The sequence below is a fragment of the Eublepharis macularius genome, chromosome 19, assembly GCF_028583425.1.
Source record: "Eublepharis macularius isolate TG4126 chromosome 19, MPM_Emac_v1.0, whole genome shotgun sequence".
Taxonomy (NCBI): domain Eukaryota; kingdom Metazoa; phylum Chordata; class Lepidosauria; order Squamata; family Eublepharidae; genus Eublepharis; species Eublepharis macularius.
The window spans coordinates 34,984-178,219 of record NC_072808.1 but is presented as its reverse complement, the minus strand read 5'-3'; the positions used below and the strand labels follow the sequence as shown (position 1 = coordinate 178,219).

The window sequence follows — 143,236 nt, the reverse complement described above, 5'->3', positions numbered from 1 at the left end:
AAAACCCACAACAACCATCAGTAATATCCATCTTGCTTGCTGATATCTGTAAGTTGCAACTTCATTAGGAAGTATTTATTATTATTAATAATAGATATAAATATGGTTGCAACATTTCCCCCAGTGTCTGATTTCTGACTTCTCCATGAGGGTAGATGTTTCAACTGCTAAATTTCCACCTGCTCAACGGCTGTTTAAAGCATAATAGCCCTGCCTAAGTAAAAAGAAGTTGACTATCTTAGCAAGATTATTTTTTTAGCCTTCGTCACCTATACTGGCCAAGTGTGTTTTCCTTTGATTTTTAAAATGAGAGAACCCAAGACTGGCTGAATGTGCTCCATGAATCTAATGTCCCAAAGAAGCCAGTAATTCCACACCTGGAGAAAAGCTACAACTGCAAGCGGAAACTCTCATTTCTGTGCATCTGTTAAAGAGACAACAGCACCGTCTTCCTGCTTTGGACTGGCCACTTTCGGGATTTTGGGGCAGACACACAAAACAGTAACTGCAAAAAGGATGTTATGCTGTAGCTTGTGATGTGTGAGGGTTGAAGTCCTTTGTAAAAAAAAAAAAACTCCTTTGGTATACTGATGGCTGGGTCTTGTAGACAGTCCAAGCAAATCAAACTACCTACAGTTAAACTCACTAGATCCCTTGATACTGCTATCCAGGGTAACAAAATGCTACTTAAGCCTCTTGGTGCACTCTACTCACTCCTACTTACTTATGTCATTTATAGTCCGCCTTTCTCACTGAGACTCAAGGCGGATTACACAGTGTGAGACCAGTACAGTCTGTTTCAAGGACATTTCCATAAACAATGCCATAGGGTAAAAAAAACCACAATTTTTCAAAGACATAGCATTAGTAAGAATCCAATACAGAGTTGAATAAATGCTGAAACAGAACAGAAGCAATTCTAGGGCTGACATTAGACCACGTGAAGCACAAGTAGCTCATAGGAGCACATATTTAAGACAACAGGTAGTACGTAAGGCAACACAGTGTTGAAGTCTATGGTCTTTAGCTCATTAGCGAAGCATCTGAGAGCCCCTCCCTACAATACAAAAGCCTTTTTGAATAATTTGGTTTTGCATCATTTGTGGAAAGCTAGGAGAGTGGGGGCTCTCCTGACCTCCTCGGGCAGGCCATTCTACAGGGTAGGGGCCACCACAGAGAAAGCCCGTGTACGGGCTGTTGTTGATTTTGCCTATGTACAGGGTGGTACCTGCGGGAGACCCTGTTCAGATGAGCGAAGCTGCCGTAGAGGAACATTGGGAGGAAAACGGTCTCGCACGTATGCTGGGCCAAGGTTGAGAAGAGCTTTGTATGTGATAACCAATATCTTGAACTGAGCATGGTAGCTGATAGGTAGGCAATGGAGTGACTGCAGAATGGGGGTGATGTTCATGCTCCTACTCACTCCTGATAGCAAAACATACAGTTTAGCAACTGGTTACTGGACATCATCTTTTCTGCCTGTGGACTTCCTTTCATCCCATATTCATCACAAATATGGTCTTCCATTCCATCCAGAATGACTTGTGCTAAGAAGATTTATACCCTAAATGTCTTGACAGGCATCACACGGTCCACAATGCATACACTATTCTCAACAAAGTCTCAGTTCACAGGGGGGTTTGGGCAGGGTGCTAGAAACCTGGAAAAATTCTTCTACCTGAGAGAAGGCGGTGGAATGCAATGAGTGCACTACACATGTACTACAAGCACCAACGGCTTGGATCCAGTGAAGCGTTTCCATGGAAAGAAGAATTTCTGCCTGTGCATGGAGCATGACCTCCCTAGGGACTTCATGGCCCCAAACTCTAACCTGCAATATGGAAACAATACTGGAATGGATTTCATTCACAAATTCCAAACAATGGACCCTCTGGGGCTGAACAGAGACTTAGGGTTCTTATTTCACTGCAGAGCATCAATGCTCTGCTATATCCATCGGTCTCAAAACAGGTAATAGTGATTGCAAAACAATCAAGATAGAGCAAGATCATGAAGACAAATGGAGTTAAAAGTACTGCCCTTTCCCAAGCTTTCCTGAATGTCACCGATGGATACTGGACAAGGACCACAGGAAAGGAAACAAGCAATGCTTGAACCAAGAGGAATGAATCCATGGAGATGAATGACTCCAAAAGGCCTGTCGTAATTGCTGTCATTACTAAAGGCAGCTGCAGTTAAGTTACTTTTGACTGTTCAGGACTGGGTGGGGTGGGGTTCCCCATTGCTGGTTTCCTCCTGTAGAGAGCACTTTATTACGTTCTATTCAAAATATAGTTGAGATGGATGTGCCTCTGCTTTCTATTTACAGTCACACTGTTGTTGTAAAATCATACATTATACAGCCAGCGATTGTGTCTGACACGTCTTGTTAACATTCATGTCTTTAACCGTTCCCTCCTCCACTTAATTGAGTCAACTATGCTTTCCTTCCATTCATTAAAAAAAATCCTCACAAAAATGGGTGTCGAGGCAGCAACAGCCAAAACTATCCAGTCTATGAAGCATCCCATGTTTTTCACGCAGCATTGCCCATCAGAAAGAAAAAAGTTCCCAGGAGTTTACTTCAACATCATGCTCAATGAAGCCTGAGTAGTACCCCCCCTCCCCACCCAATCTATTAAGTAAAGAATACATGGGGAGAGGCTAAGAGCATCAGTGCGCAGATGTAGACACACACACACACACAATTGGGGAACTGCAGACATGAGGAATTCCCAGCCTAGGATCCGGGTCTTTAACTTTATAACAGTTTACAATTATCTCCATAAGCTACCAATAATTTACTGGCCACCACAATTAACAGCAAGCAAAATCAAATGTGTTTCCTTCCTCCATGTCTCTGTGGCATGGGCGGTGTTGCATATATATATATCAGGTACTACCTGATGACTCTTTTAGAGCCAAGATGTGGGACACGAATTTGAAAAATAAACTGAGGAAACAGCAATGGCCACTAGCTATTAGCTACGACAGCTAACCAGAACCTCCATGTTCAGAGCCAGTGGGCCTCTGAATGCCAGTTGCCAGAGGGGGCAACCAAGAGTGAGAAGCTCTGTGCCCCTCCTTATGGGCCTTCCAGGAAACCACTGGTGGGCTACTGTGGGAAACAGGAGGCTCGGCTTGATGCGCCCTTGGTCTGAACCAGCAGGGCTCGTGTGTTAGTGGCAATGTTGGCCTTGTAGAACTCCCCCCCCCCCCCAGCAAAACTGACCAGGGCTCAATGCTGCTAATATTCAGAAGGTGAGCTAAAATCTACCTATTAAGAAAACCTGAGAATATTCTTTCCTATGCCCATACACAATTCTGATTTTACACTTTATTGCTGATACAGGTTTTCAGTTTCTTTCCCTTTAAAATGCTGTAGTTTACAGGCAGTCTTTCCTTAAGGGAAGGTGAGGCAGCCGAAAAGAATTGAGAATTAATTTTCACTTCTATGAACACAGGGAAGGGTTTTATTTTTATCCTCTTTCTTATACTAAAATGTTGGCTGCTAACTGCTAATCTGCTGTGCAAAGCTGACAAGGCAGCCCGAAGATCAAATAAACCTCCGCTGGCAGCCACGATCTTCCCAGAAACGTTCAATGTACGATGCTGCACATTTCATTGGAGCTTATCTGCATAATTCCCTTCCCAGAGCTTAATGATCTTGGAGAGGGAGAGAGAAATCTGTGTATCCCCAAGATCTACAACATTTCAGAAAACCTTAGAGGCATATCATGGCAAAGAATACAGATTGGTACAGCTTGATAATGTATGTTCAAATCAGGCATAAAAGAAAGAAACCAACCTAGAAAATAGCTGAGCAGTTATACAAAGAGAGATGTTTAAGCGTCCTAATTTCATGCTCAGTCTGCAATATAAAATGGAAGACTTCACTCGACCCACAAAATGAGGCTGTTTTTGCCAACACAAGCACACACAAAGAACATGGTAACCACAGGAAGGCAGGTGCCCAAGAAAGATGTATAATGGGCAATGCCAACACTTTCTGCTTCTCAGCGACAATCATGCAGGCAAATTTTAGGACCATGGCTAATCCTTAGCTTCGTAGATAACCCACTTTCAGTGCTTGGATTTTGATATGCATGTTATATAACTGCTTCCGCTCATCAGTGCACAATCCATGCTAAGTGCTCTGGCAGGAAGCCCACAGAGAAACAAGTGGATAATGTGAAACGTTCTGCTCACAACCCGCCATGGTGCATCTCTCCACAGAACTCCTGTAAACGAGAAGATCCAGGCTCACTCTGGCTCAGCTGTTTGGAATTATTTGCCCCATTCAACATATTAAGGGCTATAAAAATGCAACCAAACCCACAGGGGTTGCCAGAAGGCTTGGAGAAAAGTGTCCTGTCCTGTCCCTTCAGGAGAAACTCAGTGTGTGGGGGAATGGCAGCTGAAGGCTTCCGTAGCACTGAAGTAAATAACTCCCCATTAAACCTCCACAAACGAGCGTTCTTCTCCAGGTAGACGGCAACTACCAAACAATGTCAGAACCAAAACTAAGAATGCCACAACAAATTTGTTAGTGTTGAAGGAGCAACAAGATACAATGTTATTAACAACGTAGGATATTTCTACATGACCCAGAAAGCTGACATTTTGTATAAGCATCGTGTATCTGATGAAGGGGCCTTGGTGAGCAATTGGACCAGGGCTGCAGAGGCAGGCAATGGCAAGCCACTTCTGCTCGTCTCTTGCCATGAAAACCCCATCAGGGGGTGCCATAAGTCAGCTATGACTTGAGGGCACTCTCCACCTCTACCATCCAGTGAGGGGAGCTTTGGCTCTCTAAACCTTACTCCCTGGAAATCTTGTTGGTCTTTAAAGTGCCACTAGCACTCCAGATGGTTTACCCACTACATACTTGGGCCCAACTCGTTCACATAGGGAAGGAGAAGCTGCCCAGAATGGAACCCGTCAGTATCCTTCAGGCAGTTCTGACATCACTGGAGGGAACCGGTGACGGCTTCTCAACAGAATTCAGGATGAGATAACAGGAGCATCAGCCGGTCAACTTCTTTTCCTCTGTTTTTAAGCAAATTGAAGCCAAAGTTTTCATGGCAGGATTTTAGTTGAGCAGCACCTTAGAGACCCACAAGATTTTCAGAGTGTAAGCTTTCGAGACTCAGAGCTCCTTTCTTCACAAGGAGGGGAGTGAAGGCCCCTTGTGTTCGGGACAAAGCCAGCAACATAGCAAATGTCCTCCTACAACAGCCTCCTGCTGTAACTAGAGGGGGCATCTCCAAACAGGAGCAGAAACACAAGTACATGTGCAGCACTAGCACAACACTAGCACAAATTGCCTTTGGAAACTCACTTTTTATATTGCTGCTCCTTCATTTTACTCCAATAGTACATTTTTTACTCTGCTTCTCACTTGCCTTGAAAGTCCCTTGCTGGGGTCGCCATAGGTTGCTTGCAATTTGACAGTACATACATACAATGGAACGTATGCACATGGGTGAGCACATGCACGCATGCACACACATGTGCAAACACTAACATGAAAGACGTAACTGAATAAGCCTATATTTTAAGAGAGAGAGAGAGAGGAGACAAGCTGTACGGATCCAGACTTACAAGCTTGACTGCATAAACCAGACTTACAGCATCTGTAGTCTTTGGGAACTCAGCAGAAACATTAAAATAATCAATGACTGGAAGCCTGACTGAGCTCTGGCTACAAATTTAGGAAACCAGTAACCAGGTTCATCAGAGCGATGAGGCTGCATTTTATTCTCATTTGCCCCAATCTAAAACCACTGCTAGATGTGACCGGTGCCTCACGGAATCAGTGACCCTTATACAGCTTCCTTATCACTCTGATAATTGCCATCTTTTAGAGCCATCTCCACCACCCCTTGTCTGATTATTTAATTCATTTAATTTAAGATCCGTCTTTTCTCTTGATGAGCTACATAGAAAGTTTACGTGCTGCAATCTGCTGAAACATTTAACCTGGAATTAGACCAGGACACTGCAGCAGTATTAGAAACAGTCTTAATAATCAGACTGTCTCTTGAAATCTGGGCTCCAAACAGTGAGCTCCTAGCTTCTTGGAAAGCGAGAGCCCAGGGTTACCTGGAGGTGCTGAGCCTCAAGACCACTCGAGAACAACTACAACACCTATTGGTCGGGGGGTTGGCTTGTGCACACAATATTAATGACTAGGAAAAGGGATTTAAGCCACCAAATCACTTATGCATTACCTTTCACAATCTAGAGCAGAATTCTCACGCTGAAAAGAGATTCCAGCGCTTTCTAATAGACCCGAGGAGTCCTTTTTTGGGTCCTTTCAGTTTGGTGTAGTGGTTAAGAGCGATGGGACTCTAATCTGGAGAACCGGTTTGATTCCCCACTCCTCCACTTGAAGCCAGCTGGGTGACCCTGGGTCAGCTCTCTCAGCTTCACCCACTTCACAGGGTGATTGTTGTAGGGATAATAATGACATACTTTGTAAACCGCTCCGAGTGGGTGTTGTCCTGAAGGGCGGTATATAAATCGGATGGTTGCTGCTGTTGTTGTTGTTGAAAACCATAAAAACATGCAGATGTTTATTTGCTCTCACTTGGCTTGCAAGCAGTGCGATCCTTGCAGAGTTAAGCCCAGCACTTCCATCTCTTCCAGCATTCAGGCTCTGAGTTAAAATGGACTGCAGAGTGTTCAGATTTCAAATACAATTTTATCATTCAATTATTCAAATAATTAAAACAGCACAGTATCATACGCTGCCCATTATATGTTAACTATTACATACCCTTCAAATTTCATTTGTGATGTAACTGAACTAACACAGTCACGTCGCCCATGTAATCATTTGAAACCCATTGCTTGAATCAAAAGAAACATATAACGTAATACTCATTTTTCAGCACTGGGGACAATTCCAACTGAAACCCAGTTTGGACATACAAAGGACTATGCTAGACATGACGTGGAATTTTGTATCTCTTTTCCCTGATGTGTTTTAAAAAAAAAAATTAAAAGAAGCCTTTCCCTTCCTGACACTCAAAACGACTCATGCGCCCAGCTAGCTTCCCACCCACCATGGTTAAAAAGTTGGGGTCCTGTATCTTCTCCTCCAAAGGGAGAAAAACTGCTTGGAGAGAACAAACACGTTAATCAGCCTCTCTGCTCCTAGACTTCCTCTGCTCAGACTTACAGCCTGCAAAGGCTACTTTGGATTAACAAAGACACATGAGAAAAAATGGAAGAGAGAGACAATTTGATCTAGTTTCTCTCTAGATCTCACCATAGGGAATCAAAGGATGCCTGTGGTTTTGGTTGTCACATGGGGAGGAGTCTTGGGAACATCTCTGGCTGCTGAGTGAGCTCTGGACGGAGGGGTTTAAGCCTGGACCGGGCCGGAGACACACGCCAAAGCGCTTGTGGCCCTTGGCTCACTGCCTGTGGCCCTGAGTGAGCTGGGCTGAGGGATTCAGGGCTAGCCGGAGGTGCTGGACTGATGCTGTATTTTTTAAAATTATTTTTCTTATATTACTTTATAAGCTGCATGATGAGGAATGAAGAGTACAAATGCTTCAATAAAAACAGTCAATGCTCCCAGAACCCCCAATGCTGAAACTGAATTCTTGAACCTCTTTGATGAACTCTTCAGGGGAAATCAGGCAGGAACGGAAGCAGTTCTTGCTCTGAAGAACAGCCACACTCAACCTACGTTCAGAGAGATTTGGAGAAAGAGCTTTTCCAAAGAGGAAATGCCCCCCCACATCCCTATCTCCACTCATACCCTTCACTCCCCCCTTTAGAAGTATTTGGGCCCTCCCTGCTGTGAGGAGGGTTTAAAGAGCCACCTGAGGTGAACTTGTGAGAAGCTGCCCATGAAATCAGAGCACTGCTGCATGTTCTCGCTCGTATTGTCTCCACAGACTGGAATCAACCCTCTCAGGCAGAGACTCTTTTCTCAGTGCCTGCTAGCTGAGACCCTTCAGCTGGAGAGAAACCAAGGACCTTCGGCATTCCAAGCCCCACAGTCGGAGCCTCAGCCCCCCTCTCGGAGGTGATTTGAGGAAAACTCAAGTGCACACGCACCCTTGCCTTGCAGCCAAAGACCCAAGCCACAGTAGATACGAAGCAGGGACCAATGGCTCAGATGCCCTGCCAACTGAGCCCCCAATGGTTAAGAGCATCAGCATCTACAGGCTGCTTTGCACAGGCACAGATGAGCATTTGTGCATGCGATCATGGAGCCGTCTACTCTGGACCCCCAGACATCAGCTGCAGGGAAGCTAATGTGTCTCTCCTTTCCTGAGGGGCCTGCGACTGGAACAGACCTCAACACAACTGATGGTGTAACTTTACAGACAGAACAAATCAAGCAATGTGGAGTTTAAATTGGAGGCTCACCTTCCCGATCTCCCCAGTACCCCAGGCAATTTCACTTAGTGTGCCAACTTATACAGACCTTGCCTGCTCATGTGCCTTTAACAGCCGCTTGAGCTGCTAGAATCAGGAGGCGACACTCCGTGCAGATTAGGTTCATGTAACACATGCAGGTCAAACTGGTGTTGAAGGCACAAGAGCAGGGGCTGGTTAAAAAAACTGCCAAGCTCTACTGCCACAGATCTAAAAGAACCAAGGCCCAGAGCCACAGGAACACATTATTATAAAGATCTACATAAAATATGAAACCGGGACAAGCCAAGCAGAATAGCCAAGTAAATGGCATGCAGTTCGAACCCACGAGCCTTCAGGAAAGCACATGCTCTTAACTGCCCTTCCACAGGCTTGAAGAGGTCTGGCAGGCCTCCCCAGGGAGCAGGTTGCCAGGTTGCACTGCAGAAAACGAGCACGGCTCTTTACAGGCACTGGGTAAAATAGGGAAAGAACGCTGCCGCTGCTCCAGGCTATTCCTCCCGTGACCCTTCCAGCCGCCCTTTTCCCCACACCTGCAGCAGCGAGCACCATGTCTGCTCCATTGTCTTTCACAGGAAAGGGAGGTGAAAGGAGGAGAAAGGACCAGGGAGGGAGGGATGGGAGCAGCCACAACTACTTTATCAGCCTGCTTGAAGGATAAATGTTTAGAGTCCCGATTGCAACTCGGCAAACCTACAGGGGCAACTCGTTTTTCTGTGTCTCACTTCTTTCCACAAGCAACGAGGCAGACATTCCATGCAGCGCACCGATTTCTCCCTCAAACAAAGTCTACAGTAGCACTTTTTCTTGTGTGCATTTGCCAGCTTCTTCTTCTCTGGGATACTTGCTCCCAGGGCTTTTTTTCTGGGAGAAGAGGTGGTGGAACTCAATGGGTTGTCACCACAGGGGGCAACTCTTGGCAGGAGGTGGTGCCCCTGGTACCACATGTGTGCGCGCAAAGTGCACGCATGCTTCCAGGGCCACTGACGTCACTTGGGGTCAGCTGGAACAAGGGGGGAGTTTTTAAAAGTTTAAATTGCCCTCGGTGAAAATGGTCACATGGCCGGTGGCCCCACCCCCTGATTTCCAGACAGAGGGGAGTTTAGATTGCCCTCCGTGCCACAGCAGCATGGATGGCAATCTAAACTCCTCTCTGTCTGGAGATCAGGGGGCGGGGCCACCGGCCATGTGACTATTTTCAAGAGGTTCCGGAACTCCGTTCCACCGTGTTCCAGCTGACAAACAGCCCTGCTTGCTCCTAGCATGTGATATAAGGAATGTACGCTCTTGTTGTCTATCTTGCTGCTCTCAGAACCATGAATACTGCGCAATAACCTTGTGCGAATCAGCGTGGTATTGTGCACAGTGTTAGAGAGGGATCAGAGAAGCCCAGGTTCAAATTCCAGCTCTGTGACAAAACTCAATGGACACCCTTGGGATCAGTCTCTCAACCTAACCTACCTCACAGGAATATTGTTGGGAGGATAAAGTGTAAAAGGGGGAAATCATGTATATTCCAGTGGGATGACTGTGTTCGTCTACTGTAGCAAGGCCACACAGCAGTGGCTCCTTAAAGACTAATAACTATTTATTCCAGTATGGGCTTTTGTGAGTTAGAGCTCACCTCATCAGATACCATGGAAATAAAGAAAAACATTTTCACAGAAAATCACAGAAGGGGAAAGAGAGCCAGGAGTTAAGTGGAAAGAGGTCTGCTATCACAAATCAGGTGTGATTCCCAGCATCCTGGAATTGAACCATTCAGATAGTTATAGAGGTCAGAAGTTCTAGCCTCTCTCACCCCGGTGAAGATTTTAAAAAGCGCAATAAAGTAGGGTAGAAATACTAAGTAAGGAAAAAGGGTTGACCAACATTAGTAAAGGTTTGTAGCATGAAACATGTTAAAACAGACTTTTAAAGTTTCAAAAGAGTTGGGTTATTGGAAATTACTCCTTTTTAAGATTTTTCTGTAGAACAGTAACTTTCATGTCTGTAACAATACCTCCGGGAAGATTAAAATGTTCCCCCATTGGTTTCTGTTGCATTTACTTATGTCTTATTTGTGTTCACTGATTCTCTTACATAGGGACCAACATACTTGTCCAAACCCATGTGTGCCATTCTGAGCTCCTCAGAGGAGTTGGGATAAAAATCTAACAGATACCAAAAGACTGGCAACCTCTTTTCTTCATAATGGTTTCAGAGATTACTTCACTACAAATACTAGACAAGACACTGCAAATAAAAGCCAAGAGTCTGTCAGATATTTCTTTGTTCTCATTATCGGTAAAGGATATGAATCCTCCCACTCCCCCCCCCCCCCCATTACGCAGTCCTTAAATATTCCCAATGACAGACTCACGACGGCTATCTAAGCAGAACATCTCTGCTGAATGAAGGAATTGCTGTCAGCGAAATGGGACCTCCTTGCCTGCAGATGGGCATGATCCTCGAAATCAGCCCTATGGAATAGCACGGGGAGGAGGGTGGAGTCAGAGGACTGAAGCAGGAGTGGAAATAGTGAAAATAGCCCACCTTTATGAAGCCGAGTCAGAATCTTGGTCTATCACAATCAGTATTGTCTACTCCAACTGGCAGCAGCTCTCCAGGGTCTCATGTAAAGACCCTTCAAATCACCCACTATTCCTGGATGCTGTATACTAAAGATGCTGCGGGTTGAATCAGGGCAAGGGTAATGCTCCAGTATATTTCCAGCCTGCTCTTCCTCCAAGGAGCTCCGGGCGACATCCATCATTCTCCTCCCCTCCATTTCCTCCTTAAAATAATGTACTTGTGCGGTAAGTTCAGCTGAGAAAGCATGACAGGACCCAGGTCGCCGATCAGGGACGAGAGGCATTTGCGGGAGTAAATGCATCTGCTGCCACCTCAACAAGATAAGGCTGCCAGGCCTTGAGATTCCTGTTGCAGGAGCTTCTGGGAGTGGGGAAAGGTGGAAATGGCATCACTGCCACGCTATGATGTCATTTCTGGCCAAAAATCTGGAAGTGATGTCACTCTGGGAATCCTGCAGATTTCTATGTTTTCACCAAAGAGATAGAAGGGTTTCCTAGAGCATCATAGCAATATGGCAATGCCACATCTGTTTGTTAACCTGGAAATGACATCAATGCATTAAGCAATGCCATTTCCCCCTCCACCTTCTCCCCACCCTCACTGCTTGTTTCAAGAGCAGAAGTGGCCAGGGTGGATCAGTGGGACCCATACCACTAGAAGCAGGTTAAGTGGCATCTCTAAGCCAGGGAATTAACATGGGAGCTCTTACCCAGCAAGCCTGTGCTAGCTCCAAGCTTCTCCCATGCAGCCCCTTCAGTACTGAGCTCATGACAGGGATCCAGGCATTCCGTACAGGACAAGGGTGCCTGGAGAGGAGAGTGTATGTCATGTGCTAGTATTGTGTTTTAACAGCTGTAGTTCATTTCATTGTTGATGTTCAGATACTTGCCCTATTTGGGATACTATCCCCTACTGCAGGTCAGACTAGACCCCTAGACTGAAAAGAGAAAAACAGGGGGGGGGGTAGAAAAGAAAGATGGAGGAAGCAGAGCAGGGGCTGTTAAGAATGACTGAAGAATAAAACCTTGTTAAGAATCCTGCCTTGGGTTGTCTCCTGGCCTGCATGAAGCGCCAAGCTAAAAAAGCCAGCTCCCACGAACCCACCACAGTCCCTTCGTGAGCGTTGCTTTTGTCATGTGACTACCTTACAGGTGTACAAGCCACTCTCGTTTTCATTCTCTTTCACTTTTGGAAGATTGCGTCTGTTTTACTGTCATCAATCATTAAATTTATCTGTTCTTGCTTTTCCAGTGGTGTCAAAGAGAAGCACCTGTAACTAGTCTGCAACTTCTTTTTGTTTTCTGTCCAACTGGGATGAAATTTTCAGAGACAATAGCCCTCATCCAAGGGATCCTCCCTGCCTGATGGGACACAACATTACCTCTGTCACATGTACGGCCTCTGATTGCCTATGAACTGGGACCCTTTCTCCTGTCTGCCAAATTTCATGCAGATACAAGAAGGGGACCAGCTTTCCAAGCAAGTAAAATGGGCACAGGCCGACACCTGTCAACCCCAATGGCAGGTACAAGGAGGCATTTGGCACCCGGAGGCAGACAGGTGACACAACAGAGAGTTGAGTACCATAAAAAATTTGGCAGGTAGCACAACCGTGAACAGGAGTGCCTAGCAGAAGACACTCATGTACAAACTGAAATGAATAGCACTCATGGCAATAAACCGTTAATTTGCATTATTTGTACTGTGTACACAAAAACTGAGTATTTCTGTGCACTGCAAGTAATCATATTAATACACACCAGTGACATGGACAGCCTTTACTGAGGACAGGTCACAACATCATAAAATCATAAAAACCACAAATTATTTGCTTCGTTTATCCCTCACTTGGCTTACATCCTTGTCTCCTCCACTGTAGCCTTGCCATAACCCTGTGAGGTAGCTTAGGCTGAGAGGATGTGACTGGCCCAAGGCCACCCAGCAACCTCCCGTGGCAGAGTGGGGATTCGAACCTGGGACTCCCAGATCCTCGCATTCTAACCATGATGCCACGCTGTCTGTCACTTGATGCTGGCAGTGCACACTATCACAACCACTTTATGTTAATATAACAAGTGGAATTTTTTACAGTCTCATTTGCTCCAAGTATCATTTATAATGCATTGTTAACAATTCTGTCTTTCCCCCAAAGGAAACACCTTCAAAAGTTTAACACCAAGGGGAGGAAAGTCTTGATCCAGGTTAGAGTACTTTGGAGAATAGTGCGCCAGAAAGTGGTCCACTTTATCCTATTGATAAACATTTTCCCGCTGATCAATAGCACAATTCTATGCGGAGTTACTTCAGTGTAAGCCCAGCGCAGTTGATTAGTTTAGCCTGGGGTTATTCTGCATAGGATTGCACGGTTACTAAATTTGTTCAGCTAGCTAGAGAGACTTCGAGAAAATCCTTTTGCTGTGTCACAAATATGGGGAAGTGGCTAAGCTCTTCCCAGCTCTGATGTCACAAGCAACAATAAAATATCCTGCAGGAGAAAACAGCTGGTGAAACACACTTTTAAGGGAAAACGGAGCCTAGTTCTGCCTAGCAGACCCTACAGAATGTGTAGAAGCAATTTAGGGGGTCTTTGCACACAGCAGGCTTTGAGTTGCTCGTGTGCTGCTTACACAAATGTCCGATTGCTGTTAACACACATGAAATATCTGTGACCTGGATCCATTACCATGAAGATTATTACTAAAACATTCATTTTAAATTAGCAAAATATTGGAAATAAAACTAAAGATAGGCATTTGTTATGTAAATGAGCATTCTTGCTCTTGCAGATTTGGTATTACAAAGTGATTTAAGAAACAACAGCTATATTCCTTAAAACCGATGTGTCAAAACATTCTCAGACCTAGGCTTGCCTTAGCCCAATCTTTCCCAGCCAGGGGTCTGTGGAGTCTTGGGGTTCTCCAGGAAATTGTCAGGGGTTCAGCAAAAAATCATGGAATAATTTTTTTAAAATTAAATACAGCAAAAAATTTCCACTAGTCCTCAAAACAACATAGTTATTAAGGTTATATTTAGTTGTAATTTCTGTTCATTTTGTATTGTTACAGAACATTGACAATACACATGACAATTTAGCATTAATTAAACGGCACTCCCCACCATCAACTTTTTCTGTACTATAAACAATTTCATAGGCAGGGGTTTCTCGGGATTTAAAAAATTAATTTAAGGCTTCCTCCATGGAAAAGTTTTTGAGAAACACTCCGTTAGCCTCACTGTAGCCAAGGTATCCCAGCGCAACTATCACTGTTGTGCTTTAGCCAGTAGTCAGGTTATCTATACCATTATGAGCAGTTATTTGGAAGTGGCTTCATCAGTTCCTTTCTTCCTTGTTTCTTCCTACTGCAACCTTTGGCTTCCAACGAGACCACCACAATGCTCCAAATGGTGGGATTTAGCCAGCTACGAGATGAGATACTAGGGCTGCTGGCTCCATGTTTATAAATTCCTAGAGATTTGAAGGTGGAGGCTGGGAAGGGCACGGTTTGGGGAGGACCTCTGCAGTGTAGAGTCCATCCTCCAAAGCAGGCATTTTTTTTCAAAGGAACTGATTGCAATTGTCTGGAGGTAGGCTTGCCAGTCCCCTGATCAGAATGGCACCCCCGCCTCTGCCACTGCTCCAAGTGATGTCAGGATAAGTAAAAAGAGTGGCATCCCAGAAGTGTCAGAGAGTAGCTCTTGGAATAGCCGGAAACTCTATGAAAAAACTGGAATTTTCCCCTGGAAGTGACATAACTGCACATGCAACATCACAGCTCCCATCATGTGCCTCCCACTGGTTGCCAGGAGATAGCGTTGCCAGATCCCACATAGGGCAAACAGTGAGATGAGGGGTGGGGGTATTCACACCCATACATGCACTCTTACATGTTCCTGTGTCACAGGAAAAGCTGCTGTAGCATAGTGGTTGGATTGCGAATCAGCAATCTGCTGGTTCAACCCCCACCGCTGCTATGAGCTCAGCAAGTGGTCTTGGGTCAGCCCCTCCTCTCAGCTCCAGCTCCCAGCTGTATCACAGGGATAATGACAATGCTGACTTTGTTTACCACTCTCAGTGGGCACTAATCTATCCAGAAGTGTGGTATATAAACATGTTTTTATTATTATTGTAAAATAACATCAATTCCATTGCGATGCACAAGTGACAAGTTGTGCCATATGCCAATTCTCTAAAAATCAGCCTCAGACATAGTGTTAATAATAATAATATTCGATTTATATACCACCCTTCAGGACAACTTAACGCCCATTCAGAGCAGTTTAAAAAGTATATCATTATTATCCCCACCACAATCCCCCTATGAGGGGCTGAGAGAGCTCTGAGAGAGTTGTGACTAGCCCAAGGGTCACCCAGCTGGCCTCAGGTGGAGGAGTGGGAAATCAAACCTGGCTCTCAAGATTAGAGTGCCACGCTCCTATCCACTACACCAAACTGGCTCTCTGTTTGGGGCTGATTTTTAGATAATTGGCCCCCATCACTGCTTGTCACTTCCATGCTGTGCCAGAATTGACATTATTTTCTGGCAATGCAGGTAGGCACATATTCACTTTGCAAACATGCCTCATGGTTGCCCCCCCCCCCACCATTTCCCTGTCTGGGGATCACTTGTAATTCTGACCGATCTCCACTCCCCACCTGATGGATGGCAACCCTAGCTCACCCTGCACTGTTTATTTTGCTCTGAGCCTTGCCTTTGCATATTCTAGAGCCCAACGTTGTGGCACAGCCAAACTCAGATTAAAGCAGGGTGTGGGTTGCTTTTTTTAAAATCTAGGCTAATCCAATGTTGTACCTACTGTGGGAGAGGTTTGGTCACAATCAATAAAGTATCTAAAACCCACGCAGAAATGCTGCTGGTGAAGCTTTTCCCTGAAGGGGGATGCAGAGATGGGAAATGCTTCATCAGTCGAGTAAGATTCTGGTCCAGTTGGTCTTTAAGGTGCTACTGGACCCTAACCTTGCTCTTCTACTACAGAACAACACGGTAACCCACCTGAAACTATCCTCACCAGTAGACTTTCCCTGACTATCCAGATAGTTTAATCAACAGGAGTCTTGCTAGAAGGAAAGATAGCAACCCAGTCACCCATCAAGATACACAGTTACATAGCTGAATGTACAAATATAAAGTGGGTAAACAAGCATACTTAAATAAGGTTATTGGCTGGATCCAGAGTAAAATTTCCAGTGACAGAAGGGGATGACTTCTGCCAATTCCCCTTCCCACAGCAGACATCCAGCTCCCCCTCAAGCTGTTCCTGGGGTGTCATTGCAGAACAGGGATTTGAACTCGGGTCTCCCAGATTCTAGCCTGACCCTCTAACCACAGTTATCCAAGGCCTACTACAGTCTGAGCCAAGTAACTTTTGACTCCTTTTTTTGTCTCATTTATAATGGCAGTCAATGTGGGAAGGGGGGCTTGCCAACCAAACAGGTAAACACGGCCCAGCCTACTCTAGCCCATTTAACATAACCACATGATAATCTCTGCAGATCCAGCTGCCGTTAAAGACATAACAGCCATCAGTAAAGTCAACAGCCCTAATAAATGTTTGCCAAAGTATTGAGTAAATGGTCTTTTGGTCCTGCCAAGCATAATAATTTTCTATTCTACTATCCTATGAAAAGTTTACCTTGGCTTAAAAGAAAACACACTTTGCAAATCTTCAGTGAACTCAGTTGTAAACACTTCTTCCTTCGAGCACAACTTCCACCACACATCATACCAGTATTCACTCAGCAACCGGTCATTTTAGAGGCGTTTTTAATTGGTAAAGGGCTTTGAAATTTTTGGAAGGCACATGCTGCTCTAATGCTGAACTAAGGAGGCGCAGACCTACATGCCCCAAGAGTACGCCTGGGTCGGGCGGAAAAGAAAAGCACCCTGTCCCCTCTAATGGAGGCTTATTTACCTAGTGATGTCCCCTACCTCCACGCCAGTAAAAGGTTCACCGGCTGAGGCAGCAGGCAGGGGCCCAGGGGGGCTCTCAGTGGGCTGCCGCCAATCGGGTGCAGGTTTCCTCGCACGGGCCAGGGCACCCAACCCACCCCTTTTGTCCACTCTGTCCCAGTAGGTTTCACTTTATGTGTGACCGAATGTCGTGAGGACCCAGGTAGAATCATAAACTTCATTTAAGAGGTTTCGTAACAACCGGTGTTCAAAAATTTGTGAAATAAGGAGAATAGTAAAGGTGGGTGAACAAACAGATTAAACCCCCTTCACGTGCCTAACTAGACTGTCCCTAGCTTCCCACTGTCTCACCACTTCTGGACGAGGGTCCTCCGCCTGCAGCCGCCTCCGCCCAGCTCAGCTCCCTCAGAGTGGCCCCCTCCTGCTGCTGCGGGCGAGGCCTTTCAGCCGTTCCTCTCCAGCTCCTACTTCTCTATTGGTGCGATTTTTCCCTCCAAATCCCCTCTTAACCAATCACAGTGTCCAAAGGGGACCTGAGAAATGTAGGCCCTGTAGTCACTCTAGTACAGGCTTCCACGGTGCCACTAGGCCTCACTATATTGTTCCAGGTTCACAGCACCTGCACATTTTCACACATTACACCTGTGTTAAAGGGACAGGACATTTTCCTCTAGGCCTGTTGGCAACTGAACAGTTGAAAACCATACATAAGGCACTTGGAGCTCTTTGTAGGAAGAGGAGAGAGAACAAACTTAACAGTTGTACAGTCTGTGTGGAGAATTACCTGAATGGCTCCTAGGCTGTCCCCACCCCCCACCCCCGCTTTCCTAGTCGCAGCTCCTCTCTAAATCGTTAAAAAAATGGCTGGCCTTGCTTCACATTAAGCCCTGTTCTACATTTCCATATGTGTGCCACAATATTCAGTAACTCTGGAAACCTGCAGCGCAAGTGGGCTTGCCATGTGCCCTGGAGAAAAACAAGTCCTGTCCCCTTAATAGAGTCTTGATGGTGTAATATTTACCAGGTGCCGGTTATTTCCCTCCATGCCGTGAAAAGCTTCAGCTGCCCATTTCCATGTGCTAGGTCCCTAGGGACAGGACAATTTCATCAAGGACTGTCGGTACCCCTAAGCACGAGCTTGGTGCAAGGAAGGACCAATTGTACCCAGCAAAACTAGAGCTCCCTCAGAGGATCCATCCTTTTTAATCAAGCAAGCAACCTAAAGCCATGACTCTTGAAAACTGTTTAAGGCAACGTGACTGCAATCGAGGGAGCAACTGCTCAAGGAGCCAAGTAGAAAAGAGGAGGCCATGGAGTGTAAAGAAAAGAGCCCAAGAATTCACACCAGTTTTGGTAGCTAGTATGTCCACCTAACTCTAAAATAAGTTACAACCTTGAAATTCCTTATATTCTAGGGCTGTCCGTCTCAGCTAACTACGTCAGGAAAGAGGGTCTCAGGTTGTATCATGATCTTGACAAGTATTAAGTAGTCCACCATTATGCTTCACGCAGAGACCAACTAGTTGCCATGGACGGCTAACAGAAAAGGCTTGGGGCCAGGACCTTTCCCTAATGTTGCTTCCTTGAACTGGTATCCAGAGGTTGGCCGCCTCTCACTATGGAGTTCCCTTTCGCCACCATGGCTAGTAGCCATTGATGGACCCACCCTCCATTTTCAGTCTAACCCCTTTTTACTGCCACTCATACTAGTAGTCATTACTGTAGTTCATACGGTGTTGTGAATGCATGCACACATGTATATAAGCGCGTACATGTTTGTAAAAAACAGCAAATGAAACCAAGGTTCAACAGCAAGAAATAAGTGGGGTTTAAATCACATGTTCAGCTGTACATAGAATCATAGGATCCTAGAGATGGAAGGGCTCATACAGACCAACTAGTCTGACCCCAATGTAGGAACAGCCTAAACCATCCCCAACAAGTATTTGTCCAGTCACTCTTGAAGACTGCCAATGAGGGGGAACCCACCACATCCCTAGGCAGCCAATTCCACTGCTAGATTATCCTTAATGTGAAGAAGTTTTTCTTAATGTCCAGCCAGCACCTTCCCTCCTGCAGTTTATACCCATTGTTTCAAGTCCTATCCTCCATTGCCAACAGGAACACCTCCCTCCCCTAAGTGACAGCCTTTTAAATACTTAAAAGGGAGCAGCCATGTCTCCCCTCAGCCTCCTCTCCTCCAAGCTGAACGTTCCCAAGTCCCTCAGTCTTTCCTCGCCGGGCTGGGTCTCCAGGCCCTGATCATCCTGGTTGCCCTCCTCTGCACCTGTTCCAGTTTGTCCCCAATCTCTGAATGCAAAATAGGAATTAACACATCAAAATCAAGTGTGCATTGTACACAGAAGCCCTGTTCACAAGTTACAGAGAACATACATACAACCGGCATTTTGTACATGCATAACCTGTTTGAAAGAAAGTCAATGGCCATTCATTTCACAGATGAAACTGGGGACCAGTGCCTGGGTAAATGCGGGGTTTCTATCACACATTCAGCTGACCAGGTGTTGAATGTAAGAAAAGAATTACTCAGCTCAGTAATTTAAAAATCAAGTGTACGTGTATTCACTGTAACATGTGAAGAGGGCTTATGTCCTCTGGCAGTGAATCCACTGAAGAAGATGATGACTGCAGTCTTTGTGGTTTTGATCTTGTTTTCCCAAACATTCATTTTATACTGGAGTAAGACTACAGACGTTAATGGTGCTCCACATGAGCAGCAGAAGGAAGACCGCAAGAGCCAACACTGTGAAATTGATTGAGGGCACCACAATCATAAGCTAAACCAATAAGGGCAATAATTCAAAGTTCCTGCTTGCCTGAAGGCTGCTTGGAAGTAAAAGAATTCTATTTACATTTGGTAATATAAAAATAAATTGAACCAGAGCTTTGCCCTACGGATATTGACATTCTTGGCAAAATCATCTCATGAAAACAGTAGATTGCTATGAAATTAAGCAATAAAAGCAGCAGGTAAAAGTTGTGTGTTAGTAGCCTGAAAAAATAAGAATGTTTGGTCCGCTAGGAGATAAGGGATGGTGGCAGAATCCAGGGACAACTAGCTAGACCAGCCCTAGATTCAAAATGTGGAACAAAGGACAATTGACTAAGAAAAAAGGGAGAAAAGATGATGGCTTACTGAACCCACCGTCACAATTCTCACAGCTGTGGGTAATTGATCTCAATTGCAATAATTGCTTTAAAGTAGAGCACACATTGGCTACTCACCCAAGGCCAGCCAGTCACGCGTTGCTACTGTGTACAGGATTCAAGACCATAAATCTATCTATTAGGTCATCTGGTGGCCTGACAGGAACCCCACACAGGCAGCAGGGGATTCTGAGAGGCCAGGAGATGTTCTCTCTCTCCTTCTCCCCATGGCAGTGGGGCATTTTCTATGGCACACTCTATATGCTTTCATGGGGCTTCGTGCTACAGAACTGGCATTAGGCATAGCATCCTCTTTTTTATAGATTTGTGTTCCACTGTGGGTCTCCAACACAGTACAAGGGAGGGGGGAGTGCACTAGAATTTGCATAATTTGTATACTTCGCATAAGAGTAAAGCGACTGTGTGGATGTTTGGTTTTTTAAAATTGTCCTCTAGTGCTTATTTTCTTAAAAGAGGACCACCAGGGCTCGAGCTTACTTAGATGTCTTTTAGTGCATCCCAATTTTGCAGTGACCTCAGCAGTGAAGGAAAAGCAGTTTGCCCATGTTCCAAGGCCCGTGGGTCTACACTCTTCAGGACCCAATGTAGCTGCCTCACACGTTTTCTAGAACAAAGCCCCCAGGCCCCTTTGGTATGGCACTTTGCTATGGGACATGTTATTCCTACCGAATTCTTGAGCTTGTACTTATTAGGGAGGGGGAAAGGTCCCCCACTAGAATCCAACTGCAGCGCACACAGGGGACAGCACTTATTGAGTAACTGGCACCTATATAGACAGACCGGAGGTGTGTAGGGTTGCCAACCTCCAGGTAGGGCCTGGCGCTCTCCAGGAATTGCGAATCATCACCAGACTAGAGAAATCAGTCCCGTCCCCCCGCTGGAGAAAACAGCTGCTTTGGAAGGTGGGCTCTATGGCATTGTGCTCCACTGAGGTCCCTCCCCAGGCTGCGCCCCCAAATCTCCCGGCCTCTCTCACGCTCGGGTGGGCAATTCGATTGTCCCGGGCCCCGGCCCTCCCCCTGAGCTGGCGCCCGCCCTTACCTCCTCCTCTTGGCCAAACTGCAGCCCCAGGGCCACGAAGTGCTCCACCCGGATGAAGCCGTCGGCGTCCTCATCGCACACGTCGAAGACCTCCTTGAGCTTGCGCAGGAACTGCCCCAGAGTCGGCGGCTCCGCGGCGCCCCGGGGCTCCATCGCGCCCCTCGGGGATCAGCGGGGGGCGGCCGGGGAGAGGCTCCTCCGCAGCGCCGCCGGAGCCATGGTCGCCCGCCGCTCGTGCCGCTGCCCTTCGCCGGAGCAGCCCGCCAGTGACATCAGCAGCGGGGACGGGAGGAGGAGGAGGAAGCGGGGCGCGGGGAGGGAACAATGGAGGGAGGCGGGAGGCGCGGCAGGAGGATGCACATCAAAGCGGAGCCGCGGCGCGCGGGCCGCCGCTCGGCGGCTGCAGGGGAAGCTCCGCCCAGAAGCCTCTCTGTGGGCGCCCCCGCCCCCGCGCCCCGCCCCCATCAATCACACCGTCTCGCGGATGCGCCGGGCCGCGTCCCCGCCCTATCGGGCTCCGATGCGAACTCTGCAGGCATTGGGGGGAGGGGGCGCTTCGGGGCCACAGCCCTCGCCTCGCCTCGAACCACGCCCCGGCACACTCTAGGGCGGCTCGGGTAAGGCAGCCGCTTTGACGGTCTCAATGCAGAGTCCGTAGATAACAGGCTGGTGGTGGTGGAAGGAAGGTTCTAGTCACCATTGCCAGCTCTGGGGATTTGTGGGGGGTGGAGCCTGGGGAGGGACCTCGGTGGGGCGTGATGCCGAACGGTCCACCTCCCCAAACAGCCATTTTCTCCGGGGGAACTGCTCCCTGTCGCCTGGAGATCGGTTGCGGTTCTTGGGAGATCTCCACCCACCGCCTGGAGGCTGGCAACACTCATTCTAGTCCAGACTGAACGGCGAGGCGAATGGAATCCAGGTGAATTAGGCGAAGGTAAAATCCTATAGTGACAGTTATATACAGTTCCCTAAGTGATGAACAACCTTGGTCCGCTAAATTGCTCGTCTCTAGTTGTCCAGATTGTGAGTGCAGTAGGATTGCTAAGAGCTTAATAAATGCCTAGGCAATATGGGTCAGTGGTAAGTTGCTGAATTTCTTGTACTCCTCTCCCCCTTCCAACTGTTTTTTTTAATAGTCAAAATGAAATTAAATCCAACCCTTCAGTGGTCAGGAAACATATATACAAGAACCGAATGACCAGATCTCAAACCTCTACGAGAACCACTGGAAAAGAAAGAGGTGCGTGCTTCCCCATAGCCCTCCACGCGTGTAAATCGTGATTAGAGCTTTTGAAGGAAGTGCTGTTGGGAGACCACAGTAACATTCAGGTACTTGAGGGTTTGGAGCCAAGCCAAGATTTCTGCAGCTTGCTGGGGAGGCGGGGAGGGGGCAGCTCTGCCTGTTACTGAACCTGCATGGCTATTACAGCCGATTTACATCTCTTGCCGTTTCAGTGATTGATGTTTTGAAGAGCATTTCCAGGCTTGGACTTTCACATGCTTGTACACTGGAGATGTTCCTGTTAATGCTTGAGGTTGACATCAAAGCGCATCTTATTAATTGCTTGATTTCAGTAACAAAACGATTCCCATTTCTCTTTTGCAACACGGGAAATTCTGGACTGGAAGGGTGGGGAAAGTGGGCTGAATTCCGTTCCTCTAAGAGGTTACTTTCCCCAGAGTTAACCAAGGAGTGTGCTATTTCTGCTGTTTCTGGCTTTACGGGGTTGTTTTATTTACTTCATTTATACCCCACTCCCCCCCCCAATCATTTGTGTCCCCAATCAGGACCCAAATGTTCTCCTCTCCTAACAACTACCCTGTGAGGTAGTTTTAGGCTGAGTGTGTGTGATTGGCCGAAGATCATCCAGCCAGCTTTCATAGCTAAATGGGGATTCAAAACTGGGTGTCCCAGCTGCCACGCTAGCCACCACACCACAGTTGCTCTCACCACCACTGGTATCTCACAGTTCGTTGCACCTCTCAGGAAAAGGGAGCAGCCATCTGCAGGCCTGAGCTAGCCAATGGGCTGCTATAGAGAGAGGCAGCCAATCAAATATGTGGGCCCCGGGTCATAAAGGCCTTTAAAGGTTAAAACCAGCTCCTTGTATTGTGCCCAGAAATAAAGTGGCAGCCAGTGCCAATGTAAAACTTGGGTAATGTGGACCCGGCACCAGCTGGAAGGCAGGCTGTTGCATCCTGTGCTAGTGGCAGTTTCTGAGTTACCTCCAAGGATAGCCACAGTTTCTAATACAACAGCAAGTCAGTCACTATGCAGCGGCCGGCAATGGCAAGCCCCCTTTGTCAGTCTCTTGCCTTGAAAACCTCAACAACGTTGCCATGACTTGGCTAGAACTTGACAGCACTCTCCCCCACCATCTGCCAGATTCTAGTCTGAAACTCTAACCACTACCACACTGGATTCCATGGGGAAGCTTCCATTTAATAGGAACAAGCACCTGGGCTGGGATAAGTTGCAGAAGTTGTGTGGTAGGAAATTGTTCAGTAGTTGCTGCCAGGCTTGGCCCTGAAAGGTCCTCCCACAAAGGCCAAAAAGCCCTGGAGGGGGTCTTCCCCCTCCTGCCTTCAACTGACAGAAACCAAGGCTTACAGGCTGGCAGTACTGATGTAGCTGCCTAGCAACAGCCACTGAGGGCATTCATTTCATAAAGCTACAGGTGCTGCTTCTGTTGTTTTGTGAGGTTTTAACCCCTCAATATATTTAATTTTCAGATTTTTCTGTAAACCTGAAACATTAGACATGTTGATTCATCACCTAAAGTTGGTCAGAGTAGCATAAGCACCAGGAGAGAAGTTTTCAATCCTTTTCCCTACACTACTTTCATCCTGTAAAGTGCCCCACTTCAAAGCTTTTATGCCCCCGGGAGGTAGAATTACAGGTACATGTAATTGGATCTCTTGTGCAATGTGTAGTTAATGATATAAATCTTTTAGATGGACATTTTCGCTAGTTCTAGCAGTCATTGAGAAGCAATCTGGTGTCCCTTTGTGGGATGGAGGTTGACTTTTTAGAGCATGCTGATTTGGGGAAAGGGTCCATCTAAAAACAACCCTGGATAATGAGTGTATGGGTGTGATGGTTGTAGCAGTGGGGCTGATTCCTTAAAGGTACAAAAGGGCTGGATGTGTACTATCCAGGACAGGTGGCTATCCGTGGATAATAAGGTGCTGCACGCGGCATTAGTCCTGATCAGAAATGCCATCAGCTCCGGTCACGTGCCTCCTGGCATAGAGCAGAGGCGGTTTCTCTGATCCTGAAATACTGTTTTGGATGGGCTTGTCATTTTAGCCTGTTAAATGTTAGTGACTGAGAAGGAGACATTTCACCGGGAGGCCCTCCTTTGCCTGCAGCATTTGTAGGATTTCCATCAGGCCCAGAAGTTTTTCCATCAGTGTCATCTCTCCTCACTTCGTAAGCGTGAAGCCGGTGTCACAGTGCTTGTGCAGAAACTGCATTACCCAAAGGCTGGTAACCTTATCATTTGTAATTCTGGTTGCTTTCCAACAGCCAGTGGCAACATCCTCAACGTATTTGCAGGCGGCGTTCAGTCCAGGGGGACCCATGTAACAATCTCAACAGAGACATGAAAAACAGGTGCATAGTTTTCCATGTGTTTCTAATTGCATTCCTTTCCCAGACCAATAACATAACCTTTTGCTCCAATAAATTTTAATTAAAGGCTGGGGAGTTCTGTTGATGCATCCTTGTGTATGGGATATCTTTTTTATTGACTCATGCCAAGCATGAGTATGTCGTGGTACCAAGATAATGCAATGTCCCAGTCCCAATGCCTGCAGCACCCCATTACCTGTCAAGGCCATAACAGGGGGAAGGGGGTAAGCCAAGAACATGGGGGACAGGGAACATGAGCTGAGGACCAGGCGGTGTCCTGTAGTGAAGTGCCGGAGGGGGAAAGAACAGCTTAAGAAGTATGGGTCTAGCAAAGCTTGAGAAAGGAGCAGACCGAAGAAACTATGAGTGTAGCAGAACAAAAGTCCAAGGGGTTTATTGTGAAAGAAAATAGCCTGGAGGAATCAGGGCAGAAGAGAGCAGCTGTCAGGAGGATCTGGAGGGTAGAAGGAAAACTGGGAAAGAATGGTTAGGGGCTTCAAGGACATTGGTGGAAGGCTGCAGAGGTAAAGACCCACATGTTGATTTGAAGTAATGCATCGATGATGGTAAAAAAAACTATAGATTAGGGGCTAAACTTCTAATCCCCAGCCCCCCGCACATGGCCTCTCCGTAGAAAAAGAACATTCACTCAGCAGGTGATGGAATGGAATAAACAGTCAGATTGCCCAGTTTTGCCAAAGCAATGGGATCAAGCCTTAAATGTAATACCTGTTACTTCTATTAGTCTTAAGATGCAACTTATTCAGCGAAAAATTATGTTTAGGGTGTTTTGGACAGCACAGCGCCTTTTTAGTAAAGGACTAAATATAACGATTAATAGCTGACACTAGTATAAAGGGCATGTATCTTAAGCATATGCTGTGGCTATGTTCAGTTATTCAGTCCTTTGGGGAGGAAGTTATTACTCATATTACTTTTGTATTAGAATACCTGTTGATTCTGGAGAATGTTTATGTACTGTTAAAGTTCCGACCTCTTTGCTGGACTCTAATTGATGGTCAACAAAAATGGATCCTCCGTGCCCTTGCTGTAGAGAAAATACTTTGGAGAGATAAATGCCCACCTCCCATAATTCAATGGATTCCATTCAATAATTCATTCCTCAATAAAGAATAAACACGAAATCCTAAAAGAAGTCTTTGTGTGCCTTGATGTACTAAGAAACAAGTTCTTTAAAGAAAGACCTCTGTTTTCAGGTTATCTAAAGCCTTCGGGGCTCTTCAGAATTGGGATATAAGAACTAGACGATTTGGAAGCTGTAATGAGGCAGGGATAAAACATTCCATCACACCTGCATCAGAGAAGCCTCACTGCAAAGCGAGACATCTGGTGCAAGGGCTGGAAGTCCTGGAACAAGGACGGCTTTTATTGCAGCAAGTGGGATGTCAAAGGAGACGGCTCCCACACCGCCACACCTCATTTCTTGCGGCCTTGATCCTCTGCTGCTCGATCTTTCTGCTTCACCTCACTCTTACTTTATGGCGTTCCATTTTCAGTTGGCATGGGTCTGAACTCCTGCCTGACATGATGTTGCTCTTTGGACCAGCTTTATCTCACTCTCGCCTACCTCACATGTTTGTTGCGTGCATAACATGGGGTTGCTACCTTCAGACTCATAGAGAAAGGGCAGAGTATAAATGTGTTAAATAAATCCCAGACCTCCAACTGACCTACCATTTTCATGGCCAAAAATTACTTCAGCACCCAAAAGATAGATGGGAATTTTGCCACTTTTACATATCCCTGCTTCAGACTATAACAACAAAAGGATTGGAAGGGGCACAGCAACACGGCCCAAATTTCAGTCCAGCAATCCTTGGTAGTCACCATGAATCCTGTGAACAAACCCTGCAGAGTGACCGTTGTGGGAGGGGCTGGGACTCGAGTAGCACATCTGCCTGACATGCAGAAAGTTCCAAGTTCAAGCCCCGGCATCCGTATTTGGCAACTCCATTTTTCTGCAGAGGAGATAATCTGCCTGTTGCATTCCAGCCATGTGTATAGTGAAGTCTGAGGAATGCATGGATGTCTTTGCTTGTTCTGGGATATGCTTTTCTTTCCTAACACGTCACCCTGAAACAGATGTGCCTCCTCTGCCCTAACTGATCTGAGCCCCCCCTCAGTGTATGGCAATGCATTCCCATGGTATTTCAAAGTCCCATTATGCCACCATGCGGCTCAACAATTCATTGCAACCTTATGAATGTCCAGGTGAATAACAGCACTGTAAGTTATCTGGGGCAATCATTTATAGTAAAATCTATATGCATTCTTTTCTATCTATATGGACTTCCATAAAAAGAAGTCTAGAGGCTTACATATTAGGGAAGATGTTCAGTACATGTTACCAAATCCTCTGGCCACGTGCTTAAAAAGGGATGTAGGGGTGCCCCGCTCAGTAGCACATGATCTGAATTCAGAAGTTCTCTGTTTCACTCCCTGACATCCTCACTAAAAGATCTATGAGAGCCACCATAGCTAGACTAGGATCTGGGGGACCAGGTTCAAATCCATGGAAACTTGCTGGGTGGTGATGTACCAGTCAGCCTAAACTACCATACAGGGTTGTTGTGAGGATAAATGTAGGAGAAGACAATGGTGAAAAATTGCTTTGGATCTCCATTGAAGAGAAAGGCAGAGTAAAAAGGAAGTTAATAAAGTTTCAGGTCACAGGCTGCTGCCAAGCTCTCTCCTTCTCTTGGCCCCTGTAAAAATTAACAATAGCGCAAGGGAACAGAACTGCACCAAAACATCACATCTGTGGTGTGGAAGACCCATGTCTGCCTCAGTGCTCTGGCAACCTCCTGTTGCTTTTCCATTGCGCAAATACAAATGTCATTGGAGAATCAGGCACTGAATAAATACTTTTTGCTCTCCAGGGGAAGTCAGCATTTGTTCTTTTCAGGTGAAGATGTTAAGATTCCACCAGTGTTAGTTAAAAGTATCAGATCATTTAAAATTTCTTGTTTTATTAAAGTCTACTTAAAAAGTGAGAGGAAAAGTGAGAGGCTTGGACGAGGGTCTGAGGGTGGACGCTGGATCCAAAGGTATGTACACAAGTATGGCGGAAGACAGCCCAATTATACTGTGGAACATACCCTGGGGCAGGATTGCACCTTCTGCCCAAGGCAGTAAGTTAATGGCTGTCCTTGGGGTGAGACAAAGAACTAGGAAACCTTTGATTAAGCTTTCTTGGGCAAAACTAAAGTTATCAATGATGACTGATGACCCACGATGGCTGGATGGGAGTAGCTATCAGCGCTCTGAATAGGCCAGAATGGGAGAACGGATAAGGGAAAGATCGGCAGGGTGTATTGAGGTGATTGAGGAACACCTGGAAGACTCCATTATCTTAGGATCTTTGGGGGGGGGGGCTGAAAACTAGTCCTGCCTGATGACTCACATGCCACCATTTTCCAGCTCCCGTCTGGGAGATGCGAGAGCAAAAGAGGCACCACGTAGTATAGAACCAAGGAAAGCACAAGGGCCTGCGGCGGTAACAATCCACAGACCTCAAGTTCTTAAAGTGCACCATTTAACAAAGTTTAAATTTCAGTAAGTTATATTTCATGTATATAAAGTGAAAGGTGCTCAATCAGTAATAAATAACAATTACACCCATATGGTGTATGATCATTTATAAAAATCTAGTTGTATTGTTCAGACTGTTGAAAAGTTTTGACTTGAAGACATTTCTTAACTTGCAATTGTCTTGCTAGTTTGGTTCCTAATTTAGCCTCAGAGAACCCGTTCAGAAAGAGGTTACTCAATCCAAATTCTGAGCGACTGAATGCTGAATACTGCAGCCTATGTGAATGATGTACGTTGATATTTGCATATTTCTTGTTTTGCATAACCTGATTTTGCTACTCTTTAAGGAAGGGCAATGGTATCTGCAGGGCCCTAAAGCCCCACCCTTGAAGTCTCAGTCAGTCACACTCCCACCTTTGGACATTTCAGCACTCATCGCCTACAAATGTCCATGTATATCTTCAGTTATGATCATTAACATCTGGCTTTTTCAGGAAAAAAAACTAAGTGCAGATCCTCAGGAAGCGGAATTCTATACTCAGTTCCCTCTTCCACACTTTCTTTGTTTCATTTTGCATTTCTGCAGTTTTCTGCTCATCAAGAGATTCATACACATGCCTTCAATTTTCCACTCTAGAAAGAGTGTCTTTTTATTTGTGGTTTGTAAACAGTGAAAAAGGAAAATGGAGCATACATCAACAGCCCCCATGGCTGGCTCCCCAGTTTAACAGAGCACAAGAAGGAATCTGGGCCCCAAAAGATATACATGGGCTTGCACAAAAAGGGTTTGCACAACAAACTGCTGGTTATTGCCTAGGTTGCCCTTTGACCATCAGCATGACACATTAACAAACGCACAGAAACACAACCTAGACAGAAAGCCCCTGCTGTGACTTCAGTACAAGAGTTAATACCTCCTTCCAAAAATTTGGGCAGGACTCTGATTCATTAACGTACGACTAAAGTCAACTTGCAGTGGAAAAGGAGGAACGGGTAGCTTCTCCTTTGGTCTCATTCCTTCTCAGCTCTCTCCCAACACTGTAATTTATACTGCCCTGCCTGAAATTGCAACATCAGAGCTGGTTGATACTAAGCCTGAGCATTTCTCAGTGAGAACTAGAGACACACTGGGCCCAAGACAAGAATGCGCCTTCCAGATGGTGGAGCCAAGGCTCAAATCATATGCAATTAAAAGGTATCAAACACCCCTGCAGCTGTTTCGATTGAGCAGGGGAGGGGCAGCTGAGCCTTTGAACTTCTAGCTGTTTCCCCACTCAATTTCTCCCTCCCATCCCATCCTTGCAGAAGATACGGGAGTCTTTTTACCTACAGACAAAAGTGTAGTGGGGAGTAGCTGGAACGGACTAAAACAAGCTGGAAGCAAAGGAGTTAAGCAGCCCCTTCCTCCCCCAGGTTTAAACCAAAATCACCTGCCATAGAGTCACACATAAATAAGGCCGAAGGGCCAACCTAAAGCTGGTGCCCGAACTGTGCCTTTAAGCATAGCTGTAACGAGTATCCTCAAGCAAAGAAGCCGCTGGTGGGGGGAGGGGGGACTCCTTCAACGTGCCCATCTCCGAGGTTAACCCCCCCCCCCCGTCCCCTCTCAGCACTCCTACAGGAAGGGAGCTGGAAGAGGATCCAGCCAGGACCTTTGGTATTTTAAACGTTGTCTTCTATTGTATGTGTTACTTGGGCCTCAGCCCACAGCACTCAGCGAGTGCCCTAGGAAACGTGTACTAGAATTAGCTGTAGAAGGATTTTTGAAAGGATTTCTTCTAATCATGAAGCTGATCAAATCATTTAACATTTCATACAAGAAATAACACAGCAGGAAGCTGCTCTTCAGTGAATGGTTCATTACACTGAAAGCTGCTGCAACGCGGGAGGAGAGAATCACAGTTTTGTCCACTCAAGGGCCATATCTGCCCCTCCTTAAACAATCTTGCATAGCATCCAGTGGCAGAGGCAGACAACAGCAGTGGCCAGCCATTGTTCCTGCCACGGTTCCGTGTGCAATAAAGAAACAGAACGTGCTGCCGCCATTTTCAAGGAAGCCAAGCCAGCTGGCCCCGATTCTGCTAGTGATCTTGGCGAGTCACCATCCGGACCATTTTCAGTGCCATATCACCTTGGTCAGCTGGTACCTGAGATGGGGAAAGCAACACAATGTTTCATCAGCTAGAGAGGCACTCCCAGCTGGGCCCACCTACTGCTTATTCCACTGAGTTGTTTTGCCTCCTCTCTCCATCCAAGGGAATCTTTCATCCCAGGACCTTTGCCATTCAGAGACTCCAACCCAGAAAACGTGTAAGAAATTTCCAAGTGGAATGAAAAATTATTCAGAAACCCAAGGCCTGCTAATCTGAAGCACAAAGCGCCACAGTTTAAACACTTTTAAGTTTCGCTTAATTTGACTGGAAAAGTTAAGCATGGCCTAGAGCAGTAATCCAGTAAACAAGAAGTCTGCTGATTGTGGGCTGCCATTTTGAATATCAACAGGGGTGCCTATTCCACATCCTCTTGCTTCCTTATTATATAAAAAGCAGCCGCCCATAAACCTGGCCTTCCACCATTCCCTCTCTGAACACGTAAGCCTGAGGAAGTTTTGCAACTGTAAAGACTCCTTTTTGTGATTATTAGAAGCCAGAGGAAAGGTTTCTTTTCACTTGTTCTTTGTTCCTCATTCCTATCAGATTAGCGTGGCTGTTAGTATTCCTTCCTTTTGCCTTATGGCTGCACTTTGTTTCCCTGGGTCCTGACCCAAATAGCCCAGGAAAGACCAATCCTGTCAGATCTTGGAAGCTAAGCAGGGTTGGCCTCGGTTATCAATTGGATGGGAGACCTCCAAGAAGACCAGGGTCATTGCACAGAGGCGGGCAATACCAAACCACCTCAGCCAGTCTCTTGCCTTGAAAACCCCAGCAGTGGTTGCCATCAGTTACCTATGACTTGACAGCACTTTCCACCACCACATGTTTCTCTGCGGTCTATGTGGAGACTCCCCACACAGCACAAAACCTTTGCTCCTTGAGGCTTTCCTAAAGTTAGTTACTGTCAGCTTGAGAAGAGGATTAGGTCTGCAAGAAGAGCATTTCATTTAAGCAAGAAAGCAAGCAGGCCTCCCTTAATTTTTATTGCTCCTTCCAGGCATTTTTTGGTATAAGTTCATGTGCTTGTTTAAGGGACCCAACCATCTCTCTTGACCACAACTTCTCAAGTAGTAAAGTTGGCCTCTGAGAGACTGAGACCCCCAGCCTACTTGTAGGTTCCTCCCTGAAGTTATAAGTCCACTCCCAACACTCTGGATCAGCCTATAATACCTGGCTATTAAACCAGACTTCTGCTAACCATAATTGGAAGCTGACTGGATACTGAGACGTTGCTCATGAATTGCTGATACTTGTGCAGCCCTGCTGTCCTAATTTGTTTTATTATGGGAGGAGTGTTAGTTTTAATTGTGTATTTACTGAAGTTCTGTTTTTAATTAACGTCATGAGCCTCTCTGAGCTTCCTTTCTGAGACTGGACTAAATAAGATGAAGACTCACCATGTGCCCAGCCTTTAGAATCCAGTAGAAGGCGAAGTTATCATAGGACTTGAAGAAAGCTGCTGTCTCTTTGGATTTGGGGCATGCATATAAAGGTTGCCATTTCTGGTCACTGAAATGTTTCAGCTTGGGCCATTTCAGTTTGCGGATCCATGCTTCCTGCCCTAAACACACAAACCAAGAGAAATGGCTGATCTTAGCAAGACAGTCGTTGGGAACGAGCAGTCTGGGTGCCTGTTTTCACAGAATGCAGAGTCAGATTCGGAAAGAGGAGGTTTGCAGATCAACCCAACAGATCTTCGGCCACCTTTCAAAAGGCAAATTAGTCTCCCTAATCTAGACGATGCTGTGGGAGAAGCTCAAAGCAAATGTCAGCACAAAGAAGGTGGGCTTCCCCCCCCCCCATCTCAGAGAGAGAACCCTTCTTAAAGCAGGCAAGCTTTCAATCTGAAATTTTAATATAAAATTTGCGGAGAAAGTCCCTTTTTGGTTTTGTCGTCCAAGAAAACCAAAATTAAAGTGACATTGGCTTGATCTATACACATGCAGAGAGATGCGGTGAAAAATCCCGAGAGTGGAGTTCAGACTATTGGGCAGGTCACCACAGTGAGTAAAAACATGCATTAACCTCCCCAAAAGTCTGATAGGTCAAGGTTAGAGGTTTAAGCTCAGCTCATTAGCTGCTGAGTTAATTTTCTTTTTGTGCTGAGCTTTTCATGGAAGAGAGCATTCTCAAAGGGTAGAATTCCCATCTGCAGTCTGTAGTGAAGCACTCCCCCCCCTCATTTGTTGCTTGGGGACACTTCAGGCCCATCACACACTCTCAGTCTAACCTATCTCACAGGGTTGTTTGAGAATAAAATGGAGGAGAGATCGACGTACGCCACTTTGGGTCCCCACTGGGGAGAAAAGGTGGGGTATGGATAAAACAAAAATGGTCAGACCTTAAACGTCTCCACACGTCCCCTACGAAAACATCAACCGCTACTACAAATTGTCAAATGCAGCCTGGCCGTTGCTGAATACCTCCAAGAAATCTGGACAGCTGCTGTAGGTCAAGCACTAAATGTATTGCCAGCCAGCTATCAAATGCTTTCTGAAAATCAACTGAATTTCAATATATTGACATGAATGGGAAATTTTATCTGATGTTACTCATCAAATAATCAAGAAAATTTGGGAGGCAATACAAGAACTCGTGGGCACTCTATGAAATTATTGAGCAGTCGGGTTAGAACAGATAGAAGAAAATACTACTTTACACAAAGGGTGATAAACACATGGAATTCGTTGCCACAGGAGGTGGTGGCAGCTACAAGCATTGCCAGCTTCAAGAGGGGACTGGACAAATATATGGAGCAGAGGTCCATCAGTGGCTATTAGCCACAGGAGATAGATGGTATTCTCTTTGTGGGGAGGTGGTGCTCTGTTGTCTTGGTGCTGGAAGGAAGGCAGTGGGAGGGCTTCTGGTGTCCTGGCCTCACTGACAGTCCTTTAGATGGCACTGGATTTCTAGCCACTGTGTGTGACAGAATGTTGGACTGGATGGGCCACTGGCCTGATCCAACATGGCTTTGCTTATGTTCTTATGTTCTTAAATTGAATTCTGCTTGAATCCAGAATGCTGGCTAAGCTACAAGCTTCCGTTTCATCACAAACAGCCCCAAGTTGTATCTGTAGCTATTGCTGTTAAAAGTCAAATACCCCAAATTTTTAGGTTTTTTTTTTAATGTAAAAGCTGGTGTTCTAGCAAGCAGGTGGAATCATGAAAGTAGTATTATGATTCTTGAAACACCTAGACCACCAAAAAAGTACAGCTCAGTTCTAGGTGGGAAAAAAAACTGGAGCCATGTGGGTGTGAAAAAAACCCAGGCAACGTATCAAGAGACTAATAAATGGCATCTCCCCCCTCCCCATGCATTTTTGAGGGGATTATTCAGTCACAGAAAAAGCTTCATATCAGAGGCCCTGGAAGATCCAAGAGAAAGACTGACTTCAGAGAGAATGCAGTTATTTGTGTGAAACTTGGAAGATGAAAAAAATGGCAAGACGGAGTACAGCCATTCCAACTGTCAAGAGAATGAGACATCCCAAAGATATTAAAAAGACAAGCCGTGATTGCCCAAAGAGTCTCAGTACATAATTAGTGAGTCATTTAAAGGCAGGAGAATGAATCTCCAGGCAACTGACGCATGCCCGTGGACTGAGCAGAGAGCAAGCATGTAAATCTATGGCACAGTTTCTGGTCTCCACCCTGCCTTTTCTAATAATTGTTAGTATTGCCTACGGAGTCACCTTTGAAATAATTTTTTTAATTGGCTGTGGTGCATTCACCTCTGCAGCTGCTGTATATTTGCATCTTAAGTACACTCAGTAGCCTCGTTACAGATCAGGTTTCCATGAAATGCCACCTTAGGGGTGAAGGATGCAGACGTGGGCGGTTAAATATACACTCTGCTTATATGCTACACACAAGTATGTATTTCAGCCTGAGATAAGATGACCTGGCTAAATACTATGGAGCCTTTCCTGCAGTACAATGCATTTTTCATAGCTGCAAGCCAGTCTATGTCCTTCGCACATTCATCGAGCAGGAGCAGAAAGGCTTCTAAAGCCAAGTTAGCAATGTCTGTTATGAACATCACATCAGCACACTGCAGGAACCTCTGTTTTGATGGCTTCTCAATATTGTGTGAGTTAAGTTACATGCCAAGGTTAGTTAACTTAACTTGGGATAATTCAGTTGCAAGGAGAGGGAGGCAGGAACCAGGATTTTAGTATTTCAAGCTACAGTTTGAAAGCATGGTGAATACTCAAAACAGACAAAATAAGAACGAGTGTGCTTAGAAAGAGAGTCCCATACTTTTGGCCAGTGAACAGCACATGCTTAAGAAATAACTTTTGCTTCTCCTCACAGAAACTGGACTCTGAATATTCTATTGCTGACCATACTCTCTCTTGAACCACTCATATTAGCCCTGATCACTGGAATGTTTTGAACATTCTGTGTCATCACATCTTCTCAGCTAAATTCACTGCCACACACGCAATTTGACATTGATAAAGTGTTTTAAATTCATAGCATTGCAAGGAATAACTCATCTGTGGGCTGTACAAAGAGAACAGTTGCCAAGCACACAGTGAAGGGCAGGGAAGTGCATGCTGGCCAACAGTACAGCTTAAGCAACATACTGAACTGAGGCAATACAGCTAGCATTGAAGTGCAATGGACCAATCAATTCCTGGTTTCCCAAAGGATTACTGTGTTACATCAGATACAGTGCAGTGGTTGCAGTCTAGGCCTGGGATCTGGGCAATCCAGGTTCAAACCCCTACTCTGGCATGGAAGCTTGCTGGGGGCCTTGGAAGCTTGCTGAGAACTCAGCCTAACCTACCTCACAGGGTTGACGTAAGGATAAAATGGAGAAGAGAAGAATCATGGGATCCACTTTGGGTCCCCATTGTGGAGAAAGGCGGGATATATGTGAAATAAACAAACTGCATAAAAGTTCATGCCTAAGGCAGGCACGTGTAAAAAAAAAAAGGTAGGGAATTATTGACAGGAAGAGACAGTGTCACCATTTGGGGGCGTGCAGAACTGATTTCAAAACGGCAACACGGGCATGTCATTTGTCCCCACCCTCTGCTGCCCTCTCCTCTGCAGGAAACACCCTTACCTATGGTAGAAACAATGAGATCCAGCTGCCCATTATAAACGGTAACGTTGACATTGGCTTCCAGCAGGTCATCTACAACGTCTATTGCATGTTTCATGAAGTCTTCAGCCATGTGTTCAAAAACTTCTTGCGCTTGGCCTGGAAATTTAGAGCAAGAGAAAGGACTGCAAAAGGGAGAATAGTTTCAGGCAGGCAGCCCCTGTTGGTCTGCACTGCAAGAACAAGAAGAGCACGTTAAAGACTAACTGGATTTCTAGGTTGTGAGCTTTTGAGAGTCAAATCTAGTTGGTGCTGTTGGACTCAGAAAGGAGAACAGAGGAAGAACCCAGATTTTGTAAAAATTGAGTTTAAATCCTTTGTGGTTGTGCTAATATGGTTCTATAGTATGCCAGCAGACCATAGTTTGACCACATGTGGACTTTAAAAGTTCACTTAGAGTCCTTTAAAAGTAAAAAATGAATGGGGAACCTGAGTAAGTTTTCCCCATCTCCCAGAGCAGGGGCCCACTGCACTCCACACTGTGTTCTTTAAAGGGCTCTTCCCCACCCCCCTCCGGAGTCAAATAAGATCATTTCTGACAGCAAGGCTGCCCCGTATTCTTACAGCAAGAATGAAGATTAAGATCCATTTTCCACATTCATAGAGTTTATTTCACATCCTAATGTATATTTCCTTGACATTTCTTGGAAGAGATTTTCCAGGAATGACATGCTTGCATGGAGTTGGAGTCTTCACTCCCCATAAGCAAAGCAACAAATTTCAGCTTTGTTACAGTATTTTCGTTTTCAAACTGAGTAGCTTTTGTGAAAAGGAGCCTTCAGTCCTTTGATCTCTCCTAGGATTTGATTTCTGAAGCTTTTCTTTTTTGTGATTTGTCCGAGTTTGCACTAACTCTGCTTCAGTCAAGATGGAGCTAGCTTTAACGCTTTCACGGGAAGTTTTTCTGTCCATGGTGTGTGCCTAATTTCACAAAATCTGCCATGAACAAACATACCAGTGAATCAACACTTTTAAGGTCAAGTCCTGCCTCGTGCCCCACTGCTTCAGACAGGCTGCCTGATTTTTCAATTATTTAACATAGCATCTGCATATCCGTCCTTTGCGTTATTTAAAGAGGTCACAAATGTGTGAAAGCAGTTGCAAGGTTAGTCTTGGGAAGGAAAATCATGTGATAGTGATACAAGCCCAAGGCAATCAGCGCTGGTCCAGAGACGGCTTCTACACATTCTACGTGAAACATCCCCAAAAGTCATGGTACTTTTTAAAGAGCTTGTATCAAGAGAGTAAAATGTGCATTTTAAGGGGAATACAATGAAGGTGATTCCAAGGTATCTTTGCAGCTTTTCAATTTCACATCCACCTCCCCCAAATTCTGAAAGCAGCTATGAGCTGGGGGGTTTTTTCCTGTCACTGAAGTCCTAGGCCAGAATTCCAACTCTTTGTTTTCCTCCTCTAATGAAGAGAAGGTGAATGGCTGTGGAGAACATGATGTGCCCAACTAAGGAGACCTCTGTATACTTTCCTAAGGTGCCCTTCCATGGCACCAAGATCCAGACCCAGAATCATATATTCCCCCAAGGAACAAGAAAATAGACTAGAACTGTTGGAGGGGGACTAGAAATGTTCCTTGACTGACCTTACTAGTTAAGATTTAGAAACTGTACAGAAAATATTACAATACCTCCCCATTTGACGTGGTCTGGAATTATTTTCAGCTTCTTTCTGACTGGTCCATTCATCAAGTCACTCAACTTGTCTTTATGTTGATATTGTACATGACGCTGGAAGAGTTTTACTTTAAAAAAAGGAGGAAAACTATTGGCGGGGGAAAACAGGGTTGGAGCAGATATTAAGCACATATGCACACCTGACATCTCCCCTGTGTACGCATACATCTCCCCTGCAAATGCCCCCCAATCTTGCTTCATTTTATGATGCGATTCCAGGAGAGTCCATATTGGCCACAGAATGTCTAATTTCAACATCTTTGTTGCATATATAAGGCAAGCCATGAAAAGCCTGACTGGTTTATACAGGGATATGAAGCCCACAAACAGCAATATCTGCAAACTTTATGAGCTACAGCATCGATAAGATGTAAACACACTACGAACTGTAACTTAATAAGTTTCCATGGGCTCTCCACCAACCGCCCCCCTCCCATTAATACAACCAAATAAGAAGTTCTGCAGCAGACACAGAGCAGGGGGGCTCCAGCAGCAAGCAACTGCAAAAGGGCCGCCTCTGCAACAGAAATTTCCCCACCCAGTTCCCGGGCTTGCCTCATCAAGAACCTCTAGCTCTACTCATAGTTTAAGGACTACCGCACTTGTCTTTATTTTTAGAAATATTTGGGTGCATGAGTGGGGGGGGGGGTCCCAGTCATTTATCTCCCTGCAATTCCTTGTACCTCCCCCTGTTTTGTTATTCAGTTTCCTTCCTGGCAACAAAACCAAACTTCTATGCTCCATTAGTTTAGCCATTTCCAACATTACCAAATCCCATGGACTGCAGGCATAGCCTTATTTAGACTACCAATTTACACTGGTTAAGCTCAGCTTAAGTATCACACCTTTCCCAGCAAAGGGAAGGGCCATGGCTCAGTGGCAGAGAAATTGCTTGGCATGTAGAAGGTCCAGGTTCGATCCTCAGCACTTCCAGTTAAGAGGATCAGTGATGCCACTCTGGAGACCATCTGCCAAGTAGAAGAGGCAGGACTTCTCTGCACAGACCAGTGGTTTCACGCAGCACAAGGCAGCTTCATGTGAATCCTGGGAAATCTAGCTGATGGAGGGGAGGGGTGGTATTACAAATTCCACCCCAGTTCCTTGGCCTCTCTCACTCAACTATAGTTTTCCAGGGAAGCTCTGAGGAGGAGAAATGAGTGTTAAGCTGGCTTAATGTTTGTAGAAGGTGAATCTACCCTTCGAAGCCCTGATCTTCTCAACTGGTCCTTCAAATTGCAATACATTCCTGGCTGTGAAAACACACCCTCCTCCTCCCCCCACAGACCTCCGCTCTCCACTTACAAAAAGGGACCAATTCACTTGTGGTGGATGTGAGAGACGAAGAATCTGGCGTTAGAATGTTATAAAAATTCACACCATTCGTGCTCTAGGAAAGAAGAAAAAAGTATAACATGGAGGTGTTACCCAGAAAACAAAGCAGCTCTTTGATTTTCAAAGATCTGTTTATCATCCCCCACCACCGTAGCCTTTCCGACAGCAATTCTGTAAGAACACTCGAGATCTTTAACACAGAAGATTCTCAGCAGTCTTACCAATAATTTTTGCTCGTAAGTGGAATTCGATGGCAAAGGAATCCAACAAATGCCAGAACCCTTTCTTAGTACCTCAGTCTACAGAGGTGGAATGGTTTTTAAGTCTTAGACCAAAGCCTGCACCTGATCAAAAGAAGGTATGTAACCAACTGTTTTGCTTGCCTGAGATATATACATTCTTAATGCAGAAATGAAAATCCTCATTCTAGAACAAGCCCTTAATATAAGGCCAGAATGCACCTGAAGCCACACAACAGCTGCAGCTCTTATTCAACTCGCATCATCCACTCCAATGTGGACCTCGAGTAGAAAGTTCTCAGTGCTGCAACTGGAGAGCAGCTTAAGAAACTGGTGCCTCACGTTCATCAGAGGAGAAAGGTGGATTAACGCCTCCCCCCCCCCGAATTAAATAACTGAAGCCATACAGATTAAGTAAGTGAGCCAAGCCATACAGTACAGCAGAAGCACTTTCAGGTCCAGAGAGACCACATACATAGGTGAAAGTAGAATTCCTGTACGTCAGCAGAAAAAAAACAGTTTGGAGAGGTATGGCTTCTCAGCCCTGCGTAAGAAGCCAACGCTCCAATTTCTACATAACCATTAAAGAAGTACATGAGCCTCAACCCCCACTTCACCCCGTGCCTGGGAAGCCACGTTCTTCCTCGCCCCATCGCACAATGATAAAATTGATCCTATATCCTGAAGCGTTAACTAATCTGCTCACCCTCGATTTAAAAACAAACAAACAAAGCAGCCATCTTACCTCTTCTATGATATCCTCAGCGCTACTCCAGAGCATCGTAGCCAATTTGTATTCCTTTCTATTCATAGCATTCAGGATCTTTTTGGCAGCACCGGTCACTTCTTTCAAACCTTTATCATCAAGGTAAGACTGCAACGTGAAAAGCAAACCACACCAAGTAAACCACCGGCAGGGATGTCCTTCCGTACCAGGGACCAGCAAGCAGCGCTAGTTTGCTGGCTTCCCACGAACAGCCAGCCAGCCATCTTTGGCAAACAAGGACTGGGATCAATGGGCCTCCCCTCCCGTCTGATGCAGCAGGACAATTTTTTTTTAAGAATGGAAATGGAGAAGTTTTTTTCAAAAAAAGTTGAGTAAATACTTACAGTGCTATAAAGGTAAGGCCCCCAGGACAGCACAGAATCTAAAAAATAGAAAAAGAAGGGCTAAAAAAAAGTTCATGATGTACTAAAATGAACTTCTATTAATTATCCTACAACTGAGCACAATCCACCGAGCAGGTTTCTCCAGCATGTGCTCCATTCAACCAAATGGGAGCCATGTGCCCATGGTCACAGCACAGGTTACGTACAGATGCGTCTGGGAGCGTTCGGTGCCGCTGCGGTGAGGCTATGGAAGCATACAATCCACGGTGCCATTTTATGCCAAACAATTCCATTTGCCAAGGAGGTAAGCTGTCAAAATAGGGAGTTCCTTGGTTTTTCCCCCAGCCATGAAACAGGCTTGAATATGTATGGCTAGAGCTCTCAGAGTTCACATGCAGCCTTGGGAGGAGACTAAACACAAGGGCCAGGAAACGAATGGCATTGCAATTGCAAGCTTCATGTTCATCTTATGCATATTTATTTGAAGGTGTGTAGAGGTTCTACATGCCTAAAGAAGTGTTCATGGAGGCACCTGTCCATGGGATCAGGAGGAACCCTGAATAGCAAGGTTTCCACTTGCAGGGAATAGGGCCTACATACTTCATTGGGGAGGAGGGTAGTTTGCCAATGCACTGCCACTCTTCTGCCTTAAATGTGGTATGAAATGGGGTAACCTCACATGTTTGACACTTGATGGGGCAGCAAAACTTTGGGGGGGGGGTAGTTGGCTGCTCTGTACAGCTCCTCCCTATGGCAAGCAGAAGCGCAATTACACAGACCAAGGGCTCACACTACACGGGCCAGGTTTCTCCCCCATTTTTAAACGCTGCCTTCTGGATGGTTGGAAATAGAACAAAGAGAGAAGCTTTAACACTTTTTTCTTTTGCTGTTTCCTCTCTGGACAAAGCCATCCCTGAACTACTTTTACCCCTGCTGAGGGGCCAGAGAGGTACCCATCAGTTTTCCCCTGAAGGAATAAAAGCAAGCTGGCTTTTTCCACAGGAAAACAAGTTAGGCATATGGCGTCTCTCTCGCCATGCCCCTCTTCCTCCTTGATCCCAAAATCTAGATGTTCCTGTAAAAGGAAGCAGTCATGGAGGGTGGGGTGGGGGTGGGGCAGCACATGTTGTAGCCGAATGTGGAGTCGACCAAATCCTCAGTCCGCCACACAGCTCCCCTGGTAACCGTGGGCCACATTTGCCCTCTCAAAACAGTTGTGAATATCGCGTGAAGGAGCGAACTGTGTGTACCTCTCTTCAGAGGAAGAATGTGATAAAATCATAACAGATATATCTGAGCAGATTTGCTGCATATTCACATAGGGTGCAGATTTCAGGGCACAGGGATTTCACAACCAAGACTCGCAGGACTTTTGAAGCCTCAGCTGCCACCTCATCCCCTCAGTTAGAAAAGGGGCCAAAGCCTCTCTGAATCCGAAAGATAGAGGGAATGTTCCAATTGTTATATGCCCAAGTTGTAATAAAGGTGGCTCTGTATCTCTCATTATGCTCTCCTATCATTTATTCTCATCTGCCCTGCCACTTTGAAATGTTTTATGTTTATTGGTTGAACAGAAATGCTTTAGAAGAGGCAATTAATTGCAGCTGGCGCACAAAATACTTTTAACTGAGAAGGGATATGAACTGAATCTTTGTGAAAGAAGAGCAAGAGATAGTAAGAGGACGATGGGCAAAACGGTCCCAAGGCTCTTGTTAACATACCTAGAGGAGAAATCCACGAATCACCAAGGGCTACCCCGAGAAAGTGGCACTTGATCATCTTTGCCTCAATTGCCTTTCAAAACAAAGCCAAGAAGAACATTCATGGGGAAACCAGTCTGTGACAGCAGCTGGCAGTCAAGGTGGTCTCCCCAAAGCAAAACAAACAACAGCTGCTGTTTAAAATGCACCAAAGAGCCCTTTGGATAAACAGAAAACAAATGCCAAATCCGTAACGTTTTAAAGGGTGGCAAAGATAATTTGGTGGCCTCTTCACTGCACTCAAGTATACATCGTACCAGGAGCAAAAATAAATAGGAGTGCAGGTTCTGCCGCGGTTTTCAAATGAACTAAGGAAAATCAGGTTCCTCACCTAACGCCGACTTGTGCAGTGGGGGCTTATTACCTATTGCCTAGGGGATTGCCAATGGCCCTCCCCACCCCAATTGCCAGAGCAGAGTCTTTCTCTTTTTTTGATGAATCTTAGCTCAGAGGAAAACGCTCGTGCTTTGCAGGCATAAGTGCCAGATCCCACCCTCAATTCCAGGATCACAGAAGCAGTGCGGAGAACGACCTGAAGATTCTTCGGAAAGTGGCAGCAGCTCAAATAGACAGACCACTGATCTGCCTCAGTCCCAATACAGCTTCATAGGTGACATTTGTATGCCTATATGTATGCGTGTCTCTTTGAAACAGAGAGGAAAGACGGTCGACCCAGTGGCCGCAACAGATGTACGCACTGCTAGCTGCAGAGCCAGGTTCTACTTCCTGGGGCAGAAGCCACACCAACCCCTCCAAAGACAACGTGTCGGAGCGCCTGCCACTCCTCTCATCTAAACGCTGCCTGGCAAAAGATCCTTGCGCTGAAGGGAGAACAGACACTTAACTGCGCAGAGTAGTAAGATCCTGCCCCAGCAGCTGTCTTCTTCCTCTGAGTTGCAGCGAACAGAAAACCCGCATGTTACTAAGCAGGAGTTCAACCTCTTTCGCAGGAAAGGATTTGCGCCTTACCTTGTGAAGCTCCAAAGCAATGGCAGCCGCCATCTTCCCACCATAAGATTCCGAAAAGATGTAAAAAGGGATTGTCTGCGAGGGAAACCGCACAGAGATTTTCAGCCCATTCATCCTCCACTACCCACCAGTTAAACCTTCATCCATTTATCCACTCATCATCAGGAAAAACAAACCCACTCCAGAATCCTCCAATTACTCCGAGGCTTAGAACAAAAGGGACTTATGTCCTTTTGCAGTAAGAGCAAAAAAAAAAAGGGGGGCCCATTTATTCTGAAGGATACAGGACGCGTCGCAGCAACAAAAATATGTCCCCCAATAAGATCCCTCTTTAAATTATGCTCCTGCTCATCTTTCCCGCCCCCCCTCAAAGACAGACTGAAATATCAGATGCAACAAACATGAAGAAGCGAACATCACATTAAGCGCTGTGTGGGGCACTGACATTTCATCCCCTGGTCCCTTGGAAGCCCTTTTCTTTTTCAGCAGGTACCACGCAGCGTTTTTAGACTTTTCAGAACATTTGGCAGGACTAGATGCTTGACAGCACATGCACGGGGCATTTCTGTGGAGATTCTTGGGCTAGAATGCCGTTCCACCGCCCTTCCTGCCGTTTGCAAGGGGTGGGGGATAAGCAGCAAGGACAACCACGGTCTGCTTTACTAAGCATGAGTGGAGATTGGGGGTGGGGGGGTGCTGCCTGAGGCAGCCAGAACTGACAAGACTAATCTCAGAATGCCAAATTTAGATGCTGGCAATGGCGCTTCTGTGACAATCCAGTAAAACTACACACAGTCCTGTCCTATCACATATCGATGGTCCCAGGCAAAGACGGTGGGAAGGTGCATAACAGACCTCATCCGTCCTGAGCTTGGTCAGTCCATGGATGGGAGGCATTCAAAGAACTGCCTCGAGTTCCATGAGGGGGGGAAAGGAGGGATATAAATTCAACAAACAACATTCAACAAACAGAGAGATAAATTCAACAAACAAAATCCTTACCTGATCCGAAGAAATGAGCCAATAGTAATACTTGCCTGGAATTCTGTCTTAGAGTTGAAGAATTTTTCAAGAACCACCAACATATCTGATGTGACTTTACAGAGATCTGTGGCATATGCACTGCTGTCATTAACATAGCTGTAGCCAGTGCCAACAGGGTTGTCCACGAACAGCACACTCCCTGCCTGCAGCTGAGCCATCAAATGAAAGCAGGATCAACCCCATTGGGAATACACAGAGCAATTATGAGATTAAAAGATGTTTCAGCAATAATGCAACTGCACATCTGTGTATTGAGAGCTTGTACAAAATTGGTTCAGAACCCCTGAAGTTCTTATGAGTTACTTAAAAAATAAGTTTACTGGTTCGTAAATGGACTATTCCCAGGAGCTGTTGTCCATATGTATCATTTAAGTGTTTCAAGGAGATTTTTAAAGATACAAATGCTGTTAATATATATTGAGTGTTGGTGCAATTTGACTTTCAATATTCCCTTCTTCAGAAATCTAATACAGCTTCACTGACACTCAACGGAAAGACAAAACAGACACAAAACCGTAACCTGGTTAATAATGTCAAGAAAAGCTTCCCTGCTGCCCCTCTGGGTCCCTGTGAAAGATCCAGTCACAGGGCCAGTTAAAAAGGTGGCAATTTTGGTGGCCTCTGAGCACCACTGGAAGAAAAAGTGGGAAATATACTCAGATGCACTGTATAGACAAACAGAAGCAAACGAGAACAAAAAGCTTTCCAGTAGGATATAACCAATGGCAGCTTTTAGAAATGGTGATCTGGAAGAACTTTCAGCTTAAATAGCACAGAGCATGTTCCCCCCCCCCACCCCCCTCCTGCTTAATCACATGTTTGTGTGAACAATGCAGCCAACGACTAGGAAACAGGAAAAACTGAATGTTCGAGTGATAAGCCATGACACGTACCCAAGTCGTCCTCCGTGGCTTCAGATCAGCATCTAAAGGGCCAATCTCTTCAAAGTTTCCATATCCGCAGCCTGAAGCCCCCGGGCCTCCCTATGAAACCAGGCAGGTGAAAAAATAAAAGGGGAGATTCAGAAGTGCTGTATGGGGGGGCGGGGTCTCCACAGAGGCTGAGCAATTCTTTGTCACTTCTCTTGAACATGGAGCCGGGGTCTCACAGGAGGCTACACAGCAAGCACATGGCCGAAAGGAGATTTGATCTCCTCAGTAGTGCTGCTTCATGGAGACGACTGCCCTAGCCTTAGAACTGTTTTGGAGCCCATCTACCCTGAATTTTTTACAGCTGCATACTAGAGAGAATTTCTGGATATGTAACTTTCCATAGCATGTAGACATGTGGCGATGGGGAAAGAGTCACCTGTGGAATTTCTCCTCATCATCCAGCTGTGTAACAACACAGGGTCCCTGCCTCCTCCTGCCAAAAAGGAAAGCAACCTGCCCAGCATGCGAAAACCCGAGGCAACACATATTCTTCCTCTGCCCTTTGATCCCCTAACCTCTGGATTCAGTATCCTCCTGACCTCGATTCACTGACAAGCCCCACTCAAAGCTGGTGAGAAATATATTTCCCCAAAACACACTTATTCAAATGCCAGGGCTTCTTGGCCATCTCTCAAAGGCTTTCTGAGTCTCTCCCTAAGGACAAGCAAGTGGGCTACCAAATCCTTGCGAAGGGCTTTATGCACTTCCAAAACATATGACTAGGGCCAAGGACTGGGACAGGCTGGGATGAGAACTGGCAGCCCTGGAGCAAACTGTGCCAAGGGGCCTCACTGGTGCCAAACAGCACTTGGCTCTAACTTGGGCTGCTGCAACGACAACAGACGGGAGAGCCAACAATAGCAGTCAGCATTGCCCTGGTACAACCCAAATGGCCCATGCGGCGCTGCCACCCCCCTGGGATAACTTGGCTGAGCTCCCACTTGGCCCCCGGAGGCCTGACAGCAACTTCCCCAAGAGTTCAAGGGGCAGCTCACCCCGGGTTGCCACGTTTTCCACTAGTCCCTACCGTCCGACCTTTAACAGAAAGTCATGGCATCTCATGTTATGCTGCCAAGAGCGTCATCTGCCAATTGTGGCACCTTAAGACACTGTTGGAAGGCAATGCTGTTGGGGCCAGCTGGAAAACCAGCAACCGATATAGGACAAGTTTATTAGTCACTTCCCTTTTATGCTGGCCTTATGCTCTCTCCCCCACCAGCATCATTTTGATTGTAAGCTCTTTGGGGCAAAGGCCCCACCTAGCTCTTGGTCGCTGTTGCTCATGTTGTTCTTTAATGGAGCTATTTTCCTACAGTGGTTAGGGGAAAGGACAGACGGATTAAACGCTGAACCCCACTGAGCAATATACTGTTACAAGACATGTCATTGTTCTTCCCAACTCTGGTATGTTCTTAACTCAGCAAACAATACTATTTGGACCCAGGATGTAACTGGTAATACGGCCAAACCCAGGACTTATTTAGAGCATTGATATGCCTGGGCCATGTGTCTTTCCTTAGCAAATTTCTACACATCTTAGGATTGATGGTGACAATTTATTTTTCAGAATATCAGCAGTGGTGGCTATTAATCTAGACTGCTGTAAAAAGAAAACTGCATAATTCTCTACAAATCATTTTCTGTTTCAAACTCACTTGAAGCCATAGGATAAGAGGAAGCTCTGTGAAATTCTTGGTGGGGTTGTCTGCATAGTACAGCCACCAGAACATGCTTGCATTGCTTCTGACGGGGACATACCCCCAGGCCTGTTTTGGTTCTTTTGGTTCCCTTAGGAATAAGCCTAAAAGGAAAAGGCAATAATGGTTAGCGTAGAGATCTCATAATCTGGCCACAAACTAATGTGCTCTTGAGGAATACTGTTACAGGACAGAGGTAAGCTGCTCTCTTCCCCACGAAGGGCAGCTCAGCGTTTTCCTCATTCTGCTCCCTCAAGGAGGCTTCAAAGGCACCATTAAGGCTCAAAGCTAATGATGTCTCCACCTTTGCCTGCTGAGCATATCAAGGATATAGTTGCCCCCCGCCCCTGCACCAAAAGCAAGCAGCTTACGACTCTACACAACAGGCAGTACTTCAACAGGCACAATGCTTCCCATCACTGTATCACACTGCGGGGGGCGGGGGGGGTGCACCTGCTGCCAAGCAGCTGTCTTGCTGCTCTTAAACGCACACAGGCAACCAGGGTTGTCATCTCCCCTCTCCCTTTTAGTTAAACCACCAGAGGTTCACACTTGCTTTCCTTTCAACGAAAACTCCAGATAGATTGTTTTGTAATCAAGGATTCTGCGACTTTTAAAAATTGTTTTAAGCAGCGAACAGCCTTGAATGAGGCAGCACTCAGTGGGCAGTTATCTCATCCTGGTGCCAGACATTTTGTCAACACTGCAAGCAGGGGAGAGGGGAAGGCAGAAGGAGCCTGCAGCTCTTTGGCACAGAAAGCACTGGCTGAGGTCATGACTCCTCCTGCTGGATGATCTCTGATCCTTATCTTGAGCCCAAATTATCCGCCAGTTTCTTTCAGAGGCGTTAAGCAGCTTTCTTTGTCCACTCCCAGAAAGTGCGAGGACGTTCTCCAGCACCCTGGCTCACTCAGAAATAAATCCCATGCTATCTAAGCATTAGAGTGACCCCTCTCTTCCAAGATCATAAGGGGTGCTCTATGAGGAGACCATGGCCAAGATTAACAGCCGCGCTGCACGAGGCAGAGTTCTGAATTCACAGGAAGGGTGACCAGGGCGCCTCCGGAACACCTTCCTTCTAAGCCTCCACCCAATGACAGCTCCCTTCTTCCCCTCCCAATTGCTGATGCCGGAAAGGGAGCAGCTTCCAAGTCCCTTTAGCCCCACTGGATACCCTCAGGTCTATAAGGGGAAAGCCACAGGAAGGACAAGCTGCGTGCCAACCCCTCTCTGGTCTATAGGACTGTAAAAGGTGGCATCTTGGTTCTTTATAAGCAAATTATGAATTGTACAGGAATTTGCTAGCACTTTCCTACAGGCCATCACCAGGTGGGCAGGCGGGCAGGCAGGTGTTCTCATTTTGTCGCTAGATCTTCTGCCTCCTTCTCTTCCAGTCCCATTGCCCAACTTTCTTCCCATGGATAGAAGAGGAGGGCTGACAATCAGATAGGATGGAAGAGACCCCCAAGGCTCTAAAAGGAGCCAGGAGGTGACCTTGGGCCCCTCAACTCTCTCCACAACCTACCTCAGATGGCTGTTGTGCGGATAAAACAGAGAAGGGGAAGACCATGAATGCCACTCTGAGATGCTTGGGGGAAAGACAGGATTAAAATGCATTAAAATATAAACCAGGCTCCGGGTGGGTTACATTACGGACCTACAAGCCATGAGCAGTGGCATGTGTGGAAAACAATTCCTATACAAGAGCCTTCCCGTCTAGTGGAGCTCCCAAACTAACTCTCCGCTTGGGGGATTGAGAGAGACGTCGGGACAGCTGGCCAGAAACTTAGGCCACAGCAGTCTGCTGAAATCAGCCTTACACCTACGGATGGGTGGGGAAGAAGTTACTCCCTGATCATTTCCCCTTCCTGGCCTTTAACAACTACTTGGTGCTGTGCATTACTGCATCTCTACAGAGGGATAAATTACCCTATTAAATGTCCACCTGTTATGCAATTAGTGGTAAAATTCCTGCCATGAAAAAATGGCACTCTTACCTCTACAGTGCAGAAAAACAAAAAGTTCCAAACCCATGAACCCGATTTTGCAAATACTCAAGAGATTCCATACAAACAGCACCATTCTAAGCAGTTGCATATTCAAATTACTTGGACTGGAGTGGGAGATATAACAGAAGCAGCTCCCTTCCTACAATTAAAAGGGGAAGAGCTCCTTCCTTCTGTCTAAAATATCTGATGAAAACGAGGAAAGAGAATGACGGGGACATCGGCCTGCTCCAGCCCTCTGATACTTTATCAAACCCTCGAGAGGGAGAATTAGGTGTAAGGGAGGGATCTCAGAATCATTTATGCCCCGGCGCCCTGCAATTGGTCCCTGCCTGGAGCTTGTAATAATACTCAGCACTCATAAGGCACTTCACAGATGTTGTCTCCCAACTCTTTTAACTGCCCTTTAAGGCAGACCAGTTAACTTCCCTCCTACTGAAGAGTAAGGGGCGCTGGCTTAAGAGACTGAAACCAGGGACCCCCGTTCATTACCCAGCCTCGGGCACTGTTCCGTTCAGTTCTCCCTTTGCATCCACTCACCTGGAAGTGATCCGAGGAAAGCAGAACCCAGCAGCGCAGAGACTTTGACGAGCTGTTCCCGTTTCCAGCGGTGCCATTCACACAACTCTTCTTCTTCTTCTCTCTCACCCCCCCCCCATACCCCCACGTCGCTGCTGCGGCACTAGCAAAGACCCACACGCGCACCGCCAGCAGAGTCACAAACAGCGAACCAGACACACAACTTGTGCGGAAAGGAGGCTCGAAAGCCAGCCACTCTGCAGCCAGGAGGAAGTGAAACTATCTACCACCGACATGCTGGATTTCGGAGATTCCCGGGAAGCTGCCCGTTAGAGGCTCCCCCGGAGACTTTCCGTGCAGATCTCCTCTTCCCTCCCCCGGAGACGTCCATGCCCGTTGGGACTTACCTGAACTGAAGGCGGCGAGAAGCAGCAGCAGCGGTGCGCCAAGGAGCTGCCGTCCGGGCTCCATCGCTGCAGCCGTCTGCGGGGCCGGGGGCCACCCGGGCCGCTCCCCCGGCTCCAGTCAGCTGCTTCGGAAAGAGGAAGCCCCGCCCTCCCCTGCCCCGCCGCGCCCTCTGGCGCCTGTGCCTGGGAAGTGCAGGCAGGGCGTCCCCGGGGCTCGCGGGGCCTTCGGACGGGGAGGCCGCCTGTTGCATTGCAATCCCGCTGGCGGGGGCGGGCGGCTCCTCCCCACGGTAGCCCCTGACGCGGCAGAAGACCCTCCCTCGACAGCAGCTTCAGCTTGGCTGGCCCCTGCTCTTCCGCAGAAGACAGAGGGTCTGAACCAGCCAAGTGCCCGCTGGAAGAAGGGGGCAGCAGCAGCATGCAGCGGGTGGAAGCGTCACTCCCAAACACGGGCGGCTGTTGGCTTGTCGCTCTCGGCCGATGCCCACGGAGATTCTGCGGAGTCCCGCCTCAGTTCCTTCAGCAAGCGCGGCAGGCAGGCAGGCAGGCCCTGCGCGATCCTCCGGAACAGCCCCGCTCTCTTTCTAGTCCTCCTGCTGCCTTTTCTCCCGGAGCCGCCTCCTGCCCCTCCCAGAGCTTGGACGGGCCCCTGGGCCAAGGAGTTCCTCGGCTTCGTCTGCTGCCTCCATCTTCATTTCCGAGTCCCGCGTCTCGCCTGGTCACAAATCACGGGGCACAGAACCGAGTGGCCAGTGCGGACGAGCCTGGGAGTTCCGCCGGGAAAGCGGCCTTTCCGCGCGGGCTCTTGACATAGAACAGACGCCCTGGGGCACCTTAAAGCCTGCCCACCTTTGTTCCAGCGCGAGCTTCAGGGCCCTATTGCAGTACAATCATTTTGCAGGCAAACCTGTTGTAAATCTTCCAGGTGTGATTCTCAGTGTAAGAGGCTTGTACTGCAGAGGGAAGCCAGCAGGGCTGTCCAAAGGAGCCGTTACGTTGGCAAAGATTGGGGCAGGATTTCACAACTGTGCCCAGAGCAGTGGGGTGGTGTTTTTTGTTCCTGCTCATGCACACCTGGTATTGGTTGGACGGCTGCATGGCTCGAAGACGTCGCAAGTGGGGCTTTCCCATCAGATCCCCCCACAAAAATTAGGCTGGGGGCCATGTAGCAGAAGAAAGTGGGGGAAAGGTTTGGACCACTTCAGAGCCCACGAGGGGAAATCACTCTTACTGTGCAAACTCCTTGCACGTCAATATGAGCATGGAGAAAGAGAGAGAGAGAGAGAGAGATTGCAGCCTCTGGCTTTCCATGCAGCGCCTACTTACAGGAATAAGTGTTGTATGGGAAGTCTAAAAAACTATTATCCTGCACTTGCAGTTTGAAGCAGTACAAGCCAATCCACCTCCTCAGTGTACCAAGACAAGCCCTTGAAGTGAAGTATCTGGATTTAAAACAGTTTAGGCTACTGTGGCCAATCTTTTCCAGCATTAAGCGGCCCTTATCCCTATTATTAGATATTTAAAAGTAACAGTGTGCTTATCTACTGCCCTTCTGGACAGATTAGTGCCCCACTCAGAGTGGTGAACATAGTCAGTGTTGTTATTATCCCCACAATACAGCTGGGGAGCTGGGGCTGAGAGGAGTGGCTCACCCAAGGCTACCTGCAGAGATCATGGCAGTCCTGGGATTCAAACTAGCAGAGTGTGGATTCATAACTCAGCTGCATAACCATTGAGCTACAACATATGTCTCCAAATTTATCCCCCCTTCTTCCAAGTTGATTTTACTGAGCTGTCTTCTGTCTTTGTAATCCACTCTCTGCATTGTTTCTCGACATGTCTTTCCTGAGAGCATTTTCTGTTTGCAGTTCTCCCAATTTCTGTAATCCTAGGCCTGCTGCACTGTTACAGGATGTCTTATGCTCTCTGATTGAATTTTCAAAGTATATTTTGTAATCCAGTTTAAATTGCAGTGAGAAAGGCTGGTTATAAATGTAATAAACTAAATACTTTTTTATTCTCATAACCCTTTGAGAATGGTTAGGGTTAATAGTATTCTGAAATGCACAGGAGTAGACAAGTTCCATTTCCCCCTGCAGGTGGCACCTTTACCCCTCAGCCCGCCTGCAATGCCTCTTCTCTTCATGGCTTGCGGGAAAGAGACCGACCCGTGTTTCCCTGAGTGAAGACCTGAAGTTAGCTCCCCCCTCCACTACACCACCATGGCTATTATATTGTGCCCCTTTAAGAATGACTTGAAGGCGCATACATTCCGCTCTGTTACCCTGCTAGGCTTGCCAGCCTCCAGGTAGTGGCTGGAGATCCCCCGGAATTACAACTGGTCTCCAGGTCACAGAGATCAATTCGCCTGGAGAAAATGGCTACTTTTGGAGGTGGACTGTATGGAATTATGCCATGCCAAGGTCCTTTCCCTCCCTTCCCTCCCCAAACCCCACTTTCTCCAGCCAGATCTCCAGGAATTTCCCAACTTGGAGCTGGCAACCCTTACCCTGCTCAGCATACAGGAAAAGATGGGGCTTCTCGCCATTTGTGTGTGCGTGGGGGGGGGGGGGCTGGCTGCGCACGCACTCACATAGCCTGAAATCGTCAAGTGAGTAATCCCTGAGCAGCCGTGCCAGTCCGCTGCAGCAACGATTCAGCAAGAGTCTTGTGGCGCCTTAAAGAGCCGATTTTATCCCGGGGTAAATCTGTATAGACCTGGAAGATAAATGCTAGAATAAAAAAAAAAAACAAGTTCCGGGTGGGCGGCCGTGCGGGTGCGTAAGAGAAGAGCCAAGCTCGGGTCCAGCGGCAGCTTCAGTCCCGAGCAGGTTTCCACGCCGCTTCATTGCTTGTTATGCGAGCGGTTCCGCGAGAACCAGGAAGATCGGCCGATTTCTCGCCGCCTCGCTCGGCGGAGATTCGAGGCGGCCCAAACGGGCCAGGCGACCATTCCGGCGACCGTCGGGGCCGCCTCCGCTCCGCTCCGCGCCTGGCGGCAATCACGCGCCCCGGCCAGAAGGGGGCGCCGGGGCCCGAGGACCTCTTGGGGAGGGCGCGAGCGCGTTTCGGCGCGTTTTGTCCCGCGCGGCGCCCGTAGCCGGCGCTCTCCCTCCCGCAAGATGGCGGCGGCCTGTGGCGGCGGGCCGGGCTCGGGCTCGGTGCGGCTCCGGCTGCTGTTCGACTACCCGCCGCCGGGCAGCCCGTCCTGCGGGCGCTGCTGGCTGCTGCTGGAGCCCGGCCAGGCGCGCCTCGTCACCGACCTGAGCAGCCTCATCCGGGACCGCTTCGGCTTCAGCCGCCGCGCCCAGCTGAGCCTCTTCCTCGACGGGGCGCTGCTGCCGCCCACCGAGAGCGCGCGGCTCGTGCGCGACAACGACGCCCTCCGGTGGGTGGGGGCGGGGCGGGGCGCGGAGGGCCCCCCACTCCCCCCCTTGCGACGGCGTCGGCCCTCCGGGAGGCCCTTCGCGGCCCGCCTGTCGCCGGGTGAAGCCGCAGGGGGGGGGGGGGGGCTTGGCCGGGGCCGGGCTTGAGGCGGAACCGGGAAGCGCCTTGTCAAGCGGCCGCCCCCGGGAGCTGCGCCTCGGGAGGCCGAGGGGGAGACGCGGCCTGTGGTCAGCAGCGACGACGGGGTGGGGTTAGGGTGCCTGGAGGGGGGGTGCCGGGGGGGGGCGAGGCCTGTCCTTGGAGCAGAGGCGTCGTTCTTCGCCGCCAGGCCTTATGGAACTCCATGCCGCGAGAACCGTCGCCCGCCGGTTTCCATGCATTAAGCATCTGTCGAAGCGGCAGGGCGTTTCTTCCTGGGCCTGTTGGCAGTCCTGTTTATCTTCCGGCAGTGAAAATCTGTACTTATTCTTAAAATATATTTCTGGTTTGTAGCTCAGAGCAGTTGCTGCTCTCTGTCTACTGAGCTGTGTCCAAGGGGCAAGAGCAGGGCTGGCCTTTTTTCCTGATAAAATGGTGATGCTGTGTCCTGTCTGAACTGAAGCTTGAACCAGGGGGCGGGGGAGGGGGTGGAGGTGGAGCTGCTTCCAGACATCAACTGAGCTTATCATTGTGCTAAAGTGCAATTCCCAGCTGGATTTTCTAGTGTGGACAAGACCATCCCAGAGGTAAAAGATTGCTATACTGCAGTGTCCATAGATGTGTGGGTGCAGCTTCAGATCATCTCTTAGATCTGATTGCTCCACGCTCTGCATCCAGAAGTTTTTTAAACAGTATGTGGTTTTTACATGCCAAAGGTCTGTTGGAAGCGGTTTGACCGCTTCCTCAAAAATGTCTTGCACAGCCACATTTTCTGAAAATGGTTCTAGTGTGCCCACCAGGAAGAGCCTTTCTGGCTCACATTGAGCACAGTCTTATATAAACTTTTTTGTATGTCGAGTTGTGTTTTTTAACTCACTGAAACCAATGGACCTGTGTGTGCCTAACTGCACAAGATCAGGATCTTCATTGGCAATAAGCTCCAGTGTACTTGATGCAATGGCTGCTAGCTGTCCACAGTGCCCAAGACATTTAGACGAGCAAGAAGGCAATTCTGCTAATCAGCTGTATTTTCTTGCATATGTCTTTGGAGAATGGATTAAAGGGTCAAGTGGTTCTTAGAGTAATATATGTAAATGATATTCTAATTCTTCCATGTATGTTTTTTGTACCCCTTTATTTTATGATGTTTTCTTGACAGAGTTAAATTGGAAAAGATAATTGGAGGTGACGGTTATGATGAAACTACCAATGGTTTCAGAAACTCTTCAAAAAAAGAGAGAAAACGACAGAGGAAAATGTTGGAGGCAGAGGATTCTATTAGTGAAGGTGAAGAACACAGAAAAAGAAAGACAAGTAAGAGGAACCTTGAGTATTTTTCTAGCCCGGAAGAGAACATTGCAAATCATCAGGACCCTAAAAAACGTAAGAAAAATAGGAAAAAGGTGACTGAAAGAAATTGTGTTGCAGACAGTAAAAGTGAAGACAGTATTTGTCATTCCAAGAAGCTTAAAAACCAAGTTATTCAGGAGAAAAAGCAAAAGACAGGAAACAAAGAAAAGAAGCAAAAAGCAAGGACATTTGAAGCAAAGAACTCTTCACAGAAGACACTTCCAACAGTGAAAAATACAGTTGTGAAGTCCAGCACGAAGGAAGGTGGGACCTCAAGTGAGTCCTTCACTTCACCTGACAGCGACGATAGTGTCCCGCACACCAAACAAATGCCGTCACATGAAACTAAGGTGAAAACACAGCACACACAGAAATCACTTGCGGATTCTCCTCTGAAACCCGTTTCTGCTCACAAACTTGCTACTAAGCCTAAAGCTGGAAAGTCCCCTAAGCTAGCAAATAGTAAGGCGGCTGAGGGCCAGTCCTCTGGTTCAGATTCTGATTCCAGTTCAGGGGATGAGGAAGAGCAGCTGAGCAGCAACCTGAAATGTAAAATACCCAGTAACAAACAAGAAACTGTAACAGGCCTGACTGCAAAGACCAAACCAGAAACTTCCTCTTCAGAGTCTGATATGTCTGAATCCGAGACTTGCACTGCCAAGAGCACCAAGACAAAAATAGTGTCGGATCAGCCCTTGAGAGGGAATGGAGGCAAACAACTGCCTGCTACCACTGGTGGACTCGCTACAAGCCCCGGTGATGCTGGAAGGGGACGTGGGAGAGGCGAACTCACCTTTTGGAGAGGACCGAGGGTTCGTGGGTGCCGTGGGATGGGCAGGGGCAGAGGGAGGGGAGAAAGTCCTTTCTTCTTTCATTACAGTGATGAAAACCAGAAACAGAAGCAGTTGAGGGAAGCAGCAACTAATGCTTCAGTTATTATCCAGGTGAGTCTGATGGTGAGCACTCTATGCTTTTGCCGATGCCCAGTATATTTGGTGACTCAACATTATTAAGTAAGCATAGATTGCACATTTAAAAGCAAACACCACAAAGGACACACATAAAAATGTAACGGTCTCCCACATCAGGCACACTACCTACACTCCAGCTCAGTGGCTTTGCTGGATCAGTCCACAGAGCACCTTGCAGGGCATTCTTTTTCCAACACAGGCCCTATAGGTGCACCTGGAAGCTGCCCAGGAGGCCCTGAGGGTGACCCCCCCCATCCCCTGTCATTTGCCTCGCCGCCTGGGAATCGTAGTGCCTCTGAATGTGCAAGGACCCTCACTGTAGTGGCATTTTGACGTTAAAACTTCTAATTGGGATTTACTTCTAATGAAAGCTTTAATAAATTCTTCCTAGAATCCACCGGAGGTTCCAAAGAAGGACTATAGTAAACTACCTCTGTTAGCTGCTCCTCCACAAATAGGAGAGAAAATTGCTTTCAAGGTAGGAAATCTTGAATTGGTGTTTGTAACATGTTTCAGTTGCTTGGCTGCAGCAGAGTATAGAACAATGTTGGCAGGAATGGGTGGGCTGCAAGTAACATACCAGGTGGGTTCTTTTAGTATATTTTGTTAGGGGAGGGATGCTTTCACATACAGAAAGCCTTTTATTGGCCTAGTTCTGGCTTGCTGTCAGTGTCTGTGTGGCTTATAAGTAAGATAACTGTGATTCTTCAAAGATGGCATGTTTGTTGTAGCCCACACTGAGCCTTCGTGCGAAAGGCAGACTAGGACAGATTGCTTCTTGATAATCTGTTAACCTTGCTGAAGAAAAATGAGAACTGTTGGAAAGTTCTGTAAAGAAGCCCCTAAACCGCCCAGGCAAATTATTTAAGATGTAGCTTCAGCTAGAAATGGAAATCTTCGAGTTTTGTAAGTTGCCCAAAAGAAACAAATTATATTTCGTAATGGAGAACAAAAGCTGGTGTTGAAGATTTCACCGTTATTTCTCCTGAGGTTGCAGACTCAGTTACAAACAGCTAGAACCAGTGATTCTTGTGTACATGCTGCCACCAACTATCCTCTGTTAGAAGTAAATGGTGAGACAGAAAAAGACAATATATTTGTGTGCAAAGCAGCCTACCCTAAATGAAAACCTACAGTGGTCATGGATTATGTACCATCTTATGCCTAGTCAGGCAATTGATTCACTCAGTTCAATACTGTTTCTTTTGATCATCTACAGTTCTTCCAGGTTTCAGGCAGGTCTTGCAGCCTGCAGTGATGCAACTCAGGGTGCCATGCATTAAACCTGGAATCTTATATATCCAGGCTCTTCCCTGCCCACATCTGGTGGGACTCCTCTCCACCTCAACCCTAGGAGAATTCATTGGGGGGGGGGTGCGTGTGTGTGTGTGAAATTTTTTTCAAAATTTATATTGTGAAATTCTTCATTCTCTTTTGTGTTCCCTGGGTACATTTATCTGTTCCGTTTTAGTTTTGTGTATCCTTAGGGCCATGGATCCTTCTCTGCCCTTAACCAGCTCTCAGCCGTCCCCAGCGGGTGCTGTTTAAACTAGAATAATTCAGTGATTCCTAATGAAAACACTAAGTTCTAGGACTTGGCTCCCCGTCTGGTTACTGATCTCTATAAACAGTATTTCGATGGAACGGAGTGGAGATAGGAATTTAGCAGGATATTGCAATTTGCAGAGACCCTAAGCATGCCTGACTTTCTAATACTTTATTTTCTTTTAATAGCTTTTGGAACTAACTGAAAATTATACTCCTGAAGTATCTGATTACAAGGTATTGCTGTTCACTCATCAAAATAAGATCTTTAAAATTTTCTTATTATGTATGCTTTTTTAATGCTAAAAGAATGATATTTGAGTCAATGTCGCAGTTAAAATTTCAGTTGATCTGTGAATCCAGTGGGCAAGTCATTATCCCCCCCCCAAAGTCTGTATAAGGGTAATAAAGGTTGTAGAAAGGTTTATTAAGATAATATATATAAAATACTTTGTGTATTTGGAGAAAGGCCATATATTAAAAAAATTCTGGTTCTGTCCTCTCCACATTATTCAGATGGAAAGGCATCATAATACATTCCTGGGCTACGCCTACACAGTTACTATAGAGTCTCTTCTGTGACAGAAATGGTGCGAGGGGCCGGGCAGGTTTGCTGCAGGCGGGATAGCTCTCATTTCAGGCAGGCGTGTGAGGGCCTGAACTGACCGCCACCACTCTGGTTCCAGGGCTTCAATAGAGAGGGCCCAGAGTGTCTCCCCTGCCCCAGGCAGCCCCCTCTTTAGTCAGAGCGTGTCCTGATGCCTGACCGGACATGAGGCAAGATGAGTCCAAGCAGAGTGAGTAAGAAACAGTTTATCAAACAATTATTATAGTAAGTAAGTAACTAGGGGCAGAATTAACACAGGGCAAAACTCATGAAGAAAGAAGCCATCCAGAAAGCAGCAGGGCTTCCTGACGCAACTGCCTTACTTGGCTGGTGATCCAAGTGGACCAAACTCACCCCACCCTGGGTGAGGGATCGGCTCCCTCCCAGAGTGACCTCACTGCCGTTCAGCTTCCGGGAGAGAACATGCTCTTTCTCTGGGCTGGGTCTGGCATCCTCTGGTATTTCCACCCAACAGTTCATTCTTATAAATGGGTTCATCCTGGACAAAGAAATATGCAAATTGCTCTTGAACAAGACCACTTTTTTTATCCTTTTCTCTGACTCATCTTTCTAAAGGAAGGAAAAATTATCAGTTGGAATCCGACAAACAAACAACTAGAACTTGAAATTCTTTCTTTTTCAGCGGGTAAGTGTTATACAGCTGCATAGGTGAGCATGGATAGTTGCTATTTTTGTGAGCATCAGCATGCTATCCACATTAAAGCTGTGTCTTTTTCTTATTAATTCTTACAATTACAGATGTAATATTTCCAGAAATTTTGATGCCATGGAAAGAAAAATATTTTTGGGAAAAAAACAGAAATTTAGGGGAAATAGAAATATGTGCACTACTTACTGTCGTATGAAAACTAAACATAAAATGTATCATTTATAACAGCATATAAAATTGCAGTAATTGACATATTGATTGAATAAATAAATGCCTTAGTTTTCTACAAGCAAAATTGCAAATATATCTAATACTCGGTGGAGAACTGCAAGCTGATGCACATGCAGATTGATTTTTGCTATCTGAAAAGTAGTTAAACCTTTAGCATAGCTCCTGTGTTTTCTAATGTAAAATATATTATTTGGTCAGAACAAGGGTCACATGCTTATAGTAAAACGGGTGGCATATTTTAATATGTAGTTAAACTTTATAACATTAAATCATTGAACTGGTCAGTAACGTATTATCATCATACACATTATAGCATTTTAATTATGTATAAAAATTAATCACATTTACAAATAAAAGGACAATAGAAGGCATGCAGCAGTCGAGAAGCAATGAAAGTCCCACATGCTCGCCTTGTGAAGTTAGGGATCCTTCTAGGTGCAGAAATGTATCTTGGATATAAGAGCTATATATGGCTACAGCCTCCTTGTCTTTAAAAAGATTCTGTTCATTCTAAAAGAAGAAAAAAACATTTCTCAGGAGGGTTTTTTCTCCAAAATTTCTAATTTTTCCATCAGAAACATTGAAAAAAGGCCTTGTTTCATCAGTAACACTTTCACCCGATTAAAGAAATCTTATGTATTGTCGATGTATTGCCGAAGGCTTTCATGGCTGGAGAACAATGGTTGTTGTGGGTTTTCCGGGCTGTATATCCGTGGTCTTGGCATTGTAGTTCCTGATGTTTCGCCAGCAGCGATTAAGAAATTTTATTCAGTGATTTGAGTTCATGATAGCTTCCCTAGGGCTAGGCACCACTCCACAGGATTTTCTGTCACAATTTCCTACCCACTTCATTATGCTTGGTATTTTTTAAAAAAAATCATTACAATGGAATTTTTATAAAGGCAGGAGGTGATAGAATTTGGGCCTGGTTATAAACCCACCCAGGCCTGAATTGATAACAGTGGGACAGTGAGCTGAATTAACAGGAATGAGATGATTTAATTTTTTTAAGTGAACAAGAACAAAGTTTATTCAGAAAACACACATCTGAAGTAAGCATTAACAGCTTGCTGGACTTCTGGTTTCTGGTGTGATACTGCTGGACGCTCAAGGCTGCGTTCTCTATTTGGAGCTCTTACAGTTATTTATTTTTATTTTGGGTTTATTATGTTTTGTCTCTACCTCTTGCTGTCTTAAGTTTGTTTAAGCTCATTCGAGTTTTTATCTTTGTTTCCTAGTTGTATTGGCAGTGCTAGTTCCTTTTTCTTTGCTTATCTCCGTGCCTCCCTTGCTTAACTATAGTGCCTTGTACACTCTGGAACCCAGATAGGGGAACTGATATCTGATGGCTTTACAGCTCTTTAATTTATACTTCTGTTAAACTAACCCTTCAACAATCTTCCTGTCACTTTCAACGGACCAACTCTATCTGACCAGATAGACTTCCAAGTCTTCAATCTTAACTATTTCCCAGGTGTCTGCTGGTTCAGAGATGTGTGCTCATTGGCTCCTGTGTGGCTGGCATGCATTTCTGTGCTCTTCCTGTTAGGTTTGCCAGTTAAGGAAACATATCTGAAATTGAATAAAACAATAGATCTGAAACGAGAGTTCTTTTTCTGTTTTTTAGATCATGCACATGGGTTGCAGGAGGTGGCGCCTTACATGTTTTCTCTCTTGCATGAGAGAAGGGGAAACACCATCTTCAGCATTTTTAAAAAATATTTTTGGGTTCCATCCCTCATGGCATGGGTCCAAGGCAAAAATATACCAATCAAAAGCCAGGCACCGTATTAGCACAATGCTCAAGTGCTAGCATCACACTACTCATAGTAATGTGTTGTTCTCATATAGTGCTAGTATATTTTTAAAAGATTTATTAAAATATAACTACATAATCAGAACCACTATATGGAGCAAACTCCACAAATCAAAAGAAATAAAGGATAATGTACTCAGTTATCAGAATCGGTTGTTTCCAATAACGTGCAAATACCATCCCCACAGAGGTCAGAGCACACAGCAGTACTTCGCTGAGATCAGTAGTTACAGTATCGACCCAAGATAAGAAATAAATATCAGATTTCAAAGTAAGGACCAATCTCCTAGTCTAAAACTTGTCTTTTGTATCGTTTCCTAAGAATTTGAGCCCTGAGGGATGACTGCCACATAGGAATGTAATCTGCTTTTGGTGAGGTACAAAACGGGCACTTATTACTAACAGAGAGGAAATTTCAGATAATCTATTCAATGTTAAGTGCCACAGGTACGCCATTTTAAAGCAGGTCCCTCTTATTTGATTTCTGGAAGAAAACTCCATTCTCATAGTATGAATAAATTTTTGTTTTCCGTATCCAAGTAATCAGCAAGGCTCATTCCTTTTACGAACACAAGTGCTAGTATTCTTGATATATCAAACTTGCCAATGTATATTTGTTACCTGTTCAATTAGGGAGCATTTTTAGTTAATCAAAACAGTTTTTAATAGATTAAAGATGGCAGCCATAATGATGAGTACTTTTGTGCTACTGGACCACTGTGAGCCAGTTTGGTGTCGTGGTTAAGAGCGCAGGACTCTAATCTGGAGAGCCGGGTTTGATTCCCCTCTCCTCCACTTGAAGCCAGCTGGGTGACCTTGGGTCAGTCACAGCTCTCTCAGAGCTCTCTCAGCCCCACCCACCTCACAGGGTGTTTTGTTGTGGGGATAATAATAGCACAAAAAGAGAGGAGTCCCCAAGGGAGAGTAAAAATTGTTCAACTGTTTGTGTATACTTAATGTTTACTGTATGTCTTATTCATTGCATACATTGCTTAATAAACATACACATGTTTAAACCAAAGCTCAAAGTTCTTGAAATTATTCACAAAAGCAATCCTGTGTCCAAGTGGTCCAAGGTTTATATTCCATTAATCATGGGAGTGCTGAAAATTAATCATGGGGATAATAATGGCATACTTTGTAAACTGCTCTGAGTGGGTGTAAGTCATCCTGAAGGGTGGTATGTACATCAAATATTATTATTATATTTCTATGTACTTAAAAGAATGTTTCGTGTTTAGTGGCAAAGGAGCCTGGCAAGTTTGATCTGGTTTACCAGTCTGCCGATGGAGCTGAAACCGTAGAGTATGCAGTCTCTCAGGATAAAAAGGTAGAGTATCAGTCTCTTTTGATTCTTCCGTATTATCCTTGGAAAATCCTTCTTTGTCTGTAGGGAATGGTACGGTCCCATGCCCCATCACAAGTGCCACACACGTAGCAGAGGGTTTTTTCAGCGTGCCTGGTTGCGGAGAGGGCAGCTGGATGAGGCCAGGGGAGGCAGTACGGACCCTCCATTCTGTGGCGCGGTCCTGCTTTGCATGGCCCTCGTGTATGCTGAGGAGTAAAGGCTCTGGTAGGGAACTGGGGGGAGCCAAGATCCATTGATCTTGATTACTTCATGCTTGTTAATGAATTCTTTCTGCGCCCTTTTTGTTTAACATTTTTTGTTCCTACAATTAACAATGACGATGAAAAGACCTCGAAAAAGCACAGCAAACACTGCAAGCACTTTTCATTACACACCAACAATTGTAATTGTTTATGTTCACAATTTTTGGTCTCAGCCTTGGTCATGTTCCTTCCTATGTTATGTTATAAAACATAATGGTGCCACGCAGAGTGTTTTTATTACAGTGACTTTTCTAAATGTGTCGTGACCTGTCAGTCCATCACATTGAGAAAATTGTGTAACTGTGATATGATTATTTGAAGACCTAATTGTTTGCTAATGGAACTGCATGAGATCCTCTGTGCTGCAAGCAATATTGTCTTGTATTGCTGCAAAGAAAAAAAGCAGATGCTGACAATTTATTGTTATGCCCCCTGCAGTAATAGAGTGTGCATCAGGGTTATGCCAGAACTTCTCAGAATAAACCTTTTCCGCTTCTAACATCACCAAGCCCGAAGTCTTGATTTCTTATTCAGATAAGGAGAAAAGGGGGGCCCTCAAAATTGGCAAACAGAGGCAATAAAATTTTCCCCTACAGTGGACTTGGATAGTGCCAACAGAAGTATTTTCTTAATTGGAAAACCAGTACAAACGGAGTCTGTAACTTCTAAAATGGAGGCTGCGTCATGTTTTGGAGCCGATGTTGTAAATTACAGGGCAGATGTATATATGTAAGATCTCCCCTTCCCTCCCCAGTCCTTTTTTTTTCATTTTGGTTTTAGGTTTACTTAATAGGCAACTGTTTTTCCTTACTCTTATTCTTAATCTGCAGAGTATCACAGTGAAATAGGGAGAATTTTTTTTCTTTCGGAAACCATTTGTATTATGTGTTTGCCTTGTTCACTTAATCCTTTCTTGGAGAAACTCTTGTTTCAATAAATGTTTTTGCTCCATAAGTACCAAGCGTGTTCAGTGCTGGTGAAATGGCATGCATTTATTTTGTGGCATCCATGGTGACCTCTATTGTTTGCTTTCAGATAACTGAAAGTTGGGATGCATTGATTGAGCCAAGACTGATTGTCGACCTTCCTAATAGTGTATCAAGCACTGAAAATGGAAATCCCTAGGATGTGAACTTGCCTCTTCTGTGTGTAAATAGTCTGAACTACTTTCATTTTGGTTCTGAACACAGCAAACATACTTTTTTAATAAATGATTTTCAAAATTGATTTATGATTTAGGATATATGTATATAAAAATAAGTGGTGTAATACTTTAAGGTTTTCTGTTTTCGACTTTGTAGGAGGCTAAAAGGTGTTCTGTTGTATACTTATAATTACACATTGAAATATTTGAAATGCAGCAGTCCATGATACTTTCCTCATTGACTTAAGGGAGAAGTGGGTTGGCTATTGCAAAACTACAGAAATAGTTTGGCCTATCACAGGGGTGGCCACACTTGCTTAATGCAAGAGCCACACAGAATAAACCTGAGATGTTTGAGAGCCACAAGACATGATGCATTGAAGTGACTTCAGAGGAAGAGGCGGGTTTGGGGGAGTGCCCTGAAATGACATCACAGGAAGGGGTGGGGTTTGGGCACAGTATGCTGGAAGTGACATCATCAGAAGGGGTGGAGCTTGGGAAGGACTACCACCTAACCTTTGACCTGGAAGTGACATCACAAAAACCTTTGACCTGGAAGTGACATCACAAAAAGTGATGTCATCCTTGCAAGGCACCACCTCTAAAGTATTCCAGCTAAAGACTCCAGGTATTTTTTAAGTTGGAATTGGCAACCCTAATGTTTTATTGAAAATAGGAAATACATGGAAAGAAAGAAGGAAGGAAAAAAGGAAAGGGAGGGAGGGAAAGACATGGAAAGATGGAAAGGAAGAAAAAGACAGACATGGAAAGAAGGAAGGAAAAGACAAAAAAGAAATAAGATATGGAAAGAAGGAAGGATAAAAAAGGAAAGAAAGATAAGGAAAGAAGGCATGGAAAGAAGGAAGGAAAGGAAGGCATAGAAGGATACGGAAAGAAGTAAAGAGGAAGGAAGAAGGGAAGGGAAAGAAGGAAAGAAATACACGAAAGGAAGGAAGACATGGAAAGATATGGAAAGATATTAAAAGAAGTAAAGAGAAAGGAAGGGAAAGATTTTGAAAGGTATGAAAAGATATGGAAAGAAGAGGAAGGAACGAAGACATGGAAGGAAGGAAGGAAAGAAAGAAAGGAAAGGAAGGAAGATATGGAAAGGGAAGGAAGGAAGATATGGAAAGGTATGGAAATATATGGAAGGAAGGAAGGAAAAAAGAGAAAGGAAGAAAGAGGAAGGGAAAAAAAGAAAGATGGAAAGAAGAAAGAAATGGAAAGAAGGAAAGAGGAAGGAAGGAAGGAGGGAAGAAAGAAAAATCAAGGAAGGAAGGATCACAAAAGCAGAGCCACACAATCTTAAAGCAAGCACATGTCCTCTGAAGCAAACACACTCCCTGCTCATCCATCTCAGCTGTCCTGCACACACTTATGGGTGTGCCAGTCCTCCGTGCAACTAACAAGGCTTCCACCCATGCAAAAGCCCCCCGGCGCAGGCTGTGCTTCATGCCGTGAGCGGCTCTCAGCAGCTGCGCACTTGCCTTCTTGGGAGTAAGCCGCAGGAAGTCCTGGGCCACCTCTGCCTTGGCGCTTCCTCGTCACATCTTCACTCCTCTCTTTCCCCTTCCCCCCAACTGCCCTTACCGGGCGCTCGCTGCAAGCGCGGGGCCGGCAAAACTCGGCGCCTGCAGAGGAGTGCCCGGCAAGGCGAGGAGGGGTGGGCTGTCCCCAGCCCTGGCCCGCCCCTTCGTTGTTCCAGCGTTGGGAAAGGGGAAGCACGCTGGGTGCATAGATCGGGTGAGCGGCTGGTCGGCTCTGCCCCTTAAAGGAGCCTGGGGGAGGAGTGAACTTGCAAGCCTCCGGGAGCCGCCAAATAAGACTTGAAGAGCCGCATGCGGCTCGCGAGCCGCCATTTGGCCACCCCTGAGATATAGGCTTGCCTGGATTGTTTATGATTGTGCAACTGTAAACAATAAGTTATCTTTATAGAGAAACTGTTTTTCTGCATTTTGTGGCACTTTCTTAATTTTTGTTAGTCAAACTTGATCTGATATCCACAGATCAACTCAAGGGTCTCCCATGTTTTTTTTTAAGAGTAAACCACAGTCATGGTGGAAGAATTTAACCGCCCCCCCATGCCATTTTCCATATCTTGGAGACACTAAAGACTGTACTGAGAGGGGGAGGTGAGGAAATTGCCTTCCTCCAGTGTGACTCCGTTCATGCTGCTTAAGTTCCAAGCCAGAGCCTGTTCTTATACAACTGCTATTGTTTTTTAAAAGCGATTGAATCATGAGGTAATGTTTCTAGTAAATTGTACCCAATGAACTACAAAGATGAAAGCTAGTTGGATTATTGTATATCACAATGCATACTTTATTTTTAAGTGATTGAATACATGAAGGGCTTTTATGAGGGCAATTAAGTTTTTATACAAATGAGCTTGAACTTGCAAAATTATCCTAATGAATTTGACTTCTTTATTTGCTTCTTTTAGCAACTTAATCGTTCTTTCTGTCTTATACGTTTTTTCCAGTCCCATTCCTTGGGATTGTTATTTGAATCATTTGGTTCCAGTTCCAGATACAGAAAGTCAACTGGACTGCATATTATTGATGTTATGTTAACAGACTCAAGAGTTAGCAGAGCAACCCATAAATACAGAGGCATAAAAGAACAAACGGCCCCAGTGTTGGAAAAGTGAACCATGAATAAAAGCTTTACAATGTGTAAGGCTGGAATGGAGCTTCATCCCAATGAATTAGCAAACAATACCCATTAGGCTTATAAAAATGCAAAACAATGTGCTTAAAATTAATTTAATAAAATCTGCCAGGGATATTTTATTAACAAGAGCTTTGAATTGAATGTTCACAGCATTCCTACTTCTGAGATTCTGGATTTCTCAAGAAAAGTTCCTCAAAAGACAAGCAATCATTCTTAATTTTGTTTCTTTCTTTTAACATTGTGAGTGTGAGATATGTCTACAGCATGCACCGGGTACGGTAGGAAGCTCTGGATCCTAAAGGGATAGAAGGGGCCTGTTGTAGGGCCAATAAGACCTTTCAGATAGTCCTGGGGAACGGTTGGGCATTTATCTTCCCCACCCTAGGATTAAGGCACAGTTTGTTGACCTCTACAGAGGCGATGGTGTCCACCTTTCGGTGGCTGGCAACAGCATATTTTTAGATGACCTGCAGCAAGGACTTAGGTTGGCATTAAACCACCTGTGGGACGCGAAGGCCTAAACAGGCTTGGCCTTCGCGTTGACAGGATTTAGTTGGTGGGGATATCGGGGCCTGTCAGGATAGGCTGGCATGCTTTACGGCAGCCAATTGAGAGGGCAGGCTGCCTGGTAGGATCCCCTGGACAAGTCCTTCCCTCATGCTTCATGGCAGGGGTGCTTGGAGCTTTAAGGGGGAAACCAACCGCCGGGCTGGCCAGATCCCAGCCATGAACTTGGATGGCTCACATCCAGGGCAGCAGGTCTTGCCCAGACAGGTCAAGGCAGGGTGCAGGAGTGACCCCAGGGCTTGACTTGTACCGCTAGTTAGGCCCTTGCCAGGTTTTAGTTTGTTTCAGTTAATATTGTTGCTAAAAATAAAAAGTCTTGTGTCTGCCTCTTTATTCCAACTGTGGGGGCAAACTGCTATTGTCATTGTGCAGAGGCTGGCTGGGATAAACACATAGCTGTGCTGGTTTCATACCAAAATCATTTTAATTTGTACAATGACATGCTTCACTTGAGTCAATGTGATAATTATGCAAAATTTTGTTCTGATCGCAGTGAAGCGCAGCGCTCACCCAAATATGCCTCACAAATACTTTTCACTTTCAGAAAGGTAATGGAATTTGCGAGATGATGGGCTGATTGTCACAAGAAAAGTAAATGACACCTCCAGCTCAAAGGAAACTTTGAAAACTGACAATGACGGATGACTCGCATAATTAATTGTTACCGTCCCTGCAACCAGAGTGCGAATGGAGGTGGCGGTGAGCACGGGGGGGGGGGGCGTTGCAGGCTGAAGTCTGCGAACCTGCCTTCTCCACTGGCATGCAGGTGTCAAGGACATTCCTGACACCTGCGGGTGAATGGTGGTGGCAGGGAGGGGGGGCATTTGCAGGCTGAATCGCTGTCTCCCCACCGCCTCCATTCACTGGCAGGTGTCAAGGACATTCTTGACACCTGCGGGTTAATGGGGGTGGTGGGGAGGGGCGGCCTTTGCAGGATGAATTGCTCTCTCCCCGCAGCCTCCACTCAGTCGCAGGTATCAAGGACGCCCCTGACAGCCGCGGGTGAATGGCAGCAGCGGCTGGGAGAGCGCCCAGGAAGGGGGGGTGCTTTGCTGGCTAAATCCCACTCTCCAGGCCACCTTTTACTCAGCCACCAGGGTCAGGGACGCCCCTGACAGCAGCGGGTGAATGGGGGTTGCGGCGGAGAGAGCACCCAGGAAGGGGGGGCTTTGCAGGCTAAATCCTCCTCTCCACACCGCCTTCACTCAGCCGCCAGGGTCAGGGACGCCCCTGACAGCAGCGGGTGAATGGGGGTGGAGGCGGAGAGAGCAGCCGGGAAGGGGGGGGGGCTTTGCAGGCTGAATCGCTTTCTCCCCACCATCTCCACTCACTCACAGGTATCAAGGACACCCCTGACAGCCTTGGGTGAATGGTGGCGGTGGGCGGGGAGAGCGCCCGGGAAGGGGGGGCCTTTGCAGGCTAAATCCTGCTCTCAGCGCCGCCTTCACTCGGCCACCAGGGTCAGGGACGCCCCTGACAGCCACAGGTGAATGGGGGTTGCAGCAGCGAGAGCGCCCGGGAAGGGGGGGAGCTTTGCAGGCTGAATCCCACTCTCCACGCTGCCTTCACTCGGCCGCCGGTGTGGTGTCAGGGATGCCCCCGGGACATCCCTGACACCTGCAAGTGAATGGAGGCGGCGGTGGCGATTTGCTGAAATCACCAGCACCGGTAGACTTCTTCCTAAAAGAAGGGCCATTAGGTGTGCTTAAGAGAGTACAATTTTCCATCGTGATACTGTGCGGAGCTAAACGCTGACAACAGTAACCTCTACTGGTGGTGGTGCCAATAGCGGAATCAGCAACCGGATGTCAGTGGAAAAATCACAGCATATTCGCCTCTTCTCTATGGCGACTCTATGGTTTCATCGGTGGACACTAGTTCCAGAACTCCCCGTGCGGCGCTTAATTGCAAACCCGTGCAAGAAGTGGAGGCAAGAACACGAGTTTGCTGGGGGCTGAAAGATACACGGGAAGGTAAGGACAGACAGAACTCTGGACACTTGCAGCGACTAGTGTATTTCGTCTCGTTTGGTTTGGCTCTAAGCCATGCTCTGTTCCAAAAAGTTACAATAAGACTAGTGAAAGTTCAAGCTGGAAACATGTTCCTAAACTATACTCTGTTTACCACAAGAACAATTTTGAAACAGAACCATACTTTGTTCTGTAAGTGGGGAGGGGGTTTTGCATGTGTTCACATGCTGTCAAGTTACAATAGACTTATGGCAACTCCAGCAAAGGGCTGTCAAGGCAACTGAGAAGCAGAGGTGGCTTGCCTTTCTCTGCAGAGTCTTTCTTGGTGGCAGTGTTTCCAAGAACTGACCCTGCTTAGCTTCCAGATTTCATTAGACTGGGCTATACCATGCCACCTTCCCTTCCAAGGGAGGGGGTTACTTGCATGAAAAAAGTTTTTTTAAAAAAATGAATTCTCAGTGCTAGTCAAAAGGCAAGTTTAGTGCTACATGCATTCAAATTAAACAGAAGGCACAAATAAGTAATAGCCAGTGTTTCTGTCCCAGGAGAGGTGGCATCACTAAGATGCTCCTCCTTGCATGCCTGATCACATATGCCTTCATCAGTCCCTTCAATACTAGCCCATTATGCCTTGGTATGGGGTAGCAAAATGTGTCTTTGGTCAAATCTTTGTATTTTGCATAAAGGTCAACTGAAATTACTGGTTCCGATTCTGGCATTACTGCAAGGCTAAGATCCTAAGTTTATTCATCTCCATTCAGTCCCTTCCTGTTCTATAAAGTGCCTGCATCATCAGCCTTGGATGCCTGCCTCCTGTTTCTCACTAAGAATCTTAGTTGTTTTGCCATCTGGTTTTCTGTATTAGAATTGTTCCTTAGATTCGGCTTGGGTGCCTGTGCTTTGCAATACATACGAATCTTGATGATGCGAGTTGATCTGCCAAGAATAATTGTACTATGTGAGCATGTGACGATGCTCAGAAGATCTTAACGTAGGAGCAGCACTAGATAAGAGTTTCCTTTAACAGTGACTCAATTTCCCATCTTTATATTATTGTTCTTTAGCCCATGCAATCTGGAAGGTAGGGGCACAGCAGCCACGAATGAGACATAATGGGACAACCTGAATTTACAAAGGATGACGCTGCATCCAATATTTCAGCACCAGTTTGGCCAATTATGCTTTGTGTTGCTATTTCATAATCTTACAGCATGTAGAAATATCATATTCCATATCAGGGATCTGCGGTCAGAACTTTACTATCAAGATACAATATGAACCACAATGCCAGTTTGTAAATAAAGTTGATGTTCTTACAAATGCAAACAGAATTATTTATGACATTTGAAAGCAAATAGAAACCTGTTTTTTTCTGGTGCTGCACTGTTTGTTTTAATTTTCATGGTCATCAGAAGGTAGCAGAAACAGAAAGAGGAGAAGTGATTCAGCAGAAATATTCATGATAGGGGCATCATCCAATCAGAACAGTTAGCTACTCTTCCCATCATACAAAATGTCTTGATAGGTCTTTCTGGACACAACAATTCCACTTTCTGCCAATCATTACACCATCTCAGACTTTGGTTAAGCATTTTTTATTCCATATAAGAAGCAATCCTTTAGTGTTTCATTCCTTGTTGCATTCTCAGGAACAGAGATATTCAATAGACATCCTTGCTCAGTCAAGAACGGTTATTTCCTAGCAACTGCAATTTGCATTGTTTTTACTAAGAAAAAATAGTTTACTAACAGTGGCAGCACCTGCTGAGGCAGTGGTATTTGGGTATCTTAGTAACAGCTGTGCAGTCAACATATTCAGGAAAACTGCTATTGTGTGGAAATGGTAGTGTCATATCAAATGTCAAAATGTTCGTATATCAAAATGTGAACATTCTCAGCTTTAAGATAACTTGTGGAAATTTTACAGAAAGGCCATGCAGCTCTCTTACCTTGAAACCGTTTGTATCCTTTGACATGTGACAACCTTGCTTGCCAACATGGAGGTTCTCATGTTACTTCATTGAGAGTAGAAGGAAATTGAGCACAACTATGGTTCGAGTGCTTTGTTTCTTTAAAAGGTACCAGTACTCATCCATATGATTGCAGTGAGTTCCACCAGTTCCCCCCTCAGGACTTGGTAGAGCCTCCTAAAATGTGCCTGTACTAAGCAAGTACCACCATTAAAAATCCCCAGTTTCAACAAACCACTTTTATATATACTGTCTACTAAGAGGATATTGTTCAGTGTGTCTGATAGTTATCTACCAAATCAAAAATGTATATGCATTTTTTCCTGAACTGTTGATTTGGATGTGGGTTTATATTCTTGTTCTAGAAAAAAACGGCTTACATACTTCCAGAAACCAAGTCAGATTGGCATCACATTCTTTTTGTGTGTGTGTTTGGCATTCGAAAATAATGAGAGTCAAACAATGCACAGTAATTTATTTTTATGAATGTCAGGAATGACAAGGCACTTGAATTTTACATCTTGTTCTGTAGCAGGCCTCAAGGAAAATGTTTTATATTATATTGATTATTAACTAATAAGTGTTATAATATTGTTCTGATTAACTAACATTTAGAAAGATTAAATAAAATCCTTCTTCAGAGCAAAATATAGCTGTCAAGTCAGCTAGATACTGTTGAAACAGGAAACCTGTAGCTCGAAAAAAGAGGAAGTTATAGCATTGTGTATCTCAGAATAGACTGCTTAAAAGATAAAACTGATGATTTGAGAGAATTTTTCTGAATTTATGCCGCACTAAGAAAAGGTCATGTCTGGGGCAATGATCTTGATGATGAGGCTAAAATATGGTAAACTGTATGTTGTAAGTATGTTGTAAGATTGCAGCCACAGCAAATTGTAACCGTTAGCTAGTGGGTAACCACCTTCTGTGATGTAACTGTAAGCTATGCTATATCAGAAAGGTTGCTTCCTTATACTGGAGCTCAGTTCTTTGTGGCACTAGTCACGCTGTGCTCTGCCGGCAATAAACATCATTCCTTCCTGAAGATTCTGTCTGGTCTCAATTCTTGGGAACACAATAGCCTGCTACAGTTCAAATGATATTTCAATCAGATACTTCATTTTAAGAGACCTGTTAAATCTTTTCAAGTCTTCTCTATAAGACTACAAAATAATATATTGTTTTCTGGCTTCCCCAAGTATGGTAATAATTATAAATATTGTAAATTAGCATGGGGAAAGCCAAGAAGACAGTCTATTAAAATCCTATATTGTTATTGGAATAGTTATTAACCAGTAAAATATTTATAAGGGCATCCGCAATCCGTTTAAACCTGCCTTATTAGTTTCCCTAAGACCTGCAACAAACAACCCAAATAGTCACTTGCTGCAGTATTTGCTGGACTGGACTATTTCAATCTACAAGAAGAAAATGTGTGTCTTAATGCTTCCCCCTCATACAAAATTACTGATTGGTCCACATGTTTGTTTGTTGCTGTGGAGCAGCATGCAGACCAATTCTGACATCTGAAATGAAAAAAATGTTTACACTGTATGAGTTTTGATTGTGTTTTTCAGCTGTACATTTTCAAACTGAAATAAAGTTGGATTGCCCCTTAAATTAGTCTGTGACTCCCCATCGCTGGAAGCAGATGCAGTTAAAATGTTCAAAGAGCAGGTTTTGGATTGCCACATTTGTTTAGATAGCAAAGCAAAAACTATTGTACTCATTCTCTCTCAGGCAGCTCACAAAAGTTACCATTTCCATTATTTGGCAGTAGTATGTGCAAAATAAAGAGAACAAATTTTCAATCTGGCATGCAGTAAAAAAATTAGTATCATTTAATTGGTTCTCTTAGTTTTTTCATGATTTCCAGAATTGAGCTAGCATATTGTAACAAAGCAATAGCTTTGTTGGATGCTCATCAATCTGAAACTAAAAGGGAACTCATAGTCTCCACTGTAACTGGTTACAGAAAGGGAGCATTTAAAATGTTGGAATACAGCATGTAGAAAGCATTTCGTGGTGAGTTCGAGTTCAGTGTAACGTTAAGGAGCTGGATGAGGAATATTATCTGTCAGATCCTTCACAATGGCCAAGCTAGGTCCAGGTACAGTTTCATAATCTGTAGCCCAAGGAATAAAGAGGCCTTGTTTGTTGATGACCTGACAGGGATGTACTACCTGGGTCAGATGTGGTTTGATTATACCTTAAAAATCATCCCTACCCCCACCCCCAAATTACCAATACAGCTGCAGCCAAGAGTCAGGATGCCAGATTTCCTCTCCCCATAGTTCCTCATATATTCAACACAACCCCACAAATTATATCACTGTCTGAAAGGTGGTTTGATATTATTTCCTTAAGAAATCTCTTTCTTTGAGCAGGAGCTGGATTTGTGCTTGAGGGAGAACAAGGTCAGAAACCTCACAGTGCAATCCTAAACAGAGTTATGCCATTCAGTGCTCATTGATGTCAATGGATTTAGGATGGTGTAATTTTGTTTAGTTTTCCGTTTAGGTTTTGCTCTGGGTCATTTTAAAGGCAGCAAACTACCATACCAACCAAATGCCTCTTTTCTTCATAAGGCACTTGGCCAAGAAAGAGAGGAGAGTAAACTTTCTGTGGATCTCCACATAATGCAAAGCATGGTCCCTGCCTTTCTTAGCAAAGGGCACATAATAATAATGGGCATCTGTGCAAATCCCATGCCATCCAGCATTATATCAAGTGGGTCTCATTTTTCCTGAAGTTACTCTTTGGTTCATCTTTTTCTTGCAATCTGTTTGCAATGATCCTATCCTCTACATAATTGGTGGCCACATCATTTTATGCTAATTTTATATCACATCTAGTCCATAAAATGGAAAATCTAGCATCTTAAATATGCAAAACTTTCTATGTGATTGTTGAGATCTAACAATGCAATCCTATGCACAGTTATTCTGGTCTGGATCCATTGAAACGGATGAGTTTAAAGTGGAGCAACTGTCCAGGGGATTGTACTGTTGGTTATCAATAAATGGCTTTTTTGCTTCTGATGGTATTAGTTGCTCTCTGAATTCTTTCTCTTTTTTCAAACAACATTTTTTTTGGCAAACTAGGGTCCAAATTTACTTTACTTATTTAATTTATCTCCTGCCTTTCTCACCAATAGAGACCAAAGTGTCTTACATTATTCTCCTCGACTCCATTTTATCCTCACAAGCTGTGAGGTAAGTTAGTCTGAGAGTGTCTGACCAGCCCCAGCAGGTCACTCAGCAATCATCCATGACAAAGTGGAGAATTAAACCTGGGTCTCCCAGATTCTACCTCTTCACCAGTTTAAGTGTTCACCTGAACAAGATAATGTAGGTTTATTTACTGTTTAGTCGCAAACTAGGTAGCATGCAAAAAGCTCATCATAGGATTAAAACTATTATTTAATATTAGGAAGGAACAACGGTCTCCCTTTGTCAATATACTTCTTCTTTCCCCATGTTTGGTTCAGGCTTGAACCAGGGAAACCCAATGATACAGCTTCATATAATGCAGGTAGAAAAACAAACTTTTCATATAGGCTTTGCATTTGACTAATTTTACTAAATTCACAGCTTCTGCCCATCTAATACACTGTAGTTCTTGTTTGCTTGTTTTGCCTTTTACAGCAGTAAAAAATGTTGCATTAGAAACAATAGCAGCTAATGGAAACTGAAGTATTTTGCTTGAAACAGCTTTCAGAGTTGTCAGATATGGCTAATTGAGCAGGCAAAAACTGTGTTAGCTCTCTGTGTGATATTCTCAGGCTGGATCACACACGTGGTTAATATACGCTTGCCAAACTACCCATTTTTGCATTCAGATGCTCAGAGCAAAAAATTGGCAGTTTCATACTGCTCTGGAGGGTGTCCAGCTGTGAAATGAAATTCTGCATAGCGCTTCGGCTTGTGCAGGAAGGAAAATCTTTTGCAACCCCGGTGGTTACCACATATGACTACTTGCATACAAAATGCAATGAGCTATCATTTACAATGTTGCTCATTTTTATGAAGCAGAAAACTGACCTGGATGATTAACTGCTGAAATTGTCAGCCCTTCAGGCCTTCTTAACAAATGTTTTGTTTTTGAAAGAAGGAAAGGATAGTTTCTGGACAGTGTGTGTGTGTGTGTGTGTGTGTGTGTGTGTGTTGGGGGGGGGAGCAGGGCTGGTATTTACATTTTTAAATCAATACAGCCCATGATGTGTGAATCTAAATCCTGATCCTAAAGCTGCAGTCCTATATACATTAACTTAGTCCCAGTGAACTAAGTGACTTAAACCCAGCATGAGGATACTAAGAGCCAAGCTACAAGTGACGCCTGACACAGGTTGGACACTTGTCAGCTTCCCTCAGGTTTTGATGGGAAATGTAGGCATCGTGGTCTTGCAGCTGTAATGGAGAGCCAAGCTGTAAAACCAGGACGCCTACATTTCCCATCAAAACTTGAGGGAAGCTGACAAGTGTCTAACCTGTTTAAGGCGTCACTTGTAGCTTGGCTCTCAGATGCTTGGAGAAATATAAACTGCCACCTGTGTATTTGGCTCCTGTCCATGTTATCTAAATAATCTCATCAAGAGAGAGTGACAGGCTGGGTTAAGAAGATGACTAAAGCCTATCTGAAGGGAGGGCATGGTCCTGGAGACAGCTTTACATGTCCTCACCGGAATCAAACATTCTTTAACCTAATGACTAGCTGGATGCTAACATGCACTTCTTGGACAAGATACACAGCTGGGTGGTGGCTATTCAACTCCAAATTATGGGTCTGCACGCAGCATGCAACCAATTGGATCCAGAAGGGGAATACTGAACCCTTAGCATTAAGTTCATTGGTGGGAAGGGGATGTGCACAGTGCACATGAGTACATGTTTTCAAGGCATTGGCATTGAGTGGCTTGTAGGAATCAAATCAGAAAACATTTGCTTTGCACCAGGGAGGGGAGCAGCAGATGGCACAGTGCCATTGGTGCCAGCATTGCCATTGCCATCCTCTTCTGTGTGTTTTTACAAACAATGCAAGGAAACGCCAGCAACAACCATATGGGTGAGCACATGTGGGTTTGAGAAAAATGTCTCCTTCATTTTGTTTTCTTCATTTTCATTCAGGTCTGGCTTAATGGTATTATTCAGGAAAGAAGACTAGCAGCCAGCAACCTGTCCAGTGTATTGTCGAAGGCTTTCACGGCCGGAGAACGATGGTTGTTGTGGGTTTTCTGGGCTGTATTGCCGTGGTCTTGGCATTGTAGTTCCTGATGTTTCGCCAGCAGCTGAAGATGCCAGCCACAGCTGCTGGCGAAACGTCAGGAACTACAATGCCAAGACCACGGCAATACAGCCCGAAAAACCCACAACAACCAACCTGTCCAGTCTTCCACTTTTACTAGTAAAAAATTGGGGGGCGGGGGGAGACAGCCATCCTCCCTCTACGTTTCTTCCCTTGAAGAAAAAAACAGCATCTATCCTTCCCTTTCTTCTCGCTTTTAGGCACAATGCAAGGACAGGCCAGTAGCCGAAAGTATCTTTGCGGGTTTAAACAGGGAGTCCCATGTTGCTGCAAAGGCTCATGGTTATGCAGATTAGGGTGAGGATTCATCCCTCCTCATGGGAACAAACTACAATGTTACCAAAACAGGCAGTCTCCTTAATTAGTTGGAGGAATTGTCTGGACAGTTTAAGCAGTTTCCTCTTCCTCCCCTTGCATAAATTATAGTATATTATACTGTTTTATTTCATTCTTTTCTAATGGTGTAATACAATATTACTGTATTGTAACATAATGGTAAAATCCAAGTTTAGTGCATTGTTTACTGTATTATCATAATGGCCTATGCTGCATTTTTATTATTATTCCATAATTAGCTTTGAGTCTCAGTGAGAAAGACAAAGGATAACCAAAGTAAATAAAACAGACACCCATATTTTTCTCAGATGACATGAATCACATGCTAAGTATGACCACATAAAAATATTAATGTCAAGAAAACCATGTGTGAAACATGTGTGATACATCCCTATGTTAATCAGAGTTGCACTTTTAAATCAGTAGGATTATGCACACCCTTTACATAGAAACGTAACTATAAATTAATTAAGGGCATTTTTTTATCCACCTTTCTCCGAAAACAAACTCAAGGTGTGTTACAGTTGATAAATAAATCGTTATTTATTTAGGCCCCAGAAACCTAATTAAAGGATTCCATGTTTGGGCAGTTAGCAGAGTCTATTGTGTCATGAGGCATAGGAAGCATGATTATAGGTGGTTGTGAGCTCGTTCTGCTGGCTGGCATGTGTGCAGGAATGAAAATAATAAAAGCAAACACTTGGTTTATATTTAGAAAAGTAATAAGAGTTCTTTATTGCAGGAACTCCATACTCTGACAGGAAGGAGGAGAGATGTATCCTAACTACCTATTTAGTCTAAGGATGGACATGGATGGCAGGACAAGGCCTGCATCCATGCTGCCAAGATGGAGGGAGAAGAAGGAGAGAGGTGTTGCCTGGAACAAACCCAGGAAGAGGAGAGGGAGGGAGGAAGTCAGGAGGAGGAAATCCTGAGAATAGCAATCAGCAGTTTAAAGGACAGTCAGAGCAGTAAGCAATAGCAAAAAATAAACAGTGCCCTGACCTCCCTATCTTTCTAACTCTTTGGTTTGTCCCCCTCCGAAACCTGAGGAGGCAGACAGTGCTGGATCCTCCTCTTCCAACAACAGTGATTAATTAGCAAACATATTAAAAATTTGGTGACAGCGCCAAAAGCCCTGAATAATTCCACCTCGCACACCTTTTGGAATCTCAGCAAAATGGAAGCCATTCTAACTACTTAAGGAAGACTATTCCGTAAAACCAGAGCAGCCACTGAAAAGCTTTACATCTAGCAGTGACTACAAGAGAGGATATCCTATAGTTGTTACTCTAAACAACAGAACTGTTCCACAAGGTGACATGGGTAGAGATCATGGTTCACAGGCCGCAATGGTACTTAAAAGTAAGAATCTAGCATCTTGAACTCAGAAACAAATCAGCAAACAGAAATACTAAAATAAAAGTGACATTATGGATGAAAGTAAGTTGGTACAGACTCAATATGAACTGTTGGTAAGAAAAAAGCAAAAATGGTACTTCCCATCGTCTGCTTTGAGCCCCTCTGAGTGAAACAGTACTGGAAAAACATTTAAGTTGCTTTCACTCCTGACCAACCTTTATCCTCTACATCTTCATCAAACTTGAGAGGTTGCCTTGACAATTTCAAAATTAGACATGCTATTTTTAGCTCAATGAGATTCAGAATTATTGAGCTGTAAACATAGATAAAAGGCATTCTGTAAGGGCAGGATGAGGTCTGCGGAAAAGTTTAACTCAACCAATAACTTACTGAATACATAATGAACCCAAGGTGATAAAAGTTGATGTAATGTTTCTCAGACCTCTGAAGAACGATGGGTCTTCCCTTTATTCGAATAAAGTAACTCAGTTTCCTCTCCTCATCGGACTCTGTCTGTCTGCTTCTTCTGAATTGGGCCTGAGGCAGAACAGGCCACGGATTTGGGTGGTTCAATCGCATCTGGAAACAAATGGACTTCTGAGAATTGCTGCTTGTTTAAAGAACTGAACAACTTCTCTGATGTTGGGCAAGAAACTTACTATCACAGAAAGTACAAGTACTTGCTTGTGACTATAACTGCTGACATTAAAAAACGCCTAGCCAGAAACATCACCTACGAGATATTTAATTATTACAGTACACTCTAAAGTTATAAAGTTGGACAGAATTTTATTGGGACAATTATCTCTAGATAACGACATACTTTTAATCAACACGTTTTCATCATAATTTCAATTGCCATTTATTTTACTGTACATAATATACAGGATTAGGTTAACGTGTTACTGAGAATATGTGTCATCCGTGCTCAGCTGTAGCCTCAAGTGACGGGGCTTGCCCGCCTCATGACGGACGCAACAGGGCAGCCCGGGCTCCCAGGGCCGTTTCTCTGCGACGGCCCATCCGCCCACATGTACCCCAACCCACTCCCAGCGTTTATGGGGCTGAAGAGCTCTGAAGTACTGAAAAGAAAATATATAGGCAAGTTAAAGCCCATTAATATAAACAATCCAACAATGGCTTAAGACCGAGGGCCTCTTTTCTCCTAGAACTACGCGAAGGAAGACATTCCCTTCGCCGCCCCTTTTACAGCCTGATCCATTATGCGCGCTTCGAACGGCCGTAAGAGCGAAGCCAGAAACTACAACTCCCATGATGCTCCACCAGCGATGCTTCTGAGGCCGCCGTCGTTTCTCGCGTAATATCGCGGGGCCGGGCGGTTGCGCCTCCGTTGAAGGTCGTGCGGGAGGCTTCGTGTTAGTGGCTGTTGCTTCTCTTCTGCGTTATGTTGGGCGTCGGTGTCCGCCGGTTCGCCACCTCGGGCGTGCGCCGTTCGCATTATGAGGAGGGCCCCGGAAAGGTATGGGGAAGAGCAGACGAGAAAAAAGAAAACTCGACCCTCACTCCCTTTAACACGCGCGGCTTATCAAAGCAGGAGCCTCCGAGGCCGCACAGGCTGCGTAGAAGCCCTTGAAGGCGCCTCGTTCACGCGGGGTGTCACATCGTCACTCCCATCTCTCCATTTCCTCGTGGGTTGGTTTGAGCTGCTTCGGGTCGCGGCCAGCTTCGAATGCCGGGGACTGTCACGTGAAATGATATGCAGACGTTCTAAATAAACCAGGCACGATCAACGCCCGGGGGCGGGTGGGGGGGGGGGGCGTGCTTTTCGGTAGCAAGGGCCCACCAGACATCTCTGCGCCTTGTCCGTCGAGTTCAGCCTCGGGGCGGGGCCTGTGGATCTGGCTAGAATTAGGACTGATCTCTAGGCCGCAGGGATTAGTTCCCCTGGAGAAAATGGCTGCTGTAGGAGGTGGCCTCTGTGGCCCTACATCCTCCACAAAACCCGCTCTCCACAAGGCTGCACCCCCAAATCTTCAAAAATTTCCTCATCCAGACGGGGCAACCCTCGCTTCGGACTCAGTGGTTTGAATCCTACATTTTACGCAAACCGTGTTCGGGGGCGGGGGGGGGGGGGCGGGGCTGCTGCTGCTGTTTAAAAATCTTGATACATGGAGATCGGCATGGAGCCTGGCCACGTAATCACATTGATGTCGAGGCATACGGTGTAGTAGATGAGACTTGCAACTGTATTGTACTCAGCGTCTTGACGTTGGTGTATGTGGCTCTGTAGCGTCAGACTAGCTTTTAGCCTGGGGACTACAGGAGGACTGCATAGAATGCCCCCTGCCCTGTCACGAGCTGTTTTTGACACACAGCCCCAGTATCAAGACCAGATTGCTTTGTGATACAGGGAAGTATGCTCTAATCGGAGAAACATAAAGCTTTACCGGAGTGTGGATTGAACTAATGCAGTTCTCTGTATCCTGTCACTCTTGAGCTCACAGCAGTCTGGTGTAGCTCTGGGGTATTTGGGGAGGAGCTGTGGCTGAGTGATAGAGCATCTGCTTTGCATGTAAAAGGCCCCTAGTTCGATCCCAAGCACTCAAGTTAAAAGGTTAAATAGGTGATATGGAAGACCTGGATGGCTTCTGCTGGTAGGTGTACACAACACTGACTAATAGATCTGTAGTAAAGAAGCTTCGTTTGTCTGTACTGCCCAACAGAACTTTCCTTCTTTGGCATCCTAGTTTGTAGAGGTACAAATGATGAGAACATAACAGTATGAATAATGATGATACTGTAAACGCTTTCTGATGTACCTGTTTCATTTTTTTGGATCTGTACTCAGAAGATGCCTCTTTAAGTTCCTTTGGAGACTGAGATGACTAGTAATGCTTCATACTATATCAAGGCCATATTCTCAACCAGGATCAATCACTACTTGTATCCTAAGGCTGGCCAGAATATACCTGAAACAGAAGTATTTCAAATATTCAATCTCCATTATTATTTGGTATTGTACACAAAGTCTGAGATTATTTTTAAATGGTTGGGGGTGCTTTAGCTGCTGCATAACGAGAAGAAATAGGTCTTGTATATTTAACACGGTTGAATTTCATTGTTTGCTGCAGCCTGAAATGCCTTTTGAAATCCTTCTGGAGAGTGAAAGGACCTCTAGAAATAGCTTGAGGGAGAATCTTAACATCTGCCATGGGAGGGGGGATAGGTGAATGTCCCCTCACCTGGCATGTATGGAATTTTAGGTGGAATCAAACTCAAAATGTATATTTAGGCTTCCATTGCTTTCCTTTGGCTTTGGGCCAGACCAACATTTGCCTAGTAACATGGTAACTTCAAAATTCTTGGTAACTTGGCAACCAAGTAACTTCAAAATTCAGGTAACTTCAAAATTCTTTTTCCTCCAGAACCTTCCTTTTTCGGTGGAAAATAAATGGCGATTATTGGGAATGATGGCAGTCTTCTTTGGAAGTGGGTTTGCCCTTCCCTTTATTATAGTAAGACACCAGCTGCTGAAGAAGTAAAACAGTAAGTATCATTTGGTATTTTCTTTAGTGCCCTGACCTGGATGGGCTGGATAGCCCTACCTCATCAGATCTTGAATGCTAAGCAGGGTCAGCCCTGGTCAGTATTTGGATGGGAGACTTACCAGGAAGGCCAGGATTGCTACACAGAGGCAGACAATGGCAAACCACCTCTGAATATCTCTTACCTTGAAAACCGAGTGGGGTCACCATAAGTCAGCCGTGACTTCACAGCACACACACTATATTTAGCCTTTATTCTACTAGAAAGTAGCAGAAGATTGACCAGGGGTGGGTGGGTGATAACTGGAGTAAGGGGAAGGCTGAGAAAAACTACCACTGTGAACACCTGTAGTGTGCTGTTTCGTTGGCTCCAGTCCTATGACTTCATAGAAGCATTTATGTGACAAAATATACTGTAGTTGTCCCAGTTCTTTATCTTGGTTTCATATAGAAAGCTTTTCCAGTATGTAATAATCAAAACTGACTGTTTTTCTCAGATTTTGTTTCACATTATTCAATGGAAGCAATTTTAGTCCCTTTCTAAATAATGACTTTCCTAGATCAGGTTGCAGGATGAAAAATTGCATGTTTATGATTTGTGCACATAAAAGGGCTTTGTCTCAGTTTCCATGATACTTCTTTTTCTTTCAGATTGGAAGTGGAAATTATTCTACAAACAGCTTTCCTTTTTCAGTGGAAGAAAAGGTGCAACCAATATTTACCTACACTGGATATGTTTGTAAATAAAAGCTAAATATAAAAATGCACTGTAATGGATTTTATTTTGTTTACAGACTGCTATGATTGCAAGACAACAACTAGAAACAGTGGGTTGGAGCCAGACTTTTCCATCAGTGGAACGGAACTTTCTTGCCTCTTCCCTCCCACTTTGGCCCATGAAATGTTCTTCCTGGGAGATAGAGGATGCTGTTGCAGACATGGGGGTGGTCTGCAACAGCAATGGGGAATTGCCAGTTTAGTCAGAATGCAAACCAAAAAGTCCATCCATACTCTGATGAAATGGAGTTCAGGCTGCTTATTGAGAGGAATAACTAGGTACAGTGATAGTTTGACTAATTCTTATAGTCTGTGCCAGATCTACACAAGGATTTTGAACAACTGCAAATGGAGACACGTTAACATTTAGTGCTTGCATGGCACTTGTCAATAATGTAGTGGGGGAAGGGAATAGTTTCAGAGCTTTGGCTTCAAAGATCATAATTTTTTCTCTGAGAATTTATATTCCACAGAAAAGATCAGTTTGTCCCACAGAAAATGTAGTCGTAGTCACTGGTTTGAAAAATACTATTTGAAAGGAAGAATGTAAGACATCCCTGAATGTACCCTGAATGTAAGACATCCCCCCGTCAACAAAAAGTTACACTCATTTTAGTAGCATACATAAATGTAACTTGTATGCAAATTTAACACAACCACCTATATTTCTGGCAGCACTTGGAAACTAAAATAACTTGCTCAAAAATGACTTGGGATATGGTAAAAGATGCTAATGAGAACAAACCAAATACTTTGCAGAACTACTGAAGTTATGACCAATCACTGGACTCATATGCCTACTCCAATACTGCTGGTTCTCCCTCACAGGTGTTGATTGGTGCTGAGGCTGGAGTGATTTGAATATTATTATAATTATAATGGCAGTGGTTAGTGGTACTGCCCTTGCATGAAATAAAATGCTATGGGTTCATTCCTCTTTAAAAAGCTGGGACTCAATTCTGGCATCTCCTTTGACTGGATTTTGGAGGTCCTGTCAAACATTTAGCAATAGTGTGCTAATTATTTCACATGGTGCTTAAGAGTATAAACAAAGTCAGGGACAAAAGGGCTGTGCTTTTCTGTTAATGTATTATGCATTTATTTAAACCATATATTCGAAGCGCAATCTACCACCCAGATAGAATTCCCATGATGGCAAACATCCATGAGTTCTGTTGCTTTTTTTTTTTTAAGAGAGAAAAAAGGACCGGGTTTACTACACCACACTGCTTTAATATATCCAGTCCTCAACATGGCCCCATCTGTGGGTACTTAAAGCCAAAGACTAGTGCCACGGACAAGACAGATATTTCTCCAAAATTGAAAAAAAAAACCCAAGTTTGTAGAAAAATCTGAAATTAAAAGAAAAAATTAAAATACAAAATAGAAGCAGCACTTGTACTTTTAGCAAAGCAGCACCCTCTCGGATATCATTGGCCATCGTGTGGATTGATAGGCAGTCATAACAATATTGCCAATCTTCAAAGATTGGTTTGTCAGTAAAAGGCAGGAGGAAGGGCTATTTTGGCCTCCTAGTCCACCACTGCCCTAATCTTTCCTGCCCTGGAGGGAGGACTCAGCTGGGCTGGACCCAACAAGAAACTTGCTAACACACACAACTCACACAGGTTTGGTGGTAGCTATGGCATGATGTGATGCCCCACAACTTGCGCCCAGCAGCAGCATCTGCACAATATGCATGACTTGGCTGTGCTCGGCCGTAGCTACCACATGACTTTTACAACTTGGCCAGACACCTCTCTCTTAGGGAGAGGGAAGGAAGGAACACTGAAAGCCAGTCTGGTGTAGTGGTTGGTGTCAGAACAGAGTCTGGGAAGCCCTGGTTCAAATCCATATTCTGCTGTTGAAGCTTGTTGGGCCAGGCATTATCAGCCTAATCTACCTTGGAGGATTGCTGATGAGGAGAGAAACATGATGTAAGCCACTATGGGTCTTCATTGGGGAGAAAGACAGTGTAGAAATAAAGCTGCAAGTGGGAGGGATAGATAAAAAAGTTAGTGAATGGAAATGAGAAACAGTGAAAGGGAAAAGGAAATGGGAAGTAGGGGCTGTCAGGAGGAGGGGAAGGGAATACAGGGAAAAACAAATCTTACCTCTGAACATGACTTGGGTGGCAAATAACTGGTGGGCTGGACAGTGCGAGAGGAGATGGTCCTTCAGGTCTCTCCTCTCCCATCCTCAAGCCATTTAGGGCCTATATGTAAGAATCATATTTTCTGGAAAACAGATATATGCCCTGATGTGTCAGAGTATAGATAAGATTTGTGAATATGCATCAATGGCCAAATTAACTACTTGTATACATAATATACCAATAGCTGAATTTTGGGAAAAATTGAAGGATTTCTTTGACTAAGGCAAAATTAAAATTATTTAAGGTAACAGTATAAAGATAAGAAGATAAAACTGAAATTAGTATCCAAAAAAGTTGATATTATAGTTTGTATAATTTAATTAATTTATTTAATGTATAGTCCGCTCTCCCCGCAAGCAGGCTCAGAGCAGATTGACATCAAAAATTTAAAAACAATTTAAAACATTGGTTGCAACCACAAGATAGATCATTTAAACATAAACAAGGCAGCTCATTTTGCCTCTACACAACACCTCGGACCAACAGGGCAGGGAGGTTAAAACTGCCAGTGTGGTATCAGTATAAGTAACCAAGGAGAGGGAAGGAGAGCCATTACACAATTTCAGTTATGACAAATTTTGAATATATTTTTTAAAAAAAATTAAATGCAGTGCTTGTATAAGTTTCAAACTAATTTCACATGTAGTGTTTATATAAGTTTGTGTAAGTCTCAATCTCAAATATAGTATTTATATAAGTTTACTTTTCTGTTTGCACTTTCTGCACTGTCTGTTGCTATATCTTTTCCTTTTAAATAAAATTTCTACACTATTAAAATTTTTTAAAGAATCATAGAGTTGGAAGGGGTTTTACAGACAATCTAGTCCAACCCCCTGCCCAATGCAGGAACAGCCCAACGCATCCTTGAACCAGCATTTTGAATTGTGCCCTGAGAAAGATGGCTTAGTTGACCATTCTGTCAGGTATTTAACACTGATGCCACAGAGAAGGAATATCGAGTTCAGCAGGCCTTTTTAATGTCCTGCTTAAGCTAATATTGTTTATTTTAACATGTGCTTCATGCTGTTGGTGATGCTCCAAGTTGGAATATTAGCAAAAATATGTATCAAAGAAATGAAATTCTCCCATTACCTAAACCTCTCAATTTCTATGAGAACAGAAAGATTGTGGACTGTTTTTTAAATTGGTTCTGAATCACTAGATCTGTTGTTCATGAATGCCTGCAGCTCCCAAGAACACTTCCATGTTTCTGATGCTACATTGATGATGAAAATCACAATGTTCTTTCTAACCACTCTTCACCTCATGTATAATTCTATGAAGCCTATGCTATCCCCTTATTTATCTTTTTTTTCTGAACTGAAAACCCCCAAGCTCTTTCACTTTTCCTCATAGAGATGGTACTCCGAAGCCTTATTCCCTTATCTCTTACGCACTTTTTCCAACTCACAGCGACCAGGAAAACATACATGGTATAAATGCATGCAACAGTTTTCCTGATTATCTCAAAATAACTTTCTTACCGATCATTCCACATTTATGGCTTGCTGTCTTCATCTTTTATGAAACACACATCTGCCTACCCCTTCACTAACACAAGCCTTTTTCAGTTAAGTTTCTTGCACCCTGACTGCATGTGTGGAATAAAAGCATTACATGTGAAACTCTGAATATGTACAATTGCCATTTCTTTTGAAAGAGGCAATGTGTGGATTTTCTGCCATGGTAGATGCATCTCAGTCCCCAGATTAATCTGGAGTCTAGTATGCATGTTATGAAGCTGGAATATACGCACGTTGCTCCTTTCATAAGAAATGGTGATTACACATATCAGGAGGGTCACATGTAGCTTGTTTGTCCCATATGCACAGTAGAATGTAACAACTGAACAGAACTACAGTTCTTCTTTCTAGACCCTACAGGTGCGGTCTGAGGTTTTCCCATCATCCCTCTGCCCGATTCACCTACCTAGAAAACTCAGTTTTTCTAGATTTTCAAGAGATCGTCTATCACAAACTTCAAAATAATTGAATAAGAAATAAAAATGAACGAACAAGTGGGGCTGTGCAGGGTTCTCTCCTATGCTGACTGGCAAAAAGCCAGTTTGTGGACAATTACTGATCTGCACAAGCACCCAGAGCTAAAGAAATCAGTCCAGCGGTGATGTGACATGCAGCTAAAATTCTACTTACTATTTTTATGACTGTAGTGGATGTTGATTTTGAAAAGCTCCTTAAATCATCCTGATGGGACAGGAGCATAACATGTTGAGAAGAAATGACCTTTTCCCAGAACAGCTTTTCCCTGCTTATGGCTTCCCAAATATTGATAAAGTTATGTGAGTGCAACATGAACAGTTAGATTCATCATACTGAAATGATGGTTAATGCATGCTGCAAGGTAGCTGCTTTACTCCTGACGAATAAGCTGTGCCAGTTGTAATTGTTTGTCCATTCCCGCAAATGCCAAGAAAATCAAACATCTGTCACACCAGATGAGGAAACACAACTCATTTACCATACTTTGGACTCCACTCATCCTTGAAAAGGTCACTTGGATAGGAATAAGTTATATGTGGTTAACCAGCATCTGGTAAGTGACAGCATACATCTCCCGAATCATATAGACTAAATTTGTTGTCCTAAAGGTAGGGTCACCTTCAGAGGGACATCTACATTTATTTTAATTTGCACTGAATTAGAATACCTACATTTCTTATTCTACGAAAGTCTAAAAGCTTTGTAAAAACAAATTTCATATCTTTAAAATATTAAGAATTTTAAGATGGAGTTACAAAAGTAAATCAGAAAAGAAATACTTGATTATTTTCCCTTCCTACTACAGTTTGCTTTAGCCTGAGGCACATCTCATACCATTCTGGATGGACCTCCAACTCTTAGATGCAAGTTTTTCAAGGTCTCAGGTTGGGAGAGGTGAGAAAGCACTGTTGCATGTATAGAACACCAACAGTACTTACTATCCAGCCCATTTATTTATTTGGAAAATGTGCAGCTTCTATTTCAATATAACCGTTCTCAAAGCACAGATCAAATAAAATCAAGATATAATTAAAATATCAAAAATGCTATCGGAAAGAGAAGATAAATTAGACAAATACAGTAAAACCAAATGGTCCATTAACCATAAAAACCTGAATATATAAATATGTTTTCAAGGCTTAAATTTAAAGTTTAAACTTGCTTAGGAAGTTTATTAATTGGAAAAATTAGGTTGCTTCAACTATAACTCCCTCGTTCATAATGAAGGGGTTGTTCCTTATGACATTCTACTAAATGTTATTATGAAATGTGTTTTAGTTACTTATATAAGACGAGAAGGAAGGTTAAGAAAAATGACTAGTTGTAAGATACTGTTGACAGAAGGGGGTAAGGAATTGCTATTCAACTTATATTTGTTAATAGATCAATATAGTACACCAACTTAAAATACATGGGAAAATGGTTAAATGATGTGGAACATGAAACCGATATATCAGTATGGAAATTTCTGTTTAATAATTTTTTATTCACTTAATGATCTGTGAAAATTCTATAAAAATGGCAAAGCTCTGATATTTTGCCCCAAATAAATTCGCTAAAATTTATCATACAATAAAATGGTAAATAGCAAGAATTCAGTAGCACTTATAAGATTAATAATATTTGTGATAGGATATGAGCTTTCATGAGTTGTGACTCACAAAATATCATACCCTACCACAAATTTTGCTAGTCTTATGAATGCTACTGGACTCTTGCATTTTTGTACTGCTACAGGTAGACTAACCCAAACCCCACCCCTTCCTGTGATGTGAGTAAGCAGTGCAAACGGTTCACAAAAAAGAGAATTGTGCAGTATGGTGGTCTGGAGGTAAAAATCCCGGGTAGAGAACACTTGCAGCTATGCATGTGTGAAAAAAGGAGTTTAATTGTGGCCGCAGCCCTTCTGAGATAAATGTAAGAAGGTGCGGTGGAGAGGCTTATAGAAAATAAAAGGAAAAGACAAAGTTAAACAAAAAGAATTTGCCCCCCTGGAGGTAAAAATTTATGGTAAAGAAATGAGGAGTTTTAACAAGGATCGCAGGTAGTTTAAATGGAACAGGACAGGTTGGCCAAAAGATCCGATGTTCCTGAGGCAGTCAGGGAGGAGTAAAATGTAAGGAACAGTCGCCAAAATGGAACCCATGGAAACGAAGCCTGTTGCAGCTAAAGGAGGAGGCCCTGGAGCAACGAGCAGTGACAGTGAATCAGAGAAAGAGCCACATAGATTAGAGATAGGGAGAATCCAGGAGATAACTGAATTGGCAAAAACGGAGGGGGGGGAATGACTAAAATAGAAAAGGAATTAGCCAAACTAAAATGGGAGTGAGCACTGTTGCCCAGCGTGGCACTTGCTCCATGTATCGGGAAGGTGGGCACGGCGATATTCCAGAGGGGCTTGTGGCTGGCAGCTGGTCCCCGCCTTGGAAAGCCTGCTGCTAGAGGAACTGGAAGATGGGTAAGCTGCGAGCTTTCCTGTGCTTTGGGCCTCATGACAGGGACGGAAGAAAGGCTTTGTCGTCTCCAACGCACACCTTTCTAGGAAGCTTCTGCACTCTCACTAGGGATTCCTGGGCCCCCCTCCATGCCCCCCATTCACCTGACTGGCAGGGGGGAATGGCAGGGAAATAGGCCTCCCAGCTGTGTTCCCAAGGCAATGTGATGCTATCACTCCTGGGAGTGAACATTGCGCTGCTTTGAGAGGGCTCCTGCACTTCCAAGTAGGCTGTTTTTTCCTCCAAAAGGGCAGAATTGGAAGTGCCGTCATTGCGCTGCCCTGCAAAGCATGTGCACAAAGACATCAGAAAAGGTGAGTGCTTGGTGTCCCCCCCCCCCCCGGCCTCCTGCCCGGAGAGTTCGTGGACCTGGCAACCCTAACTCTCACCCCACCACCTAGGTGGCTTTTAGCATTGGGGAGTATTTTATTTTTTTAAGTGTTTTGGAGAATTTACACATTGTTTTGTGTGGAAGCCTGGCTTGCAAGCCGCTCCCCTCTCTTCTGATGCACGAGGTCGGGTCCGGCTATGTTCAGCAATGGTGGGTAACTTTCCGAAGGATGCTGATAATTAAAAAGGTTATAGTTACATATTTAAAATTAAGAGTTATGTTATTGTGTTTGTGTTTGACAGAGTGGTGCTCAGGGCATACAAGTGGCTGTTTTGGCTAACCTTAATTGTCAATATGGCTCTCTGAGCTGCAGAATTAGCACCACTATTTTCCAGTCACACCTGCATATTGCACTAAAGCCGCCGTTGCAACTGGGTGGTGTTATCTACTGTCCTGGGAAATGTAACCATGTGGAATCCTAAGTTCCAAGCAAGCCGGGCACTTAAGCCAGGCCCATGGGTCAATCTGTGATATTAAGGGGGGCTGTCAGTCTTCCCATATAAAGGGATATAGCAGGTCCAAGGGCAAAGTGGCCACAAGGAAGTAACTGTTAATATCAACCGCTAATGTTTCCTTGCCAGGAGATCATTTCTATTGGTTCCTTGTTTCTACTCCTTTTGTTACAAAAAGTTATTAAAAGTTATGGCGAGGTTTGCCCTGTTCTTCTGTGGCAGGAGCCTGTGCACGTGACAGGGAGCTTTCTGCCTCAAGGAGCAGAGCGGCTCCTCCTCATTTCAGGCCCCCAGGGGTAGCCCAGCTCGCCCCCAAGATCAAGTTCCCAGAACACCCCCCAGGAAAAAAGCAGCTGCGAACGGCTGGCTCGCTCTCGCGCTCGGCTCGTATACAGACAAGACGCGAGGGAGACACGCAGCAGGGCGCGGGGCTGCAGCCCTCCGCCCCTTCCCGCCCAGGGAGCCAAGTCCACCGCAATTCGTCGGGCCAGTTCTCTGGGAGCGGCCGCCTTTCCGGCTCGCGCCTGCTCACTCGCTTTCCCCCTCGCTTTCGTTTCTCCGGCCCGCGCTGCAGCGAGGCGAGGGCGCGGGGCTGGCCGTGCCAGGCTTCTGTTTGCACGGAGAACTTGACCCGCAGGAGGTGCGCATCTGCAGCGCCAGCCGAAGCGGCGGGACGCCAGGCGCGGCGCCGAGATTCCGAAGGGCTTCGACGGGGCCGCTCGGACCGGGACTGCCTCCTCGGCCATCCGGGCGCTGCTCCGGCTGGTCGTCTGATTAACTCGGCGCTCCCGCCACGTGATTCCTGGGAAGAGGCGCGGCGAGGGGAGCCGGCGGCGCGGCGGCCTCGAGTTTCGCTTTGGTGCGCTCGACGTCCTCGGCGCGGCCATGGCGGAGCTGCTGCGGGCGCCGTCGGTGCCTTCGCTGAGCGGCTTGGAAGAGGAGCTGACCTGCTCCATCTGCCTGTGCGTCTTCGAGAGCCCCGTGACGACGCCCTGCGGCCACAACTTCTGCCTGCCCTGCCTGGAGGTGACCTGGGGCGGCGGGGCGGGCCCCTTCAGCTGCCCCCAGTGCCGGAGCGCCTTCGCCCGCCGGCCGGAGCTCAAGAAGAACACGGTGCTGTGCCGGGTGGTGGAGCAGCTGCACGGCGCCCCCGCGGGCGAGGCGCCTGCCCCGGCGGAGAAGGGCGGCGGCAGGCTGCCCGGCGTGGCCTGCGACAGCTGCCTGGAGGCGGAGGCGGCCCAGACCTGCCTCACCTGCATGGCCTCCTTCTGCGCCGAGCACCTGCGGCCGCACCGCGACAGCCCGGCCTTCCAGGGCCACGAGCTGTGCCTGCCCGTGCGCGACCTGCAGCGCAGGAAGTGCCGCGCCCACGGCAAGCTGCAGGACTTCTACTGCACCGAGCACGCCGCCTGCATCTGCTGCATCTGCCTGGTCACCCACAAGGCCTGCGCCGCCCTGCCCGTGCCGCAGGCCAAGCAGGCCAAGGAGGTGAGTCGCGGGCCCGGGCCCCAGGGGGAGCGCTTCTGCCCCGGGCAGAGCCCTGGCCGCCTCCGAAGCGCTCGCTGAGGGGCAGCCGCGGGGGAGGGGGGGTGGTAACCACAGGCCGGGGGACTCCTGGAAGGCTGGCGGGGCGGGGGGCGTGTAACATTCTTGTCAGGGGGGCGGAAGAGCAGCGTTCCGGCCCAGGAGCACCTCGGAGACCAACTAGACGTCCCCGGCATGAGCCTGTCAGAGTTTCCTCCAAGATTCATCACCTGGAAATCTTGTTTGGCAGACTCACATCTTTTATTAACTGTTTCCCAGGCTTAGGGGAGCAGAGCTGGCCTCAGGCCTCTCCTCGGCTGTTCAGCCTTCCCCCCCCCCCCCGGGTTTGTGTAGCTTGCGAAGCACCACCCCGTCCAGGCGTGGTGTTCTCACCCAGAGTCAACTGGGGAAGGGAGGGACGGCAGCAGGCGAGGATGCCCTTCAGACTGCCTTCGCAAGCGCCCATTTTCTTCAGGGGAACTGACCGTGGGAGATCTCCAGGTATGACCCGGAGCTTGGCAACCCCAGACAGGAGAGCCAGCCTCACTTTCCTCCAATCCCCTCTGCCTCTCCGATGATTTGGGAGGGGGGGGCACGAGAAGAGGTGCTGTTTCAGGCTCAGCGCCACATCAGGCAAGTTAAGGAGAAAACATGACATGAACGAGTGGGTCAGTTGGGAAATATTTTTTCCCCTTAAATTTTTAACTTTTCAATAACAACAAAAGGGAAGATATTCAATAGCAAAATAAGATATTGTATTTGAAAGCTTTCACGGCCAGAGAACGATGGTTGTTGTGGGTTTTCCGGGCTGTATTGCCGTGGTCTTGGCATTGTAATTCCTGACGTTTCGCCAGCAGCTGTGGCTGGCAGTTCTGAAAAACACCAGGCTGACAAAACACTCTATACGCGACAATAGCCCTGCAGAGTAGATTAGAACATCAAGCACCAATCCATATGCAAAAGAACCTCTTCAGGATACAGTGAAGCCTCCCGCCATTAGCATTCCACACCCTGGGAAACTCTTACAGGATGACTCAGCTCAACCCCACCCCTCCTGAGTAGATATAAATGACCTGCCAACATCTTTTCCACACTGTGACACTGAGAGATCTGTCTTTTGGTGCTACACCTCTGAAGATGCCAGCCACAGCTGCTGGCGAAACGTCAGGAACTACAATGCCAAGACCACGGCAATACAGCCCGGAAAACCCACAACAACCAAAATAAGATATTGTTCAAAGATTTTTAGCGTTACATTATCACAAGGATTCTACATCTAAAAGCAATTACAGTTAGCGCTATGAAAAATAATAATTTGGAAAATTTTACCAACATGCCTTAAGATTTATGTAAACAGTTGTCTACCCTCCCTCCTGCTGAAATTGCCCTCCCCTCCCTCCATCCTTAACAAACCTTCCCTCCCTAACCCTCCCCCTACAAAGAGAGATACAAATTGCTAGATTGCTAATCAAGTGTTATGCACTAAACAAAAACAGAAGAATTGCAGTTAAACTTAAATCACTTGATCGTGTTATTTAAACTGCTCTCTATACCTTGTGGGTATATACCCCACTCTGGTACTTGGTGTTACCTGCCAAGGTAGAAGAGCCGTAATACTTCCTGGAGCTGAACCTGAAATAACATAATGCTTAACTCCCCCCCCCCCCCCGAACCTTAAATTAGTAAACTAGAACACTGTGTTTGTTAGAATATATACACCTGCTTCTGTGCAGAAAAGTTAGACTTATAAGCAGGCTACAGTGAGGAAAATGACTATTAAGTGTGTCTGATTGGAATTTTACTACCTTTTTGTGGTGTAGGAGGCAGAGATCTTTGGTCAGTTGGGAAATGGTGACTAGTCCAATTATGTGCCAACATGGATGGAGCAAGCAGAGAAATGTTTTCAAATAATTGGAGAAAAGGAATGTCCTTTATGTCCAGGCAATGGGAGTTGCCAACTAAATCATAGTAAAATTCCACACATCGTAATGGCATAGATCCTTCTCAGGTTGTCCATGTGAATTTTATATCTCATGAAGAGGTATCCTAGCACATTGAGCTCAGTATCCCCTGTTCATCAGCAGGCTGAGGTCTCAGTCTCCTGTTTTGATTTGAAAACGTTCCTCCTTATGTTTTCCCATCCATCTTGAGGGATGAGTTCCTGATAGGTGCCCTCTGCTATCCGAAATTTAGCAAGCAGTTCCCAGGACCAGAGCTTTCTCTGGTCTTTTTCTATAATCTAGGGTAGCCTGCCTGGTAAGGTAATTTCTTGGAAGCTGGTTTACATCTTACGTAGAAAGGAATTTATGCCATTAAAAGATCTGAGTGTTATTTTTTGGCTGAAACTGAGTTGAGTTTATCTCTGATCTTGCTGTTCCCCCAAAAATCTGGTGTTGAAGGAAGTGGTTCCCCCAAGGGGAAGGATGCGTCAGTGGTAGTGGTTTAATTGTGTTGTAAAATGGAACCTCTTCTTTTATAGTCTCAGTTGAAGAACAGACTGACAGAACTGTATGCTCTAAATGAGAAAGCTTCACAGTCCTTGGACCAAGTACGGGTGCAGCAAAAAGGAATCAGTGTAAGTTAACTTTATTTTTTAATTTTTAAATTACAACTTGATTTGGAGTGTGAGGAAATGCAGTGCTGCCAGCTTCCCGTTGGTGGAAGAGAAAACCAAGCAGTTCTCTTGGAACATACTACCTAGGTTTATTTTGCTACCTATTCATAAGAACATAAGAACATAAGCAAAGCCATGTTGGATCAGGCCAGTGGCCCATCCAGTCCAACATTCTGTCACACACAGTGGCTAGAAATCCAGTGCCATCTAAAGGACTGTCAGTGAGGCCAGGACACCAGAAGCCCTCCCACTGCCTTCCTTCCAGCACCAAGACAACAGAGCACCACCTCCCCACAAAGAGAGTACCATCTATCTCCTGTGGCTAATAGCCACTGATGGACCTCTGCTCCATATATTTGTCCAGTCCCCTCTTGAAGCTGGCAATGCTTGTAGCTGCCACCACCTCCTGTGGCAACGAATTCCATGTGTTTATCACCCTTTGTGTAAAGTAGTATTTTCTTCTATCTGTTCTAACCCGACTGCTCAATAATTTCATAGAGTGCCCACGAGTTCTTGTATTGTGAGAAAGGGAGAAAAACACATCTTTCTCTACCTTCTCTAACCCGTGCATTATCTTGTAAACCTCTATCATGTCTCCCCTCAGTCGTCTTTTCTCCAGGCTAAAGAGCCCCAAGCGCCTCAATCTTTCCTCATAGGGAAAGTGTTCCAACCCTTTAATCATTTTAGTTGTCCTTCTCTGTACTTTTTCCAGTGCTATGATATCTTTTTTAAGGTGTGGCGACCAGAACTGTACACAGTACTCCAAATGAGGCCTCACCATCGATTTATACAGAGGCATTATGATACCGGCTGATTTGTTTTCAATCCCTTTCCTAATAACCCCTAGCATAGCATTAGCTTTTTTTATGGCAGTCGCACACTGTGCTGACGTTTTTAGTGAGTTATCTATCATGACTCCAAGATCTCTCTCTTGGTCAGTCTCCGCCAGTTCAGACCCCATCAACTTGTATTTATATTTTGGATTTTTGGTTCCAATGTGCATTACTTTGCACTTGGCTACATTGAACCTCATTTGCCACATGGATGCCCACTCTTCTAGCCTCGACAGATCCCTTTGGAGTGCCTCACAATCCTCTCTGGCTTTCACCACCCTGAACAATTTCGTGTCATCTGCAAATTTAGCCACTTCACTGCTTAATCCCAATTCCAAATCATTAATAAACAAGTTAAAAAGCATTGGACCCAATACCGACCCCTGTGGCACCCCACTGCTCACCACCCTCCACTGTGAGAAGTGCCCGTTTATACTCACTCTCTGTTTCCTATTAATTAGCCAGTTTTCGATCCACAAGAGGACTTGGCCCTTTATCCCACAGCTACTGAGCTTACTTAGGAGCCTTTGATGAGGAACTTTGTCAAAAGCTTTCTGGAAGTCAAGATAAACAATATCTATCGGGTCTCCCTTGTCCACTTGTTTGTTCACTCCCTCAAAGAACTCTAACAGATTGGTGAGACAAGATCTTCCCTTACAGAACCCATGCTGAGTTTTCCTCATCAGCTTTTGGTCATCAATGTGCCCACTAATTTTATTTTTGATAATAGTTTCCACCAACTTACCCGGTATTGACGTCAGGCTGACTGGCCTGTAATTTCCCGGATCTCCCCTGGAACCTTTTTTTAAAGATGGGGACAACATTAGCTACCTTCCAGTCCTCAGGAATAGATGCAGAGTTTAATGACAGATTACATATTTTTGTGAGGAGATCTACAAGTTCACACTTGAGTTCTTTCAGAACTCTTGGATGTATGCCATCTGGGCCTGGTGATTTATCAGTTTTTAAATTATCTAGCAGTCGCATAACCTCCTCTCTCGTCACCTCAATGTGACTCAGGTCTTTCAAAACCCCTCCCAAAGTCAGTGCTTCTGGAGTGGGCATGCACTTCTTATCTTCCACAGTGAAGACAGAAGCAAAGAATGCATTCAGCTTCTCGGCCATTTCCCTATCACCCTTTAGTAATCCTTTTACGCCTTGGTCATCCAAGGGCCCCACTGCCTCCCTAGCTGGTTTCCTACTTCTAATATATTTAAAGAATTGTTTATTGTTTTTCTTTATGTTCTTTGCAATATGCTCCTCATATTCCCTTTTTGCCTGTCTGATCACAGACTTGCACTTTTTTTGCCACAGCTTATGCTCCTTTTTATCAACCTCACTCCGACTAGTTTTCCACTGCCTAAAAGAATCCTTTTTACCTTTTACAGCTTCTATTACATTGCTTGTTAACCATGCTGGCCTTTTCCTAAACCTATTTGTGCCTTTCCTAACCAGCGGTATATATTTAATTTGAGCTTCCAGGATTGTAGTTTTAAATAGTCTCCAAGATTCCCCAAGTGTTTTGACCTTTTTTACTTTCCCTTTTAGTTTCTTCTTCACGTACCCCCTCATCTCAGAAAAGTTACCCCTTTTGAAGTTAAACATGGCTGTGTTGGTCTTATTAGGCAATTTCCTATTTATACATATGTTGTACTCAATAACATTATGGTCACTGTTCCCAAGTGGTGCAATCACATTTACATCTCTCACCAGGTCTTCAGCATTACTGAGGACCAAATCCAGGATCACCTCTCCCCTAGTAGGTTCTGTAACCATCTGTTCCATAGCACAGTCATTGAGACAGTCTAGAAACTCACTTTCTCTCCCCCGATTCGAACACCCATTGGCCCAGTCAATGTGTGGGTAGTTAAAATCACCCATTACAACACAGTTTTTTTGTTTAGCAGCCATCTTTAATCCTGTCATCATTTTATAATCCTCCTCTATTTTCTGATCTGGAGGGCGATAACAAACTCCCACAGTCAAGTTTCCATTTGGGCCCGTAATTTCAACCCATAGCATTTCCAGAAGCGAATCTAATTCAGTTACCTTCTCAATCTTACTGGAATGTATACCTTCTCTGACATATAGAGCCACCCCACCACCAACCCTTCCCTCCCTATCCTTCCAATATAATTTATATCCAGGAATCACCGTGTCCCACTGATTTTCCTCATCCCACCAAGTTTCTGATATGCCCACAATGTCTATGGATTCGCCCAACACTAAACATTCCAGCTCCCCAATTTTACCTCGGACACTTCTAGCATTTGTATATAAACACCTGTAACTTCCCCGGCACACTTTGCCTCAAGACGTAGTTAGGTCATCTGCACTGTTTGTCTCCATCTCAGTTGACAACTCTATCTCCCTGTAGAAGTGTTATACCTAGCCCTTCATCTCTCTGAGATGAACCATCCTGAACCCGAGACACTTTATCTCTTGTCGGCTTTCCCCTAGCATTTAGTTTAAAAACTGCTCTGCCACCTTTTTGATTTTAAGTGCCAGCAGCCGGGTTCCTTCTCGGGACAAGTGGAGACCGTCTCTCTTGTACAGCTCCCGCTTGTCCCAAAAAGAATCCCAGTGCCTAACAAACTTGAACCCTTCCTCCCTACACCATCATCTCATCCACGCATTGAGACTCCTGATCTGCGTTTGTCTCTCTGGCCCTGCGCGTGGAACAGGTAGCACTTCTGAGAAGGCTACCTTGGAGGTCCTGGCCTTGAGTCTCCTGCCTAACAGCCTAAATTTTTGTTCCAAGAGCTCACGACTGCATTTCCCAACATCGTTGGTTCCAACATGGACCACGACCGCTGACTCCTCCCCAGCACTATCTACCAGCCTATCTATAACACGCGTAATGCCCGCTACCTTCGCACCAGGCAGGCAAGTCACCATACGGTCAGAACGCGGTTGTGCCACCCAGATATCTACTTGTCTAAGGATCGAATCACCAACTACCAAGAGCCTCCCTCCTGCCCCACCCAGGGATGGTTCCTTGATGCGAAAGGAAACCTGCTCACCAACTGAAGAAGAGGTCCCTTCTGAGGGCATGTTCCCCTTATCCTCAGTACGGTGCCCTGATTCCACAAGATCCTCATTCTCCTTGACAACAAGAACGCTGCCATTTTTAGAGTGGGACACATCTATCCTGTCCCTGAGAATCTTGTCCTCGTGCCTATCTAACTGTCTCCGCTTCTCCAGGTCAGCCACCTTGGCCTCAAGGGTACGTACTCGTTCCCTGAGAACCAGGAGCTCCTTGCAGCGAGCACACATCCAGGACTTCTGACCAGAAGGCAGATAGTCATACATGTGACACTCAGTGCAATACACTGGAAAGCCCCCAACCCCCTGCTGGCATTCTGACTTCATTATTCTGTTTTAGGAATAACACACTAAGAGGAAAGAAAACGGCTATGATCCCCCGGCTAAGAGCCACAGGCCAAGAGCCCTTTAGCTCTCGCCCTTCGGCTCGCGCCAAGGGCTCGCGCCCCTGCCCAGCAGTTGCCTTTTCAATGCAAAAGGTCACTTCCTGCTAAGCACAGGAGGTGAGCACAAAGGGGTGTGTGGCTTGTACTCCAGCAACCCCCAGCAGCCTTACAAACCCACTCACCCTCAAACACAATCAAGCCCAAACACACTCAGCCTCAAAACTACACTCAAATCAACACAAAACTACACACAAAAAGCCCCAAAGCTAGAGAGGACCACCCTTAGCTTCTCAGCTTAACCCACCACAGCCAAGAAAGGCAAAAAGCCCTTACCTCCTCTAGCAGCTGCAGACCATGTGCTCCTGAGCCCAGGTGACTCTGCTCTGCCCCCAGGTGACTGCTCTGCAGATTCATTGTTTTTTTTTTAAATGAATGGTTTATGCTTTTGGAGGACTGTCTGTAATTCTAGAAAATATACGGGTGGGGGTTTAAAGTTACTTGGATTAAGGGGCCGAGATGGCATTCATGCATTAAGTGCCCCGTTTTAAAATTCTTCTGCCCTCACAAGGACCACCAAGGTGGCTAACGTGTTAAGATGTACATAATAAAATAACAATTTAAAACCATTAAAATCAACAAAAAGCCCAACGCATAATTAAAACCAGGGCTAAAATATATACTGAAGCATAGAAACTCTTAAAACTCTTGGCAAGAAGGAGCCGTTTAAAACATTTATGTGCTAGGATGGTTGTGGGTTTTCCTGTCTGTATTGTCATGGTCTTGGCATTGTAGTTCCTGACGTTTCGCCAGCAGCTGTGGCTGGCATCTTCAGAGGTGTAGCACCAAAAGGCAGATATCTCTCAGTGTCACCGTGTGGAAAAGATGTGGCAGGTCATTTATATCTACTCAGGAGGGGTGGGACTGAGTAGATATAAATGACCTGCCACATCTTTTCCACACGGTGACACTGAGAGAGATCTCTGTCTTTTGGTGCTACACCTCTGAAGATGCCAGCCACAGCTGCTGGCGAAACGTCAGGAACTACAATGCCAAGACCACGGCAATACAGCCCGGAAAACCCACAACAGCCATCGTTCTCCGGCCGTGAAAGCCTTCGACAAGACATTTATGTGCTACCTTTCCACCTGGAAATGGTTCCTGCGGCAATGAACATCAGAACATTTTGACATTCACACATTTAAGACACTGAAAACCTTGTGCAAAATACAATACATATAAAATATTTAAACCAATAAAAATGCATATCAACACTCACATGGCATGATGTGGCGGTTAGACCGTTTAACTAGAACGACCCCTGGTCACCCCGTGAAGGTCACAGGGTAACCTTGTTGCCAGTCCTTGTTCTAAACCTACTACTTAAGATTGTTTGCAGGATAAAATGGAAGATCCACGCCTGCTACTGCTAGCCCCTCGGAGGAAGGGCAGACCAAAAAAGCAATATATTATGGGTCTTAGGGATAAAAGAATTCAGACAGTTTTACTCAGCAGTTACTTGAAGTGCCGTATTGCACCACTGGGAATTTTATACTCTTGGAGAACAAGCCTGTGTAAATATACTCGAGTCTGAGCCCGTCCTCTGCATTTAGGATTGCATAATTAGTAGGCTAGAATCAGACAGCTTAAAGCCGTACCAGCGTAGTACTGTTCTTTGGCCTCAGTGCCCACTTAACCGCCTGTGGACTATTTTCAAATCTTTTGTCTCTTCAGGAGATTGCTGCCCGCAAATTGGATTTGCTGAGGGCAGAGTTCCAGGAAATTATAACGTTAATCACAGAAGAAGAAAAAAACTCAATAAGCAAGGTTGGAGCAGAGGAGAAAAGAGTTCAAGAGAAGTTTGATTATGTCTATAAAATCCTTGGCAAGAAGAGAGATGAAATCCAGGGGGAGAGAGACCAGATTGAGATGATCTTGACAGAAGATGATGACATAACATTTTTAACGGTAAAAAGGTGTCTTGTTCCAATGTTCCGCGCAAGCCTTTGCTAAAAGACTTAGAACTTTGATTCATTATATTTAATATAGGTAGGATAGGAATGTACTGTATTTTCATTTATTTATAATTTCTACATATGGCAGAATGATTTGTGTGTTTTAAGCATTCCTGTTCCTTATATTCTCACATTTGGTTAACTACTTTTAAAAAAACACTGAGTGATTGTTGGCTGAGAACAAGGTTTTCACATGAAACATGGAATAAATCCTGGTTTTTCCGTTTAAGACAGAATTCTGCACCATGTAAGTGATGAATTCCAGAGGAAGCATTCACATACCAAACAGTTCTGTGAGTTAATGGTTTTATCAGTGAAATGCTAAGCAGAGTTACTCCAATCTAAACCCATTGATTTTAGTGAGCTTAGACTGGAGTAACTCTATTTAGGATTTTAGTGTATGTGTTGCTAAAATTCCACCAAAGAGATGTCTTAAACTTCCACTTGATTGTTATTTTGGTAGTACCTCTTCACAAATGGGTCTCTTGGCCTTACCAATCAATAGTAGAATGATATATAAGAAGCAGTTAGAAACATAAAATGCCAATATAAAACTGAAGAAACATTTAAAATCAGTTCAGGAGCAGAGGAAAAGTTATATTCGGTGGACCACCGCAGAAAAGGGAGAGAGGAATTTCTGCCCTCACTTTGCCAAAGCCCATGCAAAAACAGAACAGGCTTACCCTGGTGCTTTTAAAAATGCAAAGACTATGCCAGGTTGATTTCCGTAGGGAGAGAGTTCAAAAACCAAGAAGTCACCACTGAAATGGTTCTCTGCCTGGCTGCTATTACACCCCCCCCACCCCCACCCCCAGTGTTCGATGGCACCTGAAGGAGGAGCCTTTGAGGATAATCTCAACAGGTGGGCAGGTTTGTATGGGAGGAGGCAGTCCTTCAGGTCCCAGTTCATTGAGGATTTTAAAGATCAGAACCTTGACTGGGAACCCAATTAAGCCAGATATGCATATAAGAAGGCCACAATGGGAAGGGGGATCCTGCCTGTGATCTGGGTGTGTCTCTGCTGAAACGCGTGCGAAGCGCATGGCCAGGCAAGGGAGAGGCCCAGCTGTGGGGCACGCTGCTCTTCTCTGTTGATTATGAATTCAAAATAACTGGGATTCTTGTGTGAATCTTCATACTCTTTTCGGTTTTATTTCAGAAGGCAGATAAACTGCGACAGTCCTCTATCAAAGATGTCTTCATCCCCAGGATAGATCTAGATCAAAACTTGATACATACGGTTTATCAAAAAGCCTTTGGCCTTAAAGAAGTTGTAAAGCAGTTTGTGGCTCAGCCCCAGGAGAAGAAAACAGAAGGTGCTTAATTTGATTTAATCCTTTTAATGGCACATAGAATCATGCCTTGTCCGTTATTGTCTTTTGGGTTGAAGATGTAAGAATATTAAAAAAACATAGAATATGTTGCGGTTTAGACAATGACTAACTTTTTTAGCAGTTATGGGGATGGGTCTGTTTAACTGTTGCTTAGAATAGCATATGCAACCATCTATGATCTATAGATTTAATGTGGATTTCTTAGAGGATTCCAACAGAAGTCGGGTGCATTGAGTTGCAACGTATAACCTTGATCCTTTCATGTTTGACTTGAATTTGTGTGTGAATCATTTGGTCAAATTGAGAATCTGTCAGCCTCATTCTTTTCACCTTGAGAACACACATAAGAAAGAATAGCACGCACATGTCATAGTGTAACTGTCTACCTTGTAGCATACCTGTCCTTTCTAAGTCTGTGAATGCAGACCTGGAGACACCAAATTAATATCTGACCATGTGCCTAAATTTGAATCCCATAACCAGGGTACTATTGTATAGACGATGGTCAGTGCAGAGATAGTAATGAGCCTGATATTGGTCATGTGACTACATACATTTAATTTTCTTGCAGGAAGTGCACCCTCGAAACCTAAGCCATTCATCCCAAACTCACAACCTGGAAGAAACCCTCCATCACAACCAGCAAAAAAGAACACTGTTTCAAGTAAGGAAATAATGCGACCTGTGACTGCTAAATTCTTTGCATGGTATCAGATGTTAGCCAGAATGGACATAGGTTTTTTTTAGGAGGATTGAAGATGTTACAATAGAAGCACCGTTTCCTGTGGTGTGGACGTAGAATCATAGTATCATAGGGTTGGAAGGGACCTCCAGTGTCATCTACTCCGGCCTCCTGCACAATGCAGGAAATTCACAACTGCACTGTTTTTGTGCAGTGTCAAATGTGCAGCATGCTACACATTATACAGTAAATCTTGTGGATGGTCATTCCTTCCAGGACAACCATTTGTGGTCAGCTGTTCCCCCCCTGGCAGCCATTTTGTGGTGATATCAGCTAGTCCTTTCCAGAATTCCAAGAGTGCCCAAAGGTTTAACAAGATTGAGGGTCCATGCACATGTACGCCAATGGCTGCTAGCTGTGGTAGCAAAGTCGAAAGCCCCACACTCAGAAGCACTAAGCCTTTCAAGTATCAATAGGTGGGGCCAGGTGGGATGCCCGTCACCCCTCCCAGCACCCAATCGTCCTTGCTCGTGAGCTTCCAGAGGCGTCTGGGGTGGCTGCTGCATGAGGCAGAGTTCTGTATGCTTTCCCATAGGGTTGTATGTCTTGTCAGTTCATATGTTGGTGGCAGATGGAATCCATGTACATTATGCTAAGCACGAAATAACTCTTGCCCGTTTGCTTCAAGACTGCAAACTAGTGTCTGCTTACAAGTCATTGGATTGTATCTTGCAAGTTCAATTGTTCGGTGGATCCTGCTCCATAAATTCTGTGTGTCTCATTTTGTTTGTTTTTGGCCTGTGTTCTTCCTTCCCAAAGATGCTTCAAAAGATACTTCTAAGTCTTCGCAGGACTCCAGTGCAGAGGATGCCGCCGAATCCAGTGAGTGCTAATTGGTGACCGTTCCCTTGGCTTGAGTGTGTGCAAGCAGAGAGAGAGAGAAAGAGAGAGAGAGAGAGAGAGAGAGAGAGAACGGTAGATGGAGCCAGGGGCGTTCTTGGGGGGTTTAGGCCTGAGGGGTTCAGTTGCTAAAGAGCCCCTGTCCTGATGTTCCTATCTTTGAACAGAACGTTCCAGACTGTAGAGATCCTTGCAGAAAGACTTGGATTACTCAGACAGTCCACCACCTCCTTCACAGCCCAGGTCTAAAGCAAAGAAGTGGCCTCCGCTTTGGGGGGCTCAATTTTACAGTTATTTGCTACCGTTACTACTGTTGGGAGTTTATTTGCTCTGCAGGCAACCCGTGCACTTACTTGCCTTTCTTGCCTGCGTGACAAACATCAGCCTGAGATCTGAAGGCCGAACTTGGATTTTCCTGTCTTTGGGCTGATGAGTACATCGGATGAGCTCTTGCTCCCTCCCAGCTCTGTGACGACATAGGAAGCTGCCTCATTCAGAGTTGGACCGTTTGCCCACCCAGTTCAGTACTGTCTGCCCTGAGTGGCAGACACTGATCGCCCTTGCCCAGTTTGTGTATCTTCACAATTGCCCTGTGAGGTAGTCCAGGCAGAGAGAGAAAGACTTGCTCCTAGTCATGCAGTGTTATTCGTGGTAAGGGGGTGGGGGTGGGAATTGGAAAAGAAAACAGAAGGGAAACAACCCAGCCTGAATGTCAGTTCAAGAACTAAAACGTTGAGCAACGTGGGTGGAAAATACAACTATTTATTGCACAGTGCACAGAGGCATAGAATTAAAAATCACCATATATGAAATACCTTTAAAAACTCAGAACATGGTATACACCAGTCACAAGGACTCCCAATAGCATTTACACATGTATAATGACCAAAAGGCCAATCGCGTTTCAGCCCTGGGGTCTTTAGTGGTCAAAATTAATCTCACAGACACACACAAAACTGTATCTTTATCAGTATAAAAACATTTCTTTTTCAGGCCAGGCAGGTTGTATACGAGTTCTGAAATCAATAACAATGTATATGTAATGAAATTATAAACTTCTGTTTGAACCTGCCTCTCTCACGTTGTAGTGGGACGCTGCAGTGTGGTGAAGTGATTAAAGACCCTCTAGAATGACTGACTGCTTGGCCAAAGCAAGAGTGTGCCTGAAAGAGCCCTTCGCTCCTAGTGAGGACTTACCACTGCCATTATATTTTAATTGCTGGATTCAACCCTTTCTTTGTTTCGTGTATCCCGAGCTTGTGCAGGGTACATTTCCTTGACCCTGGATCACGGCAGGCCACCCCTGCAAATAGAGGGTTTAAGTCAAACTCCCAAGCCAGGGTGGGCCCATCATATCTTAACTCTGAGAAATCAGTTATTTTTTGCAACGGTGGCAAAGCGTCCTGATGCCTCAAGTAGTAACATAATTCTCAGCCTCCTGATAACTATTTCCACGAGTGATTTTCAGAGCTAGCCCAGTCATTGGCTGCTCTTTGCATATTCTGAGGGAGTTGTTTGGAAAATGTTTTTCTGTCTTGTTTCACAGTAACTAAATTTCCTCTTGTTGTTTTTCAGAGCACAAAAGGCGACCTGCTAAACGCAGTAAGTCCAGTTTTGCAAAGGCTCTGTTCCTACAAACACATTGTCTTACTTTAAATCTGAGAAACTGCTCAACCCAGTTTCTGCATGGATTGAGCAAGAAAGATGCCACGAATTTCAGCAGAAAGCATGCAGAATCAGTGGGGCAGAGCTAGCAGGACTGCTCAGTCTGTTGTGGAAAGAATCAGACATGGACCTGGGAATTCGGGATTCAAACCTCACATTTCCTGCCATGTTGTGTGTCGAGGTCTCTCAAGCTCCCCCATTGGTAAAATGGAAAGCGGTTATACCTCACAGGGTGGGTTTGAGAAAAAACATGGGAAAAAATCCTGTGAGGCGTTGGGAGTACATTCCTTGTGAAATGGTGGGGATGGAGTTCATTTCTGGGCACAATGCTGCACAATGGTAGTTGCTTTCCCCTCCCCTCTTTTTCAACTTAATAATTCCCTAGCAGGGTGAAATGCAGCATTTCCTTTCCCACCTGTTTTGTCTAAATCATAGTTTGGGTAGCAAGCCACTAGATGGAGGGTGAGAGTCACCTGGTGACCTGGCAAAGTACTGTGATTGCCTGGAGGCAAATTCCTGCTGCTAACAAGATCTACTTGTATGGATGCAGGCAAATAAAGCCCACTTCCTTTGGGTTCTGACTGGGCCCCCTTAACGTCCTGTCCTGGTCATCACACCTGAGCCCCACTGACCTGGAGAGAGACGATGCTGAAGTGCACAAGGCCAAACGTTGTCTGAATATGGGTCGGAGTTGAGCCGCAAGATGTTTTTGTTCAAGTTTTATATAACAAGACTGAAGAAAAATAATGGTGCAGTGAGAGAAGTTGTTTTATTCAGATATGCTGTTATTGAACCCATGAGGGGCCAGAGTTGTCAACCAGTTAGTGCAGTTGTCAGCATCACAGGTGAAATGAAAGCCCTGAACTGTTGTCTCGCGCATAAGCTAAAAGACTGGAGTCAGACCAGCACACCTTCCACTCTCTGAAATTCTGTTGCTGTGGGAACTACCTTATACAATTCTACATGTTAATTATGTATACATTTGCTTAACTTGTGAAAATACTGAGTGTTGTACGCTATATTTTTTTAAGATCTGTGTTTCCAACTTCGCGTTGCACCTGTATCATATTTGTAACATTTTGGTGGATTTGTGGCTCTGGATATATTCATGCATTTGTCATATGCTCAGTATCTGTCTTTTTGATATGTTTTAAATTTTGTTTTAATGGGATAATATTTTCTATTTATATTCTTACAGACCCCCCCCCAAAGAAGTGTAAACAAAAACATGTAAGAGCTGTTCTGCTGAATAAACCTCCTTTTTCCTCCCCCCCCCCTCTTTGCGCTGTCCTTGGTGTGGCCCTCTGGCATTTGCAGTTTCCATAAAACACAAAATGGAATTGCCTTGTTTGGTGTGCTGGACTAAGACTTGTTCATATTAACCCATTAACAGCACGTCATTCCCTCGTGTGCCCCCCCTTTCTATAATTATAGCATCAAGTCCTACCCAGAGAGCGCGAAGTTCTAGCAGACCTCAGCCTGGGACTCCATCATGGACTCTGGAATCCTTTTTATCTAAATCAAGAGAGGAGCTCCTCGAATGTAAGTGACCTGAGTCTTTTGATCCTAAGGGATATTGTTCCAAACAATCTCCCGACCATTGCTACACATTCTCATGCAGCCACGAAACAGAACCCAGAATGCAGCTGAGCCAGAACCAGCTTAATTCTTATTGACCGGCATTGCAAATAACATTGAGCACGCTCTCTGTCCAATGCTGTCCTTTTTCACTTTCTGCCATAGCAGGGAATGGCAACTGTATATTGCTCTGGAGGAAAATAAAGTATTTTGCCTGGGAAATAATGTTGCATCAGAGGCACAACCTACCTGCCGTCCATCAAGTTCTGTGACCCAGTCACTACTAACCAGGAGGCTTTGGGTGAATGTTATGAAAAGGATGCGGGCCTGGGCGTGCGTGCGCATGTGAGCGTATATTGGAAATGCATCTTGTTCTGAATGCAACCTTTTAAAAATCTGTCAATAACCAGGGTTCTTTGGGCGGGGGGCAATGTAGGAGGATGGCCAGGAATGGAAAAGGAATGAATGTCGTGTTAGCATGTTGGGCCACAACCTGGAGGACCCAGGTTGCCTCTCCTACTCAGATGTGAAGCTCGCTGAAGTTGACCTGGGGGCTCTCTCAGCCTGATTTTCCTCATAGGGACTTTATATGGACTAAATGGAAGAGGGGATCCATGCTTGCCAAACTGCAATCTCTGAAGGAAGAGTAGGTTGTGGGGAGGGGAAAATGGATGCTGTTTATTCTACCCAAAGCATGATCATCCCGTAATGAACAGGAAAGTTGGTAGTAAGAAGAGTATTAGACTAACGCATCTGTTACCTATTTCCTCCTTCTGACCTGACTGGCCTTGTACAAATTTGTATCGTAATAGTATTTTTGGATACTTGTGGATCTCCTGCGATCTTAAGGCAAGGCTTTCCCTGCTCCCCCATGTGTGGTCTTTTTAAGACGCTAAGGCTTGAATCTCGGGCCTTCTCTGCAAAGCTAGCTCTCTCTGCAACTGAGCTTCCTCATTTACACTGTTACGGGTTGGGATCATTGCCGGTGAGATCACCCATATCTGAATTCTCTAAAACAGCCCCTGCTTTATCATCACTTCTGATAGGCAGCTGTTCTGGACTTATCTACTCCTGGTGTGCTAATCTAATGTATCATGCTTATATTCTCACGCTGTTGGCTTAGTTTGGCACATGATCTGTCCAATGTGGAGCCTGAGGAGCAAGTAGAAGACATCCAGTTACTTTTAGATAATCAGGAGCAAAGATTTGTGTTTTTTTCCAGCACCTCATGTACTTGTCTTGTAAGTGTTCAACTTAGACTCCCCTCATTTTTTTTCTTCCCATAGTTGCTGCAAAATTCACTTTGGATTTCCATACCGCACACAACAAGGTGATTTTATCTGAACGAAGCACTAAAATGTCTGTGTCGGACACCCCCCAGAATTTCCCTCCACACCCTCAGCGCTTCACGTACTGCTCCCAAGTGCAGAGTTTCCAGTGTTTCAAGAGAGGGATCCATTACTGGGAGGTGGAGCTGGAGCGCAACAACTTCTGTGGCATCGGCATCTGCTACGGGAGCATGGCCAAGGAGGGGGCTGAAAGCCGCTTGGGGCGGAACAGCAGCTCATGGTGCATTGAATGGTTCAATGCCCGAATTTCAGCTTGGCACAACGATATTGAGAAGTGCCTGCCCAACACCAAAGTGAAAAAGATTGGGGTCCTGCTGAATTACGAGGGTGGCTTTGTGATTTTCTTTGGTGTCAGTGAGAAAATCAGTCTCCTCTACAAATTCCGAGCTCAGTTTACTGAAGCCCTGTATGCTGCCTTTTGGGTGTTCTCCAGTGGAACCACCATTTCGCTCTGCCAGTTGAAATGAGTGGCTGAACATACAAACATGTGCTTTCTCTAGTCATTTGCATGCTGAACCCATCTCTCTTTTTATATTAGAATCTAGGTTAGCATACAGCTTTATTGTTGCAGTCAAAGCAAAGTTGCCCGGTTTTGAAACTCGCTCGCATTTGATTTCTGACAAGTCCAGGGCTACTTAAAGCCAAGAGCATAATTCATGAAGTTCCTCGCTGAGATAATCCTCGCTGAAATGTCTTTATAGAACACCAACTGTCCATTTCAGTGACACTTGCCTATGGAAGGCTGCAGACATTGTGCATTTTGAGTGCATTTTGAAAGCAAGGGCAGGCCTGTCTAAGCAGCAGATTTCTGTGCTTCTGATCGGGTGTCGTGGGACACAGTTAGGAAGTTGACGGTGGGGTTATTTCTTTTCACGTCATTGTTGTCTGTGTGTCCTACAATCCATTGCATTTCCTTTGTTAGAAAGGTAGGCAAAAGAAGGGAGGGGATAGACACACACAGACCAGCCCTTCCAAACAGTATTTAGAATGTGTTTTGAGCTTCTTCAGTGAACTACAAAGGACTTCAGTTTTGATGAATGAGAGCAGGGTTTGGGTTTCTGTTCTTGTATCATATATTGTTAATTCTAGTCTCGGCTAAGGGCTGGGCACATAGAATTTTGAAAGCATGCTGGGTTGAGGATGGACACTCTTTAAAAAAAGTTCTGAGTTCAAGAGCGCTTCCTAACCAGCAGTGCTTTTACAAAAGAACTTCTGAAATGTTCTAAGGGCATTTTTATCTTGGTGCCCGTAAAGATAAGTTCCTTTGTATCCCATAAGCCCTTCTCTTAGCTCAATTCTGTTCTTCAGAGTCACACAGAGCAAAAGAGCTAGAGCTGTGGAGGGCCTTAGACAACATGTAGCATGTGAAAACCACGAGTTATGAAGAGGATTTTTTGCTGCATTTTCATGGTTTACAGATAAGCCTTCACTGGAAAGGGGAGAAGTCATTAGAAACAGCTCCCTTAAATCTTTGTGAAATAGGCTCCAGCTGTGGTTGACAACTTGAGAGGAAGTCGTAACATTCCCTGTAATGTTTGGAGGGATACTGGCAAGAGGCTGTGGATGAACAGATAGTATATCGGACACACCTTTATTGCCTGGAAGTCCTGCTCTCTGCTTACAGCTCTTGTTCAGTCTCTCTTGTTTGTCACAAGCAGTTTCTCAAGCAAAGTCGCTGGCAGCATTTGGCCATGGAACCAAATGTTTAAAGATCACTCATAATGACTCCCTGCAAACTCACAGAACTTTACCTGAACCAGGTGGAAGCATGTTTCTGAACAGTCCCTCCCACTTGGCACGCTTAAATGGGAAGCAGCCTGGAAAGAGTCCAGGGATGTGGCGGGGCTTCCCTTTTTTGACTTTGAACATGATACAGCCTGGATCTGACAGTGGTGCATCCCTGCTACGGTGGATCACTTGGCAGCTCTTTTTTGTACAGTTGAAACAAGCTGGGCACATACGAGAGTCATACTGGCAGAGTTGTCTATCTTATGCCTCTAGTTTGTAGCCCACAAGAGCTGACTTGCCTTTCCTCAACCACATAAGGTCTTGGGAAAGGGCTTGACCAAATGTGTTGATTTATGAAGCTCTCCGCTTGGAGGACATCATATGCTGCAAAGTTTAGGGAAGCGCATGCGTTATGGCTTAAGTAAAATAAAACTGGAGAATGCTGGTAGCATCAACATGATGTATGTCCTGAGAAAACTGGTCTCTTTATAAGAAAATCTTGCTAGGGCTCTTCCCTTGATCAATTAGGGGGGAGGGGCACTTTAGAGCACTGTTAGTGAAGAATAATTATCTGAAAATTAGTGATAGAATCTCCAGTATGCCTTGAGGCTGACTGTTATTGCACCAAATGGTTTCTTGAAACAACTTCTGAAACCCAAGATGTAAAAATCACAAAGATGGGAAATGTACTACACAGCTTGTCCAAATGTCACTGAGAAGAAAGCGGGGCTCCAGACTAAACTTAGGAAAGCTGTAACAGATGAGAGCCTGAAGCAGAAGTGAGCTGAATATAAGGTAGAAAAGGGAATCATTAGAACTAAACTGCAGCATGGCCATAGGGCAAAATCACCAGCATTTGGTCCACCAGCAATAGGGAGATGAGGACTGATGGAGGGCTAAATCTTTTCTGTGTAAAATAGATTTTCCTCCAACATGGCACACCATTCCTCGGTATCCTGGAGTTAAGGAGTCATTCCTCCACTGTAGGCCTTACTTATTTCCCGGAGTTGAGGAATTTTTCCTGTCATGGGGAAATACTTTGTGTCTCTCAGAGGCCTGTGCCCCCTGCCCCCCCCCCCGGTCACATTCTACATTGTATTCTAGATACTCATCTGACGGATAACAGAAACTAGGCACGTTTTTCTGTGTTTAGAAATAATTCTCTCATAGGATCCAAGGCACAGTGGATCCAGTCTGCTGTAGCTAAGTTTTGCACAGTGTGGAATATGCTCTGGTGATTTAGCTGGTGTTTGAGTGCTCCTGGGCTTTGATTTTTGGGAGGATTTTCTATTCCTTTAGATAGATCAGTTCCTTCTCTCTTTGTTGCTTTTATTCTTCAGGCCTGGTTGACTAGGTAGAGTTTGATTTTAATTATCAATCTAGAGAGACTTAAAGGAGAGTATGATTATTTTCAAAATGGAAAATCGGGCTGTGTTCTTAGCCAAGAAGAGTGTTGGGCAAGGCATCCTGCAGGACAGTATCAATGGATAGGATCTCTAGCCAAAGTTAGACGTACCTGCCCCTCTCGTTTCAGTGGGACAGACCATGAGTTCAACTCTGCCTTGTCTGGATAGTGCCCAGAGAGATCCGTAGGCTTTCAGTCTACGTAAAAAAGCTCCTTGAAGGCTAATCTAGCGGCTGTGCGTGTATTATGTGGATAACTCGATTCTGATGATCTTCCATAGGGATTGTAAATCTTGACGGAAAATATAACACTGGGAAATGAACTGGTACTATTTTTGGAATTAGCAGAAATTTGGGGAGATGGTTTCAGCATGTATGAATATTCAGAACAGAAGTTTGGGGTGGGGGGAGCTAAAGTCCAAACTGTCAAATCCATGTTAACTGCTGCACAGTGTAATATTTAAAATGATGTTAAATGATTTAAATAGTGCCTGGTGATGCTTCTACTTCAGATCAGTTGTTGTTAAATTGTTGAACTGTGGTAGCTTTAAAAAGCACAGTTTGAAAAGAAATGCTCAGCTGTGCCATATTTTGCCATTTGTCAAATGTGTTTTTTCTTGGTTTGTAATCAGTCAGCTGCCTTTAGAAAAGTTCAATTTTATCATTGTGATGCTTCCAAAATCTTCTATCTCATGTCTCAGTCCAATATAAATTCAAGAAAGTTTGATTGCAATCTTTACCATAGAGTGATTTGTTTGAAAAATTTAAGCATATTGCACGGTAGCATAATTTTAAATTGTGGAGATTTCAATCACTGTGAGAGGAGGATAATGTTCGTTTCAAATAACTGATTTAAATAAAATGTCCATTGTTATCTAGATATAAAACAACTTGTGTTATGGTTATAAAGCATGTGGATTGAATCTGAATAGTCTTTATACAGCTTCAGAAAATACACTGTACATTTAACTCACTATTAGTATTTTAAAAAGTGATATCTTAAAAATATGCAATGTATCTTTACTAACAGCGTGACCCCAAGATTAAGGACTCTTACAGCCTTCAGCCATGCCAGGGTTTTGTAAACAAGCGTTGGTTGGAATCTACACTACAAGGTTCTTGCCAATATTCCTTTTGGCTTTAGTTTGCCCCACCTCACAACAGCTACCCAACCAAGCAAATGATACTTGTAGTGGTAGGCCAGATTTGGATAGAATTGGACCCAGATGGGCAATACCTGTGGTGACCTCCCCCAGTATGCAGCCTTGATGTAAGTACATAGTGCTTTATGATAACCAAGGAAGATACTTTTTACAAAATATTTTCTTAACAAAGATAAGCAGCCTTTTAAAAATGTCATACATTGTTGTAGGCGATTATTTGATTTCTTCAAATCAAGATTTTATTACCCAAGTTGTTTAAAAAGAAACTAGGTTTTTAATATTTATCTTTCATCAGTTTGTCTCCATCCAGGCACATTCCTTTGTATGAAGGGATGAACATGGGTTAATATGACCAAAACATTTCTCAAGTTGCTCGCAGGAAAGCTCAAGTGGAACTGAGATGGCTTTGCTTCAAGGAAATGTATTGGGTTGCGTCTGATGTGTCCCACTTCAGCTTTGTGCATCGTTATCCTCTGCAGAAGTGGTCCCCTTGCACACCTTGCTCAGGCAGAATATATTCTTGTGCAAGTGGGAAGTGCCTAGCACCAAAGCACCGCCTCCCCAACAGAGGACAACATGAGTCAGGCAGGTCTCAACGAAAACGTCCAGTCCGTTTTCAATAGAGGCTGAATGTGTGGAAATGGGAGGTTGAAGCTTTTCATGGCATTGAGGCAAGAAACATCTAGTATATAACATTGCATGAAACCTGTTTTAAGGGACAGGGCATAATTTTTATCCGGGCCTGTTGATAACCCTAGCATCTCCCTTCCAGTTGTAATAGCATTAACTCCACAAGGATGTCAACAGTAATTAGGGTTAGTTTCAAACGCTGGTTCCAAAATCTTAAGTAGAAGCAGCAATTCTGTCACTGGGTGGTTGCTTTGAAAATACCTGTTTTGTAAAGGTTTTCTCCCTTCATGTGAAATAGGCTTAACCAGCTTAGCATGTGTGTGGATTTTTCAGAAAGTGTACAATATCTTTGGTCAGCTTCTGTTTTCCTCTCAACCCAACCCCCCCCCCCCCCCCGCAACATCTCACTGCTTTCGGTTCTCCTTCTCTGCATTAAATTGAGGGGCACCTACTTCTCAAATAATATGTCAGTTAAAAAGATGTCACATTATGGCTGTGGTATAGCTCCCATTCAAAGTCTATGTCATTTAGACTTTTAGCAGCAGCTATTTTGAACTTCTTAATGAGAATATTTTTGAATCGTACTCAGCCAAGTAGAGCTGTAAAAAAACAGGTTATTTTAAAAGCCAATTAAGTGTGGCCTATTGGAGCCCTCCCCATCAACTTTTTTTCAGGCCTTATCACTGACGTCCATCTCTCAAGTCTTTCCCAGGCTGCTATCAGGTGCCATTATATTGTAAATAATGTGTTTATTAAAGCTGTTTATTAGACTTTGTGTGGTAGACACGTTTGTATACTTTTAGAATGTAGCAATTCCATTTACATAAAATACAGGGAATGGGCAGCTCAATCCTAAGGCGGGGGAGTGCATAGGGAGAGAACTGCATGGGTGTAAATGGTTCTTACGTTGATGTGAACTCCTCTCCACTGGCGCCTGCCCGAGGCACATTACTGCAGAGAAGGTTGCCACCAGCGGGCATGCTCGGTGGCCAGGCGGAGATGCCAGTATGGTGCAAGTCCCCAGTCCGGTGTGGAAGGGGGTGGGGCAGGAGTTAGTCCACTTCCAAAGCCACTCCAGGCCCAGAAATGCCCCCTGCAGTGGTGGAAAGTTACACCATGATAAAAGGAGGCGTAGCCCATAGGTGCCCATTGAATGAGCAAAACGCGCCCCTCTCCTGGTGCTCAGCCCCGCCCCCTGAAAGAGCATAGGATGGGAACTACCACAGGGGCCAATCTGCATGCACTTTTGGGGTGGGCGAGCCCCTCTCCCCACACCCAATCACCTGCTCTCACACCCTACAAAATGTCCGGCTGCACTGCTCTTGACCTCAGGTAGGTGAGCACATGGCCAAAGGCTCTGCCCATCTGTCACTCGATTAAGGAAGGAAACCAGGTTAATCTGACAAGATCTGTTGGGGACAAAACCATGTTGACTCCCCCGGATCACTAAGTGGTCCTTCAGATGCTTACAGATCGACCCTTTTAAAATATGCTTTAATATCTTCCCAGCAACAGAAGTCAGACTGATTGACTGTAGTTTGCTGGGTCATCTTTCTTCCCTTTCTTAAAGTTTGGGATAACATTAGCTTCCTCTGTATCTGGGTTCCCATTTTGGAATAGAGAAGCAATTTGTGAATAAACTGGAGGGAAGAATAGAGAAGAATTGTGAACATGCTGGAGCTGAATGTAACTACTGTCCTAGAACACTCTTGACAAAGCTGCCGAAACAGGAGAATAGCTAGCATCCTGTTGAGCTTTCTGCTGCCTATCCAATTTTATTGTAGCATAAGCTTTTGAGAATCACAGTTCTCTTTGTCAGACTGACTGGATGGTTCTCTGACGAAGAGAACTGTGATTCTCGAAAGCTTATGCTACAATAAAGTTGGTTAGTCTTAAATGGTGCTACTGGACTCTTTGATTTTGCTACTACAGACTAACATGGCTAACTCCTCTGCACCTGCTGCCTATTGATTCCTCCTGACAAGCCTTGGGGTCCCTTTGGATAGTCCCGCCCTGGAGGTGGCTGATACATTGGTGCCTTCTGGCCACTTGGATCTACATCATAAAGGATAGAAGAAATAAAAAACACATAGACTGGTACATTTACTATTGTAGAGAAAATATTTATCTTGGACACCAAGACTTTTCATTGTTTCTTTGCTAACTCTTACACTGTGTGTGGAAGCATCTGCAGAGAACCCCTGGGAAGCCGCCCAATGGTTGGGAAAGCCCAGCTGCTGGGGATCAGAGGGGGAGCGCTGGAGCATGACTCACCACCAGGGCTGCAGTTTGTGTCTGGCTGTTAGTGGTTTTACTGGACTGCCCAGTCCAGAGACGCACCTGTGGCCCAACACTACCCTTTGTGGCCAGGTGGACTGTCTCTGCAGCTGGAGGTTCTATTTAGTTGTTGCAGCTGTTGACACAGCTGACCATCACAACAGCGTCCACTCTTTTAAAGTCGTCTGACTCAGCAGCCATCTGAAGAGAAATATTAACGGCTAAGCCAGCAAAAGTATTTCTTGTGCCCTCCCCCATCAGAAGCCAATGCAGAAGAGGCCGCTGCAGAGCACATCCATAGGTAGTGAGAAAGGGGTGTCTGTGCCATTGTAAGGGGGGAGGTCAAATGTCTCTTCCTAGCAATAGAATATTAGAGGGCTTGCAATAGTTCCTTCCAAACTGGCTGTAAGGGATTCCCAGTTCATTCTGTGACCCTGAGCACTGAGCTGAGCAGCACCACGTATTCCTTAGCGACTCCCAGATGCTGAGTGCAAGGCCCAGATGTGGTCTGTAGTGTAAATGCCCACTTAGGGCACAGGGTAGCTTAGTACAGGTCTAACACAAGCTAAACCTTTTGCCAGCTTCCTCCCACAGTATTGTCTGTATTTTCATGCCATATGCAATAGTGCATTTTAAAAATAAAAGCACAGCATTGTCTCAGCAATCCTTACAACACACACACACACAGGGCACACCACTGCACTGTCATATTGCACATAGGCTCAAATTCAGGGCTCTTGGAGGGAGGGCTATCAGGAGGTGGCTAGGCATGAAACAAAAATATGTACACAACCCTTCACCGTTATACTGTCATTATTGGAAGTAGCCTTAGAGAGCACATTTGCCGGGTTGGTTTTCTGAGGTAAATGTTTCTCTCCGCAGACTAGGAGAGAATCTGAGGAACTGAGGTGTTTCAGTTGCGGAGAAATAGAACCTGTAAGACACAAGTGCCTCCAAGTAAGTAAAGAAAAAAAACTCAAGATCTGAGGGGCAGCTAAATGTAGTTATCCATACAGACACAGTTCAAGACACCCAGGGGAAAGACAGCAGTGCCCCCTGAACTAAAAACCTCTCATGTATCTAGTGTTTGAGAGATGCCTGAGGAGATTGGAAATGGATAAATGGAACTAGTTGAAGTGAACAATAACAATCTTTGATTGGACAGGTTTGGGAGCTCACGTGACTTCAGTAAAGCCAGAGTCAGGCCTGAATTGTACGTGTCAGGGCTTGCAGCTGACCCCGCTGGGCAGGGCACCGGGCAGTCTGCTCCTGATGTCAAAGGGGTGCCAGGGATGCTGCAGGACCCTGCTCTGCAGAAAGAGGGGCGGTATATGTCACCCAGACTCCCTCTCAATCCACTCACTGGCCTGCTCAACCTGTGCCACTCACCCCCTTTGACCTCCTCCTCCTCCTCCATCCACTCTCTCCCTTGCCTTCGCTCTGCTCCGTTCCAGCGCCACTCCATCACTCCTACTTAAACCCATCACCTCAGAGCTCTTCCTAGCCACCCTTTAGAGGGTTTCCTTTCTCTGCCCCACTCTCCTTCCAGGCTCGTTCCCTCTCCTGACTTGGCCCAGCTGTGACTCCCCTCAGGTGTTTCCCTCCCATCACTAATCCCTTCTAGGCTTCCTTGCCTTTATGGCAGGGTGGGGTTAAATGTGAACAATCCCCAGCTGAGGTTTCCTTGGCCTTGCTCGCGAGGAGCTGCCCCAGTAGGCTTCTGAGCTGCTGAGCTTCCCTGGCCTTGCTCGCGAGGGTTAGGAAAATAGATATTTTTTTTTTAGGAAAATAGATTTTTTATTTATAAATACCATTCTACATACACACAAGAAAAAGCTTTAAAGAACAATCAAGAACATTAAAGAACAATAAAAACCAATAAAGAACATTAAAACTTTGCACTTTGCACTTTACACTTTGAAATTTGAATGTTACAGTAACATAGAATGCAGTAATGAAGAAAACAGTACTGAAGAAAAACAAGGTACATAAAGAAAGTACATAAAGACTTGAACACTCGTAAGAATAAACTTACTTTACTTCAAATGTATTTTCTGCTTCTGTCTCTTTATTTCCACCCCCTACTAAATCATAGCAGGTGTGGCCTAACTTAAAGGAGTAAAGGGTAAAAGATAAACTTAAGTTCCAGGGGGGTTACCAAGGGGTTCCCCTGTCTTACGGGGGGGAGGCGAGGGTCCGAACTTCACCGAATAGTCCTTTTGTAAATTACCATAGGCGGAAGACTCCCAAGACGACACTGCTGAGGCACCTCTTTGCTCCCTTTCCTCTCCTTTACTTGGTTCCTTGTCTTTACTTTGTTCCTTGTTTCCACCTCTCTTCTGTTCCTCCCCCTGTTCCTCTACTACCATCTCCGAATGCACTTCCTGTGTCTGTGAAGATTCACCTTCTCTCGCCCTTCGTTCCATTCTTTTTTCTATTTCACATGCTAAAATGTTGATCTCATCCCTCCAAAATTCCTGTTTTTCCTTCAACCTCTTTCCCTCCTCCTGAGACCCTCCAGATTCCTCCCACTGCCGAAGCTTCTGAGTCACTCCCTCCAACTTCTCCTTAGTCTCATTACGCCACACCTCGAGTTCCTTCTCACTCATATCCTCCATGATACGGAAAAATGACTTCTTTGCCTCAACCTGAGCCTCCCTTTTTGTCTCCCTTTTTGTCTCTCCTCTAGTTTTGGGCCTCACCGTCTGAATCTCACCACCACCTCCTCCTTCTGCTTGTGACTCAGTCTCCATCTCCTCGCACTCTCCCAGTATTCCAAATCTATTTCTGTTATTAGGTGCTAACTTCTGGGTAACAGAGTATATCCCTCTCCTCACCTCACCTCGGGATGATCCTCTCACCTGTGTCCATCCTCCCTCCTCCCCGTCATCCTGCCTCTGTTTTTGTATTGTGCTTTCCTGATTCACAGAGGGTCTCTCCTCCTCAGTAGCTGTATCCCGAGGGGACTTATCTTTATGGACATGGGCAGCCTAAGTTTTTTGTAAGCCTCACGGTAAGCCCGGTTATAATAGGCATCTGGACACAGTAAATAAGTATGCCCCTCCCCACCACACAAATTACAGGTAACCTCGTAAGTACAGCGGATTGAATCGTGGCCCCTCCTTCCGCAAGTGGCACACAAAGACGACGTGCAATATTGTCGAATGTGATCAAAACCTCCACACTGGAAACAAGCAGGAGGCTGCCCACTATATCTCGTTACACCTCTGTCACCCCCTAAGTAAAAGTACTTTGGAACGTGCCTGATGTTGCTACGGTGGTCCCTCTGTAATGACACGACTGCCTTATACTCCCCTTTCCACACATTCCACGCATTCATGGCTTTCCGGGGGGGGGTAGCAACACCTTGCAATGTCTCTCTAGCCATCGCTCAACATCCTCCTCTGGAATGTTAGTGGTCCGGAAGGCAACAGTGAGAACTCTCGACTCGCCTCTAAATAGGGGCACCACATCAAAGTCAGAAAAGGGATTCCTCTCAGATTTTTGGAACGCCTTAAGTACTTGCCAGAAATATTGATAAGCCTGCTCAGTCACGAAACATACGTCTGTTTCTTTCAGACCAGGGCCATAGGAACAGCTAGTATGTCCTGGGGGGAAACTTTTAAACATTCTAGCAGAGCATCCATCATGTATTTGTCAATTTTGTAGGGTCTGTTCCTTTATATCTAAACCGAACCACGAATCTCTGCCTAGGATCAAATTCAGACTCTTCTTGTTCCCTCATATTAAAGAACTCTTCCAGGAATTCCTCATCCTCCAATTTCTCCTTTTCAAAATCTACCCGACGTCTAAGAGGCTCCCGGATATTCTCTCCTCCCCTTGGTCCCGTTGTCCCTTTTTGTTTCCCTGCTGGGCCCTTAAGCATTTGGGCATAAGACGACCCTGAGGCTAACACAGAGCTTCTACCTGATGTGGTTGGAACTGCCTGGGGGTTCAAATCATCTGCAGTAGTCGTAGTTGACCCTATACTCAATCCCTCCCCAGCCTTTGTGCCTTTTGTAACATTATTAACCTTATTCACAGGAGGTTCTTTCTGCAAGGCTCCCAGAGGTCTTGCAGGCAGGTCCACATGGAGTTTACTTACAGAAAATAATGCAGTAGAACTAATGTCCATTGCCGTTATCTCCCCTGAACGAGTCCCGTGCAGTCCCATCGTATTTGTCCTTTCAACATCTTCCAAAATCAAAGGAGCAAACGTCCCAGAATCAGCAGTCCCAGGAGCAGCAGTACCAATAGGAGTAGTCACAGAGTCAGCAATCCTATTTTGGTTCCTCTCATCGTGAGTAGAAATTGCTCCATTTAGTCCCTTTTGGTCAGGAGCCGCTCCATCCAAAATTCTGTTCCCTCCCGCCTCTGTCTGTGACAACCGAGGCTCAACTGTAAGAGAGAAAGCAAAAACGCCCGCAGGCCCAGTATCTTCCCTATCGACTACCGCTCGAGGGGGTTGTGCCTCTGTCAACCCCGGTACCCCCACTTTTTGTATTTCCCTCCTTTCTTCCCTGTCACACCCACCTTCTCCTTCATTGGTTTGAATATCCAGTCCTTCTGTGCTCTCTGCATACCCTCCCTCAGGAAACTCTTGCACACCTGTCTTCCCAAGGACTAGTCCTTCCACTTCCCAATCTTGTTTCCCTCCCCTTTGTTCATCTTCCAAAGCTGGAATACCCTCCAGTTCCCCATCCGAGGCAGGAGCAGACTCCACCCCTGACAAACCCCCATCATCCTCACTAGTCCCCTCAGCGTCCATTCCACTTCCCCTCCCACCCTGACCTCCCCCGCCCTTTTCTGTAAAAAGCGTCCTGTTGATTCTGGGCAAGGAAACGGCAACTAAAACCTCACCCGTTTCTGGGAGACCCTGTAAACCAGAGTCTCCCTGAATTCCAATCTGGGCCTCTTGTATCTCAGTCATCGTGGTCATCTGGGCTTGTGATGGAACGACCGCCGGACCATTCGTCTTTCCCGCGGCCTTCCCTTCAGATGGTCCCTTGTCTCCAGTCTTGTTTCCCATTCCCATGGGTTCCATCGCCCGATCCATCCTCCGCAGTCGAATGTCGATCCAGTAGAAAGCCTGCTCGCACCAGGCCGCCCAGTCCTCATAAGTAAGTTCAGAGTTTTCATCATCGGGGCAGTCGTAAATGCCCGCAAACTCCTCCTGTACGCTTTCCTCCGCATACCTCTGAAAAATCCGCAAAGTATCCTTAAGTCGATGTATTGTCGAAGGCTTTCACGGCCGGAGAACGATGGTGCTACACCTCTGAAGATGCCAGACACAGCTGCTGGCGAAACGTCAGGAACTACAATGCCAAGACCACGGCAATACAGCCCGGAAAACCCCCAACAACCATTATCCTTAAGTCCTTCCTCAGACAGCCAATCGGGATAGGTTTCCGTAGATGTACGACCTTTCCGACCAATAACAAACCTATCAACAACTTTCACAGTCAGAGATTTAGCGTAAGCGGCTTTCTCCAAAGCTTGAGGCTCGGGTTCTATCTTCCCGGTCAAACAGTCCACAAGCACTGTCCTCTGCTTGTCCAGCATACCAATCATAACATCTTTGCTCTTCTTCTTCAATGTCACAGTGTCCACTATAGGCAAAGCTATGTGACCTACCAGAAAGGCCCAAAACTTGGCTAGATCTATTTTCTGCATCTCTTTGGGAACTAGGATGTCAAAGGCTTTAGACATCGGTTGCAGCTTTACTTTTTGCCAGGCGTCCAACAGATTCGCCTCCCTCATACTTCGTGATGCATTTTTAACTTCCCCGTCTGTTTCCATGTCAGTATCTGTTCCCGTTGTAGAGGGTACCGGTGACCCATTTTGCTTGGATGGCACTGGAGACTGAGTCATCTGATTTCTCATCCTCTTCTTTTCTGGGTGACCCTCTGGGGATACCTGCATCCTCTTCTGCGCAAGGTATTGAACTGCCTCTTCATGAGCCGCCCTCTCCTCCTGTTGGTCGTATGCTTGCACTAACCACTTCTGTTCCTCACGACAAGCCACACTCAGTTCGTATGCTAAAGACTTTGTATCTCCATCCATTTGCATCAATGCATCCACCTCCTTCCACTCCTCCATCAGTTCGGCCCGCTCATCAGGGCCCGTAGAATTCTTCAACTCACCCTCAATATCATCTCGCCTTGAATACAAGTCAAAACTGTGTGATGTCTTCTCATCACATTCTCTGGCCAAACGTTTCTCTTCTTTCATTCTAAGGTATTGTTCTCTCAATACCTTAAGTTTATCCTTTTCTGGTGTAGGTATCTTAACTATAGCTGTCTTGCTCAACACAGGAGACTGACAAGTCTTCCCAATATCTCTAGGAGACTGTTGCATTCCTGTATAAGTGAAACCGGCCTATTTTCTATGATCCTGGAATCCATTTTCTTTAAGTATGAAAAGTACCAGACTATTTTGCTTGATGACATATTCTGAACGAGAGGGGACAAATTGTTTGCTTTTGCTGTTTGCATTAGCCAGTGTACAGAAGCAAAAATCGATAGCAGGTCAGCATCTTGTCAGTCGGCGAGAACCTGATCATGCTCAGTGTCACAGGAACCTAGCAGAAAAGGAGGGGCTGACAGACCAAAAACTCAGAGGCTTACTTTAAACGGATAACTTTTCTCTCTTTTAAGATTCAAAGATGTTAAAATACAGTAATTCATACATCCACTCTTATGCCTAAAGAAGGAAAACATTGTGCACACACTAGCAATCATGAGAACACAATTAAAGAAAGGAACATGAGGAAAATCCACAGCAAGAGAGATTCTTTTAAAGAGCTTTTGGTTTTAGAAGAAGGAAACACTGACTGACCAATTTCAGACTTAGCTCAAACCATTCAGAGACACTTAGAGACACTGTCTTGACTGTAACATCACGCTGACACTAATCACATGACTGCATTACTGGAAACGCACACACATGCATGCATATATCTATATATTCACAGCTCAATCAATCTCACTATATCTCTACGTGAAATAACTCAGCAATCACTATGCATATATAAATCACAGGCCTTAATCATAAGGAACTAAGGATATACTGAACCAAACAAAATGGAGTCTAAATGAACCTTTGAATGGAAACGTGGCAATAAGCTAAGATCTAGGGGATTTTTGCTGATACATGATATTCATATGAGTAATGATAGCAAATACTAAGGGATCAGAGTGACCTGACCGTTTTACAGATGTCACGATCTCCGCGCAAAATCTGCAAATACTGCAATTATTAGGTAATTTCCAGTGCCAGGAATGACTCTGAAGAATCTCATTGGTGAATTTGAATGGGTTGATGTGAGCCAAAACTGTATAAAAATGAGGAAGAAAACCATGGCGTCTAAGAAGCTAGGAGGAGAGAAAGGAAGGAATACCTCCTTGCTGTCTCTCTCCTTTTCCTTTCAGGTTGGCAAGGTGCTCACCCATTCTTTCCATCAACGAGAATCTCTGGGACGATGTATTGTCGAAGGCTTTCACGGCCGGAGAACGATGGTTGTTGGGGGTTTTCCGGGCTGTATTGCCGTGGTCTTGGCATTGTAGTTCCTCTACAATGCCAAGACCACGGCAATACAGCCCGGAAAACCCCCAACAACAATCTCTGGGACATCTCCAGGATTGGTAAGATGATTTACTATGCCTTGTTCTTGTATTGTTGATCAAGCTATTGCAATGCTAAGACCATGCTGTACCATGATACTTAGAGTCTATGTAACCTATGCAGAATGATTTAAATAAAACTTACTGAAATTTATGTCCAGGCCTGTGTTGTATCCTTGCTCTCTCTTCATTTGGGAAAATCTGACTCAGTTGAAGATATGTTAAAGATCCCCCCCTTCGTATGGTAAACTGTTGGCTAAAGAGCAAAGCTAACAAGACTTAGCTAGGTCCATATTAGTTTCCAGATATTTCTCAAATTTTTGAGATCGTTCTTCAGCGTCCTCGGAAACATTAGGATCAAAATCAGGACAATCAGGGTTAGGGTTAGGGTTACTAGGGTTAGGAAAATAGATTTTTATGTTCTCAGTCTTCTGGGCCTCCTGAGTTATAAAGGTCTCCTCATGAGTAAGAACATGTGTAACAGTGTCCCCAGGATTCAGGTTTTTCGTAGGAGCAAAGGTCTCCTCGTGAGTAAGGACATGTGTAACAGCCTTCCCAGCATTCAAGTCTTGCTTAGCAGCAGTCTCCTCATGAGTAAGGACACGTGTAACAGCCTCCCCACCATTCAGGTCTTGCTTAGGAGCAAAGGTCTCCTCATGAGTAAGGAGACGTGTAACAGCCTCCCCAGCATTCAAGTCTTGCTTAGGAGCAAAGGTTAGGGTTAGGGTTAGGAAAATATTTTTTTTTTTTTTTAGGAAAATAATTTTTATTTTAAGTATTACCATCCTACATATAAACATCAACAATAATTTCTCACCATTACAATAACTACCAGTTTCATCAAAAATTAACCATTAACCATTAACATTAACCATTAACATTAACATTAACATTATCATCATCATCATATTAAAACAATTGAAACAATTGAAACAATTGAAACAAGTAAAAACAATTGCCGTCAACATTCCGGCGTCAAATACAGCAAAAACAGCAAACATTATTATCATCATCATCATCTATAAAGTATCAATAAATTATCATCTCTACATTGTAATCTAAAGAATATACAGTAAAAAATATACAGTAAACAGTAAACAATAAACAGTAAACAGTAAACAATAAGCAATTCCATAAATACACACACACTCACACTATCCATCCTATTTCTCTAAAATACCTATAAAAGAAGATACTTATAGTATACCATTATTTTCATCAAATCCTATCAAATTCCACCCCCTTCTCAAGACGGAAGGTGTGGCCTAACAAGTACTCGTATATCTAAGAAGAAGGTAAAGGAGGTAAAGGAGGAGGTGGAAGAGGAGGAGAAGGAGGATCTACTTGTTCCAGCATTAAAAACTCTTGCTCTTGTTCTTGTTCATTTCCCTCGTTCCTTAACTTCTTGTTCCTTAACTTCTTCAACAGCCATCGCGCACTCAGCCTCTTCTTCTACTCTTTTATCAATCTCACAATTAATGACCAGTACTTCATTCTTCCAATATTCTTCTTTATTCCTCAATCGTATTTCCTCTTCCCCAGATCCCTCTGGCAAAGACCTAATTTGATCTGATACCTTTAATATTTTCAGTCTGATCTCCTCACACTTATATTCTAACTCCTGTCTTGTCAAATCTCCCAATGTTCTCATACTCGCTCGAAGTGTTTTCTTCTTCTCCTCTGCCTCCTCCCTTTCTCGTTCTAACCGTTTTTGTCTTTCACTCAAAACCTGTTCCTTTCGTCTACGAACCTCTTCTTTTCGTCTCTGTCTCTGCTCTGTTAACAAAGGTAACGAAACTAACGAACCACTTAAGGCAGATCCCGTTACAAAATCTGTCTGAATAACATCTTCTACCTCTTCCGCATCTTCTTCCATTCCTTCATCTACTGAAAGTCCTTGAAAACGATTACTCCTATTTTCTCTTGTTAAACGATACACCCCCTGTTTAACCGAACCTCTAACATTACTCCGGGACGATCACTTTACCTGCTTCCATTCTACATCTTCTTGATGTTGCTGATTAACCTGCTTCCTGACAGTTTCTTCATTCATTCCTCTGTTATCCTCGGTTTGTAAATTATCTTCCATAGAAACATCTAAGAATGAATCCTTAGTAGGTACTGATTCATCAGTTGTCGTTTTTTGAAAAGGCTTATAAAGATGAGGGTGAACACGTTTAAACTTAGCATACGCCTCTGGCCAAACCTTATTATAATATGCTTCGGGACACAGTAAATACGAATGACCTTGTCGTCCGCATAAATTACAGACTATTTCCGAAGCACATTGAGCTGACACATGTCCTCTCTTCCCGCAAACAGAGCACAGAGGTGTTACACAGTGTTGACGAACGTGATCGAATCCCCCGCATGAAAAACAAGCAGGAGGTTGTCCGCTATACCTCGTGATACCTCTATCTACTCCCAAATAAAAGTACTTTGGTACATGTTGGAAAGTACTACGAAAATCCCTGTGAAGCGTTACAACCGCTTTATACTCCCCATTCCATACCCCCCACTCATTACGGACTTTTTGAGGAGAAAGTAGCACTTGACAATAACGACCCAACCACTTTTCCACGTCCTCCGCTGGTATACTAGTTGTCCTAAAAGCCATGGTTAATACTCTAGCTTCTCCCCTAAATAAAGGTATAACATCGTAATCTTGAAGAGGATTTGAACTCAAACATATCAGTTCACGAAACTTAGTCCAGGCTCTCTGGTATCCTCTCTCTGAACAAAAACAAATATCCGTTTCTGTAAACCCGGGTGGCATAATTACAGCCAAAATGTCACCTCGAGGGACCTGCATCAATTCCAGAAGCAACGTTTCCATTACAAATTCCTCCGTTAATTTTCTCGAATCCGTACCTTTATACCGAAGTCGAATAACATACCTTTTCCGAGGATCAAAGTCATCTTCCGCTGCAGCAGCATCCCTCTCGTCAAAAAAAGCGTCCAAAAATTCTTCATCCATCAATTTTTCTCTTTCAAAATCAAATTCACGTCGAGGAATCTCCGAATCAGTTCCTCCTCTTTTTTTAGAATCTGTTCCCCCTCCTCCTTCCTTACCATTACCTTTTAACTTCTGAGCATACGACACATTAGCCGTAGAAGTCGTAGGATTCTCTGCCAATTTTCGTGTAAGTGCCTCTGTAAGTTTCTCCTCTATACCAACCCGACTCGTCCATAAGACATCACCTCTCCGTACTGTTTTTTAACCTTTGAACAAATGTTCTTATAGATGACCTTATAGGTTTTTCCACTACACTACTTACTTCTCCCTGTGTCTCTACCTCCATTTGAATTAAATTTACATTTACATTTACATTTGCATCAACATTTACATTTGCATTAACATTAACATCAACATTATCCTGTAACTTATCAGATAGTAAATCAGTGTTCACTTTTGTAACAGTTCCAAGACCTGTATCAATTCCAACTTCTGTGCTCACTTCTTCCTCGTCCAGTTGCAACTGCTGATTCCTCCCAGAAGGTATTAACAAAAGTTCCTCATGCTGATCACACACGATCTCTGAGTTCACTGAGTTCACTGAGTTCACTTGTTGTCCATTTATTAACATCAAGCAAAGTGGTGATGATGCTACAGCAGAAGAAACAGAAGAAACCGGAAAGCCAGTATCCACTTGCACAGTATCAGTACTAACATTATCAGTACTAACATTAGAAAACTCTGTTCCTCCACTTAACTTCTCTAATCCCCCTTTTCTTTCTACCCTACTTCCTTTCCCTCCATATTCACCTTCATTCTTCTCCCTCATCTGTATGTTTCCAGAATACCTATCTTCTGACCCAAAACCTTCTTCCCCTTCCCCTTCTACCTCACACTCAGAACTAAATAGAGACTCCACCCCCGAAAAGGTTCCACCCCCTTCTTCCATTTCCTCATCTTGCCCTTTCCTAATATCTTTTCCGCATCCCTCTTTGCCCGGTTCATCAAAAAGTTTCCTGCTAACTGGACGAAAAACACCATCTCCCTCACCCGTTTGCGGGAGACTCTGCGAATCAGAGTCCCCCTGATCACGTATTCCGGTTCGTCGCCCTTTAGGCATTTGACATCGTCCTGGAAGCGATCGTGCCGCTCTATCCAAAGCCACCTCTCCCACCTTTCCTCTGGATACGACAGTTCTCCCGCTAGCCGAAGCCATCCCAGCCGACAAGTCTCCATCCGTCTTCTTCTTTTGGATCCGAACTTTAAAGACATGCAAAGCTTGAACACACCAAGCTGCCATTTCCGCACATGTCAATTCAGTCTCTTTCTTGCCAGGAATATCATATACTCCTGACAATTGTTCGGGTGAATTTCCTTCGATATAACGAAGAATATCTTTAAATAAGATCACAAGCCCTTCTTCCATCAACCAAGATGGATAAACCTCCCTTGACGTTCGACTCCGCTGTCCAATCCCAAGCCTATCCACAATATTAATCGATAAGCTTCTAGCATAGATCACCTTTTTCATTTTTTGAGATCCATCCCAATCTTCACCAGCAAGATATCTCACCAGTATGTCTTTCTGCTTATCCAGCATATCGATAATAAAATCCTTACTCCGTTTGTCCAAAGGCACAGTAGGAACAGATCTTAAATTCAAATGGGCTAAAAAGAAAGCCCAAAACTTTGCCAAATCCAAATCTTGAAGCTTGTCAGCCACTAAAATATCAAAAGCTTGTGACGTAGGCGCAGCCTTGAGTACTTCCCAATGATCTAACAGACTTTTCTCTCTTCGATTCTTACCAATCACGACGTGTTTGAAAGAACCTTGACTCCTCATCGAAGAAGCAGAAGACACTCCACAAGTCTGTTCAACCTCCGCTAATTCCAGGTGGTTCGAATCCGTCAAAAATTCCATCATTTTTTCCTCAGTAAGTCCTTGAAAGGGTTGATCATCGCCTTGAAAAGAAGTATCCATTGAAAATGGGCCTTCTTGCCATCTCGTCTCCATGTTTTCCTTTTTGGTCTTCTTCCTGACAGGCTGATCGTCAGGAGAAGATTCCAAATCTACGATTTGTTTCACTTTCCCCTTCCCTTGTACAATCTCTCCGGTCACTAGTTGCGTTATCTCCCCCAAATCTTTCTGGATAACTTCTTGAGAGGAAACTTGCACTCCACTGCAAGTCACCAATTCCACGGACTTTTGAGAGGGCCCAAATTCAGAGGTCAAGTCAGTCACTTGCGATCCAAGAGACAATCGGTTCTTATTTTCTAAATCGTCCAAGTTTCCAGGTTGCGAGACCTTTGCAGTTTGCGAGACCGGAGGCAAGACATCTTGATTTAAAACAAGAGAAAAAGGAGAAAGCGAAGAAACGGAAGCAGCACTCTTAGAAGAATCACTCTTAGAAACATGAGGCGTGACCGGAAGGCTTTCCATCTTTTTGTTGTTTTCGTTGTTTTCGTCCTTTTGGATCTTTTCGAAATCCCTTTCCCGTTCCGATTCCTGCAATTGCGCCTTTGTTAATACTTCCATCCAAGCGGTCCAAGTCCGATGGTGTTGTTTAGTAAGCACAAGCCCCCGACGATAAAGTTCTACCACAACATCACAGGCAGCATCCTCTTTGTGAAATTCCGCCAGTACTTCGCTTAATTCTTGCCGAAGCCGATCATGAAGATACGGATCAACAGAACGAGGACACAATTTCAACTTTTCCAGTAAGGATTTCTCCGTCTGCATCAGTCTTTTCCTGTTATTTTCAATTACTTCAAATTCCTTTTTCCATCGTACGAAATGTAGGACCCATGCGTCTTTCCGCTGACTAATCCATTCCTGCAAAATCTGAATAGCCTCAGTAAGCGAGGCACATCCAGCCACCATAGTACGAATGGCTGAATCCAAAACATCGACCTGTTGATTAATATCTGCAGCACTCTTTCGAAAATCGTCTTGCAAACCTTTCCTAGGAACTCCTAGTTGCGGAATAACAGGCGAAATAAGCTTCGCCACGTCAAAATCTCCCCGAACATCTGGCACATCTGGAACAGATGTGGCAACATCCGGCACATCTGTAACATCTGGCACATCTGGCACATCTGGAACAGATGTGGCAACATCTGGCACAGTGACACCTCCAAACAACTCAGGTGTACTCACCATACCTTCCTTCTCTTCAGTTGCTAGGCGGATTTCTTTCTTCTCAGTTGCTAGGCAAACTTCTATTTTAGACGATGCGATGCCCACTTCTTTTTCTGACGATGCAATACGATGTAATACTACAACAGGCTTCAGTTTCAAGCTTTTTCCTTGTAGGCCCAAACTGACCTGTTCTTTTCCAGCTGAAGACCTATTTCTGGGGTCCCCCCCCAGCCGGGGGGGGACTCCATTCCTCACCCAAAAGTTGGGGAACACCACTCCCAACAAGGATCTCCGAAAAAATCCTTACAAAATCCAGAATAAACTGGCCAAATGGCCAAAAGGAAAACTTTGTGCCAGGAGCCTCTCAAAAACACAACCGGCCTCTTCCACTGTCAGGTTTAGGCTTAGGCTTAGGAAAATAAATTTTTTTTTTTAGGAAAATAAATTTTTTATTTTTTGCAATCCTTTCTACATAGCAACTGCAGGTCTTTACAGTACAAAGCACAAAATTATAAATTTGTAAACTTACAAAGGGTTAGGGTTAGGAAAATAGATTTTTTTTTTTAGGAAAATAGATTTTTTATTTATAAATACCATTCTACACACACACAAGAAAAAGCTTTAAAGAACAATCAAGAACAATAAAAACCAATAAAGAACATTAAAACTTTGCACTTTGCACTTTACACTTTGAAATTTGAATGTTACAGTAACATAGAATGCAGTAATGAAGAAAACAGTACTGAAGAAAAACAAGGTACATAAAGAAAGTACATAAAGACTTGAACACTCGTAAGAATAAACTTACTTTACTTCAAATGTATTTTCTGCTTCTGTCTCTTTATTTCCACCCCCTGCTAAATCATAGCAGGTGTGGCCTAACTTAAAGGAGTAAAGGGTAAAAGATAAACTTAAGTTCCAGGGGGGTTACCAAGGGGTTCCCCTGTCTTACGGGGGGGAGGCGAGGGTCCGAACTTCACCGTATAGTCCTTTTGTAAATTACCAGAGGGGGAAGACTCCCGGGACGACACTGCTGAGGCACCTCTTTGCTCCCTTTCCTCTCCTTTACTTGGTTCCTTGTCTTTACTTTGTTCCTTGTTTCCACCTCTCTTCTGTTCCTCCCCCTGTTCCTCTACTCCCATCTCCGAATGCACTTCCTGTGTCTGTGAAGATTCACCTTCTCTCGCCCTTCGTTCCATTCTTTTTTCTTTTTCACATGCTAAAAAATTGATCTCATCCCTCCAAAATTGCTGTTTGTCCTTCAACCTCTTTCCTTCCTCCTGAGACCCTCCAGATTCCTCCCACTGCCGAAGCTTCTGAGTCACTCCCTCCAACTTCTCCTTAGTCTCATTACGCCACACCTCGAGTTCCTTCTCACTCATATCCTCCATGGTACGGAAAAGTGACTTCTTTGCCTCAACCTGAGCCTCCCTTTTTGTCTCCCTTTTTGTCTCTCTTCTAGCTTTGGGCCTCACCGTCTGAATCTCACCACCACCTCCTTCTTCTGCTTGTGACTCAGTCTCCATCTCCTCGCACTCTCCCAGTATTCCAAATCTATTTCTGTTATTAGGTGCTAACTTCTGGGTGACAGAGTATATCCCTCTCCTCACCTTACCTCGGGATGATCCTCTCACCTGTGTCCATCCTCCCTCCTCCCCGTCATCCTGCCTCTGTTTTTGCATCGTGCTTTCCTGATTCACAGAGGGTCTCTCCTCCTCAGTAGCTGTATCCCGAGGGGACTTATGTTTATGGACATGGGCCAGCCTAAGTTTTTTGTAAGCCTCAGGGTAAGCCCGGTTATAATAGGCATCTGGACACAGTAAATAAGTATGTCCCTCCCCACCACACAAATTACAGGTAACCTCGTAAGTACAGCGGATTGAATCGTGGCCCCTCCTTCCGCAAGCGGCACACAAAGACGACGTGCAATATTGTCGAATGTGATCAAAACCTCCACACTGGAAACAAGCAGGAGGCTGCCCACTATATCTCGTTACACCTCTGTCACCCCCTAAGTAAAAGTACTTTGGAACGTGCCTGATGTTGCTACGGTGGTCCCTCTGTAATGACACGACTGCCTTATACTCCCCTTTCCACACATTCCACACATTCATGGCTTTCCGGGGGGGTAGCAACACCTTGCAATGTCTCTCTAGCCATCGCTCAACATCCTCCTCCGGAATGTTAGTGGTCCGGAAGGCAACAGTGAGAACTCTCGACTCGCCTCTAAATAGGGGCACCACATCAAAGTCAGAAAAGGGATTTCTCTCAGATTTTTGGAACGCCTTAAGTACTTGCCAGAAATATTGATAAGCCCGCTCAGTCACAAAACATACGTCTGTTTCTTTCAGACCAGGGGGCATAAGAACAGCTAGTATGTCCTGGGGGGAAACTTAAACATTCTAGCAGAGCCTCCATCATGTATTCCTCTGTCAATTTTGTAGGGTCTGTTCCTTTATATCTAAACCGAACCACGAATCTCTGCCTAGGATCAAATTCAGACTCTTCTTGTTCCCTCATATTAAAGAACTCTTCCAGGAATTCCTCATCCTCCAATTTCTCCTTTTCAAAATCTACCCGACGTCTAAGAGGTTCCTGGATATTCTCTCCTCCCCTTGGTCCCGTTGTCCCTTTTTGTTTCCCTACTGGGCCCTTAAGCATTTGGGCATAAGACGACCCTGAGGCTAACACAGAGCTTCTACCTGACGTGGTTGGAACTGCCTGGGGGTTCAAATCATCTGCAGTAGTCGTAGTTGACCCTATACTCAATCCCTCCCCAGCCTTTGTGCCTTTTGTAACATTATTAACCTTATTCACAGGAGGTTCTTTCTGCAAGGCTCCCAGAGGTCTTGCAGGCAGGTCCACATGGAGTTTACTTACAGAAAATAATGCAGTAGAACTAATGTCAGTCAATCTTTATTACGGTCATAGACCACACAATAATAGCATACAACCCAGTCATGGTAAGTCATATTATTTACAAATCTATTCACTAAAATTTCAGGGTACAGAGTCTTAAATATTTAAAACCTTAAAACCTGAGTGCCTAAGACCAAATTATTAAATATTAAAATCCTTAACATTATAAAATATTTAAATATTTCCCCCTGTAAAATACTTCCTAATCCGTATCGCTTGCACAGCAAAATTTGCCACCTTTAATGTAATTTCATGGTCCTTATTGGCTAAAAGCTTATCTAGATAGAATCTGTCATTTCTACCTGGGAACCGATTACAAATTGGAGTTATGAAGATTGCCCTAATATTTTGATAAAGCTCACACTCGAAGAGTACGTGTCCCCTAGTTTTTATCTTTCCAGCCCCACATATACATACTCTTTTCTCGAGTGGTTGTTTTGCATATCTGCCCTCCATGACCGCTGATGGTAACGTGTCCATTCTGAGGAGGGTAACTGTTCTTCTATAATCTGCTTTATCCAAGTTTTGTAAGTAAGGCATCATTATCACTTGGTTTAGTACCTGGGAAGTACCCTTTGACTTGACTCAAGTCGTTCTGCCTTTCAATATCCAGGATTCTTTGTTTCACAAAGGGTTTGACCATGTCATGTTCCATATTCATCAGAAACTGTTTGGAAAGACAATAATAACCCAATTTGCGCTCTGTTTCTTTGATCCAAAGTGGTGCTTTAGAATCCCATGCTATTAAACCAGTTAAACCGGAGGGATTAGTTATTAGCTTAAACCAATAGACAATGGTAGCAATCCACAGGCGTGCTTTTACAGTGACCATACCGGATTCCAAACGAATATGTGCATTAGAGACACAAAAGGGAACCTGCAAAATGTGCCTTAAAAACTTGGATTGCACTTTTTCCAGTGACTGCCAATAAGACTGATGTGTTGTTATGCTCAAGGGCGCCGCATAAAGTAATTGGGCAAGAGACTTAGCCTTGAAAATCTTGACTGCTGCTGCAACATTCCGGCCCCCAGAAGACCAATAAAATTTCTCAATTGCTCGCGCACTTTTAGCTGCGCTTGTTGTAACATGGTCCACATGAGCTTTTCTAGAGCCAGAAGCCTGAAAGGCAGTTCCTAAATATTTAAAACAACGGACTTGCTCAATATCCACCGAGTCTATCTTCCACTGGTAAGTTCGCCACTTGCTTCCAAAAACTAGAACCTTTGATTTTTGATAATTAATTTTGATGTAATTGGCCTGACAGTATTGAGCTAATATTTCCATAGCTCGTTTAAGGCCACTGTGGGTTCTAGAGATTAATACTGCATCATCTGCATATAGCAGAAGGGGGACATGCCTGTCAGCAACCTTGGGGGCATGTACCTCCGGACAGTTTAAGTACTCCCCTAGGTCATTTATAAAGAGGTTGAACAGAGTTGGTGCTAAAATACAACCCTGTTTAACCCTCTTCTCTGCTTTTATGGCTTCTGTAAGGTGGCCTTGGGCATCTGTTCTTACCTGGATCTTAGTATTCCTGTATAGAGCCCTCATTAGGGTCAGCAATCTCTTTTCAATACCCATCCCTTTTATCTTTTCCCATAGTAGGTTACGATGTATCATATCAAAAGCAGATTTAAAATCTATAAAGGCTGCATACAGGGAAACGATATTATTAGATGCGTATTTAGTGATCAAATGGTCTAAAATTACACAGTGATCCAAGGTTGAGCATCTTGGTCTAAATCCAGCCTGTTCTTCTCTCAGAATATTATTTTGCTCAATCCACTCCCAGAGTTTTCCTTTCAGGTGACTAGCATACAACTTACTTATTATACTTAGGAGGCTGATAGGTCTATAGTTATTTGGGTCACTTTTGTTGCCTTTCTTAAAAATAGGAACTATAACTCCCGTATTCCAGCCTGTAGGAATTCTTGCTGTCCTGTCTATTTCTGTAAACAATTTGGCGAGCAGTGGAGCCCACCAATCTCTATTTTCTTTAATCAGCTCGGCCGGTATTAAATCGAGTCCAGGAGCCTTTTTTGATTTCAAGGTTTCAATTAGAGATCTTACTTCCGAAGGCTCAACAGGTGGCCATTCTGATAAATGTTCTAAATTCTCCAGCAAAGGCGCTGGCTCCTCAGCTGTTCCATATAGTTCTTTATAATGGTTTTTCCAGGCCTCTGGCATAACAGCATTAGAGACCTGGGAAGGAGTTCTATCAGAACAGTTGGCCACCATCCTCCAAAAGAGCGAGGAGTTTTTTAGCCTTACTGCCTGCCCCAATTGTATCCAAGCCAGGTCCCTTGCCTCGTTCTTTTTCCTATTAATTAGCTTTTTATATTTGGCTTTCTGTGACTTTAACTGTTCTTTATTCGCAGTCCCTGGGTCGGATCTGTATGTCAGATATGTACTACCGAGCTCCTTCCTTGCCAGTATGCACTCCCTATCAAACCAACCATTTGTCTTTACCCCAGATTTGCTCTTTGGATCAGTTGGATGCCCTTCTAATGGGGGGTGTAAATGGTGAATGAGGACCTCATACAATTTAATAGTCTCATCCCCTTTGTCTGATGTGATGATTTCCCTTGCCAATTTTATAATAGTTTCTTGATTAAGAAGCTCTTGCATATATTTCCTCATTTTATCATCCCATCTTAGTTTAAGATATTTCCCCCCATATTCGATGGTGCCCTTATAACTATCTTCGGTTCGTGGATTGAGGCTGGAAGTTGACATAATCAAAGTGAGAGGGATGTGATCGCCACCACAATATGTGGCCACCTCAAATGATTCCACAAAATGAACCAAACTTTCTGAGATCAACATGTAGTCAATTACACTTAACCTTGTGCCAGACCAGTATGTATATTCCCCAGGATGGTCATTTATATGAGAACCATTTAGGATTCTTAAGTTCAAGGCATACGTCATACGTGCCAGCATGAATCCTGCATAATTATTTTTTAGATCTTTCGATAACCTAGTATAGGGTAAGTGGGATGTTTCTAAACTAGGGGGGCAAGCATTGTAGCTATTGTGTAAGGTGTTATCATCTCTTCCCAGTCTAGCATTAAAGTCCCCTCCCATTACAACATGAGCGGCTGGGTTTGTTCTAATCAATTGCCAAATATACGTTTCCAAACCTCCCCATGTCTGTTCTATTTGAGCTTTAGTTTTAATGGGGGGGATGTAGGCATTCACTACTAGGCAGTCAATTCCTTTAAATTTCAAAATCAAGGCAATCGCGATTTGATCATACGAAGGGAGTTGGATAATCTTAACTCTCAAGGCCGTTGATACCAATATTCCTAAACCACCCTTGGCTCTACCTCTTACAGAAGGTTCAGCCTGTACCTCATATGAACTATATCCCTCTAACATCAGGGAGTGAGTACACCATGTCTCCTGCAACAATATAACATCAAATTTCTTCATAAGGTTTTTTGCATCTGGTTCTTTTGTTCTAGGCCCCCAACCCATAATATTCCAGGATATTATTGCAATCAAATGGAAAGGGTGTCCTCTCTTCTGCTGTCTCTCTGATAGTCAATCAGCTTCTATTACATCCAGTGTCCTATAGGGGTCTTGGTAGACATATCCGTTTTGGATGAGGGTCTGCTGTCCTTTGTAACTCTTATAGCTGGCATCCTTATGATCATTCTGACTGGGAACATGACTTCTGGTGTCAGGCCCCTTCCTTTGGGGCGTATTATCACCAGTTTCTTCCTCTAGCTTTTTCTGTTTCTGGTTTGGGCTTGAATAGTCCAGCAGAAGATGATCCATATTGTTGTTGGCTTTGCTCTGAGTAGCCCACACAGTCAAACTGGCTTCTGTTGCTATTTCCATCTCCTCCTTTGCAGGGGCTTCATGGATTTCCACCAGCTTTTCATAAACCCCACCCAATCTGGAGATTATAGCTGTTTGAACTAATGCAGTAGAACTAATGCAGTAGAACTAATGCAGTACAACTAATGTCCATTGCTGTTATCTCCCCTGAACGAGTCCCGTGCAGTCCCATCGTATTTGTCCTTTCCACATCTTCCAAAATCAAAGGAGCAAACATCCCAGAAGCAGCAGTCCCAGGAGCAGCAATCCCAATAGGAGTAGTCACAGAGTCAGCAATCGTATTTTGGTTCCTCTCATCGTGAGTCGAAATTGCTCCATTTAGTCCCTTTTGGTCAGGAGCCGCTCCATCCAAAATTCTGTTCCCTCCCGCCTCTGTCTGTGACAACCGAGGCTCAACTGTAAGAGAAAAAGCAAAAACGCCCGCAGGCCCAGTATCTTCCCTATCAACTACCGCTCGAGGGGGTTGTGCCTCTGTCAACCCCGGTACCCCCACTTTTTGTATTTCCCTCCTTTCTTCCCTGTCACACCCACCTTCTCCTTCATTGCTTTGAATAGCTAGTCGTTCAGTTCTCTCTGCATACCCTCCCTCAGGAAACTCTTGCACACCTGTCTTCCCAAGGACTAGTCCTTCCACTTCCCAATCTTGTTTCCCTCCCCTTTGTTCATCTTCCAAAGCTGGAATACCCTCCAGTTCCCCATCCGAGGCAGGAGCAGACTCCACCCCTGACAAACCCCCATCATCCTCACTAGTCCCCTCAGCATCCATTCCACTTCCCCTCCCACCCTGACCTCCCCCGCCCTTTTCTGTAAAAAGCGTCTTGCTGATTCTGGGCAAGGAAACGGCAACTAAAACCTCACCCGTTTCTGGGAGACCCTGTAAACCAGAGTCTCCCTGATTTCCAATCTGGGCCTCTTGTATCTCAGTCATCGTGGTCATCTGGGCTTGTGAGGGAACGACCGCCGGACCATCCGTCTTTACCGCAGCCTTCCCTTCAGATGGTCCCTTCTCTCCAGTCTTGTTTCCCGTTCCCGTGGGTTCCATCGCCCGATCCATCCTCCGAAGTCGAATGTCGATCCAGTAGAAAGCCTGCTCTCACCAGGCCGCCCAGTCCTCATAAGTAAGTTCAGAGTTTTCATCATCGGGGCAGTCGTAAATGCCCGCAAACTCCTCCTGTACGCTTTCCTCCGCATACCTCTGAAAAATCCGCAAAGTATCCTTAAGTCCTTCCTCAGACAGCCAACCGGGATAGGTTTCTGTAGATGTACGACCTTTCCGACCAATAACAAACCTATCAACAACTTTCACAGTCAGAGATTTAGCATAAGCGGCTTTCTCCAAAGCTTGAGGCTCGGGTTCTATCTTCCCGGTCAAACAGTCCACAAGCACTGTCCTCTGCTTGTCCAGCATACCAATCATAACATCTTTGCTCTTCTTCTTCAACGTCACAGTGTCCACTATAGGCAAAGCCATGTGACCTACCAGAAAGGCCCAAAACTTGGCTAGATCTATTTTCTGCATCTCTTTGGGAACTAGGATGTCAAAGGCTTTAGACATCGGTTGCAGCTTTACTTTTTGCCAGGCTTCCAACAGATTCGCCTCCCTCGTATTTCGTGATGCATTTTTAACTTCCCCGTCTGTTTCCATATCAGTATCTGTTCCCGTTGTAGAGGGTACCGGTGACCCATTTTGCTTGGATGGCACTGGAGACTGAGTCATCCGATTTCTCATCCTCTTCTTTTCTGGGTGACCCTCTGGGGATACCTGCATCCTCTTCTGCGCAAGGTATTGAACTGCCTCTTCATGAGTCGCCCTCTCCTCCTGTCGGTCGTATGCTTGCACTAACTGCTTCATTTCCTCACAACAAGCCACACTCAGCTCGTATGCTAAAGACTTTGTATCTCCATCCATTTGCATCCATGCATCCACCTCCTTCCACTCCTCCATCAGTTCAGCCCGCTCATCAGGGTCCGTACAATTCTTCAACTCACCCTCAATATCATCTCGCCTTGAATACAAGTCAAAACTGTATGATGTCTTCTCATCACATTCTCTGGCCAAACGTTTCTCTTCTTTCATTCTAAGGTATTGTTCTCTCAATAACTTAAGTTTATCGTTTTCTGGTGTAGGCATCTTAACTATAGCTGTCTTGCTCAACACAGGAGACTGACAAGTCTTCTAATATCGCTAGGAGACTTAGCTAGGTCCATATTAGTTTCCAGATATTTCTCAAATTTTCAAGCTCGTTCTTCAGCGTCCTCGGAAACATTAGGATCAAAATCAGGACAATCAGGGTTAGGGTTAGGGTTACTAGGGTTAGGAAAATAGATTTTTATGTTCTCAGTCTTCTGGGCCTCCTGAGTTATGAAGGTCTCCTCATGAGTAAGAACATGTGTAACTGTCCCCAGCATTCAAGTTTTTCATAGGAGCAAAGGTCTCCTCATGAGTAAGGACACGTGTAACAGCTTCCCTAGCATCCAAGTCTTGCACAGGATCAAAGGTCTCCTCGTGAGTAAGGACGCGTGTAACAGCCTTCCGAGAGGCCAGGGTGTTCGTAGAAGAAAAGGTCTCCTCAAGAGTAGGGCCACGTGTAATGGCTTCACGAATGTTGTGGGTCTCCTCATGAGTAAAGGTGTCTTTCAAGCTCTTACACCCCACGTCCTGGTCCAGATGATCCCCAGGGCCCTCTGAGGAAAATCCTGTCTCTACTGTTGCTTGTTCGATTGAAAGCAATAGGGAAAAGGGTTGCTCCTTAAAAGCGGCAGGGGTCTTCTGGGAGGGGTCAAAGCGGAAAATGGAGGTCCGGTCTATATTCCCCAGGGGCCCTTGAACATTCTCACCATGTGTGATGTCAGAAGGCGCGACTCCCAAAGCGGATGGCAGCAGATGAAATTAGGGTGAGGGTGAGGGTTCGGGTGAGGGTTCGGGTGAGGGTTCGGGTGAGGGTTCGGGTGAGGGTTCGGGTTCGGGTTAGGGTTAGGAAAAATAGATTTTTTTTTTTAGGAAAAATATATTTTTATTTAATAATAACCATTCTACAACAAACTGTAAGCAACAAATTCCAAGATGCATAATTACGATTGAAACAATAAATACAGTTAATACATACATACATACATACATACCTACATACGTACATATTACATATTAATATAGGCATCTAAATATTTCTAGCATTAAATATCACCATTAAATATTAACATTAAGCATAAAGCATTAAGCATCAAGCATCGACATAAATGTAAGCCATCAACATTCAGGCTGTTCATGTTTCAAACTTTATTAACTTTATTAACTTTATTAACTGTATTAACTTTATTAACTTTATTCATTATTAACTATGAACTATGAACTATGAACTATCAACTATTAACTATCAACTTTTCACTTTTTACTAATTAAGGAAATAAAAGAAAAAGAAAAAGAAGAATTAAGTTATACAACAGATGTCTATCCAACTTGAGAGAAGTCAAGGTAGGAAGCAATTATATCTGACTTCAAGGAACTGGCGGGTTGATCTCATGAAACCACCTCCACCTGCTCAGCCACTTCACGCCCTTCATCCTCTTTTCTTCCCACCTTTTAATTTTCGCCAAATAATCTGTTACAGTATGTACCGTTTCAACTAAGGGTACTGCCTTTTTGGTATACACCTCCTCCCTTCTGTTTTTCATCACAGTACTAACAAAGATGAGATTCACTAACCTAACCAGTGCCCAAGGAACCTTAATACCAGCCTTCTCACCCGGACAGCCCCCCTGCTCCCTGGGATTCCCAAACCCTTCCGTCGGCTCCAATCCCGAGACAATCGTTTCCCAGTGTTGTGATATCAGAAAAGGCCATTGCAATGCTCTGGCTACTCCTGCCCACGACCTCCTTACAGCTACACACTCCTTCACAACATGGGGGATGGTCTCAGGAATGTTGGTATGTGGATTCAAAGACCTACAAAGCACCCTGGGGCAACACTGTTGATCTTCTGTCGCCCCAAACTTTTTACTTCCCACATATAATATCTGATGGTAAGTCCTCCAACGAAGATCCCGTAGGGCATAAGGTATGGTCCGGTCACCGAAGGTGGGGATAGGAAAGATCTGGTTCCTCAAATACAAAGAAAGCGTCTCCTTCTTCCGTCTCTCTTCATCATAGGGTACCAACCGACTTCGGTGCATAACAGTCCAGTACAACTTTCCGGTAACTCCTTTAGTTCCCGGGCTAGTTCCCTTGACTTCTGAGGCTTCGATGCCATGTTTCTGTATCCCCTTTGCTACCTCAACCATAAAGTCAGGAAGCTGTACTTTCATCGAAGCCGTCAAGCGGGTCGGCAGAGAGCCTTCTTTCCACCATCGTTTTGCCCATCTGGTGTCTACCCAACTGTCCATAAAGAACTGTCTGGTGTACATTTCTTGCGTAATCAAGCCCGTCGCATTCTGCTGCCAAGTTCCACAGTTAAAAACTAGAAAGATGGATAGGAACCACAGTCCAATCTCCGGTAACCCGAGACCTCCTTCTCCGTGTCCTCTCTGAACGACTACTCTCGCAAGCGGTAAGTGGAGCGTCCCGAAAATCCACTTAAAAACCGCTCTGGTGATGATGGTTACTGTAGATTCCGGCGGAGGGTAAACTGTCGCTAGGTAATTGCCAGCTGGAATGCAATATATGGCAAAATATTGAACTTTTTGTGCTGTGGATAATCTCCATGTCTTCCACTTGTCCAGTCTTTCCAACACTCGCTGTTGCCATACAATCCAATTATCCCTCCAGCCATCAGCTCTCAAAGAAAAGGTGACTCCCAGGATCTTCAGAGACAGCATCCCCGTTCCTGTCCCGCTCCCTCCTTCGTCGTCATGCTGTCTGTTCTCCTTTCCTTCTACCTGTCCTTCCAGCTCCTCACGGTCTCTATGATCCTTCTCCGTAGGCACCATGGGAGTCACTTCCATTCTTCCCGTCCGCCCGTCGAGATCGTAAATCTGACTTTTAAGCTCGTTCACCTTTGCTCCGGAAACAATTTCGTAGCGCCGTAAATGTTCTCGCACCTTTAGCAGTTCCTCTGTGTTCCGGAGGATGACGTAACAATCGTCAGCGTGGGCTAGACTGGTGATGCGATACTGCGGACAACCGTGGGGAAAAATTCCTCTGATGAACCGATCTCTCTGCAACGCCCTAAGAAGAGGATCTAGTGTCAAGACGTACAGGAGAGGACTGAGAGGGCATCCTTGTCTAACCCCCGTGGGTACTGGAAATGGCGACCCTCGACACCCTCCGACGTTTGGGGTAACCTGCGCGTTCATGTAAAGTGCCTGTAGGAGCTTGATCAGCTGTTCTGGCAATCCATGGAATTTTAAAACAGCCCACATGTAGCCTCTGTCAACCCGGTCAAACGCTTTACTCTGGTCCAGCTGCAATATGCATAGATGTTCCTTTTCTTGCTGTAACCGGTCAAAAATCTGTCTGAAAACACAGGTGGTATGCGCCATTCTCCTTCCGGGTACAGAGCTGGTTTGTCCAACCTGCACTAGTGCATTAGCCAGTTTTTTCAACCTATTATTGAGGACCCTTGCTAGTATCCTGTAATCGGTGTTGTTAACCGTGATGGGTCTCCAGTTGCCTATCAGAGTCGGATCTCCTCCTTTGTACAATAGACTCATTGATCCGTGTAAAAAACTCCGTCCCACCCTCGCCCTCTGCAGCATCTCATTAAAAACCTCCGTCAAGATGGGAACTAAGTGATCTTTAAAGTTCTTATAGAACCCATACGGTAACCCATCCGGTCCCGGCTTAGAGTTACGTTTACCCGCCTGAATGGCTCGCTGGATTTCTTCTTGCTCGAAGGGCCGAGAGAGTTCGCAAAGATCTTCTTCGTTTGGCGGTAACGGTTTCTGCCCAAAGGCACTTTCTAGATAGGACTGAACGCCTACTTCATCAGGAGAGGTTTCCGAAACCGCGTAAAATTCTCTATAAAATCTAGAGACCTCTTCTGCTATCTCGACCGGTTCTTGAAGTAGTCCATCTGACGGACCTCCTTTTAACGCGGACAGAGTCTGGTTGTATCGAGGCAGGCGATCTTTTTGCCATTCTCCCTTCTCAATTAACGGCCCCGATGCTCTAGCCACCCGTGCCATATGACGCCGTCGACGTTGGGTAAGGTGGTAAGTTTTAATAACTTCTTGATTGCGTCGAAGCCGTTCATTGTCAACGTCAAGGCCCTTGTTCATTCTCCATCTGCATGCAAGTACGTTCTGGATCGCTCTGTGATATTGTGACAGTTCATAACTGCCCTGCACTCTCCTGGCCCGAACCGAAGCATATCGTATGGCATCTTTCGTCCTTTCCCACCAATCGAGGACATCTATCCCAGACTTTATACGCTTATGGCATTCAAGCGTCAGAACAATTTCCGGTTCCATCCGAAAGGTCCGGAGGTCCGCTTCACTGAGTCGCCAAGCTGGTTTGTGTTTCCTCCTATTGGGTTGTCCTGCAAATAATACTTGAAGAATAGCGTGGTCTGACCACGGCGTCAAAATAATCTTACATCCCATAAGGGGGAGAGCCGCTGGGGCCCATATTCTGTCCAGCCTGCTTGTCGACAGAGGGTGATAATAAGTCATCTTACACCCTAAGGTTGCTGTGAATTTACGTCGGAACGTTGCCCGGTGATGCGTAGGGAGAAAATCTAATTCCCCATCATTCTGTAGCCCCGCATCCATCAAGCCAAGGCGATCTTTAAGAAGGGCTTTCAGTCTTTTTTCCTCCATTGTCAGCTGTTTAAATACAGGGGCAGACGTTCCCATTTGAGCACCGGCTCTCAAATTAATTCTATCCTCTCGCTCGGAGCGAACATTGAAATCTCCCGCCACGAGTAGAGCCCTCTTTGTACCGATATGATCCTCCAATGTTTGCCACAGCTGTCGTCTATGAATTGCCTTCACAGGAGCGTAGAGGGCACACAACCTAAACTTGCTGACTAACGCTTTTGCCGGGTTTTTAAGATTGAAGTCCACTATTATAAGATGACCCGGCATAGCATCGATGGTCCTCACAACTTTAAGATCAGGATTGCATAAGAAGAGAACCGCGACACCTCCCGTTCCTTCCTCTTCTTTCAAAGACCAAATTGAAGGCCCCCAAGTCCAGGAATTCTGCGCTGCACTCCTCTCCCTAGGAGTACTAATATTAGTTTCTTGCAGGACAAAAACATCAGCCTTTAGCCTCCTAATGTGGCAATAAACATCTTCTCTCCTCACCGACTGCCGTAGACCTCTACAATTCCAGGTAAGTATGTTCAACTCCATTGGTATTGTTAATGAATATAAGATAGCAGCAATAGCAATAAAACCATAAGCCATCTTAAATCCAGTTCCATTGAACTTATCGACTGTCATTTTATCTTTGCCTATTCCTATTATTTTCCTACAAACCTCGCCGGTCTTCCTCCGTGCCTTCCACTACAGTTTCTAAACTCATCGTCTCCACCTCCTCCTGCGGATCAGGAGGCGTGGCCTTACACGGAAATGACGCGCATGGCGTCAAAATGTTTCCACTTGAGTCGGGTAAGCTAACAGGAGGAGGATACTCGTGCTGTTGAGGAACCTTTTCCTGGTCAGGAGGAGAGTCAGACTGGTCGCCTGTCACAGGGTTCTTTTCCACCAAAGATATTCCACTTATCCACTCCATCGATTCCGTCTTCCCTCCTTCAAGGTCCTCGCTTATCTCTGCAATTCGCTCACTAATTTGTTCTTGTCTTTGTCCATCTGTATACATAGGTATCTGTTCCTGGTTCTGTGTGTCTCCCTGGTTCAGCATCGCCTCCTGTTCTGGCGCTTCTTCCACCATCATCATCTGGGAGTCACTTAACGGTTCCTCGGTAAGGTTTGGGTCTCGGTCCCTTCTTCTAGCCAGTTCACGTTGTATGCAGGTAACCGCATCTCTCCAATAATGCTCCTTTTGACTTAAACGTAGTTGTACCTCCTCAGATGCACCTTCTGCAGCGGAAAGTGCTTGGGTCACCTTTTGGATCTTTTCGTTGAGTTCTTCAGTAATTACCTGGAGTTCCTTTTCTGTAAGGTTTTCGTATGTACGGAATATGGCTTTCTTTGACTCTTTCCTTGACTCTTTCCTTGACTCTTTCCTCATCTTAGGTTTCTCCGATCCCGCCTTTCTATCAGTCTGCATGTCATCTCTTTGTTTTTGTTCCGGGTTGATACATGATCCGGTTGTAAGGGAGGCCAGAGGCGTATCTTGCGTACCTTCCTCTTCTGTCACATTCAAGGCTTCAAATCGGTTGCTGACCATCGTTCGTATCGGGTTATACACTCCCCGTCTTACCCTGCCTCTAAGGACATCGTGCGAAGTCCTCTTTACCTCCTGCCAACCCCCTTCATGTAAACATTCGTTACTGTCCTTCTCCCCGTGTTTTGCAGTAGCACCCTCTGAAAATTGGCTAGTCGATGAATCCTCATCTGTTCGATTTAAATGAGGGTGACAGCGAACGAGTTTTGAGTACGAGTTTGGATACCACTTGTTATAATGCGCGTCGGGACACAGAAGGTACGTGTGGCCTTGGCGGCCACAAAGGTTACAGACCACTCCAGTTGTACATTGTGTGGAGTTATGGCCCCTCCTCCCACAGACAGAACACAAAGGTGTGGCACAGTGTTGCCTAATATGGTCAAACCCCCCACATTGGAAGCATGCTGGGGGTTGCCCACTGTACCTGGTGATCCCTCTATCTCCTCCCAGAAAAAAATATTTAGGAATATGTTGTAGTTTACTCCTGAAATCTCTTTGCAAAGAGACGACAGTCTTATATTCTCCTTTCCAAATGCCCCACGAATTGAGGGCCTTTTGGGGGGGTAACAACACCTTGCAAAATCTGCCCAGCCATTGTTCCACATCCTCTGCTGGAATATTTGTC

At 45.0% G+C, this 143,236-nt stretch overlaps 4 protein-coding genes, 1 long non-coding RNA gene and 1 other non-coding gene across 6 annotated transcripts; 5 read left to right on the top strand and 1 right to left on the bottom strand.

Moving 5' to 3' along the window:
- The first annotated feature begins 21,864 nt into the window (after window positions 1–21,864).
- On the top strand, window positions 21,865–25,842 carry LOC129346315 (uncharacterized). Its single transcript, XR_008598753.1, has 3 exons — window positions 21,865–22,068; window positions 22,271–22,463; window positions 22,590–25,842. It is a non-coding gene; the product is annotated as an uncharacterized LOC129346315 (long non-coding RNA).
- Window positions 25,843–28,939: 3,097 nt separating this feature from the next.
- On the bottom strand, window positions 28,940–50,703 carry SCPEP1 (serine carboxypeptidase 1). The gene is made up of 13 exons (XM_055003451.1): window positions 49,290–50,703; window positions 46,316–46,461; window positions 44,622–44,711; window positions 43,722–43,877; window positions 42,685–42,759; window positions 41,677–41,749; window positions 39,956–39,993; window positions 39,591–39,719; window positions 38,577–38,661; window positions 37,229–37,342; window positions 35,548–35,685; window positions 31,871–32,034; window positions 28,940–30,467 (listed from the first exon to the last, which is right to left on the bottom strand). The coding sequence occupies exons 1-13, from the start codon at window positions 49,351–49,353 to the stop codon at window positions 30,402–30,404; spliced, it is 1,338 nt and encodes a 445-aa protein (XP_054859426.1). The 5' UTR covers window positions 49,354–50,703; the 3' UTR covers window positions 28,940–30,401.
- Window positions 50,704–52,006: 1,303 nt separating this feature from the next.
- Window positions 52,007–62,842, top strand: COIL (coilin). Its single transcript, XM_055003665.1, has 7 exons — window positions 52,007–52,677; window positions 53,974–55,108; window positions 55,527–55,613; window positions 56,870–56,917; window positions 57,864–57,933; window positions 61,246–61,334; window positions 62,651–62,842. The coding sequence occupies exons 1-7, from the start codon at window positions 52,412–52,414 to the stop codon at window positions 62,738–62,740; spliced, it is 1,785 nt and encodes a 594-aa protein (XP_054859640.1). The 5' UTR covers window positions 52,007–52,411; the 3' UTR covers window positions 62,741–62,842.
- Window positions 62,843–78,255: 15,413 nt separating this feature from the next.
- On the top strand, window positions 78,256–81,214 carry LOC129346272 (cytochrome c oxidase subunit 7C, mitochondrial-like). Its single transcript, XM_055003618.1, has 3 exons — window positions 78,256–78,421; window positions 80,328–80,448; window positions 81,099–81,214. The coding sequence occupies exons 1-2, from the start codon at window positions 78,347–78,349 to the stop codon at window positions 80,442–80,444; spliced, it is 192 nt and encodes a 63-aa protein (XP_054859593.1). The 5' UTR covers window positions 78,256–78,346; the 3' UTR covers window positions 80,445–80,448; window positions 81,099–81,214.
- Window positions 79,659–79,720, top strand: LOC129346653 (small nucleolar RNA Z39). Its single transcript, XR_008598819.1, has one exon. It is a non-coding gene; the product is annotated as a small nucleolar RNA Z39 (small nucleolar RNA).
- Window positions 81,215–89,228: 8,014 nt separating the features above from the next.
- LOC129346069 (E3 ubiquitin/ISG15 ligase TRIM25-like) lies at window positions 89,229–112,334 on the top strand. The gene is made up of 9 exons (XM_055003336.1): window positions 89,229–90,205; window positions 92,721–92,816; window positions 98,851–99,084; window positions 100,291–100,447; window positions 101,037–101,129; window positions 101,967–102,029; window positions 103,623–103,649; window positions 105,147–105,254; window positions 106,577–112,334. Exons 1-9 carry the CDS (start codon window positions 89,603–89,605, stop codon window positions 107,104–107,106), a joined length of 1,911 nt encoding a protein of 636 aa, XP_054859311.1. The 5' UTR covers window positions 89,229–89,602; the 3' UTR covers window positions 107,107–112,334.
- The last annotated feature ends 30,902 nt before the right edge of the window (window positions 112,335–143,236 follow it).

Excerpts from the sequence above, each read along its gene's own strand:
- LOC129346272 (XM_055003618.1), top strand. The coding sequence starts at position 78,347 with ATGTTGGGCGTCGGTGTCCGCCGGTTCGCCACCTCGGGCGTGCGCCGT. Across the intron at positions 78,422-80,327 it reads ATGAGGAGGGCCCCGGAAAG|AACCTTCCTTTTTCGGTGGA; the intron begins GTATGGGGAAGA and ends TTTTTCCTCCAG.
- SCPEP1 (XM_055003451.1), bottom strand. The coding sequence starts at position 49,353 with ATGGAGCCCGGACGGCAGCTCCTTGGCGCACCGCTGCTGCTGCTTCTC. Across the intron at positions 46,462-49,289 it reads TCTCGCCGCCTTCAGTTCAG|GCTTATTCCTAAGGGAACCA; the intron begins GTAAGTCCCAAC and ends TTTTCCTTTTAG. Across the intron at positions 43,878-44,621 it reads AGCCACGGAGGACGACTTGG|CTGCAGGCAGGGAGTGTGCT; the intron begins GTACGTGTCATG and ends TTGATGGCTCAG.
- LOC129346069 (XM_055003336.1), top strand. The coding sequence starts at position 89,603 with ATGGCGGAGCTGCTGCGGGCGCCGTCGGTGCCTTCGCTGAGCGGCTTG. Across the intron at positions 102,030-103,622 it reads AGAGGATGCCGCCGAATCCA|AGCACAAAAGGCGACCTGCT; the intron begins GTGAGTGCTAAT and ends GTTGTTTTTCAG. Across the intron at positions 103,650-105,146 it reads AAGGCGACCTGCTAAACGCA|CATCAAGTCCTACCCAGAGA; the intron begins GTAAGTCCAGTT and ends CTATAATTATAG.
- COIL (XM_055003665.1), top strand. The coding sequence starts at position 52,412 with ATGGCGGCGGCCTGTGGCGGCGGGCCGGGCTCGGGCTCGGTGCGGCTC. Across the intron at positions 55,109-55,526 it reads ATGCTTCAGTTATTATCCAG|AATCCACCGGAGGTTCCAAA; the intron begins GTGAGTCTGATG and ends AATTCTTCCTAG. Across the intron at positions 61,335-62,650 it reads CAGTCTCTCAGGATAAAAAG|ATAACTGAAAGTTGGGATGC; the intron begins GTAGAGTATCAG and ends GTTTGCTTTCAG.